We start from the raw sequence: 144179 nt of genomic DNA, 5'->3' as shown, positions 1-144179 counted from the left end.
GCTATTGAAAACAAAAGAATCTCTAAATTGCTACTTATTGTACTCATGCAGTTTGTTTTTGCTTTACAAATTAACATTTGCATTGATGTGTTGCAATAAAAACTTTAGTCCCGTAATACTCCAGATAACTGTGCTAAAAATAACTTTTAGAATGTAATGTCAGTATTTCAAAAATTTGGCAAACATGTCCAATTACCAAAACTGTATCATGCAAGCTGCTTTACTGGTTACATTATAATCACTGCTCCAAAACTTACAGTAAACTTCTATGTAAAGTAAAATTTAAAAGACACTCAACCTTCTATGTACATGTGGGTTCATATTGTAATGTAATGCACATATTAAATAATGATGTGATACCTTACGTTTGCTTCCTCGGAAACACATAGGGCTTGACCAACAAAGAGCCTTGATTAGACTTAAGCATGCACCCTGGCCATGGTAAGGGAGATACTCAATTGTCCAGGTTAAAAAATAATCTATCTATGCACATAAGAGGGTCAAATGAATACGCAGTTTAGCTAATGATCTACCTAATGAAGGTGTATTAAAAATTGCATTTTTTTTACTAAACAGTGACTTGGCTAATAATGTTACAACAGTCCTACAAGTTTGTATCCTTGTAACTAACTTGGCAGAACTACACTGAAATTGATAGTTTGGCAAACTTGATTACACTACCTATAAAAATCACCTCTGTGCATGTGTTAACCTAAACTGTGAAAACTATTTAAATACACCCTATACAATAATTTATTATAATAAGTTAAATAACCTTTGGTGATATGAAATGAAACGGAGTATCATGATTACAGGAAGGGTGTGTTATCATTCTAGAAATCGTTCACCCATAAGGTACGATAATCTAAAAACAACACCTGGAAATCATTTGTGACATATTAGCAGAGGTTTCTGTAATGTGACTTAAAAATAAAAAAAATAAAAACAATTGGAATATTTTCATTTATTATGTTAGAGTTAAATATTTATATTCTTTATCAGTTCACAGCTTTGTTCATAAAATACAGGCTTTGTAAAAGGCAATTTACCTTGTATTTTTCAAAACTGTCAGTGGCTTTGATATTTAATGTTACACTTTAATGTTACACATAGCTGTCTTTTGAATGTGTGCTGGATTTGCATCTTGTCAAAATACTCCTTTATAATATTATTTCCATTTACAAAAAAATTATAATTGTGTAATTTACTCGTTATAGAAAGTGCTTCTTTTGGTTAATTTACATGAGTGTTTACTTTTTCTTATGACATTTCTGTCTCGTGAAATAAACGTGAACATGTTTTGCATTTACATGTAAAGCCTCTCATTTTTGGGAACATCTGCTTTTCCCTGAACGCTATGCAAATGAAGAAAAAGGAGGATGGGGGTCTTATTTAAATTAGCCACACATGAGGCCCAGTTTGCTTACCATGCTGTTTACAGTGAAAGTCTACAAAATGCTGTTTACATGTGCAGAGAACATTTCATGACAGATAATCCACATGTAAATGGTTATTATAGATCTGATTTGCTGATGTATCGTACCTGTTTTTTAATACTTGGTTTTAGTCTTGCCACCCAAGTTACTTTTCATACATCATCTGTGGGGGTGGGGCAGTTACATCTTTATTAATAATAAACTGGGCCTAATCCAAGTGGTGGCTGAACAGGCGTTTGGGCTATTGAAAGGGAGGGGGCGGATACTATGAAAGCGTACTGAAGTGAACCACGAGTTTGCTTCCCAAATTATTACTGCCTGCTGTATCCTCCATCAGTGACTGCTGACAGTGAATAAAGTGGAGGAATGGCTACCTCAGCCAGCAGAAAGAATTGCACAACAGTGGTATGAAGAGGGTCCAGCCAGTGCTCCAGATAAGGTTTTGGATCTGGGAGTAACTTACCCTCTAATTTGAGAGTAAAATGTATTATCACAGGCTAAAATGCAACATGACCTTGAAGTCATGAGTAATCTCGATAAATACTGTACAACACGGGAACGGGGAAGCATTAAAAATGCCTTCCATTTTAACTGCAATGTTACTTTGAACTACTGTACAAGCACAAGTGTGTTCTAGAAGGGTCTTTATCACTCAGCACATTGTTTCGAGGTATCACACTGACTCTGCAAGTTAATTACGTTACTTGTATTTTAACATTACATTCTTAAACTTGGTGAACATGTTAAAACTACAATATAGAGCCACACAGATAAACAAAATAAGGAAATGCATTAATAAGTTATAAAACTGTGTTTAATATTATAGACACCATTTTTTTGAGGTTGCCTCCGACGATGGTTCCAGTTTACGAAAGTTTCTGATTCTTACTGTGATTGGCTGCAAAGACAACATGGCTATCCAGAGATTGGAGAATGTTTGTGGGTTGCTTTTTCTTGTGTACAGTTTCCTAGTAACTGAAGACATTGTATTGTGGGGGATATAGTTGTTAGAGTAAGTTTTAGGGGAGGCAGACAAGCCGTGCACTGCAAGTACCTTTTAACTAACAGAATAAAACATGTAACATCACATAACCCTCCTAGTAATGCTATTCCATTTTCCTATAACTAATGAACTGGTTGTAAGTGAAAGTATTGGTAGGGAACTGTTTGAAAAGGATATGGAGTGAGGTACGGTACAGGAAACTCCCTCATTCTATTGATAGGATGAACAGCTAGGTCCCAACGTTTGTAACTAGGTCTTCCAAGTTGATCATAAGTGAAGAGTTGCCTTGCTTTCCTGTTCCTGATGGGATAACTTCTTGTTTGGTCCTGTGATGCTTGGGCCTCTTCATCCGATGTTTCTTAAAGTACTGCAGGTATTGTGATGACATTATGGCCGATGCCCTCTTGCTCTTCTGGACTACCTTGGCTGTTGCTTTCCCAAGGGGGTGGCTCTGAAATGTTTTAGCAATCATTTCCACCTTCTGGAGGATGTGCACTAGGATAGAACAATCATGCATCAAGACTTAAGAAATTTCCTTGCATCGCACTGGGTTCTACTTGATTCTCACTGGTAGGTAGTAATGGGACAAAGCAATAAGTGTACACAGAATCGCTTTCATGATCACTAGTGTCAGCCTTTGTTTGGGACAATTCCTGGGGTTCACATGGGCTTCCCTGGTATTTCGTTTCTTTGACCTCTGCACAGTTGTCTCCACAACCAAATAATCACATGGCAGTAGAGAGGTGCAGAACTCTATTCTTGCCTTTTTCACTCACTGGTTTTAATTCGTAAATGGGGCTTTCACCTTTTCTATTGACATCTATGCATACTTTGTCTTCCCAATGTGATCTTAGTTTTCCAGGCCCTCCATGATCACTAAGGTTTTTGACCAAGGCTCTGTCCCCTGGCATAAGAACAGTACTGTGTACTTTACGATCATAGTAGCGCTTACTACAGTCAGCCAACTTCTTGGCAAACTTGGAGGCATGGTCATAGGCTTCCTGCATCTGTTCTTGCTATCTTTCCACGTAATCAGCATGATTTGCACTAGTTGATGCCGGAGCAGGAGAAAGTCTGAAAATTAGATCAATAACCGTGGCGATCTGCCAAATGGTAGCTGGAAAGGCGAAAATCCTGTTGCCTCATGACAAATGCAATTCTAGGTATAGATTACCTTGTTAAGTGACTCCTTACACTTAGATTTTTAATCCTCTGGTAATGTCCTCAGCATTGCTGGCAGAGTCCTGTTCATTCTCTCAACTTGCCCATTTCCATCAGTGTGGTATGCTGTTGTCCTTGACCTTGCAACTTTGCAGTAATGTTGGCACCGATGAAAAAGTTGGTTCTCGAACTAACCTCCTTGGTCATGACGAAGCCTTCTGGGGAACCCAAACCTCAAGACAAAATCATTAAAATTTTTGTAGGCAGCAGTTTTCCCAGATTTATTAGTCGTCGGGTAGGCTTACACAAACCTGGTGAAATGGTGCACGATTACAAGAATATACTCACTGCCTCCTCTGCTTTTCTCCAGGTGGAGGAAGTCAATTGAAACCAACTCAAAAGGTTCAGTTGTGGTGATACTGGTTAATGGTGATTTGACTGGTTGATTAGGCTTTTCTGTTTGACATACCTGCAAACTTTAGCAATGTAATGCTCAATGTCCTGTTGCATATGTGGCCAATGGAACTGTTCTCTCATGCGTGAAACTACTCTCTCAGCTCCTAAATGTCACATTTCTTCATACAGCTCCTGGTTAACCTTCTGCCTGAATTTCTGGGGCAAGAGAAGTTGAAATCGTGCTCCAGTTTTGTGCCGCAGGATTCCGTACCCATCTCTCTGTAACTGATTCCATTCCTGTAGTAAAGCTATGGTCTCCTTAGATTCTTGTTTTCTTTCTCTCTTATTTGGTCTATGACCCAGATTTTTAAACTGAAGAACCTTACTGATTGCTGGATCTTCTTGCTGAGCTATTCGCAACTCCTGGTAACTTAGAGGTTACAGAGTGAAGTCAGTGTTGTATTGTGATCCAGGCAGTTTTTACACTGTTGTATATACTCACAGCCTGTGTAACGGCAATGATAACATCGCTGGATCCTTCTTCTGTGCACTCTAACATATATTCTTCATGTCCACTGGCACTCTTGAGAGAGTATCAGCATCAATGTTATGTTTGCCAGCTCGATACTGAATTGAAAAATTTGTAATCAGCAAGTTCCGCTACCCTTCGGTGTTCATTAGCATTGAGTTTCGCTGAAGAAAGAATATATGTTAAAGGGTTGTTATCGCTGAAGTCTATAAACGACATGACATGATACAGATAGTCTCTAAATTTTTCGGTAATGGACCATTTCAAAGCCAAAAACTCAAATTTACCAGAATGCAAGTGTGGCAAAGTGCCCGCCCCTGTGTGTATTTTGAGTTGTATGTTGTTGGTGTATAATCATTGGTATACGGGATATAAACGGGTCTGTGTAACAGGAGTGTTTAAAATGTATATTTGTATTTAGGCACAAGGATTGCACAGCACTTCACGTACAAGTAAAAAGTAATAATATGTGAGCACAGGGAATTGCACTTTATTAATTCAAGTGTAGTTGTACCGCGACTCCAATTGAATGATTGATTAGCAATCAAGTCTCAGTACAGCTGCATAAAAGCTGCATGTTTTCACTCACTCGGGGTTGTGTGCTTGGTGAGTGGAGAAGGGGATTGGAGATGGAGGTAATAATAATTGTAATAATAATAATAGTAATAGTTCAAATAGAAGCTCACCGTGTTTGTTTAGGGTTAGTCCGTTTTGTTTCATCTCTTTGTTTTGGCTACCAGTGCCGTGTCCTGTGTTTTGTTTGTCTTGCAACCTTTTATTTTCTGTCTGTCTGTGCACTATTAAATGCAGAGAGACCATTCGCTCAGCTCCACCTCTCTTTGTGTATTTCCTGGTTCCTGTTTCTGGTCTGACGTCCCCCACTCCAGATGTCTTTGTGACAGCAAGTGATAATTTTTCTCAGCAAGAGTAAGGGTTCTGGAACCATAAGCAATTACTTTACAGCACCAAGTCGATGGTTTGATGCATCCACATGCAATATGAATGAAAGTGCAAAATCTGGGTAAGCCATCACTGGTAGTTGCACTAAACAGTCTGCCAATTGGACCAGGTGATAGGCTGGTGTGAAAGAACCTGGCTTGCTCCTCTCCTTGTGTGCATGCACTATTGGTTTGCTCCTTTAACCTTAGGACTGACTTTATGATGAGGTTCAACAGGAAGTAAATAATACAGCGGTTTGGCCATTTTAGAAAAGTAGTTTAGAAACTCAAGAGTCTTGAGAAGTTTACTCACTGTTCGTATCTTGTCTCTGATAGTATGCACAGCTTTGGTGTCATTTGGGTCCATCTTGTACCCCTCTTCTGAAATTACCATCCCCAGGTACCTAACTTCTCTTTTAAATTTCACACTTTTCAGCCCTCAGTTTGTTGCCACACTTCTAAAGTCTTTGAAGAATTTTTCTTACATTTTCAACATGGTCTTCAAATGTTTCACTACAGACTCAGACGTCAGAGATAGGGTAACAAATCCCATCCATCAAGCCTACCAGACACCCCTCCATATACCTTTGAAATGCTGCAGGAGCATTTATCAAGCCAAACGATATCCTGGTCCATTCATAAAGGCCCCATAGGGTTATGAAGGCTGCCAGGTGTCTGCTTTCTTCCTCTAAAAAACTTTGATAGTAAACCTTACCCTGATCTAGGACGGAAAACCATGACTGTCCAAATCCTGGATCTGTGGTATCAGCTGTCTGTCTGGGATGGTCTTCTTATTCAGCTCTCGGCAATCAATACAGAGTCTCAGAGAGCCGTCCTTTTTGCGGACACAGACAATGGGTGACATGCACTGAGCATTCAGCACCGCTTTAAAACAAATTTATTTCTGTTTGTTTTTCTTTTTTTCCTATCCTGGCATCCACCCGTGGCCTAACCCTAACCCTAACCCTAACCCTAACCCTAACCCTAACCCTAACCCACAGGTAAGTGCAATACTTTGTTGTGTATCTACTTTGAGCAATTGCTAATTTAAAACAACTTACGTGCATTTAAATAAACACAGTGCACAGTATTATTGTTTTCGTTGCAGTTCTTAATAAGAAACAGTCCCGCTTTATTCCAGAATTCCTTTAAAACACGTTAGCTTGTTAAAAGTTATTATTTATTTTATATGGGATGGGACGTGAACCATCACAGGCTGAAAACAGTTTTTAGGAGCTGGTATGAGTACGCTTTTGATTGTTGCCAACTCAGTCTTTAATTATTTTATCTCGGCAATGCTAGCTTTCAATTCAGCAATTTCACAGATATTGGCAGCATTTTGTTTTAGCTTTTAAATTTATTTGAATTAAACAAAGTAAGGTTCAGAAACGCAATGCTTACCGGCCGTTTGTTTAAAATAGCCAAAGCAATTTTTAAACCCATCTTCTTATCGGCTGTTGGCAATATCAAGAAAGAGCACAAAGTACCGTGACAGAGATATGAAGAAAGCAGGACCAGGGGAGCAGGGACTTCTAGAGTTAAGAAAGAAGCCATCAGTTGCAGGTTACTGTACATTTATCTTTTTTTTTTTTAAAGCTTTGCATGGAGATGGCTTATAGTAAACTACATAGCAACACTGTATTGTAGCCTAATTAATCTTGTTTACGTTTGCTTACTTTTAAAGCAAAGAATTTCCCAGTGTTTAAAGCAGTTTCAGTGTTGTTTTTGTTCACTAACCTATTTATGCATGTGTTATTGCTTTTTCTATAGATTTTCGCAAATCTGACTTTTTCACATATCTGCCTATACCCCAGTCCAAAGGGTGTCAGATATGCGACGTAGTGCAAAAGTCTTAGACACAATCAGGAGTTACAATGTATATCGATGTTGTGAACATCAGCAGTTTACTCCGGGGCCCCACTGGTGTTTTCTACTGTTGTGCAGTTTTGACTGTTGTTGATGCTGCTTGTTTTTTTGTTTTTTTTTGGGGGGGGGAGCAGGCAGGCTTGTCGTTTAGTGGTCTTTGGTTCACGTTGATCAGGGTTTTCAAGAACTTGTGATCACGGCAACTCAGGGTGAATTGTGCATGGGCAGCTGGTGTGAGGTGTTGTGATGGTTAATTCCATCACATTTACCCAGTGGTTCTCAACAGGGGGGGCACGAGAAGCATCTAAAAAAAACAAGTCAAACATATATATATATATATATATATATATATATATATATATATATATATATATATAACTCAACAGGGGGGGCACGAGAAGCATATATTATATATATATATATATATATATATATATATATTATATATATCTTATATATATATATATTATATATTAGCAAATATATAAAATATAAAAACAGCTGTGTGTCCAAATCTTCATTGTAGACATCTTATAATATAATAAAATTATACTACCTGTTAGTGTGGAATCGGCTATGACATGGTAAGGTTATGGCTCCCATTCCCCCCATAATGCAATTTGACTTGCAAACGTTGGGTGAACTTTCCAGATATACAGTACGAAGCATGGCAGACAGCAAAAAACAAAAATCTTTCTCTGTTAAAATGCCAGTATTTCCAGTAAAATACAACTGAAATTATACATGAAAGTACAACATTACGCAAAACTAACCATTACCTAGAATAGAAAAGGTTTAATCAGTGATCACTATGACCAGACCTTTCTAGCAACTAGCAATTACTATGGAACCTATAATTCTACTATTGGAAAATATAACATTGTTTTGTAACAATGACTAATGCTTTTTGTAACATTATAATCCAGCGATTATACTGACAGTAACTATATCAAACAGTATTGAGTAATTGTACAAGTTATTTCTCAATGCTCAATTTATAAATACTGCAAAAAAAAAAAAAAAAAAAAAAAAACTTTCTTGCTGCCATATTTGGAGCATGTCAACTTACATATTCCCATGTGGCTTTAGGTAAGGCACTTGAGTGAGCTAATTAACACGTGTATGAGCATTCCTTGATTCTAACCGATAAATGAGACTTTCCCGTTAAAATAGTGTGCCTGTTTTTTTGGGCATTTTAACAAGCTTTCCCTGCCAACATGCACGCACATTGCCAATTCACCTGAGACAAACCACTCATTTAAAGTGGCCCTTTGCCTTTAAACCTTAATCTTGGAAAGTCCCTTATGTACATAATATCCAGTGGTAATTAAGCAAAGTTATTGCCAACATAAAAGGATTTTGTAAAATGTATGTATTTACACATGCTCGGCTACTGTATAAGATTCTAGTCCAATATAATGCATCAGTTCAATTCCTTAACCTCAATGATTCATTTACTTTCTAAATTAACACAGTACTGTAAATATCACCAGGCACAAGAAAATAGTTCCAATGAAAAGTAAACATTTGTTTAAAAGTGTTTTCTTTTAATAAATGAACATCAGTTTATTAATAAATATAATAAACATTGATTGAAGTGTGTGCTAAGAAAACCATTTTTGTATATCAGTTATGTTAACATATTATTTACTAATTCATTAATGGACTGTCACAGAGACGTCCGAAGTGGGAGGCGTCAGAACCAGGAAGGAATGAAATACACAAACACAGGACAGATTAATTGAAATGATAGGGACGCCTGCTTGCGCCGGTTTATTGCAAAATAAAGGGTTTAAACAAACAGAAAACAGGACACGCACTTTATGCCAAAATATAGGAGACAAACAAAAAAGGACTATACTAGACAAACACGGTGAGCAGATAGACAGACTAACAAGTATCGTGCTGGTCCCACCAGCACGCAATAGCAATAGATAATACGCTCTATTACTCCTCCTCTCTCTCCCGTTCTCCACTCACCGAACACCCAACCCCGAGTGGGTGAAAACATGCTGTTTTTATGCAGCTGTACCAAGACTCAATTGCTAATCAATCATTCAATTGGAGTCTCGGCACAACTGCAAGTGAATTAATAAAGTGCAATTCCCTGTGCTCACATTACTTTTTACTTGCACGTGATGTGCTGTGCAATCCTCGTGGCTAAACACAAATATACATTTTAAACATTTGTGTTACACAGACCCGTCTATATCCCGTGTACCAATGACTATACACCAACATTAAACACACAACACGCAACACATAATAGATAATATATATAGGGGCGGGCACTTTGTCACATATGCCCCCTAGCCCTGTGCAAAGCACACATGGCCTCAATGGCCACCTCCCCCTTTAAAAGCCCAAAAGTCCCACATAAAGTCCTGGGCCTTCTGATGAAGGGAGAGACAGCTCCTGCTCCTCTCCCCCTGATGATGATGGAGGCAGAGGCAGCTCCAGCTCCTCTCCTTGTGATGGTGGGGGAAGTGATACCAGCAGGCATTCATCCTCTGCTGGTGGAAAGGAACCCAGCTGGCATTCACCCTCTGCTGGTGGACAGGGACCCAGCAGGCATTCACCCTCTGCTGGTGGAGGAGGCAGAGGCAGCTCCTGCTGCTCTGCTCCTGCCAATGGAGGTGGCGGAGGCAGAGGCAGCTCCTGCTGCTCCGCTCCTGCCGATGAAGGTGGCAGAGACGTGTAGTCGCCTGGTGGTGGAGGTGGGAGCGGCGTGTAGTCTACCCTTATTACAGGGGACTGGTGCGGCTCTGCCTCTCTTGCAGGACTGGTGCGGCTCTGGAGACAGCGGTGGGACCTCTCCCTCTGGCACTGGAGATGGCTCCTCTCCCTCTGGAGGCAACACCAGCAGGCATTCTTCCCCTGCTGGTGGAGACTTGGGCGGTGGACACTCTGCCTTCCTCTTCCCCTTTCCCCTTCTCTGCCTCCTCCTCACCTTCCTCTCCTGGGCCTCCAGGCGCTCTGGCCCCCTTCTGTATCCGGGAGAGGGCAGTCAGCCACTCCATGCCCGTAGCGCTTGCACAGGAGGCACCATCCCCCCTGGCTCTCCCAAGTCTCCACAGATGTGTCCAGGTCCTCGTCCCGAATTTTCCTGGACACAGTCATCTCAAACAAGAGCACCTGCTCTGGCTGCTGGGGAGGTTGCTGCTTCCTCTGGCCACTTTTTCCCATTTTTTTTTTTTTTTTTTTTTTTTCCCCACACAAAACACCCCTCCTGGTCTGACGCTTGGAGGCGCTGTTAAATCCCATGCAGGACACCACGTGTCACAGAGACGGCCGAAGTGGGCGGCGTCAGAACCAGGAAGGAATGTGTGACAGGGAACTCCCCGTCTATATGAATATGTTTGGAACTGGCAGGGAGGGGGTTAAATTTCTCCCTGCCAGGAAAACAGGGGATAAAAGCCAGGGGAGAGGCCCTGGCTGGGAGGTGTTCTTTTGTTTGGGAGTTTGCTTGTGTGTTGGAGAGTTTTGTGTTTAGAATAAAGGAGTGTCTTGTTTTAAAAGACCTGGAACCTGACCGTTTACTTTGTAAGTTCATTTCTGTTTTTACCTCTTTCTGTTGGCCCTTGTGCCTACTTATTTGATTATTTTTGTTTAATAAACTTTACTTCTGCCTTCACTCTGTCTCTGAGCCTCAGCCCTCTGTCATCCTGTCACAAATGAAATACACAAACACAGGACGGATTAATTGAAATGATGGGGACGCTTGCTTGCGCCGGTTTATTGCAAAATAAAAGGTTTAAACAAACAGAAAACAGGACACACACTTTACGCCAAAATAAAGGAGACAAACAAAAACGGACTATACTAGACAAACACGGTGAGCAGATAGCCAGACTAACAAGTATCGTGCTGGTCCCACCAGCACGCAATAGCAATTGATAATACGCTCTATTACTCCTCCTCTCTCTCCCGTTCTCTACTCACCAAACACCCAACTGCCTTTGGGTGAAAACATGCTGTTTTTATGCAGCTGTACCAAGACTCGATTGCTAATCAATCATTCAATTGGAGTCTCGGTACAACTACACGTGAATTAATAAAGTGCAATTCCCTGTGCTCATATATTACTTTTTACTTGCACGTGATGTGCTGTGCAATCCTCGTGGCTAAATAGAAATATACATTTTAAACACTCGTGTTACACAGACCCGTTTATATCTCGTGAACCAATGACTATACACCAACATTAAACACACAACACGCAACACATAACAGATAATATACACAGGGGCGGGCACTCTGTCACATGGACATATGTATATAAACTTAGTAAATTACATAAATAAATCTGATAAAACTTTAATTAACTGTAATTATAGATCAGTCATTTTTGGAAAAAATGTTCAGTTGAAAATTGCAAGATACTGTTTTGTGCAGTTTGAAAAAATGTACTCTGAATTAACTCTACTGACTGCTGTACTGTCAGAAGGGGAGCTGCAGGTGAAAGCAGCGGCCTCTGTGTGAAAATGGTCGCTTTGTGCCTTGTGGGCACTCCAGCTCTGCTGGTGCTACTGGGGGATAGTGTGTTTTGTCTTAGTTAATGAATTACTGCTAAGAATATGTTGTTAGCATTGTTAAATTAGTATCTTTAGCTAAATTCACTTTCTGCTGTATCAGGGCTCACGAAATTTTGGTAATGTTACTTGCCCTTTGGGCAGTCCATTGTCGACATTTGGTTGTCCAAAAGAAATGTGAAGTTGCTTATAATTGACCTACGGACTGTGATTTGTACAAAGTACACTGTTCTCTTTTTCAACATCAAAATTCCTGACTTTTTCCAGACTTCCGTTTGTTTTTCCCAGACTTGTGTTTTAGTTAGTTTCTATTAGTTTTTTGATAGTTATCCACATAGGCGGGCAACCACAGAGCATTATATCTTTTTGATCCAGAGCAGAAGTTGCTCCTGGTTTTCTAAAAGTATTTGTCAGAATCTGCAGGTGCATATCTAGCAAGAGACAATGCAGGTATGCAAAAGAGAAGAAAGATGCAATCTAAGAAATGTTCAATATTTGAGAACTACATTGCATTATTTTAAAAAAAGAATATACAAAGTTGTACACTGCAAGTATACTTGTGCCAAAATAGGATAGACTAATGGTACCAACAGTATACTAAACCCTGAAAATTCTGGCACAAGTATACTTGCAGTATGTTACTTTTTTGTAAGGGATGATATTGGATTCTGATCCAGACTTCTTTATACCCTCTGTTAACTGTTAAACACTCTGGGAGGTGAAAAATAACAAAAATGAAATACCAAATGTGCATGCATTATATATTAAAATGTGCAAGTGTTGTATATTAAACATACAAGTCAAATAATAAATACAGTACACCCTCGCTATAACAACCCTGTTTGAGTCCAAAGCCTTTTGTTCAATATAGTAAAAGGACAATCCAAAACGAACAATATAAGCTGCTAGAGTAAGTTAAGGAAGTCAACTTGGATAATGGCATTAGCTAAATTTTATTAATAATATTAGTACTGTTTTATTCTTTGATTTTCTTTATTATTACAGTATTTGTCACTGTTCTGTCACCCCGTGAGCGTCGTCCTTGCTCAAGGTTGACAGGCAGCTAAACTTCCTCCTCCTTCACCACACAAGACGTTTTGGGTGTTGGCACATTTATTTGCCATGTGGCAATAAAAAAGGTGGGTGTGAAACTACAACAGAGAAGCATACACAAATACAGTTAAATAACAGACACCTGCTAGACTAACATACTTACATTTCTACCCTGAAGCTAGCATAGATACAAATGAACGTCATGTGGATAAGTAACGTTAACATTACGCACACATAGCTAGATAGATGGTGGTGTGTAAAGAGGCTGCGTTAACCTATCAAACTTAACATTACACAGAATTGCGTTACATAGACATAAGATAATAATTTACCAGAGGTAGAAAACTAACTACATGACTGAGTACAAATGAGTGCGTTAGTTAGCTGACAAGAACATAACATTAGCTTTTAAGACTTTTTTTGCTGCTGAAAGATGGCTTGTTTTCAAACTGTCAAACTGTCAAAATACCAACAATGTACCTTGTACCAGAACAGTCACTACTAGCACTAATAATAATAGCAACGAGATTGAGAATAAAAGTAGAATTACAAGTACAGTACCTATTTGTGGCATGCTGCATCCAGCCGTAGTCTGGCTATATCCTATTAACTGAAGAAAACAGTAACCCCCCCCCCTTAAAAAAAGCGTTGTTGTTAATTGAAATCTCGGTTCCTTGTTTAAAAAAATAAATAGATAAATCAAATGTTGCTTTGCCGTGTCGGTAGCATAGAGCTGTACTAGCCAACATCATCAACATGATTTTTCTTTTTTTAAATCAGTATTTAATAGTATAATTAAGGCCATATAGCGAGGATGTAAATAGTATATCTACACTTGGCTGACGGTTTGGACCCAAGACTGTTGCCGCACTCGGTACAATAAGTTACAAGCAAGCACCATACATTTAAAATAAAATTACAGGTACATTTCATTAATCACGTTAAAGGAATGAAAAAAAAGCGATGTCAACATGCTATGTGCTAAATCTGAGATTTTTTTTTTTTTTTTCCTGGGTTGGGAAATAATGTTAATGATTTAGTAAAGGTAACAACAAGGTAACAAAATGTGAATCTTGGTGAGCAGAGTACTGTAGCTTGTAATTCCAGTCTGTAACTTTGTTTAAAAAGTCATAGCTTTCTATATAAAAGTATATACTTTGGCTGTCGTAGTGTCCGTTTCACCCTTCGTTTCACCGGATAAAACGCAGTCATGTGATAAAACACACACACACACACACACACACACACACACACACACACACACACACACACACACACAAAATTATACAAAATATAATTTCTACAAGTTTTACTACTTAGAATTTATATTTGTGTGTGTTTGTGTCGTTGTGGAACATATAAAAGTTGCATTTCATTAACACTAGAACTACCTTTTACAATAGATGTTTATATTTTGAATATACACTGAACAAAAATATAAACGTAACATGCAACAATTTCAAAGATTTTACTGAGTTACAGTTCATATAAGGAAATCAGTCAATTGAAATAAATTCATTAGGCCCTCATCTATGGATTTCACATGACTGGGAATACAGATATGCATCTGTTGGTCACAGGTACCTTAAAAAAAAAAAAAAAAAAGGTTGGGGCGTGGATCAGAAAACCAGTCAGTATCTGGTGTGACCACCATTTGCTTCATGCAGCATGACACATCTCCTTCGCATAGAGTTGATCTGGCTGTTGATTGTGGCCTGTGGAATGTTGTCCCACTCCTCTTCAATGGCTGTGCGAAGTTGCTGGATATTGGCGGGAACTGGAACACGCTGTCGTATACGTCAATCCAGAGCATCCCAAATATGCTCAATGGGTGACAAGTGTGGTGAGTATGCAGGCCATGGAAGAACTGGGACATTTTCTGCTTCCAGGAATTGTGTACAGATCCTTGCGACATGGGGCCGTGCATTATCATGCTGAAACATGAGGTGATGGCAGCAGATGAATGGCACGACAATGGGCCTCAGGATCTCGTCACGGTATCTCTGTGCATTCAAATTGCCATCGATAAAATGCAATTGTGTTCATTGTCCATAGCTTATGCCTGCCCATACCATGACCCCACCGCCACCATGGGGCACTCAGTTCACAACGTTGACATCAGCAAACCACTGGCCCACACGACACCATACACGCTGTCTGCCATCTGCCCGGTACAGTTGAACCCGAGATTCATCCGTGAAGAGCACACTTCTCCAGCGTGCCAGTGGCCATCGAAGGTGACCATTTCTACACTGAAGTCGGTTACGACGCCAAACTGCAGTCAGGTCAAGACCCTGGTAAGGACAATGAGCACGCAGAAGAGCTTCCCTGAGACGGTTTCTGCCAGTTTGTGCAGAAATTCTTCGGTTCCGCAAACCCACAGTTTCATCAGCTGTCCGTGTGGCTGGTCTCAGATGATCCCGCAGGTGAAGAAGCCAGATGTGGAGGTCCTGGGCTGGTGTGGTTACACAGGGTCTGCGGTTGTGAGGCCAGTTGGACGTACTACCAAATTCTCCAAAATTACGTTGGAGACGGCTTATGATAGAGAAATGAACATTCAATTCTCTGGCAACAGCTTCCTGCAGTCAGCATGCCAATTGTACACTCCCTCAAAACTTGAGAAATCTTTGGAATTGTGTTGTGTGACAAAACTGCACATTTTAGAGTGGCCTTTTATTGTCCCCAGCACCTGTGTAATGATCATGCTGTTTAATCAGCTTCATGATATGCCACACCTGTCAGGTGGATGGATTATCTTGGCAAAGGAGTAATGCTCACTAACAGGGATGTAACCACATTTGTGCACAAAATTTGAGAAATAAGCTTTTTGGGATCTTTTATTTCAGCTCATGAAACATGGGACCAACACTTTACATGTTGCGTTTATATTTTTGTTCAGTGTAGGAATTTTTTTTTAAATATATATAAGCCTGTTGTTATCTCTACTGGACCTGGCAGCCATCAAGTCCTTCACTTTGTACAAGGTAGGAGATTTCATCTTGAAGCTAGCCATAGCACTTCAACAGAAACATTTCGATCAAAAAGCTGCAGGCTGCAGCTCAACCTGGATTCTGTGCTGCGAGTGACAAACACGCAAGATAAATTATGTTTCTTTCGTTTTAGATTAAAAACTACTTTTGTTTTTACATTTTTGTATGTGCACATACCTGTTTACACACTAGTTGTTTTCATATGTTTATTTTATTATAGTTTTTCATTTTTTGAAGTAGTGCTTTATACGTGGCAAGTTAGAAAATAAACCCTTTTATGTTTAATTGTTCATTTAAATACAGTGTTTTGGCTGTGCAGATGTTTGATATGATGTGCTTGAATAAAACTTGAGTTGTATCTGACAGTTTGTCTTTCATTTTAATATTGATGGTGTTTAAAATGTACCAGTGGTTGTTGGTATAACCGTGGCGGTTCTATTGTTGAAGAAATCCATAAATGTATTCTGTGTGTGTGTGTGTGTGTGTGTGTGTGTGTGTGTGTGTGTGTGTGTGTGTATGTGCTGGATGGTGTCTGTTTTTCACGGCCTTATCACTGGAGGTTACGTGATATTAAGTCAGAAAGACTGCTGAAATCTTGTGAGCCACAAGCACGATTTCTACTCCGGTTTACATGGGTTTGTACAGCTATTTTTACAATGAGAAAGCGATTGACCCTGCCCTTAAAATTGCGCTGCCCAAAGGACGTCCTTTTTCTGTTCCACGATGTATTCGTGTGACAACGTCGCACAGTCATGACTGTAGAGTCGATTTTAAAGTGCATGTAAACCAAGCCATTGTTGGCATGTCCCACGGTTTGGTGTAGTCTCCACCACCCCCAAATGATATAGTGTGGAAATCTGATTGTTCCAGAATGAGGAAGATATGTAGATTGTTCTCAAGATTTATAAAATGGGTATTTTAAATACTCTATCCTGATTGGTCAAAATAGGTCACATGGGGGTGTTGATATTACAGCATATCACCATGGGTCGGCACTTTTTTTCAAAAATGGGCAAATCACTGGCAGATATCCATACACCTAGAATTTAAAAACAAAAACGGCAGACATATTGGAATTTATCGCAATAAACATGACCGACGAGATTTATGTTGATGTTGAACTTTTGGGAAACCGAAGTATACATGAGATATTAAATGAATCTGAACCAGACACCAATGATTAATTAAAGTAGTGAAAAAAAAAGCAAAAGTATTCAAATAAATTCAAAACTCGCCATTCTGATCACTATGTTCCTTCTCCCTGAACTACGGCATTTCCCTATCCTATTTGGAAAATACATAGTTTCTTAAAAATATCTCTTAAACTTTCAGCTTTTCACAAAAGATTTGGGTCCCTCTTAAAAGAGACTTTGGGGTTAAAAGATGTTTTTTGTTGTCGTTGCTCCCGCTGTCCGTTCTTCAGTCTGCCAGCCTGCTGCGTTTAATGTTTATAAATTCATCTTGACAGTTCCTGCCATACCTTTTAAATGTGTCCAGGTATGAGGGTATCATGTCTTCTGTTGTGCCCTGCATTGTTTTAAATTGTTTAACACTGGTCCAGTGCAAATTGCAAAGTCAGTTTGATAAGTAACCAGGTATTCCATGCAATTCACGAGGCGTGAGCTGGGGGTAGAGATAGGGATAGAGATAGGGCAGAAGAAGCAGAAGGGAACGGTTAGTAGGACAGAGTGGGACCTGAGATAAGAATAAGGCATAGAAATTAGTATGGGACTCGAGCATGAGTAGCCACGTCCCGAACTGAGACAGAGTATAGAACGCCTTGAGTGAGGCAAGATAAGCGCAGGAGCTGCGAAAGAACAGAGTGTGGCCGGGGGTCCTCTCTGACTCATACTGTGAGATCCCCCCTGAAGGTTAAGGGTTAGCTGAAGCCATGCCCTGAGGTCGGGGAAGTGAGATCACTTGCTCCCCAAAGGATGGACCCCGGGTACTCCACCAAATCACCCACACCGTGAGACAAACAAAAGAGCACATGCCAGCGCATAACATAAACATAAGACTAGAAGGACAAACGGGACAAACAGGAGAATGGTTAGTAAATTTAGTAGGATATGACTATGTGTATACCTGCTGCTCAGTGGAGAGGAAAAAAACCCTTGAAGCTAATTAGGGGAAAACCTCTAGTGGCTCCAGCAGACAGGTAGCCCCCACTTCAGGCATACTAGCAATTTTGGAATGGGCTGCAACTATGTCAGAGGGAGATGAATGAACATAAGAATCCACTGCAGAACAGGACCGTGCCCCATGGTCTTGCTCAGGCTCTGATTGATGCTGGCCCTTGCAGCGGAGGTGGCTGCACCGATACGGAAGGAATGGGGTAAATAGCTGAGGAGGGAGGCCTGTCCTGGAGAGGAGGGTGAAGAGGTGGGTTGATAACCAGAGACAAGTGACGATGGATCTGGAAGAATTGATGAATAGAGGGTCCGGGGGGGGGGGGGGGGGGGGGGGGGGGGGGCAGGGTTTCCTGCATGAGAGATACCTTGACATTGCTGAAAGGGCAGAGAGCAGACTTGGTCCTTGAAAGATGAATGAATTGACCGCATCAGAGTTGGTCTGTCTTTGAAGTGCGCAGCCGAATAAGAAAATAGGAGTTGGAAATAGAAGAGAGGTCACAAACGAATACCCACCGAGGGGAAGCAAGAAGCTGAGGGAACTGTGAATTCGGAGCTTCTGAGAAAGCCAAAGAAGGCTGTGAGGCAGATTGTCTCCATGAGTAGATCCTCACAGGGGGAGAAGCAATCTTTCCAAAGAGAAGAGATGATTCTACCATTTTTAGAAGGAGCAGCAACTATATCAGGGAAGGATGAATGAATGTAGGAATCCACTGCAGAGGAGGACCAGTTCCCCCACATTCGTGATCAGGCTGGGGGGGAAAGGGGAGAGTCGAGGGGGGGAGGCCTGCTCTGGAGGAGAGGGTGGAGAGGAGGGAGGCCTGCGAGGCGAGGGTGGAGAGGAGGGAGGTCTGCTCGGAGGAGAGGAGGGAGCCATGCAAGGAGGCGAGGAGGGAGGCCTGCTCTGGAGGAGAGGGTGGAGTTCAGGAGGGAGGCCTACTCACGAGGCCAGGGTGGACAGGAAGGAAGCCTGCTTGGGGGGCAAGGGTGGAGGAATGGAGGGAGGTCTGCTTGAGACGAGGTGAGTGATGATAGGAGTGAGATGAATCAATGAACAGATGGTCTGAGGAGGGGGGGGTTCCTGCTGTGGAGATACCTTGAAAAGGGAGATAGGGAACTTGATACTTGACGTGTGAGTGGACCGACTGTGCTGAATTGATCTGTCCTGAGGTACGCAGCCAAGTGATGGAGTAAGCATGGAAGGTGGCCGAGAGGCAGCTGATCTCCATGGGTAAATCACTGTAGGGGGAGAAGTGGCTTTTCAGAAGAGTGGAAATTAGCAAATGGAGAATATATTTTGATATAGACAAACGGGAAGGTGAGGCAGGAGGAAAGCTCTTAAGAATCTCACAGAGGGTCAGACAGAATGTGAATATGGAGAGACTGGAGGGAGCTGGAGAGAATCCCTAGCATGGACCATGAGAGCCAGGTTTTGATTGAGGGCTATGATTATTCGAATCTGGGCGCAGGGGATTGAAGACGCTGAGCAGGCTGTAGAATAGGAGCTTGAACAAGGTGGAGGGCTGCAGACATGTAATGCTGAACAGATTGAAGGGGGTTATGGAGAGTAGGTTTTAGTTAAATAGCATCTGGAGAAGCTGAGGATTCTGGATGGGGGTTGTGGAATCAAATGGGACCAACTGACTGAACTTGGATACCGAAAGTAGAGGCAGAAGAGCTGGAACTGAGGGCTGAGGTGGCAGCTGGACTGAACGAACATGAATCGGCTACTGGGGAAGCACGGCTCCTTTGCGCCCTATGTTCTAGAAATGAGGGCAAAGATGAGATGCCGCCTTTCTATGTGTTAGTTAATAAAGGATCGATCAGCAGTTTGCTACTATCATGTCTGCTTGAAATGGAAAAGGTAAACTCACATTCAGAGATTTGGGTTTCGCAACGCCAGTTATTCTCTTAATAGTGAAAACCTTAACTCATAATCAAGACAGATTTCCAGTCTCGTACCACATCTCAAACCAAGTATTAATGATGTAACATTTGGGAGGAATAGGACTGCTGAAGAAGTGCCACATATTTTGATTAGATGGAGATTAGCGTTAGCCTTGATTGTGGGAATACTGCCACGATCTGCGTATTGGAGGAAGGCTGGAGCATTGTTGGCTCTAGAGACTTTGCAGCTGCGGTAGTGAACAGATCTGAAGAGGGAGTGGAGATCTGCTGTAGTGAGGAGCAATTAACAGTAGAAGGCGGGATCTGCTGAACAGAGCAGAGGTCATCGGTAGAGTGCTGTGGTCTGCTGCAGAGAGAGGGGATCTGCTGAATGCAGTAGATATTGGTCTTTCGGTGTTAAGGCCGATTTAGATGGAGCCAGAGATGGGGCTGCTTTTGGGCAGAGATGAAGATCTGAGACCGCTGCAGAACCAGAGAGGATGAAGAATATGTTGCTCCGAGGCGTCTGCAAAACCTATTGATTGGTCGGAAGCAGTTTATTGATAAATCGTAGGACATGGTTCCATGACTGACTAGCAGCTCGCGTTGATGAAATGATGACTTTTGATGAAGCTGGTCGGACTGGAGGAGCAGCGCCAGATGAGGAAACACGAATCTGGGAACAGGAATAAGTCACAGGAATGGATGCGTGATGCAGGAAAGCAGGACGATATTATGATGGTAGATACTGAGCATCTCAAACAGCTGAGTAAGGTTGCTTCATGACCAGGTCCTTGATGAGGGGAACTGTTGAAATTGAAGAATGTCAGTTGCTACAAAAGGTTGAGGAGGAGGTCTCCTGTAAATCCCTCAGAATGACAACAAACTGCAGGGATGTGTAGAAAAGCTGGAGTGTGTGAGCTTCACAGTGATAGCAAACCAGCTTAGAGACTGTATAAAATTTGTGGTGTTACACTGCCATCTAGCGGTTATGTATTAGAATTAACCATTGGCTTGAGTGAAGCCGGGTAGAATACTTGGTTATTGTAATTAAAATCCTTGTTGGTGTAGACAACAATTGCGTACTCTTTTAGATTTTAATATCTTCATTACATGTTTTAGGACAGTCAGTCATGTATATAAATACGTTAATGCAGTATTTAGATGTCACAATTCGGCGAGTTGAGCAAGCCCTCGCAGGTTGTAAAAGCCCAGCAGCAAGTAAGCAAGCCAGAAAATTGCAGTACTGAAGTAGGGAGCTCGCAGTGCAAATTAAGCTGCCTGGTCACCATGGTTACTTTTACCACTCCCCGCAGTCACGCAATGAGGGCGTTGCCGTGGTAGCCACGAACTGAGAAGCGCTGGTGGAAAAGTTGCAAAACAGCAGTGTTGTTGAATCTTGTGACAAGTCGAAAGCACAAGCCGCCACACAGCGAAACAGAGCACGAAACTGAATGGACAGGTCCCTAAAACGTTGAACGTAGCCAATAGAAGTTCAGGTCAGGATCCTATGAAGGAAAAGCAATTTTGCTGGCTCTGGGAGCGGAGGAGGGGTGCTTGATTGCAAGCGAAGAGTAAAGGAATGTTCAGCTGACAGATCTTTGTGGTGGATTAAATAGAGGAGCAATGGCAAGGCAAACGCTGACGACGGGAATGTCGATGTCTGTTGAAGGAGCTTTAGAGATTTTAGTGGAGGGCCAGTTTGTGAAGACGCGGACGAGATGAGAAATGAAGCTGCGGTTTGAACGGTGCTGTTGCTGGCTGGAGGCTGGAAAGAGCAGCAAAGACTAACACTGGAGCTCCTGTAGCCGAATGAAGAAGCTGAATGATGAGAAACAGCACCGGAGCAGGTAGGAAAATATTTGATAATATCTTGGTAGGGCTGCGCAGAGAATTGACCTCCAGTGAAAGGCAACGAAGCATAGATTAGCGGAGAAATACAAAAAGGCGGCGTCTGTGCGTGTGCTACAAAAAAATACGAAACGCTAGACAGCAAAGGTGATCAGGGCTTAAATAGTAAATAGGAACTAATTGACAGGAAATTGGAAACCCCCTTGCTACACGCCTCCTGAACTCGCCACTGTGAAGCTGTACTAGCACAAACACGGTATGGATACCTCCTGTTACTACCCCGGATAACAAAGGGTAATTAAAAAATGCAATATCACCTGATACTGTTGCAGGTCTTGTGATGAAAGGTCTGCGTGATTTAAAGGCAGACTCATTTGTGCTGTGTCATGATGAAAATGGGAAATAATATTTTACTTTAAAATGTAACTAATAAACCTAAAATTACAAGAAGTGTAAGGAATCAAAACTGCACTTTCAATGGCAATGTTAATTAAAACATGTTTTTACATGTTTTTTTGTTTTGTTTTTTTGTAATGTTGGTTGATCCATTTTATAAGTGCAATAAGGCACTTCAGAGTGTGGGATATGCTCTAATATCCACACGCCCCGGGCAGTTAAAGCAACTCGGCTTCGCCTCGTGCCTTATAACGCACCCGGGGAGTGTGGATATTAGAGTATATCCCACACCCTATTGTGCCTTATTGCTTACATACTGTATGTATACTCATAAGCATACTGCACAAGTGCACACTTTTTCTATTTGTTACCAAAATTAAATGAAATGTGTAATCACAGATTAAGTATTTGCATATCAAGTTCACACAGGATACACCAAACATCAGGGGAATGTTTCTCTGTTAATCACACAATGAAGCTCTTGTGCTGCTTAATTAAAAGGGCATTGCTTCTGCACTTCATTAGATCAGAACATACTGAGGTTTGAGGATACATTTTAAATATCTCCAATACGCAGCACACACATCTGTTCCTGAAGTAACTTATTAACGTGTTACACACCCCTGATATTCTGTAATATATCAGGTGCATCTCCATGTTGCAAGTTTAAATGACGATGGGCAAGGTTGCAGATCTGACAGAATGTGAAAGAGGGCAGATAGTAGGCACTCTGTTGGCAGGTCATTGCGATGCCAGAACAGCCTAAATTACTATTATTTCACAAGAAACAGTCTCAAAAGCACGATGATGACATTGAATCAAAAGCACTGTCCCATTCTGGAGAATAAACTTTGCTCCAAAGTAATTAGAGGCAGTAATTCATTCACTGAATTGTTCTACTGGGATACATGACCATTAAAAACAGACTCAGTTCCATGCTGGTTTACCACAGAGGCCCTATACCCCTCACAGTGGAACAGAGTCTCATTCTGGGTTTTTTCCAGTATGGCCACTGTCTTTTCTTTATTTTTGCTGTGCTTTGCATCTTGAACAAGACATTCAGCTGTTCTACCTACCATGGAAGTTCTGCTGGAAACTTAAATAAAACGAGATAAACCTCAATGTCTTCCCTGTATGTGATACACAACCCACTATGGATGCTTTGTTAAATTTGACTGGCCAAAATACAATCACTCTAGATGGACAAAACACTTAAATGTACAGTAGAGCCATTACAATCATATATTTTGACTATACAGAAAAATTGAATTTCTTAAGTAATGCGGGTTAAAAAATGACCACCTGGGTGTGCATTTGTAATTGCTATCCATTCTCAAACTGTGATTATATAGAGAGTGATCATTATAGAAAATCCCTTATAAGCTTAAAAAAAAAGATTGTATTTGAAGAGGAAATGAAACCTTAGACACATTCCTATTAATAGCTATCACCAGAAAACTCTTTAGCATCTCAAAAAGATTAGCAACACAAAAGATTAGATTGCACATGGCTTGTTTTAATACTGGTTTAACGTGGCGTTAAAGTAATGCATTAGCTAGCAAATGTTTTGTTATGGTTGACATTCCTTTCTCAAGGGACTGTGCTTGGAAACAGACATTAAAGGTATCTGTAGGCTTTTGAAGGCATGGTAACTACATATTAAGAGTAAGAGAAGCGGGGTTCCGAAAGCGTTAGCGTTACACGTCCCCACGTGCTCTTACAACTGCTTAAATAAAGTAACCATAATTTTTCTTTTCACTGTTAACATCCAACTTTGTACACTCATAACTTTAAAGTCTGTTTCAAAGCTATTTTCAAAATGTCCACTCTAGTACACTGGGGTTTGAGATCTTTCCTCTAAATTGCCACGGGAAGTTAAACATTTAAAAAATGCTGATGGTATAAAGAACCCCTTTAAACTTAAATAAAATTGACTTTGAAGAGGAAATGTAACCTTAGACACATTCCTGTTATTAGCCAACATCAGAAAGATCCTTAGCTTTAACATATGTGACTAGTTCTGAGAAAACTCAGTCAAGTAGGGGGAAAGGGTTCTAAATGCCCTGTTTGTTTTGGAATCATTATTCACAACAAGTCACACGTTACCTGCTAGTTATAGATTTTCCAATTTATGTCAAATAAATGACATACAGGAATTGTCATTAAACACACTGTGCAGAGAAGCACTGTGGACTGGCTTTAAATAGACCTGTGTACACATAATGCTCGTACTGTTCTACATTAGTATTAACCATTTTATCGACGAGTCTAATTGGCTCAACAGAAAAAAAAGCATGTGTGATATTGTATAGTTATCAAGGTGATTTAAACTATAAGAAGCGATGTGTTGAAAAAGACCATTCACTAGAGTTATATTCTCCAGCTTCTGAATGTTATAAATGTAATTGGACAATAATGTGAATAAAGCATGAATATAGCACACATGTTTTACCTTAAAACTAATGGAGTCACGCCCCACCAATACAGTACAGCAGGCCTATTATTTATTACAGCTTGAGGTGCAAAATAAACACATCAAGGCTGATCTTGTGCACACACAGGGAGTACATTTTTGTTATTTAAAAACGTGATTCTTCCTAACGTACAGCATCTGTCAATATAGTGCCTGAGGGGAGTTTTTCATGATGGATGCAATCTGTCATTTTGTAGTGAAGTAGTTAAAGAATCTGCCATAATACTTTGTACAATATATATAGGTTTTTGTTAGGATTGAGCTTGTGTTAGAAACATTTTCTGACTATATCTCACAGGACTTATTTTGTACATTTTGTACAGCACATGAACATATCTGCTGTCAAATCTCTCAACAGGCCCTAATTTTACTTTCAGTTTCTTAGTAGAGGTCTCTACTTAAATGACATGTTGAGCATATCTTAATATCTCTTAGCATCTTATAGAGAAGAAACACATGCATATGTATTATATCAAGAAGATGTGTCGTCCCCGTCCCCCCCCAACTAGTAGATTTTATATTTAGAGTTACTTACCTTTACTCTATGTATCTGTATCCAAATGACCTACCCGGAAGTTTGAAAGGCATATTTGCACCATGCTCACTTTGTTAAAGTGGAATATAAACTATGACTCATGTTTAAAGTCTAAAGTCCTTTCCCTATAATTCTCTGTTGCAGTGACATAACAAGGGTCAATACCTTACATCTATAACAATAAAATATTTACCTTGATGCTGAAAGACAAATAAATTCAGTAAAATACGCAATATGTTGGTATTATACATTAATGCAAGTTGTATTTCCTGTGCACAGGAAACATGTTTTACATATCTGTTAGTTAAGAGTATAATACACTTTTGCCACCTAGTGGTTAACAATGATTTACTTCATAATATAAATGACCTGCCAAATAGCAGAACAGAAGGTAATAGTTTGTGTTTTTTAGTACATTTCTAATAACAAGAAATCAATAATAGCTTGTTTAACAAGAAATATTGTAGAAAACACTTCCTGAAGATTTCCTACTTTACTAAAGTGGTCTTTAGATGTTTCTAGAAATCTTTTACCAGCTATATTGTAGCTGTCTACAGAGTCTTTATCAAAGACAACATAAAATATATCTTTCTGCATTAATATTCTACAAAGGTATACAGATGACAATAGCCAAATGGTTTTTCTACACAATCTGAGGTAAAGCTAAAAATAAACAAAAAAGTCTCATACAAATATCACCATAACTATAAAATACTCAATAGTGGTAGATGCAGTAATACTAAAAAATAACTTCTTAACTCAACGACAAACATTTTGACTGTTGTCTGTGTTTCTTTCTCTTGAGGAAGACTTACCTAAATCATTAGCATAGAATCTTCCCTGGTGTTTTACATACAATATTTTCATATAAGGAAACATGCAGTGAGACTGAAATCCACTGTATTTGTTTGACTTTCACAACCTCAAACGGCCCCATTATAATGATTTAAACAGTTGTATTTCGATCAATCGCTTTATAGCAGTTGAATAAACATCTTTAAATAAAATTAACACTGACAATGAGTCACTGAATGAATCACTGACCTTGAAAAGTCTTCTTTGATGTCCTTCTCTACACCCTCTGGGGCTGATAAGCAAATCTTTGCCTTGGGCTCCTGGCACAGAAGTTCATGGGTGACCTCTAAATAGCTGCCAGAAAACAGACTGTTTAATGCTGTTTTAACATGGCATTAAAGTTAAACATTAGCTAGCAAATGTTTTGTTATGGGAGAGTGTGTGATAAACAGACATTAAAGGTATGTGTAGGGATTTGATGGCATGGTAACTATATATTAACAGAGTAAGAGTAATGGGGTTCTGAAAGCATTACACATCCCCACGTGTTCCTACAACTGCTTAAAGTACCTGCAGTTTTTCTTTTCATTGTTAACATCCTTACAACATTTTATACTTACAGCTTTAATGTCAGTTTCAAAGCTCTTTTCAAAATAGCTGCTCTGATGCACTGGGGTTTGAGGTCCTTTAAATCACTGAAGGAAGAGCAATTTAATGAAAAACCAAAAAACATAACAAGTGCTCTGGCTTTTCTGTTCCGTACCACATCATGGATCGTTATTGCTGTGTTACCTGTTTGACAATGTGGACAATCCTTGCACTACCAGTGCACTAGACCAGACATTTTGAAAATAGCTTTAAAAAGACTTTAAAGTTATAAGTGTAAAAAGCTGTCAGGATGTTAACAATGAAAAGAAAAAAAAAATAGAAGTATGTTATTTACACAGTTGTAGCAAAAAGTGGAGACGTGCAACACTATATTTTTCAGAATCTCAATCTAATCTTTTTTCAGAACTATTTTATTCTTATTGAAAATGCACCACAAAAACCAGATACTGTACCTCTATACTGTGATTATTCAGTACCTGTCAGGTATATTTGTTTTTACCACATAGCCAGTCAGCCTGCAACTATTTGTTGTTTGTTGGGTTGTACCACAAATACAAACCCCTTGACGATAATCCCAATGCTAAACATAATGTTAACCTGTCCCCAAGTGTCACACTATTAGACAAAAATCTAAATGTATGTCAACTGAATGTTTACATAGTACAATACATTATTATTTTTTAAATAAAAAAATACAATAAGCTAAAGAAAAAAACTGAATTAAATACTTTAAATACTGTGCACTAATGATGCATTTAAGCATAATTGATGAGGCATATGCACTTTTATAAACACTTCTGCTTGTATATTCCCCCTGGAGTTCAAATAACAGACTCCCTTAGCAAGGGAGCCAAAAAATACATTTACCCTTTCATCTGGACCATTACCATTTAATACCCAGGGTTTCATTGTGAAATCTTCCCTATGCCAGAGGAAATATTCCAAAACTGCAAATAGGTTTATGCGTATAAGCATAGAGAGACATAGAAATCCTCTGTGCTTGTTTCTGTCGAACAGGAATAGACACTTCTCACATGTCAGATTTTAACTGTTTTGAATCCTTAATATATATAATTATAATATAAACATTTTCGGTTATACTTGTCAGCAGTCCCGAATTGCGCTCAGTTTCTATGTCTGTTAAATGCTTTGCCTTATGTTATTTAAGTGGTAACACTGGCCCTTCTCACACTGACACTTTTTACCTTTAATTTAAATCACAGGTGGAACAACTTAACCACACCAAAGTAAGTCACTGCCCAAGACAACAAATCAGAAACATGTATAGTTTTAGTTGTTTTCAGTTACTTACCAAGCATCCTTAGCTGAAAGATGTTCTTCTGGAAAGTCCACCTCTATATTCATCATTGGGTGTTCGACTACACTGCCACCTAGTGGACTAGATAGTTGGAGCATGTTTTCTAGCTGTGTTCTGTTCTCTGTGAAATCAGCATGTACAAGACTGGTTTTCACATCTGAGGAGTCGAACACTTTTATCACAGTTTCTGTAATCTGTTCTCCAAGCAGGTCCATCTCCTTGCCTGTAGATTCATGAGGCGTGCCAATACCATGTAACAAGAAGCTCTCTGCTTCATCTACAACAGTGCTGCTACTTCGGAAGGAGGCTTCCTTGACTGAATTTCCAAAACTGGACCCAGCTTTGTTTTCTAACTCCTTTCTACTCTCTGGAAAATAATCTGGTACAGGACAGGTATTCATCTCCAGCGAATCTAAAACATCCATTTCTTTAACCTGTTCCTTGCCTGCAGAATCACAGGGTGCATTACTATAATGTAAAAAGAAACTCTCATCTTTATCTAGACCATTACTGTTAAATGGTGAGCAGACTTCCTTGGCTGAAATTTCTGAACCTGACCCAGCAGTGTCAGTTATGCTCGAGCATTCTTCGGGTGAGCTATCCAGAGTGTTGCTTCTTTCTTCAAACATCCAATTCTGTTTTTCATCTGGAGATTCCTTGCTGTCTTTTGGCTCTTCTTGAGATTCTTTGACCCTAGCAACACTGTCAAAATCAAGGGAACTATACTTCTCTGGATTAGCCAAACTCTGCTTTAATGTTTTTGGTGAACTTGTAGAAACAGACTCTTGCGGGTCTGTAGTTATCATCTGTGTGCTGACTTCTTGAGAAACCTGATCTTCTTGTCTGTGTTCTGCAATGTCCTCTTTAAGCAATGCACTTTCCCTGCCTGAAACAATGATATAATCCATTTCCAATCCAAATGATTCTTCGTCTGAATTCACCCCAACATCCTCACTGCTCCCCATTTCAAGCAGCTCAGGGCTGGTCTTATATCCATCCATGGACTCAGTGTCCAATAAGCCATGGCCTACCTCTGTAAAGGATACTGAAGATGCATTTGATGCACCGTCTACCACCAAATGGTGGTCCTGTCGGTCGTAGCACACTTCCAAAAAGCTGTTACTACCACTTTCACTTGAGTCAATTAAATGTTCTTCATACTCTTCATGGGTATTTATGTTTTGTGCTAGTTCGGAGTTTCCCACATTTTCTTCTGGTGACAGATTCTCCCAAACATCAATGTGCTGGACTTCAGTCGATATACTACAATATGCCATTTTGCTATCAGATGGGTACATTACATTTTGTACTGAGGTATACATACTTTCTGCACTCTTAGCCATAAAAACCACCTGCTCTACTTGACCGAACGATGCTCCATCTGTTGTTGCAAAGGTACATTTAGCTGGTGCCATTGCTCCACCTGCTGGGATCAAGGGATTACTGTCTTCTGTTTCTTGTTCAGAAGCTTCCATGGTGCAGGGGTTTTCTTTTTTAAAATGAGATTCTGTGCTACTGTCCATTTTCTGAGTGGTGTTCACACCCTCTACATCAAAAGAAAATTTCTCTGGTCCCTTCTCCCCCATGTAAGGTGACTCCTGAATGATTGTAATTTCATCTTCTGTTGTTTCAAAACCAGTGAAATCTGCTGGTGAAGTGGCATCAGATGAAAATGCATCTGAAAAAACCTCTAATGCTTCCATGGTGTGATGGGGTTCATTGGTAGATATTTGCTTTGCTTCCAAATCATCCTCTTCAGGAGAAAAGTAGTCTTTTCTAGGTGGAGGAGTAACCAAATCGATGCCACTATAGTTGACTTTCTTATCACTGTCTTCCTGTTCAAATGATGTTAAAGAACTGATTTCTGAATCAGCTGCTTGTGTTCCTAGAGATGCTAAATAATCGTGTATACTATCACTACAACCCATAGCAGTTTTTTTTGCTTGCGCTTCCTGCATTTTGGTAGATCCTAATACACTGTCAATCCTTTGCGAGATCTGTAAGCTAACCTCTTGGCTGCGCTGGCTATTAATACTGAGATTTTCATTATCTTCTTTTGATGAAACTGTCTCCAAAGAACTGTTCCACAAGGCTGGTTCAAATGATAGCAATTGACTGGACCCTCCGAGTTCAGCAGTGATAATATCAGCTGTCTCCACAATTACATTTTCAGTGCTGGAAACAACAACTGATGCATTGGATAATGGTTTTGTAGTTTCTCCAAAAACCTCTATATTTACATGGGGAGCCTCATTTTTGTATTTTTCATACTGGTTTTCAGAAGTTAGCTGGTAAGGGCCCTCATTGACTTCTTCTTGTTCACAGGTTTGCTGGTCCAGGGCCTCATCGGGTCTAATTGCATTCCAAACATTGGTATCAGGTTGGTCATCATATTTTGGGGATACATTATACATGTCATGTAAACCCTCAGGTTCTTCTGCAAAAGGTGGTGTGTTATGACCATGTCCTGGTGTATCTGAATGATCGAATTCTATTTCACTAATTAGTGTGTCACAAACAGAAAGTTCCCCAGCCACTGTCCTTGGGACTTGAGCATAAACTGGCAAACTGATTTCTTCATCATGCTCACTAGACTTCATATTTATTTTATCGTTGTTTGGTTCTGTTCTACTCCAAACATCTGATTTTTGAGTTCCTGAATTAATTTCTGTGTCGTCACACAAATTAGGGTATCCTGCATGTAATATTGTGGAGGTCTGAGTATTAACCTCATTGAAATCTCCATCTTCATTGGCTGAGCAGATGGATTCAGCTGGACCAATTTCAGAGCTTTCAAAATAATCCACATCGGTCTGAAATAGATTTTCCGTTGATGTGCCCCATAGTTCCAGATTCCCACTGCTTCCTCTTTCTTCAGGAGTGGTTTCAGAAGGCTGTGAATCCTCTTGTATGGTTGTATTCCACATATCCATGCTCTCCTGCATAACCTGGAGAGGGTTCACCAAAGAGCCTCTCTGACCTAGTGCATTCCACATTTCAGAACTCTCTGAGGAATCATCGGTCCCCGGACTTGTGTCACAAGACCGTGTGTCATCCCTAATGGTTGTATTCCAAATTGGTATGCTCTCTGGAATAGCAGAGTTGCTAATTTTCTGGTGGTCTTTTTCAACCAAACTGCTCCACATATCTGTTTCACAAGATTCTTCCTTTGTAGGTAAAAGGCCTTTCTCTGAAATCTCTGGAGTTTGTTGACCCTCTTTCATTAGTTCCACATTTGCTTTATCATAGGATGTTTCGGGTGCTTCCGGTTTAAATATTTTTTCTTCTTCGGGGGGTGTAAGCTGGATGTCTCCAAGCATGCCTGGGATCCAAAGATCTGAAGAAAAGAGGCTGGTGTTCCAGTTATATGTTTCTGCGTGATGACTTTCTTGAGGGAACGGGTTATTGCTATAAAGATTTTCTTCAATTGGATGTTTTTGTTTGTCATCCAAAATAATGCTGGTGTACTGTGAAGCCAGAAATGCAGGATTGTCATCCATTTTCCTTTCTTGCATATCTAGTACATCAGTTGTTGAAAATGTATCCTCAAAAACAGTTGCGGGACTTTCAACAGGTGAATTCCATGCTTCTGAATATCCAGACTGGGTGTTTTCAGCTGCTGGGAAAATGTCTTCACTGAACAACGGCTTAGACTCCAAAACACCATCACTGCACAAAACAGGATTGTTAGACAAAATCTCTCTGTCTTCCTCAGAGATGACAGGCCCACCTTTGCTACTTTTCTCTGTCACAGCCAAATGTGTCTCAACAGCTGTCACATTTTTCATGTCTGGGGTTAGGGGGCTAAAATCAGACCGCGATACATCTGACTCAGTCTCCCCTTGATATAATATAGTAATAACTTGGGTATTTACAGATGTTGGCTGGTCTGTTAAAGTGTTATGATCCATGATAAAACACGCCACATCTTGTTTTTCCTGACGGTAATGAACATTTTGGTTATTGAACCAATTGTCACCTTCTAGTCTAAATGCAGTTGACTGAACATTCTCCATAGATGGGAACAAGTCAGCATTGCTTGTAGTACAAAGCAGATCATTTAAGGAAGAATTTCTGATTTCAGATCCAGTAGCTGTCGAGGTTTCTATTCCTATTTCCTCTGGGCCATTATTTTCAAGACCTTTACCACTTAAATTTAATCTTGTTTCATCAGAACTGTCTTGTAATTGGGTCCTTTCTTTTTTATTGAGTACAGCATTGTCCCACATATCTAATGGGGATGTATTTTCATCCTGCTGTGTCAACATTTTGCCTTGACGTATGTCATCTAATATTTCTTTGGTTTTATTGTCATATTGTACAGTATTGTGTGATTCCACAGCATGTTGGTCAAGGGTATCAGTGCTCTTTAGTACAGTCTGACTAAAAGGACCGTGCCACAGGCACTCGTCTTCTGAGTTAGGGGAAATTACGGTTTGTTTCATGTCTGTATCGCCTTGCAGAAAGGAGTTATATTCCTTAATAATGTTTTCAGGCTGGTCAGGGCACATACTTTTAACTTGGCTGGTCCGATTATATTCCATTATCAAATCAGGACTTTGCTCATGTGCATTCCATATACCCTCAGTTTCTGAAGTTGTTTGCTTGGCATCTACCTCAAAGTCATTCCACATTTTAGGTTGACAAAAACTTGCTAAAGCATAATCTTTGTTACCCATTTCACTTATTTTCTCTATGACATCTTCTGGAAAAAAAGCTGGCAATCCATCATCCAAAGGTGAACACTCTACAAGGCTATTCATTGGTGTTCGTGGAACCTTTCTGTCCATGTTATCTCCTATAGGGTTGCTTATAAGTTCTGCTGGGGCATACTCTGTGGAAAACTGATCTTCCAATGCAATTTTATCTTCATTTGCCACCTGATGGACTGATCCGTCATAGAATTCAACCAGTCTGGCTTCTCCATCTGCCGAAAGGGTGGGCATGTCCTTTTCCAATTGACTTTGTGTTACTCTGTCATCAAGTTGTGTTTGCGCCTGTATGTCTAAAGGCTGAAAGATTAAGAAATCATTTGCAAAAGAAAAATCAGCATCACTTGTCACAGAGGGGACATTGCTGTTGTGTAATGGATCAAAGCTGAACATATCATAATTCTCATTCTTGCTCACTGACAGAGGCTTTTGCTCCTGCGTAGTTTCACATTCACACACAGGATTAAAGGAGGGGAAACCATGGACAGGGTTGAGATAAGAACTTACTACTTCTGCAACAGGGCTGTCGTCACTAAGAAAGACTGAACTCTCTTTGGAAGAACGATTGCTTCGAATAGTGGCTAAGCCGCTGTCTGGACTTACTAAATCTGCATTTACTTCGCCATAAACTTGCACAGATTCATTCAAGTCTTGGGAATTTTCCATAAAATGCACAGACATGGGCTGGGGTTCAATATCAGAGCTATACATGTCTGTGATTCCGGAGGATCCTTGAGAAAGTGGTGCACTGCCAGCTACAGCTTCAGTTGAGGACGTCCTGCTATTGGAAATAATGGAAGGTTGTCTCCTGTCAATAAATTCCTTGATAAGCGAAATGATTTGCTCTACATCGACAGACGGGTTTCCTTGCTTATACACTTGGATCTGATCCAGCATACATTCAATGGGCTCCAGCACCATGCTTGAATTTTGGGCTTCTTCCAGCTCACAACAAATCTGAAAAATTTTGAATACAAATATAAAATACACATTAGTTTCAATGTTCTATGAGCTCCGTGACTTGCAAGATTTGCATGTTGTGTATCTTACTAGAGGTTGCAAAACAATTCAAACTGAGACCAGAGTTGGGCCTGCTGTTTTATCTAACAGTAACCGTTGTCACTTACATGGTTGAAGAGAAAGTTGGGAGGGATACAAAAACACAGCGTTATACCTAAAGCCCTGTTATTTTTTATAATTTTTCGTTTTATTTTTCACAAATATCATTTTATTTAGTTTTATTATAAATATACAATAATATAACTCAAACAGATGTGTATAAATAAAAACAAAGTATACATCATGTTTTAACTATATACATATTTTTTATTAAACATTACCCTTTTATTATTATTCTGACATAAACAGACCTAGAACAGAACAATAATTTAGTTACCATCATTTCTCATTAGCATCAGTAATGGTAACGTGAGGTTCCCCAGTATTGTTAATGAACTGCTATTTACAGTAAATACTGCCCATGCCCTCTACAATGCTATATCTTGTGACGTGGCTGTTGAACTGTGGGGAGTTGGGGGTGTCTTGGGACGAGGGGGAGAGACTGTTACCACGGGGTTCTTTGTGCAAGTTTCATTGAGCTCTGTATTCTAATGCTGTATCTAAAAGTAACAAACCTGTGCCAAGGAAATAAAGCATATTGAACAGAGAAATCTTGTTTGGACATTGTTTATACACTTCACAAACCCAGCCGGCTCCTCTGAAGAGAACACATGAACTTCAATGGCCTACACTATTATTATTATTATTATTATTATTATTATTATTATTATTATTATTATTATTATTATTATTACAACACAACCCAGCATAAAAAAAAACATGTTTTCCTATTTCTGGATTCTCTTTATAGTTTGATATTTATTTTCAATCCTGTATTGTTGTTAACCCTTTGCGGTCCTATTTCAGACCAGGTCCTACATTACACTTTTCCTTTCCGGTCCGGGACACGGTCCGACATCATCAAAAAGACGTCACGCACAGGTCTCTAGTCGGTTTTTCTCCGGAAAAAGCAGAGAAAACCTTTCAACAGCTGAGTGAGACCGATAGGAGCCGGAAAAAAACTAAAACGGATGCAGAGCTGTGCAATACACATAGTCCCTTCACCACAGACATAACACGGACATAAACAAACAAGATAGCTGCCTCCGCATCCAGCGCTCAAAGAATATCATGGACAATTGCCAAGCTTTTTGAGATGTTATAGTAATAAAATAATGACTGGGATCGTATTATTGAGGAGTTTGGTGATAAAACAAGTGATCAGGATATGATTTATCAGTATGCACGACTATGAAGAGGTATGTGATAAATACAGCAAACAAGGGGTGGGGCGGGACTGGAGATGTAGTACTGAGTATCCTGTTGATAAGCAGAGCCTTTTAAATCAGTTTTACTTTAAATAAAATTACTTTTAAACAGCACATGTAAATTAAACAGCGCTTGTGAAAATAAATTGAACCTGATGCGCCTCACAGGTGCTGAATAAATGGACCGAAAAGGGTTAAATTGTTTGAACCGACCGATAAATCACAACAGAGTCAGTTTATTAATCACTTTACTGCATTTACAATTAGCAGTTTCCTTTACTCATAAACTGATGTTCACCGCGTTTAAATGATAATAAGAATAATTTTAAATTCCGTTTTATTAACAACTTGAAATTGCCTAAATAACACAAAAAATTCACTAAATATAGCGGTTCTGTGACTATTTTATATTCAATGATAAATACACTCATTCAATCCTGGCATGCACTAAAATGGTGCTGCAGGAAATGTATTACGGTATGCTAAGAGGGACAAAACAGAAGTGCGATTAACGTGCGTTTTATATATATATATATATATATATATATATATATATATATATATATATATATATACACACACACACACACACACACACATATATTTAAAACATGAGACAGAATAAATGTTCTAAAATAATTTTAAGTCAAATACATCTGATTTACAGTGTTTTTCAGTTTATCTCTAAACTAGTTCATCTGATGTTTTCTTTTTGTGTGCCTGCTGTAAACTTTCTCCGCACTTGAAATTCAATCCCTCCTATCCAATGATATGGGGTTCCAACCTGTATGGTGGCACAGTCAATAAAATGAAGTGCGCTTATCGTGTTAACCCAATCACCGGGCCAGAAAGAAACTTCAGAATGATCATGTAACACGCTCACGGTGCTTAAAGTGTTAAGCCATTGTAATCAATAACATTAATATAGGTAGTTAAGAAGCATGTGCCTGGATATTCTACAGTGGAATATACTTGTCTTATGCTTACCTGGTTGAGAAGCTCCAGATTCCCAGAGTAGACTGCAACTTGCTGACACTGCTGATAATGTTCTTGGAATGAGGTGGACACCAGGACAAGCCCTTCGTAACGATGATCATCATTAAACACCTTCAAATCCCCAACGAGGCTTGGGGAGTTACTGTAGTTCTAAAAAGAACACAACAAACAATGTGACACAATGTACTACAGGGTTATAGAACGGCGAACGTCTGTGTATGGTGGAACGGAAGTGCACAAACCGAGGCTGAAAGCTGAGGTCTAGTTTAGTGCTATGTGTCGATATAAGCCATACACAGACATTCACCATCCTATAACTATGCTGTATCCTGCTTTATTATGAACAAACTTTTTTTTTTAAATCCAGCTATATTTGTTTTCTAATCATTACCAACCTTTATTTAGTCCACTGTCAATTCCATTGAAAAGAGGGAAAATTTGATGAAGAGAATACCGTTAAGTGGATGAATTACACGGCCGATTGTCATGTGACCATTTTGAATGGGCTTTGCAGTGAACGGAATTCTGAGTGGGGTCTCAGGTAGGATTTTTTTAAAGAAGCTGACACCAACCATGTTGATATGGAGAATACAGAACGTTAGGTTATTATCATAACACACTGTTCCCTGACAATTGGGACTTGGAATTATATTATATATATATATATACTTATATATATATAGTCGAGGGGGGGGAATATTATATATATATTATATATATATCATATATATATATATATATATATATATAGATATAATTATCGGGGATTAATAGACTCGGGTCATACGCAGTCTTCAGCCGAGACAGGGGCCCAAACATGATTTCCCTAGATCCTGAATCCAGGCTCCAATCCTGCCCCATGTGACGTATTTTGTTGTATTAAACGGATCAGCACAAATCCTGAGCTCAAATTTGGCTCAAAATCTGATCCTGTTTCGATCTTGCTTCAGAGCAGGATAAGAGTCGGATGAGAGCTTGATCTAATGCTTTAAAATGAAGGAATCATTTGTAGACTATAACAGGAGAGCATCATGCCTGTTGCAGATTAGGCTATTATGATATTAATTTTCATTAAAAAAAATTAAAAACATCAGTTTGGTACATTTTAAACACACACTGCTAAACAAGCCAAATATCTACATGTCAAAATACAAAACCAATTCAAAATAAATAACTGAGTCCATATTTTCTGAAGCTTTGTTTGAATTTTTTTTTTTTGATCAGCACTGGAATTATTTAATTCAGTTGCCCCCAACACACAAATAAATCCCAAACATGTAATGTAATTACTAACCACTAACTAGTATGTGCTGACAAATCACGTTATCCTTTTACTGATTTTAACGAATGGCTAATTGTTTACTTAAACCTAAAAATCATTCTAATATCTATCAATTAGCATGCAAACTCTACTTTTACCAGCTGAGGTCTGAGACCTTCAATTGTCATGTTAAAATACACTAGAGCGAGTGTGGCATAAGGCAAAGTTAATGGGAGGTATGAGAATTGCTCTTAATACATTTCTAGAAACTTTGAGGTTTTCCTACAATTTAAATATGCAAGATAAATACAGAGTTGCTATTAAAATTATACTAGTACTGTGTTGGTATAAGAAAAAAAAAAGTTTTTAAAAAGTACTTTCAGCTCCACCCACTGAAAAGATGCAGAAGTAGCTGCAACCTCAAACCGCAGTATATTGAAGACAATGTAAATAACACCAAGCTAGCTGTGAGTTCCAAACTTTAAACGTGTTTCTGTTGTTTACAGGTAAGAACTCAACTTTATTAAAAATATCTTGTGTTATTGTGTTCTATCCTATTACAATAATGTTTGTCATGGTAATTGTTTATTTATTACATTTAATGTTTAGTAAAAAAATGGGCTGAAGTTTTTGGAATATTAATAAACTTTCAGTAATGAAATACGAACAGAGATGTGAGAGTCTGCACAATGGATTAAAGCACCCAACATAATTTTAAATAAGCAATATTCGTGATTTATTTGGTATAATAGTTTTGTAAAGCGTGCTTGGTAAAGTATTTATTTTGAATTGATATCTATATTTATTTATATATATATATATATATATATATATATATATATATATATATATATATATATATATATATATATATATATATATATATATATATACACACACACACACACACATATATATATATATATATATATATATATATATATATATACACACACACACACACATATATATATATATACACACACACACACACACAAGATTTGTAGGACAGACAACAAGTTTTGCTGTTCTACTTTGCCCGTCGGAGAAGTAGTTTTTATTTATTTATTTTTTCTATGTTCGCTATGCTGCTAGAAAGGCACTCTGGGTATAGTTGTAGAGAGCCACACAAGTTTCGGAAGTCTAGCACATATACATACATTTTAAAAAGTGTTTACGTGCCATCCATATTTGGCTGGCTAGCTGTGGAAGAAGCTGATCTTCTGTTGGTTACAAAGAAACACATAAATGGCTGCCTGAGGGTGAGAGCCTCTGTCAAGACACATGCTAATCTTTTAAATTTACGGGATTATTTAATTGTTTTGTAAATTAGTAAATAAGTTATACTGCTTTCTTAATACATGAAACTGACATTTAAATGCAGCAATCTAGCAAAGTTTTCGATCCGACCGAAGTTACAGAAAATGACTGGTATGTAAGCGTACTACAAATAATAATAAAAAAAATGTCTTCACTATCTTCCATGACAGCAGGTATTTTGACAGGGTTTTATTTGATTTTGGTAGCGCAGGGATACGTGGTTAGCACAGTTGCAGAGATTTGCCTTTGTTCCTAAGTAGTTCCTAATTGTGACACTGTGCTGGACATTGTAACGGCTTGGCACACTGATGGACCAATCAGCGTGCAGCATTCTAACAATTCATTTTATAATTCTAAGTATAGTACTATTAAGTAAAATAAATATATCAGAAATAAACAAAAGAAAAAAAAATATGTCTGCAGTATTTGATGGAGCCTACTGTAAATACTGCATGCATTTTGGTAGAAAAACACACGTTCTTTATAAATCTGGGGTTCAGCAGCTACAAAACTGAAAGAACGTCAAGAAAATCAGAATTCCATAAAGCAGCAGTAATAGTTGGCAATCAATGTTTGTCTGTGATGCAACAACCTAAAACACCTGAATCTGAATTCAGCTTATAAAGGAGAGTGGAAAAAACAGACAGAAGCTATTTTTATATTTGAATAACTCCCAAGTCTTGCTTATTACAGTTGTGCTCTTAGTATGTTACTTACATTTACTAGCAAATGTGTTCCAAACTGCACTGAAAGGAACATTTCCTTAAAGTATGTTATACATTTGTTGAGGTGAGGTGGGGTCACAGGGAGCCTTTTGCGTATCTTAAAGAATTTTGAGAACCTGTCAAGCTACAAGGCTAGACCTGCCCCTTGATTTGATAGATTTTTTTTGTGTGTGTTTTGTGCGACGGGGAGGGGGCAAGTATTTTTTAGAAGGACAAGAACATTTTTGTAGCATTTTGTCCCTTGGACAAGAAGTTTTTTTTAGAAAACTATATATATATATATATTATATATATATATATATATATATATATATATATATATATACACACACACACACACACACACACACACATACACAGTGCCTATAGGAAGTACTCACCCACCTTGGACATTTTCACAGTTTGTTGTGTTACAACCTGAAATCTTGATACATTTAAATGGGATTTTTTTCCCTTTGATTTACACAACCTGCTCAACACTTTCAATGTGTGAAAAAATGGGGGGTGAAAAAACAAATCAATCAAAAATAAAAACCTGAAAAGTCTTAGATAAGTATTCACCCACTGTACTGTCCGATGAAATCTGGCCTAAATGCAAAGCATTATGTCTGGCGCAAACCCAACACAGCACATCATCCACTGTGAAGCATGACGGTGGCAGCATCATGCTATGGGGATGCTTTTCACTGGCAGGGACCGGGAAGCTTGTCAGTGTAGAGGGCCAAATGGATGGAGCTAAATATAGGCAAATCCTTGAGGAAAACCTGGTTCAGTCTACAAAAGACCTAAGACTGGGACGGAGATTCACCTTTCAGCAGGACAATCACCCCAAGCACACAGCCAAAGCAACACTCGAGTGGCTTAAAAACAAGAAAGTGAATATCCTAGTGGCCCAGCAAAAGCCCAAACCTGAATCCGATTGAGAATTTGTGGCAAGACTTGAAGATTGCTGTCCACCAACGATCCCCATCCAACTTGACAGAGCTTGAACAATTTTGCCAAGAAGAATGGGTGAATATTGCGCAATCCAGATGTGCAAACCTGGTAGAGACTTACCCCAAAAGACTCACAGCTGTAATTGCTGCCAAAGTTGGTTCTAAAAAGTATTGACAGGAGGGTGAATGCTTACCTAACCAAGACATTTCAGTTTTTTTTTTTTTTTTTTTCATTAATTGCTGTTTCACAATAAAAATTCTCTTGCCTTGTCAAAGTGTTGAATAGGTTGTGTAAATCAAAGGGAAACAAATACCATTTAAATGCAACAAGATTTCAGGTTGTAACACAACAAACTGAAAACGTCCAAGGGGGGTGAACACTTACTATGGGCACTGTATATATACAAAACACAAAAGCTGTTGTAAGTTTACTATTTCAGTTTAATAAGAAAAGTTAAACTGCACATAGACTGTTAAAAACCTCAGTGTAATGACATTAGTAAATAACACCAAGCTATGGTGAGTTCAAAAATGAAAATGTTTTCTTGTTGTTGACCTAAAATAAAGTGTTGTGGATAACAGTAAATTAATGCAATGCTGCTCTATCTCTGTCCATCCGTTTGCCATTTCTTCGAACATTACTATATCAGGCTGTATGCAAATTTGACACCCGGGGTCCTTTGCTTCTTATTGGTTAGTTTCCCTAGTTAGAGTGCGTGCAGCTCCAGGGTCGGATCAATATTATGGATCAGTGGAGCCAGATCCAGATCCACTTAGTAAAGCACCTTTGCATGATCCAGATCCAGTGATCCGAGATCCTTTCCTATTTTTTTAACTCGTTAGTACAATCGGCCCCAGGAGATAAATACGAGTGACTCAACGCCATTTTCTCTTCAGGCTTGCTGCACTGGAGTGAACGCAGTGACCTTGAAGGTTAATGGTTACATTTTTATTTCAGGGAACCAGGGTTATAACAATAACCTAAAGTTCCATTTCAAGTACAAAATGTAATTATTACCGAATGGGATACAATACCCAAGCCGTCGCAAGTGAAGGACTTGCAGCACCAGCAGATGTGCTAGAAGACAAGCTGCCTTTAGAATTCTGTCCGAGGACTGATAAGGGTCCATGACATACAGTCCACAGTACAGTGAGGGAGAACCCTCATGCAGTGTATATGCTGCATGAGGGTAACCTGAATAACCTCAGCATTTAACACCAGAAGTCCAAAAAAGGTGTATGCCTAACTACCAGAGTTGTTGACTTGAGTTGGTGACTCGGACAAGAGTTACTTTTTTTGGGACTTGTGACTTGACTTGAACGACTTGACTTGAGACTTAGACTACCTGACTTGAGAGTTGACTTGGGACTTGACATGACTTGACAACAATAAAAATTCAAACGCTACACTGGTATTACAGCTTGTGTTGCACCCTCGCTCTGCTCATCCTCTCGCTCTCCCTCTTTTGTTGTGCACTGTGTGTGTATGTGTCTGTGTCCACCCTGCCAAATTTTGGAAGTAACCAGGCAAAAAAGTAGCCAAATTGTGTTTTTTAAACCAGCCAAACACAGCCAAAGACTTAAATATATATTACAAATGCATACATAAGTGCTACATATTTATTTAAAATAAAAAATAACACAGGTAAGTAATGTTACAAAGATTTACTTATTTATATATGAGCTTTTTGTTTTTTCAGAAGGTAATTTTTTTTAGTGTAAAATTAAATTGTCCAGAACTGTCGGTGTATAGTCTATCTATAACAAAACATTGTCAATGTAAAAAAACAAGTTAGAAAAACACAACAGCCGTTTGAAGTGGTGATATCAAACACAAAAGCCCAAGTTAGGCGAAGCAATTGGGGCAACCTTGTCAAGCATCAAGCAAATAGGCACAATTGGAAAGGTGCTGGGGCCCAACATTCACCCAATTGTTGCTTCTAACTTGGCTTCTTTTTTTACATTGACAATGTTTTTGTTACTGATATCACTTTTTACTTCATCAAATAATGAATACAGCGAGGGAAAGCTATTCGAGAATGTGTATGGTAAATAGCAGACAGACAAGACAAGAGAGTAATAAGTAGAGTAATATAAGAGAAATGAGAAAAGATTTGAAAGTAAAATAATGGTAGAAGGGACTTTTGGTCAGTATTGAAAGTGTCAACATTGTATTCTTTTAGTTTCAAATGTCCATCCATGAGTGGTGAAAACAATATGTCTATTTTGGTAGGTATAAATATACTGATATTTACATAGGTACAAAAATACAATGTTATGAATGGTTAAAAAGGTACATATGCATGTCAGTGCTAAAGGGTAGTATACTAACACATGTTAATGCTGAAAAAAAACATTATAGAGGTGTTATGAACAATGTAAGGCATTTGTAAAGCATTCGATGTCTTCATAAAAGGCCATATCCATGTCCTTTGCCTTTTTTGGCCATGGTTTGACTTCAGTGAGTGCATCATTTGCATGCACCCATTTTCCAGTAGCACCCACAGCAAGAAGAGACACACATACAGAAAGAACACGCTGTCCAGTGGCCACACCCCCCTGCTCATGCCACAGTTCTGACTGAGGTCTCAGCTGTCAGTCTCATGCGCAGGAAAACCCAGAGTCTGAGTGTAGTGGAGCGAGACAATTGCATATGGAGCGGGGGAGCAGTGCGGTGTAGTTCCTTGAGTGGACGTTTCCGGCCCGCTCCTTTACAGCACTGAGAAGAACTGAGCACAGTTTTATTTTTCTTAAATATATGTTCCACGATGGATTTTGGACAAAAGTTATAAAAGTTAAAGTTATAAAAAAGGTGACAAATAGTCACTTTACAGTATTTTCCATCATGCCTGGTAACCATTCATTTTCCAGTTTCAAACCACAATTAGGTATTTTTATGTTTTGCAGACTTGAGAATTGCATTTTTTTTAAAAAGATTTAATTTTACTTTTATATTCAATGTGAGTGACATGGTACTGTTTTGCCATTGCTTTGATGGCTTATAGGTTTGGGCTTCTGACTGGGGAGGTGTTGCAAACTCCCTAGAAATTTCCCATACTTGGTGGAAGAGTATTAGCATCTCATCCACTGGCATTCCAACGTATAACCTGGTGTTACGGGTGCATCAAGCAATGATACCTTGTACTTGCCAGGCACTCAAGCATGATAAAGCTAGAGCTGCCTTTTAGCCATCACCAGCATGGCCATGCTCCTGTCCAATGCCTACCCATTGTACTTAGACAACTGGAGCAAGTGGTTATTGACTAAGCTCAACTTGTCCAACCAGTGGGGCCTGTGTTCAGTGGACAGAGGGGGGGCAATGCTGGCATATAGCATCAGGCAACCTATCAAATATAGAGCATTTAGACTCATCTTCCCGTGGCCCAAGGCACCTGCAGGGCCGTGGTAGCATGTCTGATAAGGGAGGTGAGCTCCTCCAACAGGGAGCCAAGATATCTGATTCCGAGGGTGGGAAGATTAATTCTTGGGTATCCATACCGTACAGGTAATGGTGCCTGAACCTTGGGGACTGACAACGTGGGGGCCTCGCAGCAGCTCCCTGTCAAAGGGGACTGCTGCTGGTTCATAGCTTCAAAAGGCTTCTCCATTTGCCCCGCAACCCAGTCAGTACCAGAATGCCTGCTACGTGGTTTCTGTTCCTCTTCCTTGGCGGAAGAGAGGGGGAGCTCTTTGAGATAGAGGATGAAGAGGATTTAGAGGAGAATGACTCTTAGTTTGCTCCTACCCATAGAGGATCGTTTCCTAGCTCCCTGTGTAACACAAAGTGGGGTCTTTGTTGATGGCACTGCAGGGGACGAATGGGGTGAGTCATGTCGTGCCAGTGTCAGAGATGCAAAGCGGTCCCTGTAACAGGGGGCCAGTCTGTTTTCCAGTGTCCTCTTAGTAAATGTATGCACACAAGAATAGATAGTAAGCTGACTGGTGCTGAAAACTGTTGTGTACACAAAGTACACTAAAATGGAGCACTGCTAATGCTCTTTGTGTCAAACCAGACCAAACCGGGTCACTGGTACCGATTCTTGTATAAGCCAGATGACTGGTACCAATCTTGGTACCAATAAAGGTACTGGTATCTACTTTGGTACTGATCAGGTCACTGTTACTGGCTCTGGTGCCGACTGGTACTGGGGCACCGACTCTGGTACCAACTGTTGTATAAAATCACTTATCAAATTTTAATTCAATCTTGAAATTTGAATTTATGTTAGGCTGTTTAAATGGAATCCAATTGACAGTGGTAAAAGTGTCATTTTGGTTACTGGGATCCATTATTTCCCATTAATCATTCATCTCTCTCCCTCTCTTGAAACTGTGAATATATTTTTACTCCCAAAGGTCTCAATGGTTTTGTGACCTGTGTTCCAGTTTTCATACACTTGGGAAGCTTGTTCTAAATTGTACCCTAAAATGTCCTTCAGTGCTATGGTATGTTGTGAAGCAAATTCAGTAATCACCCTGACTTCATTACTCACACAGAATGGCTCTTTATGGCGTTCTTAAAGTGGGTTCACATTTAAGATTCTTGCTTAAGTCACTGCAATGCACCATTTCTACTGGGCTTGAAGGCAAAAAGTAAGTATTAATAAGCCTTGGATTTATTAATTTTTTGGGGGGGATTTGGGAAGTCATACATTTAGTGCCATCACATTCATTTTTTTGGAAGCTCTATATAGTTTGTTTTGAAATTGGGACATTGAAAGCAGTTAGAGTCAATCAATCACCTCAGAATCAGCACCAGCATTGTTTTAATGACCATTCTAATAACCATTTAAATGGATACAGGTGAGTGGATAAATGATCAAAGCAGATGACTGACACTGTTAAAGAAAAGCCATGATACATCTGATTTATACTAACCCTGTGAATCATGTTTCCCTTTGGGAAAACACAGGCAATGCATTAATTACATTAACTCACCAATTAAAGAAGCACCATCTCATTACCTTTTTAATCTGCTTCGGAAGGATGTAACCTAAACATATTCCAACTTAATGAACGCACTCTGATGCCCCAAGTGTTCTCTCAGGATCAGCTATAAAAGCGTTAGCAATGTGATCTATTCAAGGAGTCACACACCACATGTTTCCCCAGGTGAGATAATTACTTGTTTCTCTTTCCAATTAACATATATTAAATAATTAGCCTTTTCACCCGTATGCAGTTTTACAGCCGAGCTTACACAAGAAAACTGGGATCCTGTTTACAATAGTTTGTGGGGTTCCCAAGGTACAGCACATGCAGCCTAATTGCTATTCATTTCTGCCTTGATCCCTTACTTAGAGTTTAATAAGCAAGGCTTAACAATTCAGTTTTTGGCTCTCGTTAGCATTAGCTATTGATTAAACATGCTGCTTCCTGATAAGGAATAGCTTCCTGTGATGTAGTGCCGTGTAAAAAAAAAAAAAAAAAAAAAAAAAGGATACATAAATATAAACTCTACATTTAAATGTAAAAAAACAAAGTAAGCTAAGAATGAAAAGATTACTCATAAGTTGGACCCTGTCACGGCTTACTGTTTAAGCAAGAACAATCACATGTTTTTAATTTTTTTTACAAATATTCTGCTTTCCATACAAAAATAGTGACTGCAATTTATGTTTGGTGATTTTGATACCAGTGCATTAGGCTGCTGTTTCTCTGATGAAAAGATAAAGATACCCTTGAATGCTGTGTAGATCATTCGACTGACCCATCAAACATATCACAATATACACACACACTTACAATATCAATATAAACACACTCTTACAATAACACTCAATTTACTAAAGTCTCATCTTTGCTAATGGACTAAAAAGTATTTCCAGACACACTAACAACAATTAAAAATTTCCTTCCTAACTCTTACGTGTCCCCTTCGGGAATCTTGTTACAAATAGCCTGTAGTTGGATTGTAGATTACAGATACACTACTTCTATATTAGCTGTTTGTATTTCTAATAATTTATGCTTGTCTTCTAGCCAAGCTCAGTGTCATGTGCTGTGATGGCACTTCTGCTGCTGCCAAGTTATGTTGTCCTAGAATAAACAGCAGTTCATCATCAACTCAATGCAACTGTACAGACAGGTTGGCGTTTTTATTCTACCCATCTGCCACCTACATGATAAATTAGTGTTTTGCTGTGCATTTACAAATACAATTTATAATTCCAGCAGTAGTGGAAACATTTTTATTTGACAATAAAAAAAATTACTTTACAAGCCAATACAGTATGTACAACACTTCAGAGAATGCAACTTAAAATACAAATGCAGCATTCATCTGAGAATAACAAATATCAAATATCTTGTGCAGTTTGTTTTTTTTATTTTTGTTGTACGTCGATTATAAAAGGTACCCAACCACATAACAAAGTAGTGTGTCAATTATTTCATATATATATATATTATATATATATATATATATATATATATATATATATATATATATATATATAGATATATATAGATATTATGGGTAGACGTAAACCATGGATTACAGTTTGTCAAATACTCTTTCTTGCGAGTAATTTTAAAACGTATACTATGGGGAACCCCTTCTCGTGTCGCAGAACTTTTAATATATATACATTATAATTAATTAAAAGAATATTGCTAAAAAAAAAAAAAAAAAAAACTACAGTTTATTTATTAACTGAAAATAGTGTTTTAAAGAAATTGAAATTATATTTCCTGTTTTTATTAATATTATTTTATAATCTTATTTTTTTTAAGTATTATTCAACTATTTCTGCAGTAACTATTGGATTTTTTTTTTTTTTTTTTTTTTTACCATACAATTAAATCATATAAATGTTTTATCAATCTTCAATTAAAAAAAAAAATAGAAAATCTATTAAAAATATGTATTTGTTTGCATAAACATTTGAAGAGGGGACCATTATCTATTCAGGGAACCAAGATATTATATTTGGATTTGGTTAGCAGAATAAGTTAAAGGGTGTACTTGTATAAATAAAAGCTGGTACAGACAGATATATTAATAATGTAAATGTTTTTAAAGAATAAGTGAAATATTATTTTGTAATTTGATACGGTGCTATTATTGAACAATGTTTTTTAAAAATATTAATTTGTCCTATTTTGTAAAAGAAAATGCTATAGTATTGAAAATGGTACACTGTGCTGGGTGGTGAAAACGGAAGCTATTTGATTTATGTTTCAGAAATTAAATGATTGCATTCAGACATCCAGCATTCATAAATTATGGTAATTTTATGACAAGCCAAATGATTTATGAAGAGAAAAATGCATTAATTAAAGGTTTTGTTTATTAAGAGATCTTCTTTAAATTATGAGCAGTAAACAGCAATGTATGACATTTTTTTTATTTAGTTAAAGCAGCTTGGAATTATAATTAGTTTTGCACAATTAATTAAATTAAAAAGTGGTATGAGTTTAAACAGCTAACAATCTACTTATTGAATTACCCATCCAGCTATATTGTTATTAAGCTTAGCTATAGCAGAATGTGTCATATTTGAAACATTAACCTGGACAATGTACTCAAATTAGCCTAATTATTGTTTTGAAATTAAAATGAATTGCAAAGATGCCACTTCCCTTTTTATGTAGTAAGATTTAAATGATATACAGTCACATTCTGCACACTCTCAAGAATACATTACTTTTCTTGATCATATAGGTACAAAATGTGTCATCTTTATTGTGTGCGTCTTTAACGAGTATGTCAGCATATACAGCTGTAAATATGGAAAAAGCCATCAATATCATAATAAAGTAAATCACCAAGCTCTACATCCTCTGTAAGCACACGTAAACATGTAGTATGACATACAGACGGACAGGTGCCTCCAGATATTCCCGGGTCCTAAGATTCCCAATAACGTCATTAACAAGTTCCATGGAAGTGTGACATACAGACAGAAAACAGAGATAAAGGGTGTATCCTTATCTCCCCAGAACCTGTGCTTAAGAAAGTTAAATTACTAGATATAGTTAAAAATGACAGGCAGAATGTCTCAGTATAACTGTATGCCAGATTCTGATACAGTCAAAAACTTGTACTAAAGAATGCCATTTGTAAGCCTTGTTAGAACTGGATAAGCGTTTTTCTACATTTATCCTTAAGATTACATTCTCATGCATACAGCCTGCTATCAGAATTCAAGCTATGAATTATATGAGATCAACGGACACCACATGGAAAATATGGGCTAGTTAAAAAAACAGTAAGAATTTGTCTGTGTAATATTCTTATTGTTGGGAGTTAATTTCTCTTAGTAACACATATTTTGTTTAGTTGAATTGACTCCTGTATTTTTTTTTCCTATATCTTCTGGCTACAAGCACACTATATGCAGCTAATCTGGCTTATATTAAACAGAATGTGCGTTTTGATGGATAGAAACAGAACCCCTGAAGTGACCACAGTATAAAATGTATGCAGTACACACGGCTTAATGTGAAAAACTTAGCTCAGTACTTTAGTGTTATTTTCTGATTTATGGCAACCAGCAGTAAATGTATATTACACACGCACCTGATTCTTCAGAGCAAACTGTGTCAATATTAACCTGACAAAATTAAGAACTAACTGTCTCTTTTGTTCTTCTATCCATTCACATGGAGAGTGCAATATGGCTTTTGTAAGAGACGCTCCATCATTCGGGCTCAAAGAAACTGTCACTACAGTGAAAGAATCGTTTTTCATGGCCTGGTATCCTGATGGGTCTAATGAAGCCTTTCTGCTGACAACTCATTTGCTAAAAATACCCCAACAATCAGAAGGTAAAGAGGGGATTGAACATACTTTGATAATGACCCTGTACATTTATGTCATCTTGGGTGTTATATATATATATATATATATATATATATATATATATATATATATATATATATATATATATATATATTTTTTTTTTTTTTTTTTTTTTTTTTAAATGTTAAATGATATTATAATATTTAAAAGGACAACTGTGTGTTAATGGGGCCATGTTCACAGATATTTATTATGTGGCCATTTGTTTTTCTTCTGGGTTATCAGCTGATGACATATTTAAATTACAATATAATAGTCGAAAAGACACAAATCTTTTAGAATGCATGTGGAGTCAACAGTCTGTTTGCCATTTGTTGCAAATACAAGCAAATTAACAGTGCTCTTCCTACTGAAGCTTGACAAATTACTGAAATTTGAAAACTTTAAGGATGGTTTAGCTGAAGTGCTATGCAACAATTTATTTAATAGCACATGCACAGAAGAACTAAAGGGAACACAAACACACTAATTAATAAAACTATTAATAAGCCCATAAACACATTTGCATTGTATTGCTTTTGTTTCCACAGTACTCCGATATCTGGAGAAGTTTAACACATACAACAACATGTAGTTTACTGCCCAAAGCTGAATCAATGAAATACATGGGCAAGGGTTATTTAGCTGTCATCTACTGACTGGACAATGGAGAATTCACATATTCTTGCTATCTTTGGAACTACTGCAGACGAGCTACTGTCTATGACAGAAGGTAAGCCTGGTGGTTTTCTACAGTACCCATATGCTAACTAAGAACTGCAGGGTACCCAAGTGAGTGACCTGACCTTCATGACAAGAGCCATAAGAGTATTAAATATCGGATTCTTGTAAAAGCCAATAGAATTCAATTAAACAGCCCAGGATTTTGTTCCATATTTTAGTAATAACAGTGTTATCCCCGACACTATCCTACCCCTACCAATGTTAACTGATTGTCAAGTAAATCAAGCAGAATGGCTCTACAAGTTCCAAGCTGTGCTGATACAGTGATATATGTACAAAGTAGAATATTTTATGATTTCTTGTATAGCTTTATTTATTAAATATTTAAAGTGCCAGTATGTCACATTTGAAACATAATGTAACTTAAAAACAACAAACTCTACTGTAGTTCTTGTTTACGGTTGTACAGTTTATATGCAAGTATGTATAATGCATGGATGAAGGCTATATTTGCATCTTGATCCATTCTAAAAAAAAAAAAAAAAAAAAAAAAAAGCATAACACCACAGTAGTGACATCAAAAAATGATGATTTCTCTAGAGAAAAATATACTTTGACCCATTCGACTCCTCGAGACCATCACTTTCAATTCAAACACAAAATATCTCTTTTTCAATCACTCAACAACACCCACAGTACAGAGAAACGTCTGTACAGCACTGAAACACTAAGTTTAAAAAAAAAATTAACTATTATAAAAAAAAAAAAAATGATAGATGGGCCTCTTCGGTGAGTTACAGGAAAACAATTTCATCTCATAATTTGTGATGTCACAGAAACCTCTCTCTCTCGCTCTCTCTCTCTCTCTCTCTATACATACATATATATATATATATATATATATATATATATATATATATATATATATATATATATATATATATATATATAGATAGATAGATAGATAGATAGATAGATAGGTAGATACATATACACACACACACACACACACACACACACACACAGAGTGCACTCTGTTTATAAGAATCACATCCAACCCAGGTGATTTGTAGCTTATAAGTGGTTTATTCTTAAAAACGGACCAATATGATATATACTGTGGTGCAGAATCAGTATGTTAGTATAAGAATGATAAGAGCTTGTTCCCTGCAGTGTAATGGGTCAACCACTAGATGTCACACATTCCTGCATGCATGTACACCCACAAAAAATCCACCACTGCTTTTCCTTAATGAATTAAGGATAATGGTCAATTGGTTAACTGTCTGCTTGTTAAAGTTAATGGCACCTCGATAAAAAAGGGCTTAGCCAACAGCTTTGTGATGGGGGTATAGCGTAGAAAGAAAGAAAGAAAGAAAGAAAGAAAGAAAGAAAGAAAGAAACCAAAACTGAGTAAGAAATCTAGTGTTTGTTCCACACAAAGTACTGTTAGTGTTCCAGCTGAGGGCTAGGTTTATTTTGTTTGTTTTATTAGCGGTTGTTTTGCCACCGCAGATAAGAAAAAATAAAACCAACATCGGTTTAAAACTGTAAATCAAGACTTCAGCCTGATCATTTAAACTGTCCTCGGCCACTCAGTCACATTACAATTAGCCAAAGCGTGCCATCAGCAGTTTAAATACAGTATACAGATGTCAATGGTGCTCACTCACAATATATCAAAACAAGTCCTCATGGGTAAGCAGCTTGTTAAATGATCACGATTATGTTTACTCAAGGCTGCAGAATCCTATTTTACTAAGAATACTTGAGAAAGAAGCGTCTCGTGAGGGTGCCTAGTTTAACTGCCGGTGATACAGTATTACGTGTAATGGTCTTTGCAAAAATGAATCAAAAATTATAAACAGGCTGGCTGTAGGGGTAACGTCAAGGCAGAAAGAAACACACAGACAGGCAGTACTAGCAGGTGAAACTGAGACACTGCTGCGCTTAGTTCGTTTAATAAACAAACAATTATTATGAGAGTCCTCTCGCACGATTAGCATTTGCTATTTTCTCGTACTTTTTATTTTCTCCTCTCTCCACACCCGTTCTCCACTCATCAAACACACAACTCCGGGTGAGTAAAACGTGCATCTATAAATACTGTTGTGCTGGGCTTCAATTGCTAATTAATTATCCACTTGAATCCCAACACGTGAACTAATTTGTACAATCCCATGCTCACATACTATTACATACTTTATCTGCACATGAAGTGATTATGCAATCCCCATGCCTAAATACTATATATTTGAAATCACTTGTGCTACAGACCCATTTATATCCCGTGCAACAACACCTACACACCAACATTAACACACCATACGCAACACAACACATAACACACATGGGCGGGGCACACTGCCACAACGACTCAACAGAATATGGAAAGATGCATGCTGGGAATAACAAGAAGAGATAAAAAAAGGAAGGAATGGATAAGCGCGCAAACAAAAGTACGCAATGTTATTATAAGAGTGAAAAAACTGAAATGGCAGTGGGCCAGACATGTAGCAAGAAGAAAAGACCATTGCTGGACCAAGGAGATACTAGACTGGATCCTAAGAAATGTAAAGTGACGAAGAAGAAGACCTCCAGGAAGATGGCAAGATGAAATTAGGAAACACGCCAGAGCAACATGGATGAGGGACACAGCAGCCAGGTTTTTGTGGAAGAATCTTGGGGAGGTGAATTGAAAACACGCCTCTATATATATATATAATTATATATATATATATATATATATATATATATATATATATATATATATATATATATATATATATATATATAGTGAGCCAGCACACAAGTTCACCACCAGGAGGCGTTCATGGCAAGCTTGGTACGAGCCCACAGGTGTTGCCAGTAACGATCAGATAGACCTGTGGACAGAATACATGCCTGACATAACGTCAAGAAGTTAACGTGCTAACAGGCTGCAGGTGTGGTTAAGTAGGCGATTATGGTTTCACCATTGTTAGAGTATCATTAGCCTTAACTGGCCCACACCTATAGCCTGTAACAGCCCAATGTCTGGCTGGTGAAAGAGAGCATGTACCGGAAGTCTGGTGGGTTGTTTGGTTTGCTTTCCTAAGACCTAAGAACATCCTGGGTTTATCTATAGAAGAGCTGGCATTGAATAACTGGAATCCGAGTAGGATAACGCTGTGGTTTTTTGCGTCTGCGATTCCCTGTTCTCTACAGGGGCTACGAGGAACGGCTTGTCCGCTGCTGGGACTAACAAAGGACTGGACTGCCGAACAAGGGTAAGAGAAGGGTTTCCTAAAGAAGCCAAACCAGCTAGAAAAACCCCAACCCTCAGGTGGAATTACTTATTCACCAACTAGATGTGGTTATCAGTCCAGTTGGTTTACATCGGCATTATTTTGGTTGTTTTGTTTGAAATCTTGTTTGAACTGTTTATTTCCTTTTTGGATACATCTCGGCAACATCGCTGGCATTTCAGTATAAGGGCGAGCCTTGGTAAATACTTGCTTTATTTTTTAAACCACTGTCTGTTTTCTCTGTGTGCACCTACCTGCTCACAAGGTATATACACACACTCTGCTGTGTAAAAGTCTTAGACATGTTGCATTTTTCTACTCTGATGCATTATGAGGTTCAACAATTTACTCAAAGCCTCCACTAGTGTTTTCTACTATTATAACAACATTGACTTGCATAAACAAGGAAAAACACTGAGTGAAATAGCTAGCATGGGTGTTCTTCCTGCAACAACGGTCCTCATTTCAAGAGTGACCTTTGTACTGTTGATATGATGGACAATGACACCTGTGCCTTCTGCCAGTTTTGTTGTCAATTCAACACTTGTCGTCTTTCTATTCCTCAAGGATATTGTCTCAGGTATTGCTCATCCTTGTTAGACAGCTTTTTAGGTCTTCCAGTCCTCGGCTTTGTCAATTACAGATGATGTCTCTCTGTACTTGTTGGGACGAACACAGGATGTTCATGTTCGGATATTCGCTCATAATTTAAATATTCGTTCAAAAAGTAATAAAAGCCATTATATTGTTCAGAACGCAGGCAGAGACAGCACAGCAGCAGTGGCAGGGGGGCATGGCCCCTGTGTGTGTGGGCCTGTATTTTACAGCAAAATGTTACAATATGTAATGTTAATAGAAAAATATCTGTGAATTAACTACAAAACAAACACCAAATAGCTGTTCAAGCTAAACACTGTTTTGTTTATTCCCAAAATAAATAGCACATAAAGTTCACACTACATTTTTTTTTTTTTTTTTTTTTTTTTTTAATTCCTTGCAATTGCCATTTCTTCACAGTAAACAGTGGTCATAGACATGTTTTTTTATAAAGTAATAACATGAGGTTTACTTGTGCCTTTTTGTAGCTGAACAAGCATAGGACAACTGAAATTTAACTTTAAAACACTTAAAATAAAACAATGTGGAAATGGCATTGTAAATTGAAGGGGAAAAAACTCACGGTTTTGATTCTCGTTTTTATTACATGCCACAAACAAAGTGGCAACAAAAAATATATAATATATATATAATCTATATGAAAATCACTACACGACATTTTCAGCAAGACAGGCACTGTTTAAGTAGGCATTTCAAAATGACGTGCTTGCCTTTTTCTATCCCATGAGATTCTGACTCGCTCTAAAGCAGCACAATGCTTTTTTAACCCAGGTGGCTTTCCATAGAGATCACTATGCTTGCACGGCCATAATCTGGTTTGTTTACTGTCTAAAATTTTTAAATACAGGTTCAAGAGCTGCTGTGTTGATCCTGTGTTTATATATATATATATATATATATATATATATATATATATATATATATATATATATAAATAACATTTATTAATTGCACATATTACACAGAGCTCTTTTTCATTTGCAATTGTTTAAACTGTTGCGCAATTTCTGCTGAGGCAGTAAATAAGTGCAAGGTATTTTTGTCATTTCTAGCAAATATGAACATCAGATTTTGTACCCGAATACATGTCCAAAAATATTCAATCGAATATTCAGATATTTGTCCCAGCACTACTATATTCTCCCAGATCATTTATAGATCTGATCCATGGAAAATGTAATACTGAATACATAAATAACACATATTGCGGTGCAAAAATACAGCCAGTAAATATGCAAGTATAACAAAGGCAACACTAGTTATACAGAGCACATTGTTCTATAGTATGCCTGATTAGAGGTATCTTCTGGTCAGTTAAAGCTTGCTAATAGTTCAAAAATCAATATTTACATGTGCATGGTCAAGTATGGTTGTTCTATTGACAGCTTAACAAGGGGAGACATGCATAAACTCAAAGGGGCTACCTTGAGGTCTAGAGCATCTTCTAGACTGTCTGGAAAACCACAGGTAGTCTGTCTTCAACAGTGTCAATGAGAAAGACAACCTGCCTGCATTATGCAACATAGCCTTAGGTGCAAACCTACATGCAATAACTCATGCCCTGCAAAAACACCCATGCAAACATGGTAAATGAAAAAACACATTTCTTGCTGTCAAGATCATTTCTGGCAAAAATTAATCAACCATTCATCCATTTAGGCTCTTTGCATACCCTTTGTCAAAGTGGGAATACTAAGAGATTTCTTTTCTCTTCCTTGCATTCATTTCAATGAATTGAAGAATCCATCAAGCTCTGCTTGATTTATTGATCTGTCTCCTAGCTCAGCAGTACAACTACAGCAAATGAACTGGCAACTTTGCTAAAACCTGCAGTGATTTAACATTATTTTTTTAAATGAACTTCTCTCAACTTTAGAACAATAAAACAGTTTTGAAAGTTTTAAAGAGGTATTAGCTAATCTATCTAAATCCATGTACAGTACTACATAAAGAGGCCTTTCCTTGGACATAGCTGGTAGGATTGGAACAATAATCGATAATATAGATAATCACAATATCTTTTTTTGCAGTGATAAATTTATCGTGTTGAACAATTATTATCGATAATCACAATTATCTTCACTGATCCAATGAAGCAGATAGTGGCTCTGCATTGAGGCATAAAACATGGTCTGTGTCAGCACGGTGTACATTGAGAACTTAAGTATTGATTTTAAACATACGCCGAGGCTTTTAACTTTTTGATCACATCATGATTTCATTCTGATAATACGTTGGCAAAGCATGACTGGCTTTCTAACATAAAAACACAAATATTGTTGTTTGTAAAATTGAAAAAACGCTAGCTCACTGTAAAATTACTGTAGAAAAGTGGAACTTTTGACAATTAAACATTTTGACACTGGATTATTATTATGTTTATGTAAATTGAATCACATTGCAAAAAGAAAATGACAAAACAAACAAAAAACACAACAATATGTTTAATATAGCCTAAACAACTGTGTTGCGTCTGTTGCTTCTTTATTGTAAACTACTGCAAAGACATGAGTGCTATACTGCAGCCTATGCACCGCACAGGGCCAAATAAGCTTCTATCTGTTCCCACGGTGCTGCTTTGTAAAAAAGGGTAGTTGCACAAATAGAAGAGTTTCCTTTTAATGGAAGGATAGGCGATTTATTTGATTAAACTGTCTGCATACAAGCAGTCATGAGCAAAAACCAGCATGTTCTTATACAACTATATACAGAGACACGTACACAAATATATATATATATTTTTAAATCCTAGTTTGATTCTCTTAATGGCAGATTCGTCACACAAGTAGAAAACAAATGCTTACAGATAACGTTAGCAATTTTGTTTTGCTATATTAATACATTTGGTGGCATTTTTTTATGAAAGTAAACATTCTCTAATTAACATAAATGTATGAAAAAAATATTTTATAGGAAAACTACATAATTTTTTAATATACAAATTACAATAGGTGTATTTTTATACTCACATTTGTTCACCAGAAATTTAAAATCTCGGTGCATATACTGTCTAGTTTTTTTTTTTCATCTAAACTCAGAGACTTAGATTGGCTGTTGTCATGCTGTTCATAGCTGTAAGGTTTCATATATATAGATCACACCGCAATACATATATTCTGTACATCAACTTTTTTTTTTTTGATGTACACGAAAGGTTTCGATTTTGACATAATCATGAGATCATTTAAACCGTTTGTGTACATCAAAAAAAAAAATCTTTTCATTTTTGTACTCTCTCTCTCTCTATATATATATACACACACACACACACACACATATATATATCAGATTATTGATTTCTAAGTTTGCCTTTTTTTTAATACATTTTTAGAATAGATCTTTGTTTTGTTCATTTAAATACTAACACTTTTTTTTTTTATTGTTATCTTTGATATTTAAAATCTAAGTAGGACATTTGATCTGTGTCCACAGTATGTGGGTACTGTATGAATAAAGTTGATGTACAGTATGAAAGTATTGTAGTGTGATCTACATATATGAAACTTTACAGCTATAGGTACTGTAACGTGTGGTGCAACTTTTCCTCATTTTAGTTTTGACCCACCTGCTTACTGTAGGACATTACAATGCAGCCCAGGACACCTTCTGACAGCCCTGCGGTGTAATTAAAATACCAGCTATTTCCAAAGAAAGGCCTCTTTATGTTACAGCTATTTTGGAGGGTGAAAGTCTATAAACATATAGGCCTACAAATAAATTTATCAGTCTTGTATATTTTGGTGCAAATTGCATGTCACTGAAACAGCTTTGGAGGGAAAAAATGTAACAACATGATCTACCTCATAGGACTTATAAAAGTTTTTAAATTAAATTATTATTATTATTTTTTTTTTTTTTTTTTTAAGGCTTGCATGCATTTTCTCTTGCTCTGGAATCAAGCTCTTCCCTGGAGAGATATGTCAATGTTTAAGCAATGGATTTTATCACCGGTCACCCTTGGCTGAATATCTGTGAAGCACATTTATCACTCAACATCTCCTTAGCTTTCTCATACAGATTCTTGACCTTTGCATATTACATTTCATTAGCAGGGCACCACACAAGGCTCCTTTTTCGCATGGCAGAGTTCAATGCCAAACATCCTCGCCTTAAGGATTTGTGGGAACAAGACCCTCTTCAATCTTTGTCCCTAGGAGGCACTTCTAACACCTGCTAACCAAGACACTATCATCAGAAAAACATTTAGAAATGTATCTTCAGGCTGGTAATTATCACAGATAATTATTTGTATGGAGTATGGTTAAAATTGGTCTAGCATAAACAAACTGGGAGGATCAAATTAAATGGCAAATATCATTAACTGTTTGGTCTCACTTAACTACTTCCCTGATGGAGATCGGCTTATTTTTGAAAAGATGAATATTCACTGAATTGTAGCTTTGCAGTTTTTCTAATTAACTTCAATAAATCACTCACATTTGAAAAAAAGAAACATGCAACAACTTTGTTTGTGTGGTATTTTCGTAAAAGATAAGAATGTGTCTAAAATAGAAATATATCGTGCATCTAATGCAATCATTTGTCTACTTTTTTCCCCCTTAACCTTTAATGAATATGACCTATTTTTAACAAGAGAAATCAACTCTCAAATATTTTCTGTTGGTAATAAAATGATGGGGCAATAGTCAAATAATATCTTAATTATAAAACAATATATATCCTCTTCCAGGCTTTTATGACATTAATTCTTATTACACGGTAAACTAAATGCCTGGTAACAAATAGGCTTTTTTATGTAGGGGCAAAAAATAAATAAATAAATAAATAAAGGACAACAATGAAGTTGAAGAGACATAAAAAAAATTAAAAAATCATAGAAACAAACAATATATGTTTATTATATGCAAGTTATTGTGACAGAAATAGAATCATTCTTAGTGGTAAATCTCCCTCCCGACCTGTGCAGGCGCTAAGTAACAGGAACAGAGTACCCTGAACTGGTTGGCTTGACAATTCATTCCCAGGGTTAAAAGGAAGTCGGTCAGGGTTGCCAACTGGCTCCAGAATTTATGGACACTTTAAACAAGGGCAGGTTTTTTTTTTTAACTCGCCTCTCTAACCACAAGTTAATTGATTTAATTGAGTTCTGGGCGAGCCAGCTAGGACCCTACCTGGGGAGGCTCAGGCAGCATACCAGACAATGACCATAAAACTAGCGGAGGACTTCGAAGATTCCCTGGTCTCCACCACCTCCTCTCTCTCTCCCAGCGCCACCTGCATCCACACCAGCACCGGGATTGAGACCTCTCAGAATGCCAACCCCGATGGGCTGCCTTGCCTCCCCTTTATGGAGACCAAGGTAGGCCCCCAGCTGGGGTAGAGGTGCTGTCCCTGCCCTGTTGCCATACCAGCAACGGGACAAATACCTAACCACTGTTCCCTCTGCCCCCCCTGCTTGTTTCAAGTGTAATCTACCAGGGCACCTGGCCAGGTCGTGACAAGGCAGTGTGCAATTGGACATGAAAAATAAGTAAGCAAGGGGAAAATGGTCGGGAGGGGCCTTGTACAGTTGATGTGGTTTTAGGGAACGTGAAAACCCACGCATTAGTGGACACAGGGTGTGAGCAGACCTTAATTCGAACAGCTCTCTTGAGCAGTGTGTCATGTGAAAACTAAAAGTGTACTTATCGGTAGGCCCAATAAAAGATCACCTGGTAGTAGGGGTGGCAGAAAGGCTACCACACCCGGTTATTCTGTGCCGAGACTAGCCGAAATTTAAAGAATGAATGCAAGTAATGGCAATCTCAGCCACACATGTAAACATGGCAGAAAAAGGAAAAGGGGAACAAATTGGATGTGTTCCCTTTTCTAGCTGAAATGTTTTCTCCTGTCTATCGTCCTAGAAAAACAAATAAAGAGAAGGACCGAAAAATGTGAGGGACCATCAATGAGAGAAGGCTGGTGTCTGGTGGGAGAACGCTCAGATGGTAACAAACGCCAGTCAAAAGGGGGTCGGAATGCAGTGTGACCCAGAGGGCAAGGTTACTGGGCCATCCTGGGCAGAAGCTACTCCAGCCCCTCTCAATATACCGGACATGTGGCACTCAAGTGTGGACAGTGTGGGGACAACACAAAGGGCAATTACTGTATGAGGTAAACCTTGTTTAATGTAGGGGGCACAGGACAGTTTGTAACACAATTATTGGTTCCCCCGTCTTGTCGGACCAAGGTCAAGAGGCTGGCGTATGATATCCCTTTTGCGGGGCACCTCGGAGCTGACAATACAAGGAAGCAAATATTGGCTCGATTTTATTGGGTAGGACTTCATAAAGATATGTTGAAATATGTAGCCACGTGCCCAGACTGCCAGAAAGTAGAACCAGGTCGAGTGCCCCCACCCCTTTGGTCCCATTGCCGATTATTTCCACCCCTTTTGATCGCATTGCAATGGACCTAGTGGACCCTTTGCTACCTTCTGACTCCAGGTATATGCATATATTAGTGGTCGTAGATTATGCAACATGATACCCGGAGGCAGTTCCACTGAGGTCCACTGGTGTAGCGGCAATTGCCAAAGAACTATCACAGATTATGGCTAGAGTAGGGATCCCCAAGGAGATTCTGACTGATCACGGAACCAACTTTCTATCTAACACGCTACAGCAAGTTTATATAATATAAAAAATACATTCCATCAGGACATCTGCTTATCATTCACAGATGGATGGCTTGGTGGAATGATTTAATCAGAACCTAAAGCAGATGCTGAGACGTTTTATAAACCAAGAGCAAAAACATTGAGCATCGCTTCTTCACTACCTCCTTTTTGCAGTGAGGGAGGTGCCGCAGAGTTCGACATGGTTCTCCCCCTTCGAACTCTTGCACGGCCAACAGCCTCACGGCATTCTAAGTCTGCTGAGAGGGATTGGAGGAGCACAAAGGCTTGTCCAAAAATGTAGTGCAGCATGTGCTCCTACCAAGAGTTCGCCTGGATTTGGTTGGTCGTTTGGCCCAGGACAACCTCAAATCGCCTCAGCACCGGCAACAGCAGCATTACGATAAAAATGCACTAATTCCAACCTTTCGACCAGGAGACAAGGTAATGCTGCTACTTCCCTCCTCAGAATCAAAGTTATGTGCTATGGCAGGGGCCATATGAAGTGATTCGGGCTATAGGAAAGGTGAATTATGAAATTAGACAGCCTGTAATAAACGTGGAATTCATCATGTAAATTTACTAAAGCCCTGCCAGGCAAGGGAGGCCTTATTTATAGCCCCAGGTGAAGTAGAGGATGATTTAGGCCCCTGTCTAGAGACCCCTAGCACCAAAGTAATTTCGATGGGGGAACAATTGGTTTCAGATCAGCAACGAGAGCTGTGTGGGCTTATTGAGGAGTTCAGCGATGTTTTTTCTGACTTGCCATGTAGAACTAACCTTGTTGAATATGACACTATCTCTCCCTCAGGTGTCACAGTACGAGAGAGAAGTCCCAAAAAGTCAACGAAGTGGCGTTAGCAAAGAAGTATGGGTGATGCTTGAACTTGGGATGATTGAGCCTTCCAGAAGCGAGTGGTGCAGTCCAAGTTTGATGCCTGCCCCTTACCCCCGGTCGATGAGCTTCTACATACACTGGGAATGGCGAAGTTTATCTCTTCTCTGGACCTGACAAAGGGATACTGGCAGATCCCCTTAACCCGCAGCTCTTAACCGCATTTTCAAAACCCTGAAGGGCTGTTTAATTTTAAAACCATGCCGTTTGGGCTACGTGGTGCGCCCGCTGCCTTTCAGAGACTGATGGACCAGGTCTTACACCCACATCATTTATATGCAGCAGTACTTATGATGTAGTTACTTACAGCTCCACCTGGTGAGAACATTTGGCTAGAGTTAGGGTTTGGGTACGGTCTTGTCCCTAAAGTTAGATGGAGTAGAACATTCTGTGCCTGCGACCGTCAAGGTATGCTGTCTATTCTGTTTTTTTCTTTGTATACTTTCTTGTCATGAGGTGAGTAATGTGGTTGACAAAGTGAATGTCCACAATGTGAAACCTTTTTGTTCAGGACTGAAAACCTGCCGTTTTAGCCCCAAAACATTGCTAGTATATGGGATAAAATGGCAGGGTTTCAGTCACAAACTAAAAGGTTTCACAAAATAATAACACAGTACAGTAATCCACAAGTGCACAGGAAAGTGCTCTGGGTTTAGTACAGTGGGCTCGTGCTGTGCCCTGCAGTGCTAGTCGTGCTGTGGGGTCTGTGCTGGCTCCGTGGCTGCAGCTCCCGACTCGTTAGTCCTCTGCTACACAAATAAACAAACAAAAACACAGCGCTCTAGCTGCGTCCCCTTTGTACTGAGATTTGCAGCGCAAAATAACCAATTTCTTTCATTGGTGCAAACTGGGAGCTTCCACAGCACAGGGGTTGAATACTTATGCAAGCAAGATATTTCAGTTTTTTATTTTACTTAAAAATATTTCCAAACATAAAACCAATGTCACCTTACAATAATTGAGTTTGAGTTTAAGTGTTTTAAAATAAAATATCAAACAGAATGAAATTTCAATGTACCATTTGTAATTCATTAATATGAGAGAATTGGTCAGGGGTCTGAATACTTTTACAAGGCACTATATATATATATATATATATATATATATATATATATATATATATTGTATATATATATATATATTTTACATATAGACACACACACACACACACACACACACACACACACACACATACACACACACACACAGGGGTGGGAGTACTGCAAAGTAACCAAGACTGAAAATGTAACCAGCTGAGTGTAGTGAGACAGAATTTTTTTAGCAGCTTATATTTTAACTGTTGCACATATACACTACAAATACAAAACAAATATGTATAATCTACCGAAACAAACACACACTACTATGCACAACTGCAAACAACTTCATTTTACAAAAAAATTACTTCAAAATTCTCTAAACAAAAAACATGCTATACACAAGTGCCTTCTGCTCCTGCTACCTCCAAACCAAAACTAAGAAGTCAGATGCCATTTGCAAATTAAATGCAGATACATTTAGGACCGGAAATAGAAGGCACTTTTTTACACAGAGTGTCCTGGGTGTCTAGAACAAACTGCCCAGCCATGTTGTTGAAGCTGTGTCTCTTGTGATCCTTCAAGAAACAGCCAAATGAGCAAGATGGGCCGAATGGCCTCCTCTCATTTGTAACCTTTGTTATGTTCTTAATTGGCAGTCTTAATCCAGTCCGTAACTGGTTATCCTTGGCTTTTTGGACTTTGCTTTAGGTTTACTAGACACAACTTATCTGTTACTGCTGCTAAATTGTATTTACTTTCTGTGATTTGATCTCATTTGTCCTGTTGTGTAACTGTCTGGTCACAAGCTGGGACGACTGCAATTAAGTCCCTGAATTCTTTGTACAAAGTCTAAAAATTCTAGATAAAAAGCCGACAACATATCATCACGGTTATATACCAAGAAATATAACATGTTAAGTTTTGATAATTACACAAATTAGTCATAAGTATGTTTGTTTTTTAAGTCTTTGAAGAATTTAGCTCCCCCAACATTAAAGGAGTTAATAAAACTCTGCTCAGATGGTAATGCTAGAATTACTAGAGCACCTACATGAGGTTATTGCATAGATCCAAGATAACATACAAAGTTTGCAGACAGTTCTCTCAATTGAAGGTACCATGTTTTGGAATTTACTACCGGATGATATAAAAGGTTCTTATAACTATAACAGTTTTACAACTAAATTAAAGATTTGGTTAAAACAAAGACAAGTCTGTGATCATGAACTGTAGCTATGTATTTTAATTTTTAATACAATGGTAATGTTTATAGCTTTGTAATATATGCATTGTAATGAAAATGATAAGTTTAACATTAACAAGATAACAATTTTAATATATTAGAAGGGTTAGGTGGGTATTTATTAAAGGAATGAATTATAGATATATTTATTATGCTGACAACAGTACTGGTATTTGGTAGCTGCTATATTTGTAATTATAATACACTATATGGGATTCTGGTTTACATGAATCTTGTTGTATTTATTGTAATGTGCTGTTTGTATGTGTTAGTTGTATATTATTTTTGTTGGTTTCTTATGAGCCCAGGGACTCCCGACGTAAATTAGCTTATAGCTGTCTGGGTACAATACATCCTGTGACTTGTCAGGAATGTTAAAAATGTACATTATCCCTGTTAAATAAAACATTTGCTGATGACATTTAACGAAAAATATGTCTTCTGTGAAGCACTGCACAATTCTGTTTTTAACGCCTTTGCTAGCCAATGTCTGTTTGTGTATGTCCCAAAGGAAGTTAGAAAGGCCAAGAGAGAAATAGAAATGAACATTGCTAAGGGGGCTAAAACCAATTCCAAAATGTTTTTTTCCAATATTACAAGAGCAAGAGAACTATCAAAGAGGAGGTTAAATGTCTAAGAGATACAAATGGCAAAATCGTAGATGAAGAAAAAAAAATTGCAAATATATAAAATTATTACTTTTCACAAGTTTTTACAAAGGAGGATACGGACAACATGCCCCACATGTCAACCTGTTCCTATCCAGTTTTAAATAACTTTAGCATAACCGAGGCAGAAGCGTTAAAGGGACAAGGAGCTCTTAAAATAAACAAATCCCCTGGGCTGGATGAGATCCTCCCAATAATACGCAAAGAAATGAAAGAAGTTATTTACAAACCGCTAACAAAGATCATGCAACAGTCTCTTGACACAGTGGTTGTACCGACAGACTGGAAAATTGCAAATGTAATACCGATCCACAAAAAGGGAAACAAAACTGAACCAGGTAACTATAGACCAATAAGCCTGACTTCTATTATATGCAAACTTATGGAAACTATAATAAGATCCAAAATGGAAAATTACCTATATGGTAACAGTATCCTGGGAGACAGTCAACATGGTTTTAGGAAAGGGAGATCGTGCCTAACTAACCTGCTTGATTTTTTTGAGGATGCAACATCGATAATGGATAATTGCAAACCATATGACATGGTTTGTTTAGATTTCCAGAAAGCTTTTGACAAAGTCCTGCATAAAAGATTAATTCTCAAACTGAACGCAGTAGGGATTCAAGGAAACACATGTACATGAATTAGGGAGTGGTTAACATGTAGAAAACAGAAAGTACTGATTAGAGGAGAAACCTCAGAATGGAGTGAGGTAACCAGTGGAGTACCACAGGGATCAGTATTAGGTCCTCTGCTATTCCTAATCTACATTAATGATTTAGATTCTGGTATAGTAAGCAAACTTGTTAAATTTGCAGACGACACAAAAGTAGGAGGAGTGGCAAACACTGTTGCAGCAGCAAAGGTCATTCAAAATGATCTAGACAAGATTCAGAACTGGGCAGACACATGGCAAATGACATTTAATAGAAAAAAGTGTAAGGTACTGCACGCAGGAAATAAAAATGTACATTATAAATATCATATGGGGGATATTGAAATTGGAGAAGGAATCTATGAAAAAGACCTAGGAGTTTTTGTTGACTCAGAAATGTCTTCACCTAGACAATGTGGGGAAGTTATAAAAAAGGCCAACAAAGATGCTTGGATACATTCTGAAAAGTGTTGAATTTAAATCAAGGGAAGTAATGTTAAAACTGTACAATGTAATAGTAAGACCTCATCTTGAATATTGTGTTCAGGGCTTGTGCTTTGAGTGCTATATGTAACAAAAGATCATTTACATTTGCAGAATTAAAACAGGTAACACGTTTTAAGTATATTTTGTATTCTTCTCCATGTAAGAGAATCACATTGTTCAATGATTTAACATATGACTTAGCATGTAGGATAATACGTGTTCTGAAGGCGTCTGACACAATGGTTTTTTTGTCAACTAGCACAAATCAACAGCAATCATATTTCAGCAAGGTGCTGTTTTTGTTTTAGCAATATTCAAATTATGAAATATTCAAATGCTATTTCTCTGCGTTGCAATGTGGAGTTTATCTTTTTTCCGTATGTGTAGTGTATTTGATTGTTTTTGGCATTTTGCTTATTTAAAGAAGGTGCTTACAAATGCTATAAAAATAAAAAGACTTACTGTAATGAGTCAAAAATATGACTACCTAAACCTAGTGGCAAGGTGGAAAAAAACATGCACAATACAAACACAAACAAAAATGAAACGCAACAGGTAAAATAATACAGTGTGCTCCATTTATAACAATCACTGATATAAGAATCAACAGCATATAGTGATCAGAAACACTGGGACAAAATCATTCCTATACCAACCAATGGAAAATAATCTGCTTGTAAGAATCAAGCAATCCGTTTATTAGAATAATTTAGGGGCAAACTGACTGCATACAATACGTTACTTGATCAAGTGCAATGACGTTTATAGCCAATAAAGCTGTTTTTGAATTTGATCACATCTCGCATGATTAGGCACGTATGTACCCAATGTGGAAAGTGCAATGATGCAGGAAACACTGCATTGTTTGTAATCAAACGTGACTGCACCACTGCATTGTGCAGATATGTTTTCTTGTGTTCTCTGTTAGTGAAAATATGTTTCAATAAAGTGAATACACATTCATTGAATACATACTGTGTACAGCACTGTTATTGTGCGATATGCATGTAGAGGGAGTGGGATTGCCACGCAGTGAGGAGGAAGAGGGCGGGGGGTGGGGGGGGGGAATTCAGAGCTTTGCATCTCTGTTTAATGAAAAACTGAGATTAGCATCACAACAGAAAATAAGCAAGCCACAGATGCTTAAATGTAGTGGTAATCCTAGCAGTAAAATACTGTACTGTAAAGGCATTTTAATTCAAAGGCCATTACATGTAACACTGCAAGGCAATTAAACTAGGAACCCTCACAAAACGATCGCTTCTCAAGTATATTGTAGTAAAATAGGATTCTGCAGCCTTGAGTAAACATAATCATGATCATATAACAAGCTGCTTTCCCACGAGGACTTGTTTTGATGTATTGTCCTCAGTGATTGAGCACCATTGACATCTGTATACTGTGTTTAAACTGCTGATGGCACCCCTTTGCTAATTGTAATGTGACAGAGTGGCCGAGGACAGTGTCAATTATCAGGCTGGAGTCTTGCTTTACAGTTGTAAATCGGTGTAACAAAATAAACCTAGATCTTAGTTGGAGCACTAAGCAAAACAATACTTTGTGTGGAACAAACACTAGATCTCTTACTCGGGTTTTGGTTTCTTTCTTTCTTTCTTTTTTTCTTTCTTTCTTACTCCTCTATACCCCCATCACAAAGCTGTCGGCGAAACCCTTTTTATCGAGGTGCCATTTACTTTAACAAGCAGACAGTTAACCAATTGACCATTATCCTTAATTCATTAAGGAAAAGCAGCGGTGGATTTTTTGTGGGCGTGCATGCATGCTGGAACTCATGACATGAAGATACTGACAACATGCCCCACATGTCATCCAGTTCCTGTCCAGTTTTAAATAACTTTAGCATAACTGAGGCAGAAGTGTTAAAGGGACTAGGAGCTCTTAAAATAAACAAATCCCCTGGGCCGGATGAGATCCTCCCAGTAGTACTCAAAGAAATGAAAGAAGTAATTTACAAACCGCTAACCAAGATCATGCAGCAGTCTCTTGACACAGGGGTGGTACCGACAGACTGGAAAATTGCAAACGTAATACCGATCCACAAAAAGGGAAACAAAACTGAACCAGGTAACTACAGACCAGTAAGCCTGACTTCTATTATATGCAAACTTATGGAAACTATAATAAGATCCAAAATGGAAAATTACCTATATGGTAACAGGGTACTGGGAGACAGTCAACATGGTTTTAGGAAAGGGAGATCGTGCCTAACTAACTTGCTTGATTTTTTTGAGGATGCAACATCGATAATGGATAATTGCAAAGCATATGACATGGTTTATTTAGATTTCCAGAAAGCTTTTGACAAAGTCCCGCACAAAAGATTAATTCTCAAACTGAACGCAGTTGGGATTCAAGGAAACACATGTACATGGATTAGGGAGTGGTTAACATGTAGAAAACAGAAAGTACTGATTAGAGGAAAAACCTCAGAATGGAGTGTGGTAACCAGCGGTGTACCACAGGGATCAGTATTAGGTCCTCTGCTATTCCTAATCTACATGAATGATTTAGATTCTGGTATAGTAAGCAAACTTGTTAAATTCGCAGACGACAGAAAAGTAGGAGTGGCAAACACTGTTGCAGCAGCAAAGGTCATTCAAAATGATCTGGACAAGATTCAGAACTGGGCAGACACATGGCAAATTACATTTAATAAAGAAAAGTGTAAGGTACTGCACGCAGGAAATAAAAATGTACATTATAAATATCATATGGGAGATAATGAAATTAAAGAAGGAATCTATGAAAAAGACCTAGGAGTTTTTGTTGACTCAGAAATGTCTTCACCTAGACAATGTGGGGAAGTTATAAAAAAGGCCAACAAGATGCTTGGATACATTCTGAAAAGTGTTGAATTTAAATCAAGGGAAGTAATGTTAAAACTGTACAATGTAATAGTAAGACCTCATCTTGAATATTGTGTTCAGGTCTGGTCACCTCGCTACTAAAAGGATATTGCTGCTCTAGAAAGAGTGCAAAGAAGAGTGATCAGAATTATTCCGGGTTTAAAAGGCATGTCATATGCAGACAGGCTAAAAGAATTGAATCTATTCAGTCTTGAACAAAGAAGACTACGCAGCGACCTAATTCAAGCAATCAAAATTCTAAAAAGTACTGACAATGTCGACCCAAGGGACCTTTTCAACCTGAAAAAAGAAACATGGACTAGGGGTCGCAAATGGAGATTAGACAAAGGGGCATTCAGAACAGAAAATAGGTGGCACTTTTTTACACAGAGAATCGTGAGGGTCTGGAATCAACTCCCCAGTAATGTTGTTGAAGCTGACACCCTGGGATCCTTCAAGAAGCTGCTTGATAAGATTCTGGGATCAATAAGTTACTAACAACCAAACGAGCAAAATGGGCCGAATGGCCCCCTTTCGTTTGTAAATTTTCTTATGTTCTTATACTTCATTGATGTGTAGTTTACCGAGTGCTTCTTTGTCCTCTGCAACTCCCTTGTAGAAATCAATTAAATCTGGAATAACGACAAATGGGAAACAGTGTTCACTAACATAAGCACACGTTAGTAACTTGAGGTCTACTACTCGAACTGTTGTTACACTGATTTTACATAGGTCCACAGAAATTGCTGATTGGTCAGTAGCAATGTTTTTGCTCAGTGCCCGCCTTCTGAAAGATGTTTTCTTTATGTAGAAAGTGTAGTGAATGATTGACACTGTTAAAAATATACTACCAAAATCCAGGTTTATCATTTTAGAAAAAAAAAAAAATTCTAAATAGGTCTTTGGAGGGTGTTTTTACGGTTATTAATCGGTTAAAACCGAAAACTTCAAGCCCTAAATATAAGCTAAAGTATATCACTAACCTACTGAAGGTAAATAAATACAAAAACGACTTTCACTTTCCTGTTCCAATCACATACTGTGCATATCACAGCTAAATCTAACAAAAGTATAATGATTTTCCATGCTGCTATATCATACAATTATATGTAAATCTGTAATATTCCATAATAATAGGTTGAGAAGGCCTACATTGTTTGTCACACAGTAGTTAAAGTTATACATTTTTCTTGTGTGTATTTTTGGCAGAAACAGTACAAAAGTAGATATCAGATTTTTTTCTTTTTAATCTCTGCCATTGTTGCTTCTTCACCATAAACAAAATGGCATTGGCCACATTTCCATAAAGTAACAGTATTACTGATGTTTACTTATACCTTTTTAAATCTGTATGTGAAAACTGTCAGATTTAACTTAAATAAACTCTTTAAAAAATAAATGTGAAAATGGAAGTGTTTTTTTTTGTATTATTCTCCTCATAACAGAAAATAGGATCACAACCAAATATACCAACATTATAAGTAACCTTTACCTGGTTTGGAAAGTATGAAGCACACCTGCATCTGTATCCCTGATTCTTACTCGCTAGCCAAATCTGTGGCGCTTTATCCTGTTTTTTATGTTAATTCCAAAGTTAAACACCACTTGCCATTTTAGAAACCGTGGGGCAGATCTTGGCAAGGTGGTAAATTGGCGAAAGGCAAAATGTATTTCTACTATCTATTTCTAAGTTATGGTGGTGACAAAGAGATTTTTTTCCTTCAAAAGAATGTGCAGCAATGTTGTTTTGAATATTCAGATAGTATCTCCACACTAAAGAAAATAACATTACTCCATACCGCTGTTATCACATTGCACTACTAATAAGTCGTTGATCAACCAATGAGCAGTGACACAAAGCTAAATGGGTGGAGATTTGTGACGCATGCCAAAATTAATCCTGATCAGAATGAAAGCTTGGCCAATCAACATGCAAGGATTATACTGATGTTAATGCTGGCCAGTAGCAGTTAAATGAACTTTGATCAGGTTGATTAAGACAGAAGTTGCTAGGGGGCTGCTGTGGCTGCACAAAATCCAGCAGCTGGCCACGTGCATCCACAGTGACTGATTTCGAGAAACGTTGTTCTAGAGCTCAACTCTAGCCCTCAAGATCAAATCCACTCCAGGTTTTTACTACAAGCAGGTTCTAATGTAGTTAATTTAAGCTGCCAGGCAATTAACTAATTTAGGAACTGGTTGGAATAAAGACTAGGCAGTGCCAGCGCTAGGATTTACTGGGTCGTGGTGCAAGACTGATCACTCAAAAAAACGTATTTTTATATATTTATTTATTTATTTTAACAAAATATATTCTAACATTATTTTAAGATGACTGTGAACAAGACAGTAATCATTCAAGTAACAGTATAGCCAAACATTTTAATAAATCAATTATGTAACAAGATTACTCAATTTGATGAACTACTCAATTTAGTTAATATTGAAACATATTAATAGTTTCAAATTAATTACAAAGCACATTAATCATATGCATCAATTGGATTTTTTAATTAATGTTATCGAGTACAAAACAAAAGTTAGTATGAAAATGTTTCTATAAAAAAACACACGTCTGCATCTCAACTTAGGACATAGTACAAATGCGTTACTTACAACTCCTAATCGAAAACAATTCTATGAACACACGTAATAAAATTAACATCCCAAAATTAAACTTAAAACTGAATTTTTACCATCCATTAAGGCGGAATTTCTTGAGGCGCACACACTCGGACACAGTCAGCTTGTTCAGTGTAAATGGAACAGGTTTTAGCTCTCGTTAAATCATTTAGTTCCATAGCTGTTCTAACATCATGGCTGACAGGGGACGCTGTTTGTGCATTGTGATGGGGTTTTTTTCAGACAGAAAGTTCCAAGCAGTAGTTATATCATATGTAATAAACTATAACATTAATATGATTGTCAAATATATAACAAATCTCGCTATACAGACAGTACAGACCATCGTAAATCGAGGCTATGTTTATTCTATTCTGCCAGTATTGCATGTAGAGTTGTGTAATTTACTTGTAGAATACAGTGAATTAGTACAGCAGTACAGCTATGGCAAAAAGTCTGCATCTCCCTATATGCAGTGCCTATAGAAAGTCTACAACCCCTTGAACTTTTTTCACTTTGTGTGTCAGTTCCTCAGAGTTTCATGCATTTAAATGAGGATTTTTTCCACTTATCTACACACCACACTCCACATTGTTAAGGGGAAAAAAGTTTTTATTGAGAAAAAAAATATATATTAAAAATACAAAACTGAAAGATCATAATTGGGTAAGTCTCCACCCCCCCGAGTTAATACTTGGCGGAAGCACCTTTGGCAGCAATTACAGCTGTGAGTCTGTTGGAATAGGTCTCTACCAACTTTGCACACCTAGATATTTGACCATTCTTCTTTACAAAACTGTTCAAGCTCTGTCAAGTTCCTTGGGGAGCATTGATGGACATCAATCTTCAAGTCACGTCACAAATTTTCGATTTTATTTAGGTTGGGGCTCTGACTGGGCCATTCAAGGACATTTACCTTTTTGTTCCTTAGTCACTCCACTGTAGCTTTGGCTGTGTGCTTTGGGTCATTGTCATGCTGAAAGGTGAACTTCTGTCCCAGTTTCACCTTTCTTGCAGAGGGCAGCAGGCTTTCCTCAAGGACTTCTCTGTACTTTGCTCCATTCATTTTCCCTTCTATCCTGACAAGTGCCCCAGTCCCTGCCAATGAGAAACATCCCCATGCTGCCACCATACTGGGTGACGCGCTGTGTTGGGTTTGCGCCAAACATAATGCTTTGCATTTAGGCCAAAAAGTTCCATTTTAGTTTCGTCAGACCACAAAACTTTTTGCTACATGGCTACAGAATCTCCTGGGTGTTTTTTTGCATACTTCAAACGGGATTCAAGGTGGGTTTTCTTGAGCAATGGCTTCCTTCTTGTCACCCTACCATACAGGCCAAATTTGTGGAGTGCTTGGGATATTGTTGTCATGTGCACACTTTGACCAGTCTTGGCCATAAAAGCCTGTAGCTCTTGCAAAGTTGCCATTGCCCTCTTGGTTGTCTCCTTGCTCGGTCATCCAGTTTGGAGGGACGGCCTGATCTAGGCAGGGTCTTGGCGGTGCCATACATCTTTCACTTCTTAATAATCGTCTTGACTGTGCTCCAAGGGATATTCAAGGCCGTTGATATTTTTTTATACCCATCCCCAGATCTGTGCCTTTCAACAACTTTGTCCCGGATTTCTTTTGAAAGCGCCTTGGTGCTCACGGTTGAGTCTTTGCTTTGAAATGCACTATCCAGCAGAGGGAACCTACAGGAACTGCTGAATTTATCCTGAAATAATGTGAATCACTAAAATCTAACACAGGTGGAGGCCACTTAACTTGGTGTGTGATTTTGAAGGCGATTGGTTACACCTGAGCTAATTTAGGTATTACAAGGGGGGGGGCTATTACAAGGGGGGTGGACACTTATCCAACCAAGCTATTTCAGTTTCTACTTTTAATTAATTTTCTACAAATTTCTAGAACTTATTTTTTCACTTGGAAGTTGTGGGGTAGGATGTGTAGAAAAATGAAAAACAAATAAATAAATAATTCCAGGCTATAAGGCAACAAAAGGTGAACATTTTGAAAGGGGGTGTACACTTTCTATAGGCACTGTAATTAAATAATTTTGTTTCATAGTCGAACTAAGCTTGCTGAATAATGTTACGTTAAAATATTGAACTACAACCCTTTCGCTCTGTAGTTTTCCATACTTAACGAAAAAACGGACAGCAATTAAAATCTGACATTTCGAAATCCAACATGAAATACTATACTACTATTATGCTGCCTTCCAATATACTTTTATCCAGGGGCGGTGCCACGCTTGGGCCTGAGGGGCCTGGTCCCACCCAGTTATGTAGAGATTGACAATTAAATCAAAATTAAGCCAGTCGGCATCAAACATACAGGAACTTTTCTTTCATTGCAAGGCACGCAAGCCACCAGCTTGTGCAGCGGCTGTTTAGTTATTCATACTGTATAAATGGGTAACTGTATGTACAAAATAATGTGATATCTTGCAACAACTATACGTTGCCCTGGATAAGGGTGTCTGCTAAGAAATATAATAATACAGAACGTTTAGCCAACTTTGCAATAAACCAGAGCTATATTTGTGTCTTACACATTAGCTATGTCCCGACACATTTTGTAAAAAGAAAACGAACCGACAATCAACAAACGCATCAGTAACGTAAGTACCTATATTTAATTTTATCAATTTGAATTCAGTTGACTGATGCAACTGAGATGTATGCTATGCTAAACTCATGCCTCTATTCCTGTTTTGTTTTTGTTCCCATATAAATGACACTTTTTTAAAGCTCAAAGGTAAGTACTGACATTCACTTTTAGTCACTGTATGAGAGCTTTTTAAATTTAAGCTCACTTTGGGAAGTCGAATACATGTTTGAGAGCTTTTTTCAGAAACTCATTCTCAAAATCATTTTCTTTATGTGTGGTAGTGACTTCTAGCTTGCTAACGTTATGGAATTTTTGCTGCTATGCCTGTTGGTGGTAAATTGGATGTTCACCTGTCAAAATGTTTTGGTAGCGTGTGCGTTCTTGGAGAATATGGTGCTATTTCTGACAGTATAGTGTCCTCAGTACGCGTATTGGTAATTACGTCATTACGTTTACGTAATTAAGTCATAAACAGCCCGTCTGTGAAAATTTGGGTCCCAGTCAGGAATTAAATCCTGCCGCCACCACTGGTGATATCGTTCTGTAGTTTCTTTGATTACATGTTAAATAAAACATCTAAATGGTGTTAATATTTTATATATTTTTTCTCAAGCCAACAAAAAGAAAATGTAGGTGATACAAAAATTATACCTACAGGGCTTCACCATGTTTCACCACCTGCAGACTGAGCTGCTCCACCGAACACGGCAGGAAGGTGGAGCGATTTCGCCAAATCAGGTTGTTCAGTTCTGTTCGATTTCACACAATTACGCTTTTAGGATCACATCTCCCAACAGAGCAATCACATGACTTTAACACTGACCTACTGCCAGAGCGCTTGCTGCATCCCGCCTCCAGATAAACAATCTGTCAGCTGTGATCTGCGAATGTGAGTTTTGATTGACTGTCCACCAATACTATCTTGCTACGGTTTATTTTTCTAATCGCAGTAGATTAGACGGCACCTGTATTTTTTGACTAGTCGTTAAGAAAGATAAAAAGAAATACTGACTTGGGGCTGGGTCACCCCAAAGACTGGGCCCGGGTATAGTTGTGTCCCTTGCACCTCTTTTGGGTATTTACAATTGTTATTATTACAAGAGTAATTTAACGAATTAATTTAGTTAGCGTTCAATTAAAACCTAGGATTTAGTCAGTGTTAAAGTAAATGCAGCCACTTTTTTGCACAAGCCCTGTATAGGGAATGCATGAAGATTTGTAAAGTACTCCCACATTCTCTTAGCACGTGCCCCAATATTAACACTTTCCGATTCAATCAATGTATGCTTGGACAGTTCTGGAATCTCAGGATGCCAGTCGTTTTGCTTAGAAACAGGTGGACAGTTCTATTTTTTTTTTTATTTTCTTTAGAACATTTAGAAGCCCAGGATGCCCACACAATGTGTACAGTACTCTCACTAAAAGAATGTGGTGTTTGGTACAGTACATAGTTTAATTAATCAAACAGAGTTGAAATACTTTTGCTTAAAACATTTATGCTCTTAATTAAGCATGCAGAGAGGGAGTGTAATGCTGAGTCTTCCATATGGCAAACAACTCATTAAATGACAAGTGAAAGAATGTCTGTTTGTTCTTTAAACTTGATTTCAGTATAAAATCATACAGACTTCAGAATAAAATTGTACTTCAACTTATAGTATAATAAGAAAATAGTTACTTTGTAAAATTGCACAATTTACAACATTACTATGACAATCAGGAATTGTCTACCGTTATAAGGCAAATGTATAAAGAACAAAAGGTCAGGGAGGTTAGGTTAGATTAAATGTAAAATGTTTTTTATACAATACTTTACATTACGTTTTAAGGTTTGAGTTCTATTCAATCAGTAATATGACATTGGGTAAATGAAGCAGTTTATACACTGCATGACATGCTTTGTTCATTATTTCCTTTTTCCTTTAGTACTTAAAATGTCCCCAAATAAAAATCAAATACTTAGTTAAAGATTCTAATTCTTTTCATGCTTTTATTAATAAATTGTTTCATGAATATTTGTAAAAAAAAAAATGATACCCGTGAAAAGGTTCATTCAATTCAGAGAAGCAGATATAACCTTAAATTGCTTAGCCAATCAGGTAATAGTAAAAAAAATAAATAAAAAAAAAATAACATTTACCAAATGTAGAATACCCTCAATAATAATATCTGCCCAGTTCCAGATTTTACATTTAGAAGTAAAACACAGACAGGTAGTATATCCCTGTCCACTAGAATATACACCTTGTGAAGTGCAATAATATACTACAATTTAAACAATATCCGATCAATCTTCACAGTCAATTTGCAGGATTAAATATAAATGTACTGTAGAGGAAAAAACAAAAGCAAATGGGCCAGTCCTGCTCCAAATATTACCAACAAAACCTGCGAGGAACCTATTATCAGAGGCCATGGTCAAGGCCAGCCAACTTTCCAAGGGTGTACTGTATTTCATGCTTACAAAGATTTGAGTTTGTGAAACAAATAGTTCCTGAGATGGAAGCAATGTATTGAGCATGAGCAGAGGGCAAGCAAACAGAAGAATTCTGCATACTCAAGGGATGCTTAATTAACATGGAGAAATCAACAAACTACAAAGTCATTTCGACAGGGAATTACAGCTTACAGGATTTTTATTTTTGGAGATAGTTATTTGTTTTTTCTTTATTTAAAGTTTAATATTATTCAGCTCAAAAATGCAATGCTTAAAATGCCTGCAAATCAGTCTACATGTGCTTTGAAATATATAAAGGCTTCCTTTAGGCTTGTGATGTATTCACATTTAAATACAAAACAATACATTTGTCCTCACCACCCCATTATAAGTTAATTGAAACTAATTTATTTAGTTTAAAATACATCTTCTGCAAACAAAAAATGATGCATTTATGACTTGTTATTTTCAAACTCAATTAAAACATAATATATAAATATATACATACTGCAAATGACATGCATATAACAAATTCATTTAGGCCCATTTAAGCACATTAGTAACACACCATGTGGTGGTAAGGCTGGGACTGCAGGAAGACCCCTTGGCGATTCATTTTATATTAAATCTCTAATGGTCTCTCTCCTTAGCTTTGTAAAATATGCACAAAAGTCCAGACTATGCAGCCATTGAAATGAATGGTTATTCATTCACTAAACGAGAACCCCATGTTTAATGTTCCTTGGACATAAGGTAGTCTAGGGAAGTCGCATCCCTACAGCTACATACATCATTTATTTTACACATACCCTAATATCTCACAACAGGCATCAGGAAAAATATCTTTAAAAAAAACATTGTAAGTTGTAAATTATTTTTGTATAGAAATGCAGCCACAGGACCACACAAAATGGATTTATTTACTGTAAGCTTTTTCACAGACTTGATTCAAACCACTGACTCTTGAGGGTCTTTCTATTTATGTTGAAAAAGTTATCAAGAACTTAACATATCACTCCTGCTATAATAATAGAGATACAAATGTGTTCTAATAATACCTATTGCAATTATACTGATTTTTATCATTTTTCATGTGCTCTAACTAAGGATTATTATATTCAAATTTTCAAAAACTGGACATTTATACAACTGTGCTTAGTCATTTAGATAGGGTTACATGATAGAAGCACACTATTTTGTAGTAAGGTCATGGTTAATAAATAATTCTAATGCATGCAAAACCATTCCACTCTACTTTATCAATATCTCTTTCAACCACTAGATGGAACCACTGGTCTTAAACACAAACTATACTGTTTTGAAATGTGAGTACTAGATTAAAATATTACTGTTAAAAACATACATAAAACAAAATAATGTAAATAGTGGATGTATTATATTAGCAGATAAACTCGGTTTTAAAAAAATAATAATAATTCATTCACAGTGAAAAAGTCAGCTGTGCATATAAAATATGCCAAAGGGGAATGGGGTAAATTAAGGGTTATGGCTCCTCATCTTTTCCATGTTCCCCTTTTAATACTTTGAAATTATATAATTAAACCTCACTGGTTTCAAAACAATAGCAAGCAAATTTTTGAGTGCCAGGAGTCAGTCTAAATTCTTACAATGCTGTTGTTTAATTAAAGTAAGTGTTATGAGCCATGCACTTGGGTATTAACTTTAAGCTGACAATAACCTACTTTATATGAATTATTTAAAAGGCTGATTCAACAAAAACAAGAAATCAATTCAAGTTTAGTTTATTGCAATTAAGTTTGGCTCTTATTTAAGTTATGTATTAACATGAACATGGCCAAGTCCACGTCAACTGGCCTAGACTCAAGAGAATCAATTAGAATTTCAGTACATTTTTTTGTATAGTTGTCACCACTGAAAAAAGGTTGTTTTGATTATATATATATATATATATATATATATATATATATATATATATATATATATATATATATATATATATAATTGGCAAAAACAGAGCAAAATATCCTATGATACACTTGAAGCAAAAAAAAGGTGTTCTATATGAAAGGAGTCAATGGTCATATGGCATTAAAATGTACAGACTGCAGAAAAATACAACCTATATATGGCACATCTTTCAAAACAACAGGTGATTAAATTAAGACTACGAAGACCCCCAGTCCACAAGGTTTACTTTATATGAATGTGTCTGTGATGAATATGTCAGCATCGAAATAGAAAAACTAGACAACCTTTACATGACTATTCATAATGATTTAAAAAACAAAAACCAAAACAAAAAAGTACTGGCCTCTGCTTCATTACATTTCAAAACTAAATATTAAAACAGCAATATTTTCTTACAAAATATTACACTGACATTTTTTTCTAAGCCACCATTAAGACTGGTATCCAAGTAAGCAAATCCCTATTGAGGGATAAGAAAAGACAGCTGCAATTTTTCATAAGTGATGTTTTAAAACACTGTGATAAATCACTCCTCAACAACAACAAAAAAATTAATATGGATTATTATGCAAATAAGTCTACTTATAACCAGAATATCTATAATGAATTACTGAGGTGGCAGTGCCAATCACATACCTTCCTGGCATGTTGCACTGTAAGTGGCAGTTCTGATGAGTGAATGGACCACCCCATGTTTTGCTTCTATCAGTATCTGTGGTTGTGATGCACTTACCTCCAGGTTCATGTGCACAGTGCTAATTGCAACTTTAATATCTCCATCCGACAGCTCTTTCACTTCCTTTAGCAGCATCTCTTCAATGTTTGCTCCTGTATTTAAAATAAATAAAATATTTCAGAACATGATTTCAAAGGAGCATTAAGAGCGTACATCCTACCAAGTGTGCCTGTAATACCAAAGAACTGCACTTGAGAGGCTACACAGCTGTGGTTCACTTGTAAAACAAAACCGCCATCCAAAGCATATAAATAGGGCTTCTGGTTTTCATTTTTTTTTAAATGTATTTTTCTCTTCTTATTTTTAGCTATTTTTCAGTTTTAAGTAAATTTATTGTTTTTGGTTTCTTTAAAAAATGTGTGGGTGTTTTTTTTCTGTCACAATATGTATTAACACGACAGTACTAACACACTTCAACTGTACCTTCTTTCCTTTGCTGTCTTCCCCACAAAATCCTTACTGTCACAGCCATATTCTTTTGGAGTTTCTGTGTGTTTAATAATTTTTTACATTTTGCCACAATTTGCAATTCTGTTCTAAATTCCACAAGCCTGTAAATACTCTAATAATAGAACGGTAATATAACTTTAAATCTCACAAGCAAGAACAATACTCCACTCTAGTAATTGTAATCTCGTTTTAAATCTTGCACTCATGTTACAATCCTCCAGTACAAATGTGGGAATTTGCTGCCACAGTACTTGGGTGGGTTTAAAGTATTCAGAATGAATCAATGCAAGATACAAGTTGTAATGCTTAAATGTGTATTGATGAACCGTGATGCTTTCTTTACATCATATATTAAAGGAATAATGCACAACATGGCGTGTGCTGTTCTGGGACAACATCAAACCCAAGAAGTGATTTTACAACTGCCACAATCAGACCATTAAATAACAGTATACACATAATAATAATAATACAAAAGCAGCAATTTTAAAGTTACATTAAAACCCACTAAGATAAGCCATGTTATTCTCATGTATGCCATGAACACATTGTTGGCAGAGCTGAACCCTGCATTTGACAGTATATTAATGTTATGGCTCGGGGGCAGTTCATTTAAATGTCTGTTTAAGCCCGCTCTGAGCCCCATGTAATGCCATTCGGCTCTCCAGGGTTATGTCTGACAGAGGCATAAAATTGTTGTAGAACTGTATTAAGGTGTTCTATTGTGACAGTTTTCAAGTCTATATTTGTGTTACTCTCACTCACCTGGTCATAAAAAAAACTGACTGTCCAGTTGGTTTGCCAAACAAGGTTTCCACAGTTGTCATGTTATTTGGAGTAAAATTCACTTCAGGAATTGTGTCACTTATTCTGTGTTATTGACAGTTGTGGTGGATTGATATGTCTGTCTATGTTTTCAGTGAGGAGGTTGCCGGTACTAGATCCGATGCTGGGATAACATCAAAGGTCTAATGTAAGGCTGACCAATCAGAGCATAGGAATTGTTCTTGCATTTGTAATGTATTATAATAGAGGTGTGTATTATTTGTATTGTAATACAAGACCAGAAGAACAACATAGTGCTTTATAGTTGGTATGAATACATACTCTCCCTGCCCTATTTAATGTCTGTCTTTTAAAACAGTTTGACATTAAATAATTGTATTATGCATCAGGACTACCAGGACCATTCTATGTATCATGACACATATTGTTTCGCAACATACATATCGTGATATATATTGTATTATGACTTTAGTGTATCATTACACACCTGAACTCCAGGAGCATAATCTAAGAGGTCCGTCATATTAAATCAAATGGTTTCTAAATATGAAGTAAAACTGAAATATGACACTATGTGAAAGAATGTGGTCTGTATCATTGATATGGTCAGAGTTTAAAGCAATGTGGCAGTGAAAGGTTAGTTTTCACTGGTAATGGAACAGCTTAGTATACTTGTGTTTACATTGCTAAAACAGAAACCCTTGAACCAAGTAATTGAAATGGTCAGCTATCATATGAGATTAACTGTTCTGCTGAAACAAAGTGAAAGACTAATTCACTAGTGACAAGCACTTATGAGACTCAACAAAATGCCAGGGCATTATTTATTTGTCTACTGGTCTACCTAACAAAACAAATTTCTGTGTTGGTCTGGTTGTCTTCTTCATTTGTATGGATAAACAATAAATAAACTAATTCATTAATACATTAAAAACAGCCCAGAAATCTGAGTTGTCTCTTTATTGGGTGTATTTTTTATTTCATAAAAAATATGACAATTTGGAGTAAAAATCTTGGAACTAGTTCCCTAATGTATTAATAAAACTTACATAGTCTAGCTGGTAGTTTTAACTTTCTTTTAAATAAAAAAAAAAAAAAAAAAGTTTTGGTTGTTTTATAATTGACTGTGGATTATTACCTTGAAATTTTGGCTTGGCTGACTTTAAAACTGTGATGGCATCCTCCCTCGGAGGAAGCTCCCCAAACTTCTTCTCCATAGCATAGAGCAATTCTTCTTGGTCGTTGGTCAACTTGCGATCTTTGGAAGGCGCATTAATAGATTCAAAAAGTATGGCTCCTAAAAAAAACAAATACTGGTTACTCAAATCTTTGCAAGTGGACCTCGATCAGTCCTATTCAGTCATAGGCCTCAAGCAGACACTGCCAATCGTGTCAGATTGCAAGGTGGTTTTGTAAGCTAGATTGGGGGCTGTCTGGAGACCATAAAACTAATTTAACTTGTGACCTGAGCTGTATTTAAAGCCAGGACGAGAGGAAAGAAAGTCAAAGCTAGTGAATTAGCTCATTGCTAACTAACTCTAACTAACTCACCCTTACTTCTTGAACAACTCCCTGCTTTAATGTTGATATAAACAGATGGAATTTAATATTATCCACCAGCAGGTTATTCCATTTTTAAGAGTAAGTTGCTTCAAATGCCAGTTTGGTAGCTTATTTACACTCCCCTTACTATTTTAGGGTGCTTAAACATTCTTAGGCCTCGTACACACACACGCTGCGGTTAGCACAACAACCATGTCAAAAAACTGCACTCGTTGCGACTGTTTGTTGTACACACATGCCCTTCATCACTGAAGTGAGCACTCCCTATTTAAACTAACAACTGAACTCGGACCACCATTACACAACATTCGGTAAGTTTGTGTGGCGGCAGCATGGATGCTGTGTTTGTGTTTATGCTTCTGGAAGAAAGTACTATCCGTAATCGATCGAGAGCTCATCAAGCACAGCTGTGCTCTCTTCTGCAAAACCAGCGGAGACGCCATTTTGCTTTTTCTGCAGTGCTAAATACAGTGGCGACCATCTGCAGTACCATGACAGTAGATCAAAACACTTAGGCGATCCTCCAACTAGAAGGCTGGTGGAATGATTTGAGTGGTCTCTAAATAATTGATTAAAAAATGTATGCATGTCTAAGGAGTTATATATGCATCTTTGTTATTTACTGAGGCCTTTCCTGGAGTGCCAAAAACATACAGATGAGATGTTCGGTATTGGTGGAAAAACGAGTTGTGGCAGCACTGTGGCATTTGGGTACACAAATTGTCCCATATTGTTGTAATTTAAGTTGCAAAACCGAAAATACAATTTTTGCTTTTTATTGTTCTTACAACAGAATATTATATAACTGTACTTTCGTTAAATAAAAAATGTATATTATGCACTATTTACTATTGTTATGAATCAACTTGTCTCATCAGGCACCTATATTATTATTTTTTGACCATGTTTATCACACGGAAATGTCTGAAACGATGACATCATTGCTTGCGTAAAAATCCACGAGCACCTACAATGGTTGTTTTAGTGCAGTTTTAATAGAAACCCACAGTTGCTGCGCATTAACAAACCGAACTGAATTAATAACCGAACTCGCTACTTGTTCTGATCAGGATTAACTAGTGCACTTGTCGTTACCTTTTGCAACCGAACTGTGCGTTTACTTAAACCGTATTAAAAGCAAAAGTTCAACTCACAACCACATTTAGGCTGTGTGTGTACGAAGCCACAGTGGTTTGGGATCTGTGGCTCAAATACTACTTTTATAATTTTTCACTAAATCACTGAGGATTCACCACATAAGCTCAAAGCCAGGCAGATTTAGAAACAACAAATAACAAAAGAGACAGAATGAAAGGAAACAATAAATAAATACAAATTTAAATTACACTTGAAGCTACTGCTAACTAAGTATCAGTGATCATGGAAGGTGCTGGATTGCACTGAAATCTACATACAAAGATTTACTAGGTATCGGTAGATGGGAAGAAAGATACAGATAAATACATATTGGGTAAGGGTGAAAAACAAAAAGAGAAAGATGGAGAATAAGGAAATACATATTTCAGTGCAAAAAGACCAATTACCAAGCCTTGTTTTGTTTTAATAACAAATATGTTTGATCAGCAGTGCATTTAAAAGGAGAGGAAAAACTCAAACAGCAATATACCTAGTGATGGCCAAATCAGCATACAAAGTGATTTGTCCCACCCTCCACAAATCACTTGGTATGCTGATGGCCATTCGGCCAATAGCTTTCAAAACCATGGTGGCCAACATTTTCAAATGCGGACAATAGGAGGATTTTGCACACACATTGTTTTTGCATGCTTTGTTTTCATGTAATGGGTGTTGCTTAATTGTGGGAGGGGAACTATAGTTGTAGTCAAACGTTTACTTAGCCAATGGATTTCTAGAAATTTCTTGAAAACAAATTATTGTAGGAAAAATCTTTATTAGCAAAGGTTTTGCTTTTGTGGATGAGAAAAAAGTTACAAGAAATAGTCTACAATTATTGTATATATAATTGTAATATATAATAGATGTCTACAATTATTTATTTCACCAATCTTTTTGCAAAAATGCAAATTCAAAAGTACTCCTACCCTAAATTAATAGCTAGTTGAGTCACTTTTAGCAATAACAACCTCTTTGAAATGATTAGGATATTTGTCAGTGGCGGTGTTTACATGCATAAGTCATGACAGTTTTCCTCAAAACGTGTCTGCCTTACTTTTCAGGAAATGCGTTGCTATGCAGTTCTGATTTAGGAAAAATAAATAAAAAATCAGCCTTACCAATGCAGATTACTCAATTCATAGACATTTAGGGGAGAGGATATTTCAATGTCCATGTCTGCTTACTAAGAAGTTAAAGAACAGCTCTGAATATCGTGAGGAGAGCTTCACGCGCTGCCATGAGGATAAAAACATTTAACAAGAGGAATGAATTCACGTGTTGTCGCGCACATCCTGAATTACACAGCGCATTAGCTACTTGTTTGTCTGGTTACCTTTCCAACACACACACACACACACACAATTATATAAAATATAATTTCTACTAAGTACAAGTTTTACTACTTAGAATTCTAATTACTGCATGTGTTTCTGCAACATCTAAAAGATAAATTTCATTAACACTAGAACTACCTTTTAACAGATAATAAATATATTATTTTTATATATATATATATATATATATATATATATATATATATATATATATATATATATATATATATATATATACAGTGCCTTGCAAAAGTATTCAGACCCCTGACCAATTCTCTCATATTACTGAATTACAAATGGTACATTGAAATTTCGTTCTGTTTGATATTTTATTTTTAAACACTGAAACTCAGAATCAATTATTGTAAGGTGACATTGGTTTTATGTTGGGAAATATTTTTAAGAAAAATAAAAAACTGAAATATCTTGCTTGCATAAGTATTCAACCCCTGTGCTGTGGAAGCTCCCAGTTTGCACCGATGAAAGAAATTGCCCTAACGAGGACACAATTACCTTACCATTGGCCTCCACCTGTGAACCATTAAAGTTGCTGTCACATTTTCTGGATAAAAACCCCACTGTTGAAGGATCATTGGTAAGGCTGTGAATCTGAAGGAAAATGAAGACCAAAGAGCATTCTACAGAAGTTAGAGATAAAGTAATACAAATGCATAGATTAGGGAAAGGGTACAAAATAATATCCAAGTGTTTGGATATCCCAGTGAGCACAGTTGGATCAATAATCAGGAAGTGGAAGCTGCATCACACCACCCAGGCACTGCCAAGAAAAGGCCGTCCCTCAAAACTCAGCGCTCAAACAAGAAGGAGACTTGTGAGAGAAGCCACAGAGAGGCCAACAATCACTTTGAAGGAGCTACAGAGTTCAGTGGCTGGGAGTGGAGTAATGGTGCACCAGTCAACCATATCAAGAGCTCTGCATAACACTGGCCTGTATGGGAGGGTGGCAAGAAAGAAGCCGTTACTCAAAAAGTACCATCTGAAAGCACGTCTGGAGTTTGCCAGAAAGCATGAGAGTGACCCAGCTGCGATGTGGGAAAAGGTTTTGTGGTCAGATGAGACCAACATAGAGCTTTTTGGCCAAAACTCAAAGCGCTATATGTGGTGCAAACCTAATGCTGCCCATGCCTCAAGACACACCATCCCTACAATGAAGTATGGTGGTGATGCTTCTCATCAGCAGGGACTGGGCATCTTGTTACAATTGAAGGAAGAATGGATGGAGCAAAATACAGGAAAATGAAGACCAAACAGCATTCTACAGAAGTTAGAGATAAAGTAATACAAATGCATAGATTAGGGAAAGGGTACAAAATAATATCCAAGTGTTTGGATATCCCAGTGAACACAGTTGGATCAATAATCAGGAAGTGGAAGCTGCATCACACCACCCAGGCACTGCCAAGAAAAGGCCGGCCCTCAAAACTCAGCGCTCAAACAAGAAGGAGGCTTGTGAGAGAAGCCACAGAGAGGCCAACAATCACTTTGAAGGAGCTACAGATGTTCAGTGGCTGGGAGTGGAGTAATGGTGCACCAGTCAACCATATCAAGAGCTCTGCATAACACTGGGCTGTATGGGAGGGTGGCAAGAAATAAGCCGTTACTCAAAATGTACCATCTGAAAGCACGTCTGGGGTTTTCCAGAAAGCATGAGAGTAACCCAGCTGCGATGTGGGAAAAGGTTTTGTGGTCAGATGAGACCAACATAGAGCTTTTTGGCCAAAACTCAAAGCGCTATATGTGGTGCAAACCTAATGCTGCCCAAGCCTCAAGACACACCATCCCTACTGTGAAGTATGGTGGTGGGGATGCTTCTCATCAGCAGGGACTGGGCATCTTGTTACAATTGAAGGAAGAATGGAGGGAGCAAAATACAGGAAAATACTACAAGAGAATCTGCTTCAGTCTGCTTTTTTTTCAGCTTTAAAAAACTGAAGCTTGGGAGGAAATTCACCTTTCAGCAGGACAATGATCCCAAGCACAAGGCCAAAGCAACACTGGAGTGGCTCAAGAACAAAAAGGTGAATGTCCTACAGTGGCCCAGTCAAGGTCCTGATCTCAATCCCATTGAGAATCTGTGGCACTATTTGAAAATTGCGGTCCACAAGCGTCATCCAACCAACCTGAACAAGCTGGAGCAAATCTGCCAAGAAGAATGGGCCAAAATCACTCCGACACTGTGTGCAAAGCTAGTACATACTTACCCCAAAGACTTAAAGCTGTTATTGCAGCGAAAGGTGGCTCTACGAAATATTAATGTGTGGGGGTTGAATACTTATGCAAGCAAGATATTTCAGTTTTTTATTTTTCTTAAAAATATTTCCCAACATAAAACCAATGCCACCTTACAATAATTGATTTTGAGTTTAAGTGTTTTTAAATAAAATATCGAACAGAACAAAATTTCAATGTACCATTTGTAATTCAGTAATATGAGAGAACTGGTCAGGGGTCTGAATACTTTTGCAAGGCACTGTATATATATATATATATATATATATATATATATATATATATATATATATATATATATATATATAAAGCCTGTTGTTATCTCTACTGGACCTAGCACCATCAATTCCTTCATTTTGTACAAGAAATGCACCAGGGAAAATATCAGTAGGAGAGATTTAATCTTGAAGCTAGCTACAGTGCTTCAGCAGAAACATTTCTATCAGAAAACTGCAAAGCTGCAGGCTGCAGCATCTCAACCTGGATTCTGTGCTGCGAGTGACACACACACACAAGAGAAATACATTTGTTTTCGATTAACAACTACTTTTGTTTTTAGTTTTATATGTACATAAACCTGTTTACACACTAGTTCATTTTGGAATGTATATTTTATTATAGTTTTTTCATTTTTTGAAGTAGTGCTTTACACGTGGTAAGTTAAAAAATAAAGCCTTTTATGTTTAAGGCTCCAGCCACATTCCCACAAGCTACTCAGGATGGGGGTTCAACCCCATCCAAGCCAGCTATACTTTGAGACCGTTTTTTTCATTTCACCACAATTAGCAATTTTGTTTTAAATCCTACAAAGTGTCTCTTCCTAATTGTAATGCCGTTTTAAATCTTGCAACTGGTCTCCAATAGAACTTTAGGAATTTGCTGCTATTCAGTAGTTGGGGTGGTTTTAAAGTATTCAGATCGAATCAATCTAGATACAAATAAGGAAGGAGGGACATTGCCAAACTGCACTGGGAAAGGTAGTTTGTTTTTTTTTTTTTTGTAGTTTTTGGGGGGAAAGAGGTGAAGTCAACATGAATTGAGTAACAATTTTAACATTTTCCTGTTTTTTATTGGCCATACACCAATTAATTTTTTTGTATGAGGGGTGTTATATTGTTTTTTAAATCAAAAACCCTACATATACCTCAACCATGCCATGAAAGGACCATCCTCTATGGGGCTAAGAAAGACCATGACTTGGATTTGTACCTGTGAATATCCAAACATGGAAGACTTACAGTCGAAACATTTGCATTGAATTTATTAAGTTATTTTCAGTATCTCCAAACATGATAACTTGTGAATTACATTGTTTATTTGGAGCACTAGGGCAATTTCAGAAAGAGTGAATCATTTTTTTGCACACAATGACTAGCCTACACACTGCTGCTACCTCCTAAATTAATAACGTTGGATTCTTTAAAAAGGATTTTTTTTAATTGCAATATCTTGTAAAAGAACATAAAACTGAACCCCACTGGAATGCAAAGATGCAACAACTGTTGTGTGGTTTTAGTTCAAAAGGGAACATGCATAGTTTTTTTTTTTTTTTTTTTTTAGTGTTGTGGCAAAAACAAAATAGATAAAACATTTACCCCAGGGACATTATATGAACTACAAACTGCTATTTACTTCCCCACAAAGTAGAACCTGTACATTTTAATACTTAACCAGAAGATTTGCTCTTCAAAGATCATTAAAAAAAAAAAAAAAAAAAAAAAAAAAAAAAAACACATATAATACAGTCTGAAGTACTGTAAAAAGGGAAGATATAATTATGACTTTTAAACTATTTCTAGACAAATTATGAAATTGTGTTACTAAAACGGGCACAAGAGATTTTAAAAATTGATTCAGATTTGTATGGGGTTTTGCACTGTTCACTCTGTATAGATATTACCATCTGCCCAGCTGTCCCCAAGTTAAGTTTTTAGACCTTTGAAATTTCAGTTTTCTAGACGTCTAGTATTGCAATCTGAACAACAGTTTAATGGAACATAACTCATGAGTTATTGAAAGACATTCTTTAACATCTGTTGGAATTCATTCATTAAAAGCTATATTCAGTCATCAAAACAGACTTAATCAATCCTGGTGTTGAACCTGGTAGTCAAATCCAGGGGTAGTTAATGCAGCTTTGCTCCCCATTCTGTTCACACTATTCTTTCTGCTGTGTAGACACACTGAAGCAGGAGTTAACTCTGCCGTGCAGTTCTTTGATCTGTGCATGTGTAAAGCACATCTTTACGTGCACGACACATACTCAATCAAAAAAAAGTAAATTCTTTTTTACTCTAATGTGGGGTAAAATGACTTAGGTAGTAATTAACGTGAACTTGAATCTACCTCAGGTGATCAGTCAGGTTACGAGTATCGCTTCAGTGCACACTCAACAACGCTCTAAAGTGCCAGTGTGAAAACGGGCATTACTGACTGGACTCTTACTTACAATATTCAATTACCTAATGACTTACTGTGGGATACTGATACAAACCCTTGGATCATTATATTGAAACAAATAAAAACATATAGTTATAGTTGCTTAAATTCTTCATTAAAAATGTTACTGGATATAAATAATGATAGCACGAAAACATATGTGTTTGACAAATCAGTTATTCACTGATACGTATGGAACATCACTATGTATTTTAAATGATAATCAAGTCATTAACACTTACTTCTAAGAACACATTGCTTACTTAGGTCCACCAGCTGAGCAGCACCAAAACAAGTTAATGCTATTACAGCTCATTTACCTTAAACCATCCTAAGAGAAAGTCATTACTGTCTTTTTTTTTTTTTCTCTCCTGGTTCCAGTTAAGAAAGCAAGCTCCCTTACTAATCCCTGATGAGTGATGACGCAGCAAACTTATTTTTCTTACACTTTGCTTTCAAATGCACTCTTTAAAATTCAATGAATTGTTACTCTTTAACACACTGCTGGCTCCCCGTTTCTTCTATTAAAGCCTCCCGAGGCCTTTAGAAGGGATTGTTAACAAAAACATGGATCTGCATGAGAAGCTTCAGTAACACCCCATTAAATCCTCAGGCGATTAGCATTAGAGGAGCCCCTCACCTCGGAGGAGAAGAGCCAGTTGCAGTGTGAGCAGCTCTGGTGCCTCTTGGAGAATCTCTCTTGCTACCAGGGAGGTGGATGACGACTCCTGCAACTCCTCACTGCTTTCCCATCGCTCACAGGGATTGATTACTCTGACAACGGACGATTCCAAAGCACAGTCCTCACTGGAAATGCAAAAATGAGACGGCAAATTGCTTATCTACATATAAGGCAGCATTATAGCCCATGGCAACAAAGCTGTCAAGAAACATTTTTGTTCAGATATTACAATTTATTCTTGTAACTTATTTAACTGAGAGCTGCCCAGCTGAGATGCCATATCTTGCTACCATTGGGAGCCAGTTTGTACCGTACCTAGTTTTCCAGCTGAGTGGACCGGCCCACAAGGAGGTCAAGCTTCTTGCCACCCTCCCCCCACCCACCCCCAAGGGTCTCCTAATGACCAGACTTCTCTAACAAACAAAAAAAAAAAACATTACTAGGCCACACTACCTGTGTATTTTATTAAGACTAAAAAGAAGAGTTGAAAAAAATGACTGACCTGACCAACATGGATAGCTATCCTGACTAATCCTGCCCAAACAGATGTTTTTTTCACGTATTTGCAAATACGACTAATCTATCAATAAACCAATTTGCATATTTGAATTTTAAAAAAATGATCTAAAATGATCATAATTAACATTTTAAATTTAAAACAAACAGATGAAATGGAAGGCAGCGCAGCGTTTTTAGTCAGAATGACTGGACTATCCACAATGACCATCCATTCAACTGGCCTGGTAAACCTATTCCATGATTTAACTGTCAAACCAGGTTTAAGTATTTATTTTTAAAACATATGTGGGTATTGAATATTACTGCATTCAACTTTACAATTTACTGATGTATTCTATTGTTGCTTTTCAAACCATGATGTACTGTGCTTCAACCATAGCAGTACTTTACTACATCCACCATTAAAATCATTAAAACAGCCTCATCTGTGTCCCAACGAAAGCCAGCATTTCTAACAGTGCATATGAGTCTTTTTACAGTACAACAAAAACTGGCTTAGTAAGTCTACATGGTGCCCACTTAGGGTTAATTCTCTGTTTGATAAGATCAGTAAACATATTTTCTAGAATACACCTATGGTTAAGTATGGTTGAGAGGATTTCATTATGCTGTAATGAATAGTGGCAGGGTCCCATTTGAATCTTTCAAAACACAATCTACCCCCAACTGTGATATGTTTATTGCGCACATGTATTGTTGTTGGACCGTCTGTGAATTTACATCCCGAGGCAAGTTTACCTTGTAAGCACATTATTGCTCAGAAGAGTTAAGGAGAGTTTTCCTGAGGTATTCAGCTGATGCAGATCAATCTCATCCCTGCATATCAGACAGGATTCCGAGACGCTTATCTGTTCCAGAAAGATCCTGGTTTCATTTGCAAGGTGCAGCTCGGACCTTTGGCTGGTCAGGACTGGCACACACACAGCATCCAATGACTTATTCTGCAAGTATAGCATTTGAAATATTCTAGCATTCCAATTATTCTACAGTAAATCACACCAGGCCCAGTTTTACACAACGGGAAAATTGTCCATGTAATACATTTACTATGGAGGGGGTAATGTGCCCATTGGGGAAAATATAAGACAATGGGTCACACTCACTAAGCACTCACTGCTGTGAAAAGTTTGCTCCTTATTTTGTGGTTTGTTCTGAAATATACTTTTTATGTTTTTTGTATATCCTCCACAATTTTACAATGTATACAACAAACCCTGAAACGAAACCATAAAACCATTTGGCCACTGTTGTTGCCTTCATTTAGAGTTTTCTAAAAAAAAAAAAAGAAAAAAAGAAAACATATATTCATCCATTAAATCCAAAAGTCATCGCCCTATATATATATATATATATATATATATATATATATATATATATATATATATATATATATATATATATATATGTGAGATAGCAGGGAGAGGGTTAAAATCCTTCCCTGCTAAAAACCTTGTGAGAATGCACATTTGGGTGTTATGGGGTTTAATTGGGTAATTGTTTTATTGTTTAGTAATCCCCTGCACCTGGTGGTAATTGTAAATTAGAGCCAGGTGCAGGGTATTTGAGAGGCAGCCAGTCTGTTCCAGGCTGCTGCTGAGAGAAGAGCCCGACTGTGTGAGTGAGCAGTCGTATTGAGGTATTGTGTAAGGGTGTTTTTGAATGTTTGTGGCAGGTAAACGGTTTAGCCGTCCTGCGTGATAGTTAGGTTCCTGTTCATGCTTAGTGAGTGCTCCAAATAGGAGCTAGGTGTTTGTTTTGTGTTTATTTCATTTGGTGTTTATTAAAAGTGCGCGTGAGCGCTGTTTCAGTAGAATCCTGTGTGTTGGGTCGTGATTCAGAAGGGAGAAGAACCCGTGAGAGCCTGTGTGGCAAGTAAAAAGGTGACAATATATATATATATATGCTTGCTACTTTTGGATTTTAATTTTTTTGACAAATTGACGATTAATATCGACATTTATTTTTTAAAGAATTTACCATTCTTTATTTTTCAACTCAAGCACAGCATGGGTAAAATCGACCTTTATGCTTAAAAAAAAAAAACAGACTTTTCATGCCATTGAGAAATGTCTCATTTACAGAAAGCCCTTTATCATATTCAACATGCAACAAAACCATGGTTACCAAGATTCTAATTGAATAATGTTTGGTCATAGCAAAGCTATACCTTGTAAAACTAAAGTTCCTACACAAATTTTAAAAAATGGCTCAAATAAACCGCAGAAAACGCAGCCTATACAGGTATTACACAGACTTTTCTAGCATACATTTACAATTAAAAATAATATACACAGAACGAAACATTAGATAGTTGCACAGAACTAACTTGCACTTATTATTCTGAGCTCTGCCCCTCCTGTTTTATCACAGCTCAGTGAGTGTGCAACTCACAATTTACGTCATGCTTCATTCACCCTCAACACTGCTACCACGTGACCATAAACAGGGTGTGGGAGGGGCTCAACACTGAACATAGTTATTACACTGTGAGAATTAATTGGTGATCCACAGCCAATACCCCATGAACCTTAAGTTTAGGGTTAGGTTATTGTTATGAAATAAACTAAATCCATAACCTTTATCATGTGGTCGGGTTGTAACATATAATGATGACGTCTATTATGAGTTGCGCACGCGGCACTGCCCTGTAGGAGCTGCCTGTGAGAGCTACGCTGTGCCAGCCTGCGTTCTGCAGCAATATCCCTCTAGCACAGCTGGACTCAGAGTCACTGCAGGCAAGGCAGATGGGCCTGCTTCCTCCTGCCACGGAGACTTCAGACGTCGGTCAGGGAATTGTGCACAATGCTCATTAAGTGTTTTCCTCTTACGTCCCATTTTCAAATCAAACTAGTAACTGTCACCATATATACCTAAAGCAAACGCTTACTTACACCTTAACCCGCTAATTTCAACGTAGGCACTTTGAGTGACAGGTGCTGTAGCTGACTGACAGCGACCCTTAGCCATTCAGAGTAGAACAGAGACTGGAAGGACAGCAAGTATAAAAACTAGCAAGGGGTTTTACCAACGTTTATCCTATACAAACTTATTTCAGTCGAACTCATATTTTTTGAGAATTCGACATTTAACAAACTTTGCAGATTAAAATCGAAAAGCAGCAAGCCTAATTATATTATATATTAACTCAGAGCCAGCTGCCCAATGTTTCGATATGTTGTACATATCTTTTGAATCCAAACATTGGAGGTATTTATAGGTTTTTGTCGGCACGACAACTACTTGTTATTGTTTATATTCAAATCAATGATTTATTCTTCCATGATGTAATGGTGTTTATATATATATATATATATATATATATATATATATATATATATATATATATATATATATTTAAGAAATCTGTTGCAAACAAATTTATACCACTTTATAGTTACAGTAATTAGTATCACTGACAAAATTAAAAAGGGACTATAGAACAGAAAGTATTTTACTCATTAAAATATCAACAGAGTAATACCTTATCAAGGAAGAAGGCATAGCTTAGTACTGAAGCAACACAGTCAAGGTCACAAGTTTTACTTCCCAGAACAGCATGAACTTTGGGCAGGTTAGATCCAGGCACCTGAAACAGATAACCAATAAAACATGTACAGTGCTTTATGTTTCTCTGTTAACCCACAGCAAACAAACAAATACTGTAGGATGCTTGCCTAGGTATTGTGAAACGTGGAGTTCAGTCTTGCAAATTACAATGTCTGGGTACAGTTACAATATGCTAGATTGTTCAGAAACCTGCAACAACACAAATGGTTGGTCTGCCATAGCAAGCAGGCACAGACTATACTGTGCTTGTTTTACCTTGTATTCTTGGTTTTACTATGCTTTAAAAAAAAGAAGCTTAACTGTGATATTTTCGTGCATTTAGTCAACCCACATCCAGAAGATGTACACTTTTTGTTGTACAAGGTATGACTTTAACGTGTTACTTTAATTCCTCCTTAACTATACTGTTAACTTACTATAATTTTGTTAATCGCAAAAGTTACTTGTAAATGTAATGTATCAAATTACATAAATACAGCCTGAGAGTACTGTGAGTATCGCCACTTTTTTTTTTTTCCATTTCAAGCATTGTATAAAACGCTGCATCAGCCATAGCACTGCTGAATTTGTAGTCCTCTACAATGCTATTTTTAGTTTATGTAGTACTAAACACTATTTACTAATTTGTTTGTTTATTATTGAGATTTTGTACTTTACCAGAATTTTCACATGAGCATCAGCACTGATGATGCAAAAAAACAACCGAGGACAAGCCCCTGTATCCTCATAGCTAGTTACGACCATGTTGAGGTTTAAGTTTTAAATTGAGATGAGGCAAAACATACATGATGATAATTGGGCAGTGTGAAAGAGAAAGAATGAATCTTGGTTATAAATCTCCCTCCCGACCTGTGAGGTTGCTGTGTATAGGGAACAGAGTGCCTGGACTCTAGGTTTGGACAATTCATGCCAAGGGTTAGGTGGAAGTTGGCCATCTAGAAAGTGAGCGGAGCTACAGTACACCAAGTCATCGCTCCAGAAAGGAAGCGATGTGGCAACCGCAGATTGGAGGAGAAACGGTTGCATTCGCTAACCAAGGGATCGTGACTGATGTAGGGTTCTCCCCAGGCCTTTTCAGCCAGACGGGCTGCTCGGCAAAGTGGCTGTCATCGCTCTGCTGGAAAACCTAATCCGCCCGTCTTGCAGATGCTACTGTGCCTTTAACAATAAGAATTGATTGAGCTTCTAGCAGACTAGATCAGTTGCACGTTGCTGGGTGAAAACAAAAAAAATCTTGGAACCACATGACAGCTGTGTTACGTCTTGACACAACATTTAACCAATCAGAGATTTGAAGGGGCGGGTTTTCTGTGTTAATCACTTAAAGAGACTAAAACATTAAAAATGACTGCTAAAAAAATAACCAATTATTTTCAAAGCAAAAATAGTGACAATGAATTTGCGGCGGCTACTTCATTAAAAAAAAAAAAAAAAAAAAAAAATTAAGGTTATTTTCGGGTATTATCATTCAGTAAATCTTTTGTGTTATTATTGTACTGTAAGGTGATATATTAGTACATAATAGCTATGAAAAAAAAAGAAAAAAATATTCCTTTTGTTGTGATACCATAACAATATGTACTCAGGTGCTTGTGAGAGATAATGGGGGGTTCATAGATAGAGGCTGTATGCCTTTAAGAAGAAAGGCGTGATGGGATATCAGCTGTTGTCAGCTGACATACAAATGCTTAAGTGCAGAGGTGCTGGATTATTACACTGCGGTTTTGATGGTGACCAAATGTGTGTGAGTACTGTTGTATTAAAATGAACAGTTACATTAAAAAAATGTAGACTAGCGAAAAACTAAAATAAGATGTGCATTAATAAAATGCCCTGAAAACTTAACATAAAGAAAACAATATAAATGAAGCAATAAACTCAATAATTAAGCTAAAAAGGAAGTGAAAAGGTTTTTTTGTGAACTCCACTAACCCTACGTTATCTTTCCCCAGTCAAATCGCAGAGTGCCTCAATAAGCACGGTAACTTACCATAATAAAAAACAGTAATGAAAAAGAAAATGTAGAACATACAAAAGAGCAACCAGATACAGTCAATGAAAAACAACATATTATTCAAATTCTTTGGCGTATTATATATTTAAGGTAAGGCAAGTTTATTTTTCTGTTAAAAATGCTCCCGGCTATAATGTTCTGCCGTCCGGCTGTACAGAATTCCTGGGGAGAACCCTGTGACGGTACAAAAAGGGACGTGGCTAGGTGATCTGTTCCTTTTGTTATGGTTACGAGCGAACCACGAAAGGAATAACTGTAACTGTATGTTTATCGTGTCTAATACTTGTATGTTCTTGTTAGATGGCTAACACAATCTGGAGCTGTCACTTAATGCCAGCACCAAACCCGGAAAACATTGAACAATTGCCCACGAATAAATTGTATTTCACCACTCGCACTTTAGCACTCACTCTGGACTTGTGATCATGTGTGTGTGTCTTGTGGGTGTTTAAAACTGTGTTTATTGTTTTGGGACTTAACCCCATGGATTTAACTCAGCAATACACACTGCTGTGTATTGCCAGTTATCATTATTATTTACTGTTGTCAAGTGACTTTGGATTACAATTAAAACCATCATTTCGCCAGTAATTTTGTTGTCATTCTGTTGAACACTGCATCACCTCTACACTGCATACCACTTTGCCACAGAAAGTTAAAAGCCAGTTGAATCGAAAGCACTCTGCAGAACCTAATGACATTATTTCAGAGCGTCACCATGTTCAAATTAACCCTTTGCTGTCCTATGTCGGAGCAGGTCCGACATTACAATTTTCCCTTTCCAGTCGTCAAGCACAGGTCTCTAGTCGTTTTATCTCCGGAAAAAGTCAAGAAAACCTTTGAATGGCTGAGTGAGACCGATAGGAGCCAAAAGAAGCTGAAAAAAGGGGCGGATCTGAACAATACGCCACTGCACCACAGAGATAACACAGACATAAACAAAGGAGACAGCTGCTTCTGCACCAGGGCTCAAAGAATATCACTGACATTTTCAGGTTATAGTAATAAAATAATTACTTGGACCGCACTATTGAGGAGTTTGGTGACAAAACAAGTGATCAGGAGAGGATTTATCAGTATGCACAACTATGAAGAGGTATGTGTAAAATAAAGCGAACAAGGGGTGGGGCTTGGCTGGAGGTGCAGTACTGAGTGTCCTTTTGCTATGCAGTGCCTTTTAAACCTGTTTTACTCTGAAAAAATATATTTTAAATGGCACGTGTGAAAATAAATTGGACATGATGCGCCTGACAAGTGCTGAATAAATGGGCCACTAAGGGTTAAACCTGTTTTACTGAAAAAAAAAATTAGAAAATTGCAAAAAAGAAAAACAGAAATTGCAAAAAGGCTTACAAAGGTTTACTAGTCATGAGAAATCAAGTGTGCATCGAGCTTCCGTTGGTGCAATAGCAGCCATTAAAGGAGGCGTTAATGTAGCTGCAGCCTGTTCGCAAGGCAAACTAAAACAAATGAAAGAAACCAGATGCACTATAATGGCTTGTCAGGGTCTTGCAATATGAGGAAAAGTGAACAAACAGTCCAATTATAAAATCCTGGTGGATACAAATGGCTTTCTCATGACGTTACAAACGAAATGCTTTCAATTATGGCACACGATATCCTTCATGAAGCTGGATTTTATGCTGTTGTTGTGGACGAGACTGCAGACATTTCTGTCAGGAAGCAGGTGTCATTTTACTTTCAAATAGTTAAGGATTCTCTTGAAGTGGAGGAGCTTTTCTTTGGCTTTTACACAACATCTGCTACTACTACTGATGCTCTTTTTCTCATGCTGAAAGATCTTCTGAACTTTCCAATCGAAAAATGTTGCAGACAGTGATATGATGCGGCAGCAAATACTGCTGAAAAGTGGCGGGGGTTACAGGCATTGGTAGTGGAAAAAGAGCCTCAGGCTTTGTATGTGCACTGCTTAACAACACAGTCTGAACTTGGTGGTGCAAGATATGCTACAAAGCGCTGACATTTGTCGAAATTTGATGACAATAATTTGTGACCTGATTAGGGAGTGTACAGCCTGGACCAGGGTTAATTTCTTACAGACTACCTAGATAATTCAATATTTGTAGTTATGAAAATATTTTAGCCTTTTCTAAACTTGTATTAACCACTTGTAACCTTACGGAGCATTTGTTGCATTGCAAAAATGATATATCGTTATTTGCACCCAGTGTAATGTTACTACCAAGAAATGATCAATCCAACCATAGCCTAGCTGGATGTACATTTTATGACAGCTGACCTCTACTGTAGATGTTGTTTGAATTATACAAATAAAAACCCTAAAAGAGTAAATAATAAAATTTTGGTATAGAACACAATAAAGTAAATACATATTACAATAAAGTTTGCTGATTTGCATTGCGTCCTTGGTTTCTAACACCTGTGTCTAATCCACACAAGAATGAAGAACGGGTGTACAAGGACACATAGATCCACTAGGAATGTGATCGAGATCGAGATCTGATCTTGTGTTACAAGATCTAACTATATATTTTAATTTCTTAATTACTGCAAAAATTAATTTTCCTTTTAGATCCAGTGGTCTTTAATGATTGTCTTACCTCTTCACTGTTAGTAAATGTAGTACCGAGTGATGTTGATGATGCCATGGCACTTTAGAATTTGACCTTGACAAACATAATTAACCATATTGCCCCACTTAAAACTCGAATTATTAAAATAAGATGTTCTACTCCTTGGTTCAATAATGAGTTTAGGGCTCTAAAAACAACTGGTAGAAAACTGCAGCGCCAGTGGAAGTGATTGGGTCTTGGTGTTCACAAAGAAATGATTAGCCCAGATTAGCCCTAAATTCTGCCAGGTCTAATTATTCTTCTTCTATTATAACTGAGGGGCAGGGAAACCCTAGAGTACTATTTCAAATTTTTAATCAGCTTACAACACCAACATGTGAGGCAGGTACTGCAGTATTGGATTGTGATAATGTTGCTAATTTCTTCATTGACAAGATTGTTACAATAGTAGCTCCACATACACTTGCGCATTTTGCCACAACTGATATTACTGATGTTTTAGATATTATCAATAAAGCTTATTCCACCTCGTGTTCTCTTGATCCCTGGCCGACTAATATTGTCTGTCATTGTGCAGATACGCTTGCTCCTGTAATTTGTAATATTGTGATTATCTCCCTAAAAACTGGAACAGTTCCATCTAGTTTAAAGTTGGCAATTGTAAAGCTAGTATTTTAAAAAATCTACATTGAATCCTGATGTCTTGTCTACTTATTGTCCAATTTCTAATTTACCTTTCCTTCCAAAAGTCGGAAAGTTGGAAAAGGTTGTTGTTGCTCGGTTGTCTGCATATCTCTCTGCTAATAGTCTCTTTCAAAAATTTAAACCTGGCTTTGTGAACAAGCTGGCTTTAGTGATGACGTCAGACTGGAAATGAACACACACAGCACTGCAAGGGGATAGTGAGTGAAATACGCTGCTGCGCTGCCAGAGAGAGTAGACTTATATTTGTTTTTGTCTTTTATTTTCAGACTTGTTTGCTGCTTTTTGTGAAACATTTTTATTTTTGTCGTCTCGTCGATTTCGTGTCAGGAGAGGACCAACGTCAGATGAATTGGATAAGCTTGTAGTTTAAACACAGGAAACATCACAGCGAAGAAAGGCACAGTCCTCACTCCTGGGAAAGTACCTACTGTAAAAAAGCCACCATCAATGTCAATTTGTGTCCTTTGTAGGCTCTGTTCTTTCCAGTCCACTTACCTTTAACCAGATTTGGATTGTATATGGTTCATTAAATGTGTAGGCTAAAACTTTACTTGAGTTGCCCTAATACATTTGCATTTGGTTTAACATTCCCCGCTGTGGTTATGTGATCATACCAACGTGGTTTTTAATTCCCACTTGCTTATGCACACGATACAGATTTATTTTAAATGCACAAGATTATTAAACGTAAACTCCAGACTATCAATTTGCCTTGACAAAACAACAGTAAACCCCTTTTTTTGCAGTTAAAATGTAAATTATTTTAATTGGCTCGGTAATCGATAAATCCCAAATCTGAGACTTTGCATTCCAACCCCACCCCCTACCCCATTAGCTCAACAGCAAAAAGTGCTTGGGGGGGGCCCGATCTTCGATCTTCGCGCAATCCCCTCGCTAAATTTGTGCCTCGCAAAAAAATAGTGCTTTGGCACAAAATGAGAGATATTCCAAAATGGCACAAAGCAGTTGCGAGACATTGGAATATAGCAGTTTTTTGAGCAATTCGCAAATCTGTTTGTGCCTCACAAAACCGTCTGCGCATTCACTACCAATATAGCAACTGCACACAACAGCCAAGCGAGAATGCAGAATGATGGACAGTCACCATTAGTAATGCGACAAGCTGCTATCATTGGTGTTGCCACAGTATTGATATACCGATCTTATGCAGATGAGACCACACAATATATCGTGCACACATACATACGGACCATTCAAATACACAATTGGCTCCATAGCTAGGCGCCGAGTTTTCAAATTAATGTACTGATAACGCCACTGTTTTATTGAATACGGACAGTATTGTATCACAAGGAAATACTATATAGGTTTCTTTAAAGGCCAGCTGATCCGACATAGCTGTATGTTTTTGAAGTAAAATAATCATTAAAAAGGCTTTGGATATGAATCTAAATCGTGCTGTGACAAAGTCTACTGTGGTAGCACACTCTCTGATTTGTAAATGTAACGAGGTCATTCACCTGCAAAGTAAACATCAATCAAGCATTTTTATATACACAATACACAGAAATGCTGTTATGTTATTCATTCTACTCACCCATTTGAACATCATGATTAAGCCCAGTTTGTAAGGTTTTGAGAATGTTTTTTTTTTTCGTTATGCCATTTTTTGTAAGAATCATAATTAATTCTAAATTGCTCCTAATACGTTCCTATGATTTCTCAATAAATGAACAGTCTCTATATAATTAGCAACACAGCCATTCAGCAAACTGGATAGCTGCATAAAAATGGCCAGAAATTACAGTTAACAGAACTGTGTGTCCTGCCTGAGCTAACTTATGATTGGACTGCTGCAGAGAAAATACAGGTCTTTGATTGGTTAATCATATCACCGGTCTGATTTTAGGTAAACGTTAACTGTAGCTGCCCACCCCTCACCCGTAATGCACAGCAACCTATGGAATAGCCAAATAAAGCAATGGGCCACAAGATGGGTGCATGACGTATTTATACAATTAATTTACAGATGTGTGGCAACACACAGCAAAGATAACAGGCAGGACCCCCCTCCCCTCTTCATCCTTCTCTCAATCTACATTTCCATACTTTGATGGTACACGTTGGGTACTGATATACCTGTGGAGCAGTAAAGAAAACATAAAACTGTATATGTAAACACACTACCGCTGTCCATCATATAAATACAGTGATAAAGCACAGAGCTGATCGGCCCATCTGGTGTGTGCGGATGGGGGGGGGGTGTTCTGTACTATTGTACGTTTGTACTATTGTACCCAACTCCAGAGTGGACTGTTACTCTGACACTATTTGAGCCAGCGTTGCGCAGTTATTGGAACTAGCGCATTGCAATTACCATGCAGATATTGGTATATTCAGACGAATTAGGGCTTTCGCCCAATTCAAATTTGATTGCGTTATGTGCATATTCAATGTAAACCTAGAATACATTTGCATCTCATGTTTCTAATTACCGATGCATTACCATATGCTAATAGGACCGTATTAAAGAAACAGAAGGAAGGCAGTGTGCTGGACAGAGGTGAGTGCATGTTTCCACAATCGTCTGTTGGACATGGGAATAAGCTATAAACGTCACTATGATATACACATATTATGGAAACAAAAAAAAGGGCATATTGCTTGTATCTTTTTGCTGCAAATTGACTATGGTGATGCAGTATATTGGTTTGCATCTCCATCAACTTTAGGTAAACTGGACTTGCTATATAATGCAGCATTGAGGTACTATACAAATACAGGATTTAACACTCATCATTGTATATTATACGATTTGGTAGGCTGGACTTCTTTGGCTTTACACAGGTTGAAGCACTGGTATATTCTGGTATATAAGGCTATTCAGTGTAAATTATATGAATATACTTATTTAAATGAATACCTTATGGCTTCCCATAGTAACCATAGCCTCAGATCTCATTCTTTTTTGGCCATGACATCGGCCATTTGCGACACGCATACCCCTCAGCGTGGTGCGTAAACTTTTTGAATATGTAGTTTGTATATTGCAGAATCTGACATAGAAATTTTAATTCATGTGTTTGTTTCATCCCGTCTGGACTACTGTAACCCCCCATTGACTGGTCATTAATCAAAGTCACAAGGAATTAGCAAACATTCACAAATTTGACATCAAATAATATAATTCTGGAGAGAAAAAATACTTTTAGGAAATTGTGTATATATATATATATATATATATATATATATATATATATATATATATATATATATAAATTTCAAGTTTTCTGCTTTTACACGGTATATTAACTGTCATATTGATACCGACATGAACAAATTCTTGAAATAAAAGTCAGTGATTTTCAGTATTACAGAGGCACACTTACGAGGGTTCATCAAATAAATTGCTTAAAATTAATCAAAATACAATAATATCAGGGTTAGAAACTAATAATACTGTGCCTTTTGAAACTTGCTAGTCCTGATGAAAACGTGATAGTCCTTACGTGAAGTGCCTAGATTGACATCAACAACAACAGTTGGGGTCCCTAAAAATAGGCTTAGATTTTATTTTGCTAAAAAAAAAAAATTAGATTTACATTTTTTTTTTTTTAACAAAGCACCTTTGTAAACGCTCATACAGATCAATCAATTGCCTGTTTGTACCTGGTTACTCAGCAACCACTGTATTGTGTGCTGAGAAACTGACACTGACAGCACCAGGCAAGATGACAGAGGAAAAAAAAATATCCATGAAGCTCTGACTGAAACTGACACAGATGACACAAATAAAATGTTTATTTTGTTGCACATTACAAGTGTTGCTATTTACAAAAATGCTGCCTGGCTATGAATTACTATCTACAATAATGAATGTACTCACACGGTCTTCACTAAAGCCCAAATTTAAAGACAGTACGTTTCACTGTAGCCCTCGGGATGAAATTGTTAGCTAGGTGGCTATTTTTTTTTAATTAGCAGTGGGAGAAAACCACTTCAGCAAGTACAGTAGAATCTGCCAGAACTGACAGACGCTGTATCTACTATAGATATTAATGAGAGCAAAACAAATACAAAAGAAAAACAAGGGGAAAGCAGATCTTTTCAAGAAAGCTGGGCGCATTTGTATAAATGAATTTTATATTTTAAACGCTGCAATAACCGTTCCGCTTGTGAAGCATCCACACTATAATTTGACAGAACAGGTGATTTATTTGCACTGTGCAGGACCTTATTTTCCCCCATTGGTGCTTAATCCCTGGAGCACTCACGGAATCACCACCTGTGCACCTATTATCAGTGATTAAAGCCTGGCTTTCAAACAAACTGATTATCGCTTACCAGTACTGTATTGGTATAAGAAAAGTGTGTTTTTAAAAACATAATTTCAGCTTTCAGCACCAAGCTACAGACAGGGAGTCCCAAGCTTTAAACGTGTTACTGTTTATAAATAAGAGCACAACTTTATTATGAATATTGTGTTATTATGTTTTAAGCAACATGCTGTGATAGTGTTAATTATGGTAATTGTTTGGTTATTAGTTTTACAATGTTTAATAAAACATGGCCTATTGTTTGACCTTCTTAGTACAACCGGCCCCCTTTGCTAATGACATCTTCACTCAGGGTCGTAACCCAGTATAAATCTTCACATTTTTGTAAAATGACTTTACACTTACTTCAAAAGATGCAACAAGTTTCATTAAATTCAAATGATAAACTTTACATACCGCACAGAGGGAGAACACAAATGTAAAATACCATTAAGTGGGGTTGGCATTGCAGAGGAGATGAAGGGAGGTTTCACAGTTCCGATCGAGTTACTGTTTTCTAAACATTATTTGTGAATGCTTATTCACCATTGCTACAACCCGTTAGAAAATTGACTTCCCGGAATTTGTTTTTAGTTATTCATCATTTAATCATAAAATCACAATTTACAAGATTAACTATGCTACTATACACTCCTCCTGGGCACTGCCATAATGGGGTCACACGACTGAGATACTGCACACCGACTGACTCAGTGGATATACAGTATATAGAGTTTGCTATATTAGAAGCCTGGAGTATAGCACGTTATGGAAAGAAACAATCATTTGAGTTGTACTTAACAAGGTGTATACAGTGTTATGAGGACAAAAGACACTGAACATCAGAAAGTAGGCACTGTGAGATGAATGATCCTGCTTTTAGCTCAGTTTTGATGCGAATGGCGTATAACGCGTTTTGCATCTAAACTCTTCAAATATATGATGAAGTGTTACATACATGATATAGATGTATAATAACTAACAACTACAATACAAATACAAATTGCACTTCAAAGTATTTATTTAAAGCCTAAATTGTACATACTAAAATATATACAAAAGTAGACATAACAAATTCAATTCCAACCAAGCCTACATAGATGGCTTACCGACCCCAACCACCCACCCCATTCATGAAAGGTATTTTTTTCTTTTTAACCAAAAAAAAAACAGATTTCAAAATGCACATTAAAAGTTGTACATAGTAAGCTGTGGCAAGATATCCCCAATACACAACATACATACTATGAAGGCGTGCTGTTTGTTTAACTCTCAAGCCATTCTCCTATTTACAATTTAAATAAAACCTTATTAAGCCTTTAATTGTTTTAACATTCTTATCCTCAATCCACCACACAAACAAATCATCGAAAGTATGTTGTGTTCTGTAACACTTCAATGTCCTTGCTATGGATTCACTGTTCATTTAAGTCCTTACTTGTATGATGTCACCATGCCTGACCAACTTGCCAATGCATACATTACCAGCACATAAACAGTACATTAGAGAAGCAAGCAAGCTACCATCCTTTGTTTTTTCAGTGATACACTAGAAACACTAGACAATTAGAGCTACCAAAATATTTACTTCTCAATTACTAAGTCAATTTCTACAGTGATACTGATTATAAAATATAATGTAACTGCCATAAATTTCTTTATTTATATAGTGTCTTTCACACAACAGTAAAAACTAAAAATTACAATACAATGAATTAAAACAATAAAAAAAAAACAAGTACATGAAAAAGTTATAGTAAAATAAATCAGAACACCAAAAAAACACAATTAGTAGAGAAATAAAAAGAACACTTGACATTATGTATAAAATAATCTTTAATCTTGAATTACAAATATTAAGTGACTGACGTCAGATGTCAGTGTATTCCATAATCTGGAAGCATTGTAACTAACAGCTCTTGTTTCATTTTTGTCTTAATCTTTGGGAGGGACAGAAGACAAAAATCAGTTTACCTTAAAGCACATCTAGGTGGATATAGGGACAAGAGCTCTTATAGATAATCAGGTGCCAGTCCACGTAGTGTTTTGTAAGTCAAATGCAGGCTTCTTATAATTAACTCTATATCTTACTGGAAGCCAGTGTAGAGAAGCAAACGGTCACTTGTTTATTTTTATAATTAATTTTTTTTTTGAAGCATCCGCGCCGCTACATTTTGAACAAGCTGTAATCATGAAAAGGCATGGTTTGGTAACCCCGCAAAACAAGCACTGCTGTGATGGAATCCAGATGAGACAAAAGCATGAATTAGCTTCTCAGAATCCAGTAATGAAAGACAAGACCTACTCTTAGCAATATTTTTGTAGATGATAAAAATACACTTTGGTGGCATTACGGATATCAGCCTCAAAACATAAATCAGTACCAAAATGGTTTTCCAAATTTCTGGATTTTTGGTTTGACTTTAATTTGCTCAGCTCTGTTTTTACAGAATCTGCATATTCCAGTTGTTGCCAAGAACCCAAAATCAAAACATCTGTCTTATCTGAGTTTAACTGTTAAGAAATTTGAGAGGTATCCCCAGGTTTCACAGAAATATAAAGGTGTGTGTCATCAGCACAGCTGTGACAATGTACACTATGTTACAAAATATCTCCCCCTAGAGGTCTAGCATGTATAAAGAAAATAATATAGGACCAAGAACGGAACCCTAAGGAACACCACTGGTAATTGTAGATAATCCTGATGCTGAATCTTCCAAGGAAACAAAATTCTGTCTATTAGTTTTAGAAGGTTTTCATGCTGTGTTTTGTCATTTTACCATTTCCCACCTCATGTTGGGTTGACTGAACACATTCTTTGTGTACAGTATTTTCAAATTAGGTCCCGGAAATAAAATTAATCAAAGTGCTACTTAAAAATAACACTGACTTGTTTTCAAAAGATTGCAGGAATCCAGAGCTACCTGCTCACCTCAATAGAAGTGCTTGTCAAAGGAGGAGAACTAAACTTGGGTTAGATTTTTTTTCTAAAATGACTGGTAAGATACAAGTTCTTCAAATCATGTTTGTTATAAACTTTATAGGCAAAATAAAATATAAAAGATACCGTGTACACTAGTCCAAAGTGGGGGTCATGACCTAAATATGGGTCACGGCAAGGTTTCTGATGGATTGCTAAACAATCTAAAAAATATGACGTTTTGCACAGTGTTAAGATTTAGTTTCACTATACAAATTCTTATGCTTATTAAATATAATTTGTATATAAATCATTAGCAGTAATTATGTAATTAATTTAAAAATTATGTAGGTAACATTTATGTGTGGTTGCTTGGGATTTTGAAAACAGATAAAATGCATACAAAACGAAAAAATGTCAAATCCTACTTGCAGCTCATCTTATATTAACTTCAGTTGTTTTGTTTTTTTTCGTTGACGAGGATGATTAGCGTCTTCATGTGTCACTTGGTGTGAAACTACTGGCTCACAAAAGTTAAGGCGTCTGCATCTTGAGACTCGGCATCCAGATTGCATTGGGAAACGACACAAGTTTTTCTAGAAGAAAGCTGATCAATTAGCTAAACAGCAAGACGTTCTTAAAAAAATCAGTCACTGTCTCAGAGAAGTTGCTGAAATGCTGAATTGAAAATTAAAATGGGTATTCATTATGTTGCAACACAATTTTAAATTGATTTTGTAGCGTGGTGGTAAAGGAAGCATTCCAGGCAAGTATTCTGATCTCAAATGCAGACTTTATTTTACAGAAACGAGCAGTTCAATAAAACAAATGCATCAGTGGCAGCTCGTCAGCTGAGGCAAGTGTGGCATGGACTCACCAATAATTCCCAAAGACTAAAAAAACATTTTGCATATTCGTAGTATTTAATTGAGAAATATAAACACATTTAAGCATATTAAATACATTTAAGTCCACAGAAGCGCTCGTGACATTATTTAAAAGTCTCAACTCGCTTTCACTAGTAGCGAAAGCGCAACCCCAGAAAGCTGGAACAATGTAGTGCTGCCGCGTGACGCACAAACCTTGACTGCCTCACAAAGCTGCTTGTTACCATGTCAACTCACATGCTGGGGAGTCCCTTTTCTTGCTATGGTAACCACAGCTTGGTGAGGCAACTATTGGATTTGAAGTAGTTAGAATTTGTGCGATTTAAATGTGTTCAGTAATGAGTTTAGTTGAATCTGATATTATATGCAACCTGAGGAAAATGTTTTACAGTAAGATCCCAAGAAGAGAGAAGTTCAATTGTTAAGGATGGCAGAATAACACTAGCACTGGAGAGTTTGAAGAAAGACAGTAAACTAAAACTAAATAAATAAACAAAATAAATAAGACAAGGTTAAATCTCTTTTAATGGAATAAAACTGTCAATTTCTTGACACGACATGATAATCTGCCTTGTTCGTTTTGAATTCATGATTTTGTGATATTGGATTTGTGTCTTTATAGCAAATGTACCACACTGGTGTCACATAATGACTTAGAACTACATACTACGTGGTTTTAAGGTTCTGATTTGCCAATTGATTATAAAAACTTGTATCTGCAATTCTGTAAATTGTGTGTTGTTTACAGTGCTAATGTTTTTTTTTTTTTAATTGATGGGGGTGTATTTTACATAGTGACTGCAGTCTGTTATTTGAATGCATTAAAATGCTCTCAGCAGAGGTATATATGCAATCAGCTGAATAAAGTAAATTTACTTTTAGTACGTTAGCCATTGAGTGGGGGTGTTAATAACTATTTTGAGATTTGTGCCTCGTCTGTCAAAAAAGTTGCGAGCCACAATGCAATAAACAATAATGAACACAGGATAAATAAACGGTTTTAATAAACAGGTAACACACAGTCTCTGCGTGTCTGACTCGGTAATTAAAAAAAAACAGCAGGTTCTCTCCCACAGCTCCAAAATTCTTCGCCCAGCCCCTCCCTCTGCCAGGCTTACATTTCGCTCCGTTGTGCGTGCTCCCCCAATCACAGGAACGCATTCCCGTCCCACCACCCATTATCTCAATGCACCACATAGTCCATCAATCCCCATGGGGGCTCTCCTGCAAGTGCATGGGCTGCAATCCCATTGTCCTTGTGAAGGGGACCCTTAACTCAAAAACCTGGGATGGCTGTCAGGTGAGAGAATGTTCGTAGAAGAGGCACACCCAGGTTTGTCTGCCTCGTCATTACAATATGTTAGTTTGACACAATTTATTATTATTTTTTTTTTATTTTTTTTAACTAATAATTAATTTGATAAAAGCAAACATTTTAGCAAAACCTGAATCTCAAAGCCTGAAAGCTTATATAGTGTAGTGTAGCTACAAATAAATGAAACATTGCTTTTTGGTTGGTTAAGAAGTATTTCAGTTAAAATACTGAATAGTGAATAATTTTGGGTCGTGGGTTCATTTTTCCTGTGTTCACTTGGGTCGCCAGTCAAAAAGTTTGGGAAATATTGCACTAGTCAAAGCAACAGTTATTATAATGTTGTAGCCCTAATAATAATAATAATAATAATAATAATAATAATAATAATAATAATAATAATAACAACAACATTATACATTTGTAAGAAAAAAATAAAAGTGAAATGCTGTTGTTGTATATATTGCTGCCTCAATGTATAAACATGTACTTTTAGGGATGTTTTTCGGAGGTAGTTGATATTTTAATAATTCAAGCCTGTTGGTAAGTCTTTTTCTATTACAGTTACATTACTGTAACACCAAAAATAGAAATAAATAGACTTTTCAAAATACGGGAACATCAGTTCGGAATGACTAGGCTTCTACTTAGGACCAGGGCACAACACGATAACCAAACACTTGTTCTGACCTCAACTGGTCTTGGTATTTAATTTACTGTATATTACTACAGTTGCAATAGGCATTTTACATATATTTAAAAATGACACTTTAATGCTACCTGAAAGTTATTTCAAGTAATCTGGAAAGATAGGAAACAGCACGGCAAGGTCCAATACATTTTACAGATATTATATATGGAAGTGATATTGTCTCTTTAAGGTTGTGCACAAGCTATGTTTGTATTGGTTGCATGACGGCATCACATGGATCATTAAAGGTTTATCCTTTGTACTTTAATCGTTTCGCCAAGATGCGATCTGTCATAGATTAACCATAGTTTAACTTTAACTTTAAGAAACCAAGGAGCATGTTTTGAAAGCATTTACTCTAGTGTTTAATTAACTTTTTTAAAGAAGAAAATCATCAGTTCGATATATATATATATATATATATATATATATATATATATATATATATATATATATATATAATATATATATATATATATAAATTTATATAAATTTACAACAAAACTACTGTAGCGATGACGGTTCCCAAAGGCATCACACAGGGCGAGGCAATCAACACACGGCCCGAACCCGGTGCCTCTCGCAATGAAGCACAGCGCCGATACCGCTGTACAAAAGCAAGGAGCGTATATCGGGCTTATGTCTTTGTATGCGATAACGTCACCTACCAGCCCTGCTGCTGCCTTCCCCCATGCACGCTACACTCTCCCCCTGCCAGCCTCAAGACCCCCTCCCCCCCCCCGGACTTGCTCATCAGGCTACAGTCCAACGAGTGCGTGCCAGGGTACCTGCGTCCACTGCTGACACCAATGTGGTGTTCTCGGTTCCCGCAGGCAGACGCATCACACAGGGCAAGGCAATCCACAAACAGGCGGAAGGCAGGTGCGAACTCGGGAACACTCGCGCTAAAGCATAGCACCGATACAACAGCTGGCTCCTTTGCAAGGAGCGTACATCGGGCTTATGTCTTTGTATGTAATTACATCATCTACTAGCCCTGCTGCTGCCATTCCCCATGCACGCTACACTATTTTGTCCAAGGAAGTCACTGGAAGCCACACTTGCCTACTGCACTAGAACCTTAAAGTTACAAGCACATCTGTGCTGTGGAATGGAGGATTGTGGCAATGTTGCCCCGCCCCTGGGTGTATTTCTGTGTTATATGTTGCGTGTAGTGTGTTAATGTTGGTGTATAGTCATTGGTACATGGGATATAAATGGGTCAGTGTAACACGAGTGGTTTAAAATGTATATTTGTATTTAGGCACGAGGATTACACAGCACTTCACTTGCAGGAAAAATTTAATAATATGCGAGCTCAGGGAATTTCACTTTATTCATTCACGTGCAGTTGTACCGAGACTCCAATTGAATAACTGATTAGCAATCGAGTCTCGGTACAGCTGCGTAAAAGCAGCATGTTTTCACTCACTCGGGGTTGTGTGTTCAGTGAGTGGAGAACGGGATTGGAGACGGAGGTAACAATAATAGTAATAGTTAAAGTAAGACCTTCTCACCGTGTTTGACTGTGTAGTCCGTTTTGTTTGTCTCTATTTTGGCAAAAGTGCCGTGTCCTGTGTTTTGTTTGTCTTACAACCTTTTATTTTCTGTCTGTTCATTTTTTTAAATGCTGAGCGCAAGGAAGCGCTCAGCTTCACCAAAACTCCACCTCTGCTTATTTGGTGTTAGTTCCTGTTTCTGGTCTGACATCACCCACTGCAGCCGTCTTTGTGACAAGGATTTACATATGACTGAAATGTCAGTAACTCTGAAACTTGAACTACTTTCAATGGCTTAATACATGGGTACTTGTGAGGCGAGAGTGTATTAAATGGAATGTCCAGACAGTAATTTATGTGTACAGAAATAAAATAATTTATTTTTATTATCTATACACAACAAAATAATTAAATAACAAAAGAAAACCAAATGGTGTGAGGGAAGGAGTGCAGGGGTGAAATCCAAAACAAACCGTGATAACTCGTCTTTAATCGTCTTCATGGCGAACCATACAAACAAAAAAAGACAAAAGAAATGTTAGTGTTTTTTGTTTTAAAAATCCCGCTGCACCAACCTAGTCTCTCCCTCCACCCGTTACTCCTCCTATTTTACTTTCGGACCAACCCCGAACACAGTAGTACGTTCCCTTTAGTATGTAATGTCCCGCCTCTGTAGTCAGTGGAACACCAATCCCCAACTGACAAGTGTCCTTATCCTTCACTTGACTCCAGTGGCTGGAATTTACATACTCGTACTTCCGCCCCTCACCAAGGTGCCGCCCCTCAAAAGATATCTTTTGCCATGGTCACGAGATCTTGGTAAGGGAAGTCCCGAGTTGGTTTGATGCCATCTACTGTCGGGAGGCTGAATCACAGACCAAAATCCCTTTGACTCATCACAGTACTATATTGATATCCATTAATGTGTGGAATGATTTTAAAACAAAACAAAAAAAAGGGCAGGAGACTTCTGTTTAACTAGTAAAACTCCCAGTGTCTCATTTCTTATCTTTTACAGTCAAGCAGATAAACATTTTGGCTGATGCATTCACAAATGTTGGGAGTTCATCTGTTTAATGTTGGTGTTTTATACATTGGATAGGATTCCAACCCCTAACTAAAGACCTGTGTACAGGTGTAGAAAAAAACAAAATCGGTTGACTTAAATAGTTTCAGAATACTGTGTGGTTTTACCATTGCTGTATTATATGGGAACAGGATATGACATTGTATTCATTCACTGTCTCAAAAGGTACTCTGCTGTTCCAAGCTCCAAAAATATAGCATCATTCTTCAGTCCATTTCTGATCCAGGATATAAGAATACAAATATCAAAACATTACCACAACTATGCTGAAAAAAATGCTGATGTAATGCATGTGTTATAAACACTCACATTTACTTTCTAAACTGACAATGGAGATAGGTTTAGCAAGTGAAGATTTGCTGATGACTATCAGCTGTTAGTTTCTGGTTGAAATAACAAGAAGGGAACGCTTATACACCCACCCCTGGTTATATCGCCCCTCGCTATACTGCGGATTCAGACATCGCAGTATTGGAGTTGGCTCCCCATTTTTACTTTCTAACTGCGTATGCCTTAGTTGCAATATACAGGATTACTGTTTGTTTTATTTCATACTTCAATCACAAACAACAATATACAAAACAATTAAAAACAAAGCATTACTATCATACTTTTATCATATACACACTTATTGCACAATAACACAAAGCAAATTAAATGTCTACTTGCTGAAACGGTTTTTATTTTACCCAACGAGGTGCTCACATGTGGCAGCAATGCACTAGCAAAAGCCACAAGGCAGTGATGTCAGCTCCCTAGCAACAAGCCTCCTATGTTGTTGTTGGGAATGGATTATTTCAAACCAGCAAACTATGGCACTTGCACGACACCAATCCACATTTTTAGCCTTTTCCCTTGAATAGTCAAATGGATCTAATATAGTTGCATAATATGCATTTGAGTTAGATCCTATCACTACTCCACTTTTTAAAGAAGTATTCTCCAAAATAAATACCACAGCATTAAACAGTGTTAATAGCTCCTTTATCAGGTTGTCCCTAACTCTTTGAAGACAGCAATAGTAAAACCACTGCTCAAGAAATCTACCTTAGATCACAAAGGTCTTAATAACTACAGGCCTACTTTCAATCTTCCTTTTCTGTCTAAAGTTTTTTAAGTAGCAACTTAACAAATTTATTGTAGAAATTTCACTCTGGGTTTCAACCTTATCATAGCAGGGAGACAGCACTTATTACAGTGGTTAATGATGTGTTGTTATCCGGTAACACGGGCACACCTTCAGTTCTTATACTATTCGATTGAAATGTTGCATTTGACACTATTGATTTAATATCATTCTGATTTAACTGGTCTCCTTGAAAATCTGGTAGGACTGTCAGGTTGTGCTCTGTGTTGGTTTCGATCCTATCTCTCGAACAGCTTGCAATTTGACCTCTTTTTTATCAAAGATTACATGCTTGGTCCCTCAGAGTTCAGTTCTTGGCACAACTCTGTTTTCTTTGTATATGCTGCCTATATTATGCATAGCTATGGGGTTAATTTTCATTGTTACGCTGATGATACACAGCTATATTTATCCCTGAGCACCTGTCTTGCTGAAATAAAAAAAATGGATGCTTGAAAACTTTCTAATGCTAAACTCAGATAAATAAAAAAAGTGATCATTCTGGGATCTCAGAAGCAACAAGGTAATATGTCTGATTTACTCCTTGGTGGCTTCTCTTATGAACCTGCAGACAAAATGAGTAATTTGGGTGTGATCATCGACCCAAATCTTTCTTTTGAGACACACATCAGGAATATTACTAAAATGTATTTTTATCATCTAAGACATATCGCCAAATTGAGAAGCATTTCCCACAAATATACTGAGAGATTGATGCATGCTTTTGTATCTTCTAGAATTGATTATTGTAATGCGCTATTCTCAGGCACTCATAGCTGTGTTATATCTTGACTGCAACTTATAAAAAATGCTGCAGCTAGAATTGTAACCAGGACTAACAGACGAGATCACAGTACTCATGTCACCATCCTATTTAAATGATCATTTAATACCATATATTCCTAGACTCTGACTCAGATCACAAAATGCCAGTTTGCTTACTGTCCCACAAATTAAAAAAAAAAAAAAACACACATGGTAGAGCTATAGAACCTCAAAACTGTGGAATGATTTGCCTAGCTCTGTAAAGGAAGCACTAATCGTCACAGCTTTTAAAACAAGATTAAAAACACACTCTTATAATGTAGCAGGTTTTTTTATGCTAAAATGTTGTTCCTTTTATTCTCTGCCTTGTTTTTCTGTTCTGTCTGTTTCCTTTGTTTGTGTTGCTTTTCTTGCATTCTTTTATTAGTATCTGTCAATGTTTTATTCTTGTGAAGCGCTTTGTGATAATTTGTATTATGAAAGGTGCTATATTAAAAAATTTTTATTTGAAATAAGATTATTCTTATAATATTTATGTATAATTTTATTATTATATAATATTATATTATTATTATTAATTAATGATGAGTTGTGGTCGTCCAGCAGATTCTAAATCTCTTTTGCTATGCTGCTTCTTATTTTTTCATAACCACCACATATAGTTAATTATTCAGAGGTGGGTTTTTTTTGATAATCAAGAGAAAAAGATGGCTGAACTGCTCCTGTCTGTCACCAGATTGTTTACACAAAATCTGACAGGCCAGCTTTGAAGGACACTATGGAAAACAAATTGAAGAGCTTCTACCACACACTTACTAAAAGTGCTTGAACTACAAACAGCTGATCAGCTCAGATTATTTTTTACCATATGCTTGCTATGTTATTCCGGAGGGAACCAATTAAAAGTATGGGAATTTTGGAGCCATTCCATATCGAAGAAAAATGGCAATTCGTCTTGTCACTGCAGTGCTTGCTCAGTACGTTGATAAGGGAGCTGAACCAGAAATCCTTTCTAAATATTTCTGCACTAAAGGGATGCTTACCGTTACATATTTTATTAGCTTCTTAATGTCTGCAGTATTAATGACAGTGAACAAACAACTGAGACTTGTTCACTGCATGCGATTTTGTAATTAGTAATCAATTTCCCTGATTTACCCTAGGAGGAAAAACATGTACAGCTGCTTAAGGCCACTGATATAAGATAATGTTTTCCTTCGCTGCCCCAATAATATCCCACTGCTACGTACATCAAAATGTATTATGGAAACAAAACTAATGATGTTAAAACAGCCCATAATTGTGAAAAAAGAAATGTTATATAACTATGATTGAATATAAATTCATACTGAAAGGAACAGCTTACTGTAAAAATGCTCACGCACTTTGAAACTTTTCCCTTATTTTTATTTTTTTCAAGAGCATAATTACTTTTACCTAATTTCCCATTCTTACCAAATACAACAATTTACATTTTGAAATTTCTACAATCAATATCAAGTGAGTAAAACAGTAGTTTAGGGGCAGGGCTTTGTGCTCTATACATGTTATTTAAACATGTGTCTTCAATTTTATCTTGTCCAAGTCAATACAATGTCCGACGCTGCTTTTGGTAAAATTATAATTTATTATAATAATTTAAATTAATATTATTTATATATATAATATATTATCGATATATATATATATATACTATATAAATTATATATTTTTTAAAAAATATATAATTATATCATATATAAAAACAAAACATTGGCTGACATAACACTACATTTTAGGGGCTAGGATTTCACTGCTTCTGCTCAAGAAAAACATGTGTGATCATTGCTAGCAATAAAGGCACACACTGGTTATAATCTGGACCAATGGTGATGGATATAGTAGAGAGGGGGTTGCTTGGTCATGTGACTTGGAGTATATGATTTGAAGGTATGTGTGCCGTGTATTATGCCTAACCTTATTTTAACATTGATTTATTTAATTATTATAGTTATATAAAATGTTAAGTAGATGTATGTACACATAGTCTAAATGTGTTTTATCACTTTAAAATGATTTTGTAAATTTTTATGAAGTTTGAAAATGTGTGATTCAAAATGGAGTCAGTGGACCCACAAGCCCTGCTTCCTGCAGTAATGTGTCATGTGACATCATTACATTATCTTTTACTTTCTGCATAAATTTGGTATTTAATTGATACATAACATTATTTATGTCAATGCTCTTTTACAGTAAACATGAAATACTATATTTATATGTTATACCTTATAGATAGGGGTCTACTTAAATCGTGTATTTTCCATATTTTTCACGGGTAGGTTATGGAATAAAATTAGGATTTTGCAAACATTTCGTGGACGTGTTTAAACATTAAATATACCTAAGTAGACAATATTTCAGAGCACTATAAAAAGTGCTATTTGCTTCCTTATTAAACGGAGTGCTGTCATTTGTTAAAGGTAAGCATGCAGCATCCCCCTGTAGTTACTGCCAACATTCTCTGTCTGAGACTGCACGTTCTGCATCCACTGAACTGGTTGAAATTAGAAACAGACCCAAAACTCAGTTACCCAAGGGCATCTGGCATACCTTAACAAAGGCAATATATGCAGCACGTTCGCTGTAGCGTTATTTGTCCCATCCAGTAATTTATTTTATTAGTACCGAGTCAAAACAAAGAAAACGCCTATTCGGGTCTAAAATTCTAACTGTGTTTAAAAAGTAAGCAGCATGTTGTTTGAAGCGAGGTGGCTGTGCTGGATCGTACCTGTAGTACTGATTTAACTTGTCTACAAACATAAGGAAAACTTTCTGTCTGGGCTGACTTTCCAGTTTGTTGTCTGAAAGCTGTTTATTTCACGTTCTGTTCAGCAGCCTCTGTAGTAGCTTTTCATTTAATGTGTGATTCTGAAGCTAAATTTAGCGATTGTTCATATTTTCTCCAAAAACACATTACAAGATGTGCAAAACAATTACCTCCATCTGCATGTACAGTTTATTTGGGAAATATCTTGACACGATCAGCCGAAATATACTTTGCTTTTTTTGCTTTGTCGTCCATTTTTGGTATTTTACCACCTATTCTGAAAACTAGACTTTAGCAACCTAAATCAAAACAATGCAGCACTGACTTTGTCTCATCCCTTACTGTACAGCACATGTTATAGAAAAGCCAGTACAATGCATTGAAAGGCTGATTAAAACATTGTTGTCATTTTTAACAGTAAACAAGAACGTTAAACGTTATGGAGTATTTTTTTGTAAATGTCATTTGGGACGTTTGTTTTATTTTTTTGCCTAAGTGCCCACAGGATGGCAAAGGAATAAAAGAAAGCCTATCTGCAGAAGGAAGGTATACAGTTTGCGTCATTTAAACAAGATTTTTTTTTTTTCTCTCCGTCCGGTATGCATTGGCCCCTAAAAGACGTGAATTTTGTGGTGACCCCTCAATTTCCCAATTTCCGTTAAATCGCGATTTAGGTAGACCCTTACCTATAGATTCTGCAAGCAGAAATTGTCAAAAAATATACTAATTTCTAATGTTTTACTGTTTAGATTACAGCAATACCTACAAGTATGTTCTACAAGAAAGCAGACAATGTGTGTGTATATATATATATAGATATATATATATATATATATATATATATATATATATATATATCCATACCAGTAGATCAGTCAGATGCAAGCATTGAGACGGATTAGGAAAAGGGAAAAACAAGGACTAAAAGTGCATTTGAATTTCCCAATAATGGTTTTCTATGTACATTTTAAAATTATTTTAACAACAAGAAAAAACATTACAGGTATGTTATTAAACAGCTGTGGCAAAATGTAGGGATGTGCAGCACTGCTCTGTTTTTCAGAACCCCACTACTTAGTCTTTAAGTCAAGTTTAAGTAAACACTTTTCTGGATTGAAAACAGCAGAAGTCAATTATACAGCGACTTCCTTTGGGTTCTCAATCATGTTACAATTGCATGATTTGTGCAATTCAGTTTAATGTGCTCTTCACTGATGATATCTAATGGAGCTGCTCATAAATGCAAAGCTTTTTTGTACGTTTACTGTATTACAACCTTATATTTCATTGCATTTCATTGTGACCCTTTTAGTGAAGGATCAAATCCTGATGTGGAACTTAGCTATCAGTATATCTCACTAAACTAGTATGCACTGAAAGATCAAGGAAAAGGGAAGTTCAGAATAAAACAATGTTTGTCTTTCAAACCTTTCACATACAGCATGCAAACAATTTTAATGATACAAGAAACAATATTTCCAAACTATTTTGTTTATATTCTTAAAAAGAACTATGGGAAAATGTGTGCCAATCATAACACTTAGAAACATTTAATAGCAGGTTAATATAAATAAAATGAAAAGATTTTACCTGTATCAGGATGCCCTCAAAGCTGTATGCAGGATTCTTTTAAAGTATGATGTATGCATCTGTGCAGTTTTAACGGTCTAACTAATGTTTTATTTTACTGAAGTCATGAATGCGTTATTTTTCATATAAAACATTGTAATGCTTATGGTTACCATAGCCTATATATTTCACTTTCCTTTATTCATTTTCATATTAATTATTTAAAATGAAAAAATAAAACAGGTGCAATTACAGAAAGCAGGTTACTAGCATTATTATTTGACCTTATTTATGTAAAGGTATAGAAGAAAGGAATCAATATCCTGCATCAATTTTGATGCAAACAAATACTGACAATGCACTGCATGAACTGTGTCATTAGTACAAGGACAAGTGCTACAAATATACAGCCATGCCAAGTCAAAGAATCTGCATACACATCTGAAACCTACAAGCATGTAACTTACTTTAGCGGTTCTAATAATTTTTGTTTAAGCTGACAGATACAATTTAGACTTCGTTCAAAGTTAAGAATAGTTTTATTGTTAAAATCCTCAAAACCAGTAAACAGGTGCAGATACCTTTAGACTCTCAATATAACCCGGCTGTTCACGTGAATTTATGGGAATTCAAGGTTGCTGTGTTGTGTTCAACATGGTCCTTCTGGGAATCAAGATTGCCCAATAATACTATAATATATATATATATTATATATATATATAATTATACATATATAATTGGAGGGAAACAATTGTTTGTCATAGTTGTTTTTATGGAACTGTGACAGGGAAAGAATGAATCTTGGTTATAAATCTCCATCCCGACCTGTGAGGCCGCTGTGTAAAGGGCACTGGATGGCCTGACAATTCATTCCTAGGGTTAGGTGGAAATTGGCCATCTAAAAAGGGGGCAGAGCTACGAATCAAACTTTTTTTTTTTTTTTTTGCATCAGTATTTCTGAAAGCTTCTTGAACCGGGTCTTATTATTTTGGGACTGCAACCCGTTGTTTTGGAACAGTGCAATTCACCTTGCTGTGTATTGCCTGGGCTTATTCTTTGTGGTCACCAGACCGTGTCTGGACCGTGAACTTTGTTGTATGTCTTCTGTTTCATAATTACATCACCACTACACCTGCGCACTGCAAACCACTTTGCCATAGGAAATAATAAATAATATCAGCAGCCAGCGAAGATTCCTGCAAGTCTAGTTAAGTATAGATCGGTCCACATTAGGGAGTTGGAACAGACAACGTCTGATGCACAGAGACACAGTGGCGGTATTCAAAACAGTGTATCGAAAAGAGGTTCAAGCTGAGACGGTAATGGTTATAACATTCAAAATACAGACATAAATACGCTTTTAAGGTTTTTGCTTTAACAGAGTTTTCACGTATAAGCCATTAAATATTATTGTTTTCATTTACTACAACTGGTTATTATACTAATATGGGGCGGCATTCTCACATCGCTTCATGGAACTTCTGTTTGTAATTTACTCCTAATTCTGAGAAAACTATAACCCATGTACAGCTTTTCTGATTATATTAACAGCAACAGAAAGCTCTAACACCTTGTCACGGATAGGCTTGTGGTGATGTCAGACCAGGAACAGACCGGACACATTACTGGAGTTGAATGCGCTGCTAAGTGAGTTTATTAATTAAATAAAAGGTTTGAACAAAACAGGAACCAAAACACTAAAACACAAACAAAATGGCACAGTGGCCAAAATAAACAAGACAAAACAGACACGGAACAAACAAGTATCGTGCTGGTGTAAAACCAGCACACACAGCAATTGTTTTCAATTTACTCACGACTCACATCTCTCGTTCTGCCTCTGAACACACTGACCTCATTCAGCCAAAGCTGCAGGTTTTTATACATGTGACCGTACTTCAGCAGTTTCAAATGTTTGTTCATGACAAAAGTATTGGCATCTTTACATTAAAAGTGTAAATTAAATTAAAAATGTAATAAAACAAATTCCAAATATATATATATATATATATTATATATAATTATATATATATAGATATATATATATATATATATAATATATATATATAATTATATAACTTATGGTAATTACTCATTAATTCGACGTAAGCTGCATTACAAATAGTAGTGCTGGGACAAATATCCGAATATTCAAACAAAGTATTTTTTGACATGTATTTGGACACAAAACTCAGACGTTCATATTTGCTAGAAATTACAAAACTACTTTGCACTTATTTACCGCCTCGCCAAAAGTTGCGCTACAGTTTCAAACATGGCAAATGTTTGATATGAGAAGTTAATCAGGGGTGGCCAATTTCTGAAAAAAAAAAAAAAAAAAAAATTGTTGTCCAAGGAACAAAATGCTAGAAAAATCTACTTTCCTTCCCCCTCCCCGTCGCACAAAGAAAAAACATTAGTGTGCAACACATCATTTGCTGGAGTTTTTGGCTGTTTTTCTACCAAAATGTACGCAATTTACAGTAGGCTCCATCAAATACTGCAGAAATAAAATATATTTATTTTAATTAATAGTACTATACTATACTTATAATTATAAAACAGATTTTTAGAATACTGCATGCTGATTGGTCCATCAGTGTTCCAAGCTGTTACAATATCCAGCACAATGTCACGATTAGGAACTACTTAGGAACAAAGGCAAATCACTGCACCTGTGCTAACCACATATCACTACACCACCAAAAAAAGAAAACACCTGTCAAAATACCTGCTGTCATGGAAGATACTGAAGACATTAAGAGGTCTTGTCATATCTTCCAGTTTTCATTAATTTGCATGAATCAGAGCTAGTTTAACAAGACGTTGTTTCGGCATTTTATTTGTAGTATATACCAGTCATTTTCTGTAACTTTGGTCGGATCCAGTTGTCAGATATTCAGTTTTACTTTCCTCCTTTGTTTTGTGAAATTGGCTCCATTAATTTTTAACTGTGGATATTGTAATATTTTTCAACAGTATTTACATTACTGCACGCGATGTCTTAACCACCTGAAACTCGCCTTTCTTCACTTTTTCTTCTCCTTATTACCGCGCATTCACACAGGTACAAAGAAACCTCGAAATTAAACTAATACCAAACAAATTGGGCAGTTAAATGCTTAAATGACTGACTTTCTAGAAAAAAAATACAATTTGACTTTTAATTAATGACTTAATAATTAATCATCTACATCACAACAAAGCATCTTAAACTCTTGCGTGCTTTTAGAGCCAATGAGAGTGAATTACCTAGCAACAATGTTACATAGAATATGCAAGCTTCACAAATCGATGGATTGTGCATATCCAATAAATAGTGTTCCGCATTTGCGGTTTATTCCAAATTTTAACCGGACATCGGTTTTTACTGAAATACTTCCACAAAAATATTAGATTTTTAGTGGATGAGGAATGGGGAGAAAACATAAATCAGTTTATGAATATTGAAAAGAAAATTAATGTTTTGAAGTAAGCAAAAATTGTCAGAGCACTGTGCTTGGCTGGACAGCCACTGTTTACTGCAGAGAGGTAAGTATCGGTGACTTCATGTGACAGTACTGTCTGTCCATCAGCTAAAACACTACCTAACGCCAACAGTCTTAATCGTAAATATTTGACAGAAAATGGTGGTGCTTTAGTTAATAAACTTATGGAACGCACTGAGGGAAATGTCCAGTGTGATTTTTGACATGTCTCCCAATGGCTTGCACCACCCAGTTCTGTCAATATTCTTGTTTTGTGCTGATGTCACATTCATACCTTCTGTAGATACTATTTCCGTCAGCACAGCGATTGCCCAAACGTTCACAAAGTACCAGCTAACTTAGGAAAACGTGGCTTTGACTTGCACATATTCTGCTCATCATACATGCCAGGGACATTATTAATCAGAAACGCTTTTTTAAACATATTCCCAACAAGTACACACTTGACCACGAAGTGTTATAAATTACACAACACGATTTTTTCAAATCTGCTAATACCTTAGTGACTATGATGTATTTCTTTTTTATTTATTTATTTTGTAACTTTACTAGGTTGCTGCATTTGCTGTGTGGTTCTGAGCAATATAATGACTTTTAATACTTTTTGAAAACGAATAAATATCCAAACATATATTTAAAATTATGAAAGACTATCAAAACATGAAAATTCTGTGTTCGTCCCAGCATTATTATAAAGTCAACAGACCGAAAAAGAGATAATTATTTCCAACATATGTTGAAGAAGAAAATTTGGGCAACATAGCAGATTATGGTCAAGACAAAGGAGTTGGATTCACATCTGAGAAAAGCACTTGTAGCAAAGTACAACAAAGGAAATGGCTACAGAACCGCATCAAAGAAATATGGAATACCAACACCAACAATCAGAGCAATAAATCAAGTGAACAATCAGAACAAATTCAACTCAAATGCTTGAAAGAAGTGGGACATCCTGAGAACATTACAAGCACAACAGGTAGGAGAATCATCTGAGCATCTTAACATCTTAAAAAAAAAATCCAAGATTAACAGCGAAGGACTTAAAGAAAGATGTAGACGCATCAGGCATACATGCAATATTGCACAAAAAAAAAAAAAAAAAAAACGTACAAAGGCCCCTGAACACATTAGAGTTGTATGCACGTAGACCTCGCTGCAAACCTAATTTAAAGAAAATTCATAAAGCAAACCATTTAAAATTCAAGAAATATGAACAGGAATCTAAAACATTCTTCAACGAAATTCTCTGGTCCAATGAGAGTAAAATATAACTTTTCCCCCAAAACAGACAACAATGTGTTTGGAAACAAAACGGGAACGTCTTCAGTGAAGAACACCTTGTACCAACAGTTAACATGGAAGTACTTTGGTCATGCTATCGGGGTGTTTTTAGCAGTTCAAGGAGACATCCATTTGACTGATGATCCAAAGAATGCAGCCGTGTATCAAAACATTCCACAAAGTACAATGATACCATCTGCTCATTGGCTGGTTTAGAGTTTATCTTCCAACACAACAACGACCCAATGCATACAGCTGTCAATTTTGGATTTCTTGACGAACACCAATATAAAAGTTCTGGAATAGCCTTCGCAATCACTAGATCTTAATCCAATAGACATGCTTTGGACTGCTCTGAAAAAAGCTGTACCCATGCATGTATCCAATCTGTCGGAGCGAAAGGAAATATGCAAGACAGAATGGGCCCAGATAGGGATGTCAGGATATGACAATTTCCTCAGACGATTATTCTGTGTGGTATTATCACAATAATTGCGATACAGCAAAATATTTAACAAAGACCTAAAAAAATATATATTCTTACAGATTTTAAATGTTAACTATTAAGCTAAAATGTGTTTTACAACATTAAACATCAAACTGAAAGGGAGGGGAGGAGGGGGCAAAATGGTTTTGTTTTTTTTCTACCTGATTAGTTTGGCTGTGTCATAATTGTTAGTCTGATTTAAGGATGTTAAAAATGTCTTATTCCCAAATCCAATAGCTACACTATTACGATTTGATAATAACCATTTTCGTAAAAGAATTTTACTACATTACAATGTTGAGCATCTGAACTTGATAAACTGTTCACAAATTCGTAGAGACTTGTATATATATTTATATCAGATATATATATATAGATATATAATAGTATATATAGTATATATAATATATATATATGATATATATAATAGATATATAGATTATATACATCTTTCCACTAGATTTCATGACCCAATTCTAAGATAACAGATTTTAGGACCGTATAACAACGGCGCTAGGAGTCATGACCCAAGAGGGGTTGAAATGCAAACCGTCTGAATTTACTATTCACTATACATCAAAAAATGTTAAATGTTAATTAATGTTTGAAAACATGTGTACAGTACTCCCTCACTACAACGCTCTCGCTTACAACGCACCTCAGATATAACTGTCCAACAGCATGTCCCCCAAATCCATATACTAGTGATTCATGCAATATTTCTACAGTAAATACAGTAAAGGTGTTGTTCAAACTGTAAACAACTTTTCAATCTAACCTGTTTCTGTCTCTCCCTTTTGATACAGTATCTGAATTGAATAAAAGCTGTGCTGGCACTTCAGCAGGGGCGGGAGGGTATGAGTTGCTCCAATTAAAACCAAGGATCAGACTAGTCATCTCTCATTGCTAGCACTGTGGTTAATAGGAGATAGGAGTTTATAACAGGGACTCTGATGAAAAAAACTCTGAGCTCCAGAATTGCTGTTTCTATAGGAATGTTGATGCTAGGGTTTTGGTTAAAATGTCTATTTATTTTTTTTCTTAAATTCATTTTATTTTGTTGTATTGAACATTGTTATATTATAATGCTACACAATTATATATATATATATATATATATATATATATATATATATATATATATATATATATATATATATAATATGTTTTTTTTTTGTTTGTTTGTTTGTTTGTTTTAATTTGGAGAAGGCACTGCCTATGTTGCCTCCCCTGAGGAGCCTACACTGGCTTAACCATTTCTACCTGTCTAAAGCCCAGGAGAGACAAGCACGCTAGGCATTTTGCTGTCTGTATCGCTGCCATTGCTTTCACGTGGTGTTGGACAGATCAGCATGGTACGATACCCGCGGTCAAGTTTAGCGGTACCTTTGGTGGATTAACCAATCACAGCCAAATGCTGACAACACGTGCTTGCCTCGAAAAAAAAACGAATGTAACTGTTGTCTACAGCGTTGTCCAAGCACCCATAAGTATTTGATCCCGCCCATATTTTATACAGTCAAGTGAGTATTTTATACATCGCCCCTGATAACCATCCTTCTGTAGCCAATTTGATACTGTTATCACGTTTTGCCTTTTTATCATTTCTGTAGTTCACTACTATTCTTTATTAAACACCTAGCTGTAAAAGCATATATTTTCTAACACTAGTAGTAGGCTACTTGTTGTCAGCAATGTACTGTATCCTTTGTTGCTAAGCAATCTCGCTTAATACGGAGGGCGAGAGCGAACCCGGGACTTCTCACACTAAAGCACAGCTCTGATGCCGCTATACGTAAGAACCAGCTCCTTCGTGTATGATTACGTCACCTACCAGCCCCGCTGCTCCCTTCCTGCGTTTAAATATGTTACGATGACATACTGAAATTAAAAATCGCTTTGTAGTTTTCCTAAAATTGAAAAAAGTGACATTTCGAAATCTAACATTAAATACTGTACTACTATTGTAGTTTCCAGTAGACTTTTGAGATACCATTTTATTAGATTGCATGATGTTATAAAATATCGAAATGATTTTCATATGAGTTTTTTTTTTTTTTTTTTTTTTTAAATCATGCCTGCATTCTAATATTCAACTAGGTGATGCAAAACTTTTGGCCATAATGTAAATTATATTTGAGTACATAGCCTACGGTGTGGTACTGACAACTGCTGTACTGTACCATTCAATTTTTCTATATTGTAAGAATAGTCATTCTCGTAGCGCATACCGCTCCTGTGTGTCTAGTAGTGCAGACTTGCAGTATCGCACCCTGAAAATGCCCAGCGTTAACGTGCCGCGCCTGTCTGTCTCGGGTTTAATTAAACTTATTTTAAAGACGATTCCTTGCTGAGTTAGTAGATTCTGTTTTAGAATACCCATTTACAGTTGTTTTAGTTATTATTGGTTAAATTATTCAAATTTTTCCCAGAACAGTTCTGCACTTCCTCCTTAGTTTGCATTTAAAAGTCACGTTTATTTTGTATTTTGACAGGTGTTAAAGAGAGGCCTTAGAGAACTCATTATTACGGCATTGCAAGCGTTCTGTTTGCTCCTGCATTAATAAAGATTCCAGTCTGAACCATGTACAAACTCATTATATGATTGTAATAGTGGGAGGGTTTCCCATACATTGCGACGATACGGTTCACACAGCGAATGTACTGTATACTGTACGTTAGGTTTCATGTATCACTTAGAAAACTTGTTGATACCTGTCCTCCAGTCCAAAGTAAAATAATTATCCCCACGATACCGTGCGCGCATGTTTTTGTAGACATTATTCAAAATTGTAATTAAAAAAAAAAAAAAAAAAAAACTTTTATCATAATTAATTACATCTGACACACACTTTGTATTTACCCCCCCCCCCCCCCCCCCCCCCCAAAAAAAGGGGGGGGGGGGGGGGGGTATTATCTTATATTAATTAACACATCGAGTTATTTTTTACTTACCAGACTGGATTTGGTGCGCTGTAAAAACTCATCCATATTCTCATTTACCAGAAAGTAGATACAACTCTCAACATGGTAAGTTGTATGCTTATTTTTCTCTGCCTGCTCCTGCTGTGAGCCCTGCAGTAGCCTGTTACTAACTGTCCTCCTAATATGGAAGTGGGTGTGCCTGAAAGCAATTGAACGGTGACGCGCTCACTCCTGCACGCTCCCGTCCCGCAGTCACATCCAATCAGAAAAAATGTATATAGGTTGATGGTGATGACACCGGCTCCACAACCACTGCAACCATGAACAACGCCCTGAAGTGAGCCTTGAAGTGGTGCAGAACTCTGCAGCACTGACTTGGAAATCTGCATATTACTGTACTGAGGTTGCAGTTAAAGTAAAGTGGGCCGCATTTGAAGCGATCAGTGAACGCAGTAAGACAACGTGTTATTTTATATGGCGCAGATAAATTCGATGTAAGAAATCATAAGGGAATATTTTAGTCTTGGATCGTATAGGTTAGGCTCAATGAATGTTTCCTCTTTGTCCAGTTCACACGTGACTTTTTCAAATATATCCAGGTTGAGGTTGAAGGATTCAGTTAAATAATTAATGAGATTGTCCTCCATCTGCATGCATAGTATTCCATTGCAGTGTCTGCAAATTATAAACAATAAGTTTGCTCTTAAGCAATATATTTTAATTTGCACATTAATAATCTGTAAATAACATTTGCATGTCTAATGACCCAGCTAAGGAATATTGTAATAAACCCTTGCTTTAAGACCACCCCAGTATTAAGGACACTTTTTACAGTCACCTTCAATGTAATGAGCCTACCTGTATGCAGTCATATTGGTTGGTCCCATGTCTCAGATCACACCCATTCCATGATTTCTTTCCTTATCAATCCAAACAACTTTTTTTCAAGTTATATACTATTCCGCTGAAAATAAAGCATTTCAATTCAATATAGCCTTGGCAGTTAATTTAAAATCTACCAATAATTTAAATAGATGCATACTGCAAAATATCTGACAGTGGTGGAATACAAATAGATCCATCATTATGATATCTGTAAAAGTTAAATGAAAAAAGTGGTTGGCTCATTTATGGTGTAATAATTTTTTTCACACAGGTGCTGTATAAAAGCATCAGCACATTTGAGCATACAGAACAGTGGATATCACACATTATTGGCACATCGATGGACTGAACTAATTTGGTTTTAGGTAAAACCTTAAACTTCACTGCACCATTTGTACAGCCCCTTTGTATACCTTACTAGGAATGCATTTCCCCAGCAACAGGGACATACAGTGGCTTGCGAAAGTACTGACCCCCCTTGGCATTCTTCCTATTTTGTTTCCTTACAACCTGGAATTAAAATAGATTTTTTGGGGGTTTGTATCATTTGATTTACACAACATGCCTACCACTTTGAAGATGCAAAATATTTTTTTATTGTGAAACAAACAAGAAATAAGACAAAAAAACAGAAAACTTGAGCGTGCATAAGTATTCACCCCCCAAAGTCAATACTTTGTAGAGCCACCTTTTGCAGCAATTACAGCTGCAAGTCTCTTGGGGTATGTATCTAAAAGTTGGCACATCTAACCTCTAGGATTATTGCCCATTCTTCAAGGCAAAACTGCTCCAGCTCCTTCAAGTTGGATGGGTTCCGCGGGTGTACAGCAATCTTTAAGTCATACCACAGATTCTCAATTGGATTGAGGTCTGGGCTTTGACTAGGCCATTCCAAGACATTTAAATGTTTCCCCTTAAACCACTTGAGTGTTGCTTTAGCAGTATGCTTAGGGTCATTGTCCTGCTGGAAGGTGAACCTCCGTCCCAGTCTCAAATCTCTGGAAGACTGAAACAGGTTTCCCTCAAGAATTTCCCTGTATTTAGCGCCATCCATCATTCCTTCAATTCTGACCAGTTTCCCAGTCCCTGCAGTTGAAAAACATCCCCACAGCAAGATGCTGCCACCACCATGCTTCACTGTGGGGATGGTGTTCTCGGGATGATGAGAGGTGTTGGGTTTGTGCAAGACATAACGTTTTCCTTGATGGCCAAAAAGCTCAATTTTAGTCTCATCTGACCAGAGTACCGTCTTCCATATGTTTGGGGAGTCTCCCACATGCCTTTTGGCAAACACCAAATGTGTTTGCTTATTTTATTCTTTAGGTAATGGCTTTTTTCTGGCCACTCTTCCGTAAAGCCCAGCTCTGTGGAGTGTACGGCTTAAAGTGGTCCTATGGACAGATACTCCAATCTCTGCTGTGGAGCTTTGCAGCTCCTTCAGGGTTATCTTTGGTCTCTTTGTTGCCTCTCTGATCAATGCCCTCCGTGCCTGGTCCGTGAGTTTTGGTGGGCGGCCCTCTCTTGCCAGGTTTGTTGTGGTGCCATATTCTTTCCATTTTTTAATAGTGGCTTTAATGGTGCTCCGTGGGATGTTCAAAGTTTCGGATATTTTTTTATAACCCAACCCTGATCTGTACTTCTCCACAACTTTGTTCCTGACCTGTTTGGAGAGCTCCTTGGTCTTCATGGTGCCGCTTGCTTGGTGGTGCCCCTTGCTTAGTGGTGTTGCAGACTCTGGGGCCTTTCAGAACAGGTGTATATATACTGAGATCATGTGACAGATCATGTGACACTTAGATTGCACACAGGTGGACTTTATTTAACTAATTATGTGACTTCTGAAGGTAATTGGTTGCACCAGATCTTATTTAGAGGCTTAATAGCAAAGGGGGTGAATACATATGCACGCACCACTTTTCTGTTATTTATTTTTTAGAATCTTTTGAAACAAGTTATTTTTTTCATTTCACTTCACCAATTTGGACTATTTTGTGTATGTCCATTACATGAAATCCAAATAAAAATCCATTTTAATTCCAGGTTGTAAGGCAACAAAATAGGAAAAATGCCAAGGGGGGTCAATACTTTCGCAAGCCACTGTAGTGCAGGCGTCTGCTTATATAATTGTGATAAACTTGGAAAGGTCATTCTTTGGCACAGTTTATTGAGAGTATCAGAATTTGATCGGGTTCCTGTCGTACAAAATAGTTTTTCGGTGGCTTTTGATAATACTGAAATGGGCTTCCCATCCTTTAAATGGACATATGGCTGGATAGTACTGAATTTTACTGGCTGGCTATTTTAGCTGATTATTCCCATTTCGTCAAGGAAATCTGAAGCTGCAGTTACAGTTCTTTGCAGTTAGGCTACAGGGCTCCGTTACTGCTGACTGTTGGAGCGCAAAGTAATTTGCTGGTAAGCCTACATTACTTTGTATGAGAATGAATCAAATGATTCTATTCAAACTCCTAATATGATCATCTATAGAAATAATTACTTAGGATAAATGGTGTAGTGGGTAATACACTCATCTTTCCTCCCAGATGTCTGGGTTACAATCAAACAGGTGGCTGGTAAAATAAGATTGGTAGCCTCAATTTAGCATTCAGTTTTAATAAGCAGTCATAAAATGGGAAGCCAGTGATTGGGTGGACTTTGACCCTGAATTGTTCCCTCACCCCTAGAATGGTTTTTCTTTTCAGGGCAAGTTTGAGGCTTGCCCATGGGCAAAATGTTTCTACATTGATAAAAGACAACTTCAGTTTATTTTGTGGGACAAAAAAAAGAATAACTGGAATTGAATGCCTTAAATGGTGTAGCATGGCTGAGGCCTGCCCCTGTAAAATAGGGTTTGGTGGGATTTGTTTGATTTCTAAATACAATTATTTAATTTTTAAAAAACAGTGAGACTAGATATGTCAGAACTGGGAGATTAGACTTCCCTCCCTGCCTAATTGAAATGTTATGTGCAGCAAGTGGACAGGTGGCAATTTAATAATTGATAATCAATTAACCTTGGTCACCTGCCTTTAAAATGGTGCTGGAAAGCCAGCCCTTTGCTCTTCGTTTGTTTTCTGAGTCCACTGTGCTTTGTTACCAGTGGAAAGGCTGGTTACATGTGTTTGAACCAGGGTGAGCGAACCAGGGTGAGCAAACCAGGGTGAGCGAACCAGGGTGAGTGAACTAGGGTGAATGAACCAAAGTGAGTGAACCAAAACTAGTGAACCAAAGCTGAGGACTACCTTGTGTGTTAACCAGGATCAGTGGAACCACAAGAACATCACGTCTAGACTGGGGTTCTAATAAATGGAGATCCCTCATGACTATGTGTGAAACCAAGGTGAGCTAATGATTATCTGTGTGTAGACCGGAATAACTGCAACGTTTAGGTAGGGATTCATTTTGAGAATTTTTAATCCTACCAAAGTTTATTTAGTTTATGTTAGGAAGGTTCCTGGTGCGGGACCTCCCTGTGTAGCAAAAGTAACGCACAGACTGAGACTATTTTTGTACAGTGTTTTGTTTTGCATTTTTGTATTCATGTACATTGTTGTATATATTGTTCTGCACTAGGGCTACCATTGCTGGTACCCTAGTGACGGCCACCAATCACTGCAACTGCCTGTATTGTATGGTAATGAGTTTGATGTTTTTTGACAATTCAAGAGATTATCTCCTGTAATTTCAGATTTTCATTACAGGAGAGTAGCTGTTATCTACTTCATGTTTATATTGGACTTGGCTTTCGCGAAGATGAAATGAGATCGTAGTGATGGGGACCAGCCAGGATGTAGCTTTGCTGTAAGATACATGCCTTGATTGTTTTTCCTCCAACAGTTAATGTGAATGTACTTATTGGCCTGGTGTTGATGGCTTAGGTGTAATTCTAGCTCCAAAGAACATCTTATTTGCGGTCTCCCTTCCTTGCGCATTAGCACACACAACAGCGGCGATGTTGGCTCCATGGATCAACCAAAGTGTGGCCTCCTTAGTGCTTCAGCATGGCAACCATCAGCAATGGGCTGAGTGGGGAACTTCACAGGGGTCATCAAGTGGGAACGGCCCATCACTGTGGCTTGATAGTCCCAGCACCACTCCCCTCAATCCCCCAACCAACCTAGATCAGTTTACTTACTTTAGCCATCCATTCCTTTTTATTGATGTTAACTTCCTCCATCACTTGTCTTAGCCATCCATTCCTTTTCAATGATGTTGACTTTATCCATCACCTCTCTATTGAGGTTCCCAAGCTGACTCTTTCATCCTCAAGTCTAGTCAGTTGTTACTTCTCTCTGCATCCTTGGATAGAACCTTTACTATATGTCATGATTTCTGTCCACTGAATCCAATATCGCTAAAAGCAGGGTCATGGAGTTTGTGACGAATTCTTGACAACCCACCTCTACTGGATAAACCTAGACTCTCCACCCCCACTATTCCACCTCAGTGGCTAACTCAGGAAACTGGTTTCTTCCTCTCGTATGCTTCATCCACAGAATCCTCCCATGGCACTGTTAGGTCTACCAGGAGAACATGGCGTGCTGAGACTGACCATATGACAATGTCAGGTCGAAGGATAGTGGCAACCTCGGGTTGGAAATCAAGTCACTGGCCAACATCTGCCTGCATACTCCAATCTCTAGCAGCCTCCAGTTGTCCCAGGTGAATCTTAATTGTAATAACCTTTCCTGTTGGTTGCTGTCCTGGATGATGGAATGTCTTTTTCTGTGTGTCAGCTATTGCTGATGTTGGTGGCGAGCTATTGATCTTATTACACAGTTCTTCCAGTGCTAATTGCCAAAAATTGCAGCACCTGGTCATGATGCCAAGTGAAGCAACCCTGGTTCAGAGTCATCTTACATCCTGCAAGAATGTGCTTCAGGGTAGCCATTGATGTACACAAAGGACATGCAGAGTTCTCTCCTACCCGCACATTCAGGTTCTGCAGTGATGGAAGAACACCATATGTGGACCTGATTAGGAAACTGATCCTCCTCTGTTCCTATGCTGTTCCACATTTTCCCATCTCATTCATTCTCCTTGTTTAGTCTGGGACACCACCTTCACACACCTCATCCTCTCCTTCTGCTTTCGCGCTCCTCCTTTCAGCTATATTTCTCTATTAAGAGTGGTTACTGCATCTATCACGGTCCTTCAAGATCAAATCTAAACCAGGCAAATGAGTAGATTGTGATTCTCCAGCCCCTTTTATGCCATCACGCATGATCCCTTGGTAAACAAGTGCAGCTGTCTCTACAATCTGCAGCTGCTACGTCGTTTCCCTTCTGGGTAAGTACATTCTTGCAACAGAGTCGCGCCTTCTTCCAGACTGATGACTTCACGACCCTGGGAAAGAACTGTCAGGCCAGCCTGTCCAAAGGACTCTACTTTCGCTGCTTAGCGCCCTCACAGAAAGCAAATGAATCCTAGTCAACAATCTCCCTCCCAACCTGTGAGGGAGCTCTATAACAGGAACAGTGTGCACCGGACTGGATGGTTTGACAGTTCATTCCAGCCACAATACCAAAAGTCATCGCCTTAATGTGGTAGGCGATGTGTCAGTCATGGATTGGAGGATTCGTGATTGCACTCACAACCGAAGGGGGCATGACTGAGGGTAGATCAGAGGATGTGGCCGAGCGATCTGTTCCTTTTTTATGGTTACTGTTATGTATTTTGGGCAAGGAAATAAAAAAAAGACAACCTAGACAACAGGAACTGTATAGAATCAAGTGTCATTTATTCTGTCACAGTTACACACAGAACCCCGAAGCACACACTCTCCTTTGCTTTTATACTGTAGCTAGCATGCTGCCTTACACATGTTGAGATGCAAGTTAACAATTTCATGCACTTGACAACGCTCTGCATCTGTAGAGTAAAATACAACATCTCCTCCCCCCTTAGCAGAAAACCCCCTTTCATTATTTTCCCTTTTTTTTCAATTACAAATTCAATCTATTTGAAGGCTTACGGTTATGTTTAGGATGACTTACAACAGAACTTCTTGTACATGGCTCAGTATTTACATTTTCCCCATTTGAAACAGTTACAGACATTTGCATTTCAGAGTTACCTACTCTTTCAGCATTTCCAACATTTTCAGTGTTACATTCAGTTGTTTCAGTGGATACTGAAACAACATTATCATCATACCACACAGTATTTCTTTCATGTGTTTCAATCTCAGACACATCATTCTCTTTCACAGCCCACATTTGAATAATTTGTCTCTTTACAAGTTTACCTGCTACTAAAACCATGTACGTTATTGGACCTAGTACCTTCTTAATTATCCCATTTTGCCATTTCTTTCCTCCTCCCGTTATCTTTTACCAGTTCACGTTGTTCAGGAGCAGAGACCTGAGTGTAGATCTAGAGTTTGCGTTCCGCCACTGCATTCGTTTTTGTTGTTGAATCTGCATGTGTTGTGATGTGTCCGGTCTCAGCAATGAGAAATGCGTGCAAAACTGTCTCTTTAAAAACAGCTCTGCTGGAGTTTTAATTATTGTCGACTGCGGAGTCGATCTGTAAGCTAACAGAAAATTTGTAACTTGATGCTGTACCGACAAGCTGGGATTGTTACTTTTCTCAAAAGCTTGTTTAAATGTCTGCACCAATCGTTCCACAGCACCGTTGGTAGCTAGATGGTATGGAGCCGATCCAGTATGTCTTATCATTTAGCCTGAGGAGTTTTTTTAACTCCTCAGAAGTAAACTGAGGCCCATTGTCGGAGAAGATCTCCTCCGGCAACCCATAGGCAGCATATAACTCCCTTAATATCTCAATTGTTTTTGCTGAAGTGACATTTGGTACAAGTACTACTTCAGGCCATCTAGAAAATGCATCGAGAACCACCAGAAAAGTATGTTTGTCTTTCTCAGACCATTTCCATTTTATATTTTCCCGCAGTAGCTCAGTCATGGGGCTAATCAGTGTGGACAAATTCGGAATAAACTTCCTGTAGTAATTTAGAAGGCCCAGGAATGATTTAAGTTCTGGCTCATTCTTGGGAACAGGTGCTCCAACAATAGCTTGTGTTTTCTCAGTGATGGGACTAATTCCCTACGCATTTATTTCGTGCCAAAGATATTTTACTGAATCCTGGAAGAAACTACATTTGGCTTCTTTAAGCCGTATGCCGTGACTTTCTTGCCTAGACAGCACCATTTCCAGGTTTACCATGTGTTCCTTGTCATTTTTCCCCATTATCAGCATGTCGTCTAAGCAACAGATGACCCCTTCCAGACCCTGCAAGATCTGGTCCATTATTCGCTGAAAAATAGCGGGGGCGGTAGCTACTCCATACGGTAGTCGGTTATACTTAAACAATCCCAGTGGTTTATTTATTGTTGAGTATTTCTTTGAGTTTTCGTTCAGCTCCACCTGCTGGTAAGCTTGGGAGATGTCTAACTTTGAGAGACCTCATCTTGAATATTGTGTTCAGTTCTGGTCACCTTGCTATAAAAAAGATATTGCTGCTCTAGAAAGAGTGCAAAGAAGAGCGACCAGAATTATTCCGGGCTTAAAAGGCATGTCATATGCAGACAGGCTAAAAGAATTGAATCTGTTCAGTCTTGAACAAAGAAGACTACGTGGCGACCTAATTCAAGCATTCAAAATTCTAAAAGGTATTGACAGTGTCGACCCAAGGGACTTTTTCAGCCTGAAAAAAGAAACAAGGACCAGGGGTCACAAATGGAGTTTAGAAAAAGGGGCATTCAGAACAGAAAATAGGAGACACTTTTTTACACAGAGAATTGTGAGGGTCTGGAATCAACTCCCCAGTAATGTTGTTGAAGCTGACACCCTGGGATCCTTCAAGAAGCTGCTTGATGAGATTTTGGGATCAATAAGCTACTAACAACCAAACGAGCAAGATGGGCCAAATGGCCTCCTCTCGTTTGTAAACTTTCTTATGTTCTTATGTTCTAATTTAGTTCCCCCTGCCAAATTTGCAAACAGAGCTCTGGTTCTCAGGATTGGGTATTGGTCCACCTCTAACCACAGATTTATGGTAATCTTGTAATCCCCACAAATGCGTACATTACCATCCTGTTTTGGCACACATACTAAATGAGCAGCCCATTCACTAAAGTCAACCTTTGAAATTACATACTGATTTTCCAGCTCTTTTAACTGGCTTTCTACAGCTGGTTTCAAAGCATAAGGTATCGGTCTTGCTTTACAGAATTTTGGTGTGGTGTCTTTAGCTACCCTCAGACTAGCCTTAACTCCGGACACAATCAATTTCGGGGCTGAAAACAGACTGGTACTTCTTACACAGAGCTCCTACTGCATCAGTAACTCAAAGTATCTTTCTCCAGTCTAGTTTCAGCTTGCTGACCCAACCTCTGCCCAACAATGCGGGGCCATTTCCCTTAGTAACTACAAGAGCCAAATCAAAGATTTCTTCTCAGTATGTTACACTTATATTGAATTTACCCAACACATCAAGCGTTTCATTTGTATATGTCTTTAACACACAATCAGTCGGCTGGATTTTAACCTTAGGAAACTTTTGTTTGTACATTTTTTACAAAATCAGAGTTACAGCATGTGAGGCGTGTGAGTAAAAACGGATTTTCCAGACAGTAATTCACATGTAAAAAAATAAAAATTGTATTTAATATTACACAGAAAAAAAAAGAAAAAACAATAAAGAAGGATGTGAGGGAGGGAGTGCTGGAGTAATCAAAAAAAAATAAAGGAACGGAAGCCTCTTAGTCCTCTTCGTGATCTGCTAAATCCAAAATGAAACAAAAAGGAATAAAAACAGAAAAGAGCAAAAAGTTAGTAAGGCCTCCGTCCGTAATTAAAAGTAAATAACACAGTCCACCCCGCACGTACTTCCCTCCAGCCTTTTTTTTTCCCCGCCTCTATTCATCAGGACCAACCCCAAACACAGTAGCACGTTCCCTTTAGTATGCAAACCCCGCCCCGGTATTCAGTGGATCACCAATCCCAGACTGACAGGTATCCTTAACTTCACTTGATTCCAGTGGCTGGAATTTACATACTCGTACTTCCGCCCCTCACCAAGGTGCCGCCCCTCATAAAGATGACTTTTGTTATGGTCACGAGACCTTGGTAAGGGAAGTCCCGAGTTGATTTGATGCCTTCTACTGTCGGGAGGCTGAATTGCAGACCGAAACCCCTTTGACTCATCACATATCCCACCCCTCAGAGTGGAGCCGAAGGAACACTCGGAAACCTCTAACCCCTCCTTAACCCCTCCTTTTCCCCTCTCTCCCAGGAAAAAAAATCAGCATTTTGATGTAACTTACCCGCACGATGCCTTATTTGAAAGGAGAAGGGTTGGAGCGCCAGGTACCACCGCGTAATCCTAGCGTTTGAATCCTTCATTGTGTCTAACCACTTTAAAGGGGCGTGATCTGTGATGAGTACAAAGGGTCGTCCCAGAAGATAGTATTTTAAGGACTCCACCGCCCATTTTACTGCCAGGCATTCTTTCTCTACCACAGAGTACCTTTGTTCTCTCGGCAGTAACTTCTGACTAATATATAGTATCGGGTGTTCTATACCATTTTTTTCCTGGGACAGAACCGCCCCCAGACCAGTCTGCGATGCATCAGTCTGAAGGATGAACTCTCGGCTGAAATCCGGGCTTACTATGCTGGGGCCTGACTCAAGTTAGTTTTAATAGACTTAAAAGCCGTCTGACATTCTGCACTCCACTTAATTTTATTTGGAGCGTTCTTTTTAATGAGATCAGTGAGAGGGGCGGCTATAGTGGAAAAGTGTGGAATAAAGCGGCAGTAATAACCAGCCAGTCCCAACAATGATCTCACCTGGGTTTTTGTGGCAGATACCGATGAATCCAACAAAGCCTGGACTTTTGAAACCAGTGGTTTCACTCTACCCTTACCCATTATGAAACCTAAATATTTTGTTTCTTCTTTTCCAATAGCACACTTTGCCATGTTCGCTGTGAGCCCCGCCTTCCTCATAGACTGTAGGACGGCTTTTAATCTATTCAAATGTTCTTTCCAGGAAGAACTGTATATGACTACATCATCGATATATGCATCGAAAGTTGTGGGAGCTCCATGAAGTCCGAACGGCATAGTACAAAATTGAAAAAGACCATCTGGGGTTGAGAATACCATTTTCTCACGAGAGGCTTTTGCTAATGGAATTTGCCAGTATCCTTTCGTCAGATCCAAAGTTGAAATAAACCGAGCTCGCCCCAGCCTGTCTAAGAGTTCATCTACCCGAGGCATGGGGTATGCATCAAACTTAGAGATTGCATTCACCCTCCTAAAGTCTATACATAACCGTAGTGACCCATCTGGTTTGTCTATTGGTACAATTGGGCTACACCACTCACTTCGGGAAGGTTCAATTATCCCAAGTTTCAACATACACTCCACCTCCCTCCGGACAGAATCTCTCCGACTTTCTGGAATGCGATACAGTCTCTGTCTAACTCTCAGACCTGGCGGAGCAATAACAGCGTGTTCAATCAAGTGCGTTCTTCCGGGCACGTTAGAAAAAACATCAACGAACATTTTGATTAAATTGCTTACCTCTTTGCGTTGATCAGGAGTTAATTGTTCCCCCAACGGAACCCTAGCTGCTGATACTGGCTCAACTGAGGGTCCATAGTCTTCTCCCTCCTGTTCGGGAGATATAAAATGGACCTCCCGTTCTTTCCACGGTTTGAGGAGATTAACATGATGAATTTGATTTTCCTTCCGACGTCCCGGCTGTCGGATCTCATAATTAATTTTTCCAATTGCTCGAATGACCTCAAAGGGACCTTACCATTTAGCAAACAACTTAGATTCCGATGAGGGAAGCAACAACAACACTTTGTCTCCATGTCGAAAGCTCCTAATTCTTGCATTTTTATTGTAGCTTTGCTGCTGCCTCTGCTGTGCCACTTTGAGATTTCATGTGCCAATCGACCGACTAATTCTAAGCGATCGCGTAGCTGTAATACATATTTCACTATATTTTTAGAGTCTTTTGACTGTTCTTCCCAGCCTTCTCTTATGAGATCCAAGATACCCCACTGCTGCTGACCGTACAAGAGCTCAAATGGAGAGAACCCCGTTGAGGATTGTGGTACCTCACGAACTGCAAAGAGCAAGTAGGGAAGCAGTTTAGCCCAATTATATTTCTCCTGATCTACAAAGCGGCAAAACATACTTTTTAAAGTCTGATTAAATCGTTTAACAAGCCCATCCATTTGAGGATGAAAAACTGAGGTTCAAATTGAACGGATTTTCAATAATTTGTATAATTGCTGAATACAGCCAGACATAAAATTAGTGCCCTGATCAGTGAAAATTTCTTTTGGGATTCCCACTCTAGAAAATATTTTAACCAATTAATTTGCTACTACTTCTGCACTCATAGATCGTAAGGGAACAGCTTCTGGATATCGTGTTGCGTAGTCCACTACTACCAAAATATACCGATATCCTGACTCTGCTCCCTCCAGAGGGCCTACTAAATCTACACCAATCCTCTCAAACGGTACTTCAATAATTGGCAGTGAGACCAGAGGTGCGGGGCGAACTAACTTAGGGGCAGCTAATTGACATTCCGGACAATCAGATGCATACTTCCACACAAGACCATAAATGGCCAAAAAAACCGGGCCAGAATTCGTTCCTGGGTCTTTTCAGTTCCCAAGTGACCTGCAAATGGAATGTCATGCTCCAATCTCATGACTTCCGACTGAAAAGGCCCAGGAACCTATAACTGTTTTACGAGCTGTCCCGTCCCGGGAGCCTGGGTTATTCTATATAATAAGTGCCCAGATACAGAAAAATGCGGAAATACCACTGGTTGTCCTTCCTGCATATCCTTCCCCTCAACATATCTAACCTGTTTCCAAGCATACTGTAACGTGGGATCATTTTGTTGTTCATAGCCCAGGTCAATATCTCGGTCCCAATGATTAGGTATGCTGAGAGGAGTGTCTTTTGTTATGTGCCCTTCCACATCAGAAACCTTGCAGCCCCGGTCACACTGAACACCTACTCCTTTACCCTGCCGTTTAAAAGATTGGTTTACCTTTGAGTCAGACCCTTCCCTTGTCGTCTCAGAGTACCCTCAAATTGTTCCACCCTGCGCTCTCTATTTGTTTTTCTCGGGCAGATTTTAGGGTTAAACAGGTCGGATTGTAATGGGAAAATCTCGCCAATTGTTTTCTCCTGTTGCTTAGATTGTCCCCTGGTAGAAACTAAGACCATTTCCTGACCTAAAATACGATCAAAAAACGGCCAGTCTCTTCCCAGGAGAACAGGGTATGGTAAACATTGTGCTACAGCCACTTTAACATAAGCTAAGTAACCAACAGTAAGTCTAACTTTAGTGGTGGGATAAACCCGAGTTTCTCCATGGATACAGGAGATAGCCACTTTACCCTATGGCTCCCAGGTTACCCCCTCCAAAAGAGCTTGTCGAATCAATGTTTGTGCACACCCAGAGTCCGCAAATGCGTTAGTACTCTTATCCCCAACCTGTACTCTTAATTGATAAGGGCCCTCCCGACATTCCCCAATGTTCTTACCTGTTACTGCCGACCAGGATCTTCTTGCCAGGTCTACCTCCATCATCGGACAGTCCCTGGCTATATGTCCGGGCTCAATACATCGGTAACAAACTGGAGTAGAAGGCACCAACAGAGTTTGCTTGTCCTGTGAGTTAGTGACCGACAGGTTAGGGGGTTTTTCTCTTGCCCAAGATGGGACGAACCTCGACCTCCATGGTCTAAAGGTCTGGTTACCTCCTCTGAGCTTCACTGATGGGTTAGTCCTGGTTAGTTTAGGCGCAGGAGTGAGGTCAGAGGCGGCGCCTTCGTTCGCGTCCCCATATACCTCCACCAGTATGATGGCCTTCTCGAGAGTGGTAGGTTGATTCCTTTTAACCCACTCCCAATTTCCTGGCGGTAGTATGGCTGCAAACTGCTCTATGGCGATCTTCTGCACCAGTTCTTGGAGTGTGTGTTCTTCCGGCTGCAGCCGTCGTGTGCACTGATCCAGGAGATACTGTCCCAATGTTCCTTGGGCCACCCTGCTGCTTCTGCCACTCTCTCAAAGGTGACCAAGAACGCCTCGGGATCATCTTCCGGAGTCATCTTCTGTAACTTTGGTTGTGAAGAAAACATCCAGGCAACCGCTGTTTCCGCCGTTGGTGTCGAGATTTTCTCTTCCAGCTGACCAAAGAACTGGGCGAGCTGTTCCTGGCGCCACACTTCCCTCTCCTCTCACTTCTCCTCCTGCTCCCTAAACATCGCCAAGACTGTAGCTGGATCCAAAAAAAAATGGATTTTCCAGACAGTAATTCACATGTAAAAAAATAAACATTTTATTTAATATTACACAGAAAAAAAGAAAAAACAATAAAGAAGGATGTGAGGGAGGGAGTGCTGGAGTAATCAAAAAAATAAAGGAACAGAAGCCTCTTAGTCCTCTTCGTGATCTGCTAAATCCAAAATGAAACAAAAAGGAATAAAAACAGAAAAGAGCAAAAAGTTAGTAAGGCCTCCGTCCGTAATTAAAAGTAAATAACACAGTCCACCCCGCACATACTTCCCTCCAGCCTTTTTTTCCCGGCCTCTATTCATCAGGACCAACCCCGAGCACAGTAGCACGTTCCCTTTAGTATGCAAAGTAAAAGTAAAACTACACCCCAGTAGTCAGTGGATCACCAAACCCAGACTGACAGGTATCCTTAACTTCACTTGACTCCAGTGGCTGGAATTTACATACTCGTACTTCCGCCCCTCACCAAGGTGCCGCCCCTCATAAAGATGACTTTTGTTATGGTCACGAGACCTTGGTAAGGGAAGTCCCGAGTTGGTTTGATGCCTTCTACTGTCGGGAGGCTGAATTGCAGACCGAAACCCCTTTGGCTCATCATACAGCAGCTCCTGTGTCTATTTCCATTCTCACAACTACATCATTAACATTTACATTTACATAGTACGGTTTTTCAAAATCAATGCTAGAATTTACAGTGTACAATTCAACATAGCAGTCAGATTCACGGTTACTGTTCTCAGAATCCATAGTTAAAGCTGGAGACTCTGGGGTGTCCACTGGCTGATTTGCAAGTTAGCGAGCCCCTCCACTGGCCCATTCCTGGCGACGTTCTCCAGCAGTCTCTGCTTTCTTCTTCGGTGCAGTTGAACGGCAATCCCACTGTGTGTGACCCTTTTCTCCGCAAACCCGGCACTGTGAATCCTTAAAGTAGCAGGAATCTGGAGCATGGCTCGTTCCTGAACAACAAAAACAAGGGCTCCTCTTTACCATCAGTGTCGTCTTTCCCTTTATAGCGTTTGCAGACACAGTTGGCTTTTGAGAAAACTGATTTGCGCTTTTCTTCATTCTTTCGTACACCGAGGCCATCTCCGTAGCAGCAGCCAGTGTTAGGTCCTTCGTAGAAGCAGCATTCAGCAACCTGTCTCTTAGTTCAGCAATTTGAAGTCCACAAACCAGCCGGTCTCATAGAGCTTCCTCCAGAAATGTTGCTAAAAAAGCAAGTAACCGATAGATTCTTTAACTGCGCCAGAAACTCATCTACAGTTTCTCCTTCCAATTGGTGTATGAAAACTCTATCGCTCGGTATGGCAAAGTGGTTGGTAAGGGGAACAGGTGTAGCAGTGATGCGGTGCAGGAGTGATGAACAGACAATGGTATTTCAGTGAACAAGGTGCTTTAATTGGTAATCCAGGTCTGGTGACCATTAAATAATAAATCCCGGCTATACACAACAATGTGTAAAGCACGGGGATAACAAAAACTGGGCACAGTCCCAAACAAAACCACCAGACGCGGTCACCAGTCCTGGGTATGTGCAGACGTGCAGGTGCTCGGTGCAGACACGGATTTGTGTAGAGTGTATTGGTGCTCCGCATCGTGCTGACCCTGCCGACAGCTCCGGAGGTGTGCTTAACTGTCTAATAGTGAACACAAAAACAGACAGTTACACGGACAGACAAAACAGTACAAAACACGAACACAATTCACTCTGAGAGCTCCTCTCTCAGTCCTTCTCTCTCCAAGCGTTAACCCAAACGAAGGAAAAGATCAGCGTTACCCTGTCCCCTATATGTAATCCCGCATGATATCTAGGTAAACGGTTGCAGCTGCCTTATTACTTGCAGCTGCCCCTCGTTTACCTTTCAAGTCAATACGGTCTTACAACAGAGTGCCGCTTCTTTCCAGGCTGACCCACTTCCCGGTCTCGGAAACTAACGGTCAGGCCAGCCCTTCCAGATACTTCTCCTCTGGTTCTTTAGCGCCCTCACAGGTCGGGAGGAAGATTTATCACCAGAACTCTTTGTATTTCTGTCACATTCGGCGATAAAGTTCTTCTTTGGCATATAAAAACCCTTCAACACAGTCTTTAGCGCATCAAACCCCTTTTCGCTAGGTTTGTCACTAGGTTTGGATGCTGACGGTGAGCGAATCTGAGGAACAGCTACCTCAGCCACCAGCAAGAATTGCACAACAGCGATATGAAGAGGGTCCTGCTATTAGAGATGCATGGCTATCTTCATTTCTGTAACCCGACAGTGTACTTTTATTTTTTTATCACATTTTTGTTTCATTAGCTTCTTTTGTATATTTTTATAACAAATATAGCATCCTCATGTGTGCTATACTTGTGTGACTGGAATATTGAGTAGTATTGTTGATTCACAAGAAATAATTTGTGAAAATTTCACACCACATTTTACTTTCAGAGTGGGTTAAACAATTTTTGTGTTGTGCATTGTATCAAGCTGCCTCATCATATCCTCTTCCCTTATTATTAACACCGAGCCTCTTCTTCGTGCCAACAGACATAAGTAGAGGGTGGACACAGATTTTGCTCAGACATAACTAGGAGAAATTGCATGGGAGTAAAGTTATGCAGATTTATACTACAATAAAGTCATTGCTTGGAAAGCTATTTGCAAGTGTATTCTGAAGAAGACTTATGGTAGCTGTAACCACCTGAATTCACAAGCACACAATGCAGTTTATCAGACATTTTTAGCAATAGTTTTAAACAGAAACTTGTTAAATACAATCTGTGTGATACTTTAGAAACACATTTAGAGCCATGCATGATTAGCATTATCCAAAGATTTAGGGAAGATAGAGAAAAAAGTGGGGTTATCAGCAACATCAATCTGATAAGGGAAATACTGCAAACAAAAAATATACTTCCCTGCTGCCATCTTTGGATGATGATAACTTGCATATTCTAACTTATAATGGCTTTAGCTAAGGCACTTGTACTAGCTAATTAACATTTTCATGAGAAACTTGTGTTTCCATTTGTAAGTTGGTGTTGATTTCATGAGAATTTCTTTGATTCTCATGGGTAAATGAGACTTTCCTGTTGGGGCACTTTCAAAGTTTTTTCTTCCAAACATGCATGCTAATGGCCACTTTATGTGAAAAAACACACACATGTAAACTGGCCCATTGTGGCCATGTCATCCATGTATGCTCTTAAGTGGTGGCAGCCGCATGCCAGAAGCCAGCCATTCTCCTCCCACTACCCATTTTGAGGCCTAATGATGTCCATTGCCATGATAAAGGCCAGTGGAGAAATGGTGCAACCATGCAACTCCTGTGGACACAAGTTAGAACAGAGGTATATTAACAGTATTTTACATTAGTTCAATTAATCTAAAGCATCGCCATGGTGCATTAAAGTTTGTGGAAGCAATATTTTATTCATGAAACCAACCTCTTTTATCCACGTTTAAACTACAAAGACTATAATGTTGGGTGTTTCCCATCTGCAAGCCTGTATTTCAGGTTTAGTCTTTAGGAATAACCTAGATGCAAAATGCAATAGAATACTTTTTATTTATGGTAACTATAAGAACAACTATTGTAAATAGTTATACTGTAGTTCTTACATGTTTACATGACCAGTAGAGAGCCATTTATCCAATGGTGAGGAAACTTGCTAAGGGCTTTTTTTAGTGAGTTATTGTGGGTATCATAAAACTTTAACTAAAGAAATCTGATCTGGATATTTAGCTTTGAAGATATCAGAATCTAGGTGTATGTGAAGTCATCGGTCTGTCTGCTGTCATATTTACAATTTTACATGTACAGCAGCATATCAGTCATGATGAAGTACTTACTGATGTCTCTAATTTTTAATTCACAGTCTTGCTGGAGGATGGTTGTATGCTTGGTATGCAGATATATTAACATCATTGAGCTGTTTATTGAATCATTAACATTGTTAATTGCGCCACCCAATTGCCAACTAATAAATATATACATAGTGCATTTATATGCTGTGCAATTTGTACAAATTAACCACATTTAGAAACTTACAGCAAATCAATAAAGTAAAATACAGACATAAAATATACAAAAAAGCTTTTTTTTTTTATACTGCAAGTCAGCTGAAATGGTTAGAATATTGGAATGTGGCATATTTTGTTTTTCTGTTATACAAGTATAATGTAGCATTTACATTTACCAGTTAAGCTTAGATATATGCATACATCAGTCCCCTGTGGTGTAAACACATACTGTGTACAAAACACATTCAACATGTTGCGGCATTGTGTTTGTGAGATGTCTGTGTGTCTCAGTAGGGGACATAATTCCTCTCTTCCATCAGATCACTTCATAAATCTGTAAAAGTGGCATATTTTGAATTTTGTGTGTTAAATTGTTATTGTAATTCAATCTATAACAATCCCTGAATAGATAATTGACCCATCTTCAAATGAATGTATTGTTTTTTAATGATTTTATATGAGTGGTGTCCCCTCATTAAAATATTTGTATTT

The 144179-nt window shown here is 37.9% G+C and overlaps 3 protein-coding genes across 12 annotated transcripts in view; all 3 read right to left on the bottom strand.

The window, feature by feature from the left end:
• The window catches only part of LOC121318871 (protein prune homolog 2-like), a 67306-nt gene extending 36489 nt beyond the window's left edge, over nt 1-30817 (bottom strand). Inside the window, exons 1-2 of one of the 10 annotated variants that reach the window (XM_041256027.1) lie at nt 27892-30817; nt 26220-26324 (exon numbers count right to left, since the gene is read on the bottom strand). In XM_041256027.1, the coding sequence (XP_041111961.1) occupies nt 26220-26324; nt 27892-30497 (2711 nt within the window). In that variant the 5' untranslated portion in view covers nt 30498-30817. Of the gene's footprint in view, nt 1-25175; nt 25323-25368; nt 25446-26219; nt 26325-27891 lie in introns of those variants that run through there. The other 9 variants (XM_041256107.1, XM_041256017.1, XM_041256054.1 and 6 more) reach the window with 9 other exon arrangements.
• LOC121320107 (protein prune homolog 2-like) lies at nt 30500-43781 on the bottom strand. The gene is made up of 4 exons (XM_041258381.1): nt 43566-43781; nt 35924-36082; nt 30627-33566; nt 30500-30553 (listed from the first exon to the last, which is right to left on the bottom strand). The coding sequence occupies exons 1-4, from the start codon at nt 43779-43781 to the stop codon at nt 30500-30502; spliced, it is 3369 nt and encodes a 1122-aa protein (XP_041114315.1).
• A 17963-nt stretch (nt 43782-61744) lies between these two features.
• LOC121320050 (protein prune homolog 2-like) lies at nt 61745-133654 on the bottom strand. Its single transcript, XM_041258243.1, has 5 exons — nt 133542-133654; nt 88979-89145; nt 80754-80912; nt 78377-78471; nt 61745-61807 (listed from the first exon to the last, which is right to left on the bottom strand). Exons 1-5 carry the CDS (start codon nt 133652-133654, stop codon nt 61745-61747), a joined length of 597 nt encoding a protein of 198 aa, XP_041114177.1.
• Between the last annotated feature and the right edge of the window lie 10525 nt (nt 133655-144179).

The sequence above is a fragment of the Polyodon spathula genome, chromosome 1, assembly GCF_017654505.1.
Source record: "Polyodon spathula isolate WHYD16114869_AA chromosome 1, ASM1765450v1, whole genome shotgun sequence".
Taxonomy (NCBI): Eukaryota; Metazoa; Chordata; class Actinopteri; order Acipenseriformes; family Polyodontidae; genus Polyodon; species Polyodon spathula.
Note: the sequence above shows the minus strand (reverse complement) of the source record. Positions and strands in the feature narration are given on the sequence as shown.

Coding starts and splice junctions, on each gene's coding strand:
- LOC121320107 (XM_041258381.1), bottom strand. CDS start 43,781: ATGGAGAAGCCTTTTGAAGCTATGAACCAGCAGCAGTCCCCTTTGACA. Junction 36,083..43,565: donor ATGCTACCACGGCCCTGCAG/GTGCCTTGGGCC, acceptor TGTTCTTTTTAG/AACTACAGTAACTCCCCAAG. Junction 30,554..30,626: donor AAGATGGAGATTTCAATGAG/GTTAATACTCAG, acceptor AAATTAATTCAG/GAACTCAAAAATCAGATGTT.
- LOC121320050 (XM_041258243.1), bottom strand. CDS start 133,654: ATGGACCAGATCTTGCAGGGTCTGGAAGGGGTCATCTGTTGCTTAGAC. Junction 78,472..80,753: donor AGCCAAGCCAAAATTTCAAG/GTAATAATCCAC, acceptor TTTTAAATACAG/GAGCAAACATTGAAGAGATG. Junction 61,808..78,376: donor CTGTGCACATGAACCTGGAG/GTAAGTGCATCA, acceptor TTATTTGTGTAG/CAGAGGACTAACGAGTCGGG.